Consider the following 144,179-nt stretch of genomic DNA (forward strand, 5'->3'; position numbering starts at 1 on the left):
AGATTGCACAGAGCAGCTGGAGACAAGAAGCTCTCTGCTTTGTATTAGTGTATGTATGGATTAGTTAAAATGTATAAAATCAAGAATGCATTCAACAATTAAATTATTTTAATTTTTTTTTTTATCTTTTTAGGAGCACTGAATTGAAGAGTTAAAAATTTATGACTAGATCTGTGTAACTGATACCAGAGAGGAATATGTTAAAAAGGGGGAGGTTATGAGTTCAGAGACTGACTAGAGGAGGGATTCAGTCACAAGTATGAACTTATCTTGGCTGAGGACCACTACCCACCCTGTTCAAGATGTGTCTTGAGAATGTTTTGTTTTTTTAAAAATAATTCTGAACACTTATTAATTAGGAGAGATTTGATAGGAAATCTGTAAAACTTTCTGCTCCAGACCTACCACTGTTAATACTTAAGGTTGGTGGTTTTGGTCAGTAGTCACTTACATAAGTATTTCTTGCCGGAATTTTGATGAATTTTAAAAAGTAACGCTAAACTTTGATTTATAGGTTGGTCCCCAAAGAAGTAAGTAATGTTCTTTCAGTATCTCTAGGGCTTCTAAAGACTTATGCATTCAAGAGAGATTTGATTGCTTGGCAAAGATAATGGTAGAAAGGACTTAAAAAACTTGCAGAAACATGAAGATCAAGGTATAAAAGAGGAAACTTGGTGCAAAACATACCTACTGCATTTTCTTCCTAGTTACAGCACCTTCAAAATTATGAAGTTTCTATGTCTGATGTGAAGAGAAATGAACAGAAAAAATCAACAGCTTGTTAAGAAAATTGTTGGGATGACAGTTAGCTCACAAAAGGATATTTCTTTGTGAAGGATTTTGTGAATGACAGCTGTTCCTCTCGCCAGTAACTGATGAAATGGAGGTGACTGCTCACAGAATAGTAATAGCAATATGAGGGGCAAAGGAAGAAATGTGACAAAATGTCCAAGTAATATAATACTTGGCAATAAGAAGAAAAGGATGGTAAATATACTAATTCTTGTTCAGATTTTATTTTCTTATGTTACTTTATCAGCAAAATAAAGCAAGGTATAAGATTAAATACCAAATAGAATTCCATTGACTCATTTAAAACTTGAGATAAAAATAAATTTAAAATGATGAAGGGTCATGAGGTTTTTAGAATCAACATTAAATTCACTGCTGAACAGAGGCTTGTCTGCATCAAGTTCATTGTAATTCATAGAAGCACAGATAACTTTAGGTTAACACAAAACTCTGAAGCTCACTGAGCCAAGCTTTCCACTGAAAGCAGGGTTAAATTCAAACAGAGATCAAATTGCTTATAGTCTTGTCCACCTGAATTTTGAATAACTATCAATAAAGATAGCTGAGGGACTGGGAGATTCCAAACCTATAAACATGAATTTCAACAGCTTGAGCTAAAAAGCCAATCTTTTGGCAAGTCTTATGTACTTATATATATTCATATTTTTTTCTGAATTGAGGAAGGTTGAGTGTTTAGCCCATATTCACCAGTCTGCTATACCGTAAATCATCTTTAAAAGAGATTAGGTTAGCTCCAGCCTGTACTGTGAAATAAAAAGTCTTGTGCCATCCAACTTGGGCTTGTAATGCTCAGAGTTATGCTGACGAGGGCAACTTTAAGTGTGTCTGTACCTGACACAATATACAAAAGAAATAAAAGCCCGGCAGCATACCAGATGATTGGAGGAAATGCTCTGACTCAGAAGGAAGTTTCAGAAATAAATTAAAGGAATCAAAGGAGAGCAGAAAGTAGTTTACATTTTAAAAGTGAGGAAGACTTGATGAGGCAGCAAATATCCACTAGAGAAAATTCATTGCTCAAATATCTCAAAAAAAGCAAGACATAGAATATAAGGTACTGCTAAGGGATGTTCCATATTCTGATTCCAACGTAGGCATAACTTTAACATTAGCAGCAGCTGGGGAAGATATTGTGTATAGAAAGAAAAATATTATTATTATTATTATTATTATTAATAATAATAATAATAATAATAATAATAATAATAATGAAAGTATTATTAAAACTAAAAGGCTCAATAGGTTTATTCTTTTCATGCTCCATGTATTTTGCCTCATCGTTCCCTAGGGCAGTTCTTAATGTTTCTTAGGTGAAAATCACTCCTCCCTGTTCTGCAGACTAAAATACCTTTCTTACTTCTCCCATGCCTAACATTTTTTTCTGCTTGAGAGAAATGAAGTCCAAATGCCCTCAAACCAATAAACAAAAGTTAAATTCAGGGTGCGTTTTGATGTAGGTCTTTCCACATTTGTTAGTTCCCAAGGATTGTCATTATCCCAGATCATTTTACTCATCTGGTATATACCAGTGGCCTACTGTATTTACTTACTTACAAAAAGCATTTACTGTAACAGCTGAGGCCCCCAAAACTTGTATGAGGGACCACTCAGAAGAAAAAGCCAGGGATATAAGAAGCCAGGGGAAGGTGTATGAATGCTGGCAGTCACTACCAGCCTGGTCTTAGTTTGAATTCAGATGCAAAGAAGTGGCGGTGGATTCAAAAGTTTAGTTTGCACAAATACACTATTTTTTTAGGTAAGAATATTACTTGTCACTACAGCCTTGTCTCAATTTCATCAACTATGTGTTTTTTGTTCTGAGTTCTCTTCATACATTTTAATTTCAGAATAAATATTTTGATTTTCAGTTGCTAAAATCCTATCTGGGAAACAGAAGAAATGAATAATGGTTTCTGAAAGCAAGGAGGACAGATTTCTTTTTTCTTTTTGCTTTTTGCTTGTATTCTTGAGAAAAAGATCATGTTTGCTATCAAAACTTCATGAAACATACCTTCTCAGAAATCTTCTGTTGTTCCATATGTGACTTCTGTGGAAGTGGGGATGGCCAGGCTGAGATGATGATCAGAAGCAGCACTGTCCCTGTTCTGTCTGCATTTGTCCCCAGAGCCCTGGCATTGGGCTCCAACAAGACAGAGGTGCCCAATGCCAGGGGCTGGCACTGCCCCAGTGCCCTCCTGGCTGCCTTCTCCTGGCTGGGGTGGTGGGGTGAGCCCCAGCTGCCAGGCTCTGCTGTTTCATGGCCCCAGCTGCCACAGAGCCCCAACACCCTCCTGCCAAATAACCAGGAATGAAACTGCAGATCATTTTCCACGTGTTCAGCCTGTGTATGAACTTACTATAGTAGTGTTACAAAAATTAAGTAAACACTGAATACGAGAAAATGAGAGGTCCTTAATTATTTTCAATTCATTTTAATTGCTGACATTTTAAGCAGCAATTTAGATACATGAGTTCTTCCTTTCCCTGTCTCTGGATGACATTGTGACTTCTGCTAGTTTTTATTGCTTTAGGTTCTCTCAGAGCTGTTTAAAAAAGAAGAGTTTTAACAGGTGAAAAATTTATAATCCATTTTGGTCAAGTGACTACATGGAGACAGGAGACAGCATTTGAAAGCTTAGCAGTTTATTTCAAGGAGGTAAAAGGGATAAAAGGAAGCAGCTCATCAGCAGTAGACTGAAATCCACCTCATCAGTTTTGTGTATTTGTGTTATATATAGCCACTGCTGCCACACACACATGCACTGTACAAAAACAACCTTTGGAACCATTTGGACTGATAAAAAGAGAGAGGTTTTTTTGACATAAAAATGGGGTTGGTTGTTTTTTCTTCACTTTGGCTGGTGCTGCTGTTGTTAAAATAGGACAAACATTTTAAGGTAAATCTTATTAAACAAGATGGAAGAAGACCAGCAGCCCAAAGTGACAATAAAAGACATGTGGAATTTTAGATACCATAATCCATTTATAAGTATAGTCATTTTTTAGATGAATATTTCTTAAGATGCCACTTGCAAACACTTGCAAAACTCCCTGCAACTGTCAGCTAGATTTGTCCCTTGTACTTTCCTCTCCTTCACTGTGTAAATGCTGACACCTTGCTCTTTTCTTAAATCCACAAGCCATTAATTACTGACAACTTGCCTTCTGCTTCTGAGGTACCTTAGTGACTATAAGATCTATTCCAAGTTCAAAGTTAACCATCTTATGCGATGTCAGGGGTTTGCTGCTGCTGCAGTTGTTTGCAGATAAATAATTGAAGTGTTCCACCTATCTCATATGAATCAATGTCTCTGTCTTATTCTACCTGTGCAGCTCCACACCACTGACAGACTTCTTGGTGCCAGTGTTTCCAGCATTATAGCCTGCATAGTCATTTTTTATGCACATTAGCCATTATGATCGAAATCTTTGATAATCTGCTTGTTTCCTGTCAAGACATACTGCCAAAAAAAATCGTTCTGTAGCCCTCATGGTCAAAAATCACTAAATGATCAGTGATGTGTTCAATGAAAATGGAAATGAGTCAGATTGATTTTCCTGAAAGGCAGAATTTTTATGTATTATGAATAAATAATTTAAAATTCCTCTAACTTTATCCTGCATTTTAACAATTAAAATATGCTTCCACCAAATGTCCATATTTATAGAAAATGGTTGCATATTGTGCTTAGATAAAGGTGCAGCTGGATCTTTATGAGGTCCCAGTTTTCTATAAATATAAAAATTTAGCAATTATCACTGTTGTGCAGCAGTAATAGGCTCAGCTGGGGAATGCTGCTGCAGTTGTTTTTTTGACTACAAATTTCAGGCTTACAGGTTCTCTCTAGTTTTCATCTGCTTTTTTATTCTACATGGAAAAAAACAGCTTCAGCATATCAGACTTAAACCTGTGCCTGGTCTGTACATCTGGTTGTCAATGGCATCTTCCAAGGCTGTGAAAATGGAGTTATTATGACAGGATCAAGAGACAGACATCATTCAGAACTGAACCACAGATATGTTTAAGCATAAGATAAAACTAAAAACAACAGCACTTGACTCCCTTTCTGCCCTGCCCTCCTCCATTGTGAATTTCCTAGTTGTTAAAATAAAAAACTAGAATTATCTCTTAACCCTTTCATGCTTTCTTCCTATCTTGGTCTCTTTCCTTTTCTCCTTCCCTATTTTTTATTGAGTAATCAAAGACTGGCTCTGTTTAAACTAATGGCCAGTATGGAAGAATGCTAACTATGCAATGATAGCTAAACTGAACTAATATATAGGAGGCTCCAACTACTTTGAAATTATCTAGACACACAGGCACCTGGTTGCTAACATTCTAAACTGTCACTTGCTAATTAAATGTGAGACTTTCACATACAGACTTCATTTATAGCTTGTAGAGCTTGAACTATGTGACTTGGTAGAAATTGCAGTTATTTCTTGGCTTTTTTTTAAAAATAGGCATTTAATTGAGGTATTTCTTTTTACTTACTCTCACTTTGTATTCCTGGAACCAATATGGAGCTGTTTTGTCTACTTCCAACGTTAAGAGTGCCAGACAGCCCATTTTTGGAGTGCATCCTCCATGACCTCATACAATTATTCTTACTATAGAATTTACATTATCTGTGCATCTGCCTTTGGAAACAAGATGTCCACAAAAGCTGATTGGAAGAGTGTCCTTTGCTGCCCCTTTGCACTGGCCTTCCAAGCTGGCTGGCAATGCAGAGGAAAACTGCATTTCAAACTGTGAAAGCCATTGTAGATGTATTTCATTCCTCATCCTTTTCTGGTTTTAAAACTTCTTGGCTTTTTTACTTCTTGGTAGATACTAAAGTATCTAAAGTAATACTAAAGTAGTATTTACTTCTTGGTAATTTTTTGCAAATTACATTGATAGAGAAATTATGTAACAGCCAAGTCAACCTAACCCCTAAACCTTTACTGAATTCCAGAGAATTTTCAAGAGTTCAAGATCTATGAAGCACAAAAAGCCAAAGCAAATTGTATACTCTTGACAGAAGGTATTTGTTCAATTTCTGTTAAAGGAGTAATTTTTGAAACTTGTTCATAGTCTGGCTGTACTTCAACTTCTGACAATCTTTCTTCTAAACCCCTATGGCTGTAAAGTATTATCTGTGATACAAATTTTAGGGTCTGCATCCTGATTAGTTTTTTGGGTTTCTTGAGGGAGGGAAGGTGGGTGTGTTTATTTTGTCTGGTTTTGTTTTCAGCTCATACAGAAAGAAAATATGTGATGAGATAGAAAATAGAAATGAAACAAGAACAGAGAAGGTAGTACACAATGTCATAACTTAGTAGAAAAATTGTAGCAAAACTTCATGCAGGCCCTTCATGTAGAAAAAAAAGATGATTTTATTAAAAATGAAACAAATTGTAAATAAATAAATAAATAAATAAGTAAACCCAACTACATTAGTTCACATTGACACCCATGCTCACATACTCACAGGCACCAAGACTTTTGAAGTTTAGCATCCCCTTCAGTGTGCAATGACCAAGGTTCATGTACAGTAGTAGTTGGCCCCAGATGCAGATTCCAAAGAACATCAGCTCATCACCTCTTCAGTTTTTCTTAGATGAGTGACTTACTTGTCCATTTTTCATGTGTCTGTTGGACTCTTCAGAAATTAATCTCTCCATCTTGTTCAACCTCTAGAGTCCTTCAGAATTTACTCAGATTTTTGTCTGTTGGATGTTTTGAAAATCAATGCTACATGTTATTAGCACATGCTATTCTTATAGGCTTAGTGTTCTGCTTTTTCTTCCATTGCTTCTATAGCAGAAAATTCCTGTTAATTCTTCATTCACACCAATCTTAATGATTTTACTGCAGTTCCATAGAAATGAAAGTTGCAGAACCAATTTCCTCTCAACTATACACATCAACTAATAGATTAAAGTCATCTCTCAAAATGCAATAGCCTGGTTTTTGCACAGTTTGTAGACAAACTATGCCAACAAGTAAGAATTACTGCCTGATCAGATGTGGCAGCTGAGGAATATGCATGAACTCCTAATGGTCCTTGGTTCTCTGATGAGTAAGCTTATCATTACCAAAGAATATCAAGTCTCTGAAGTGAAGTATGTTTATACAGCAATGGGTAGTTTGTTTTGAGGAAAACAAGGTATGAGTGGGATAAAAGGCAGGAAGAACATATATGCCTAGAGATGTGAAAGCACTTTCCATTCTCGTCTTCCAGCTGGGTAGAACAGACTAGGACATACCATCTGCCTTGTGTCCTGGAAATACAATTCCCATCTCAAGCCTAGGAAAGTTTTTTGAGAACCTTTCAGCATATCCTCTACTTGCTAAATTTCTTCTAAACCAATTTTTCACATTTGATTACAGGACCTTTAGTCTGAACTATAGCCATTCTTAACATATTTGTGGAACGTTATCTTATCTATCTCTTAACATACCTCTCCAGATTTTCAAGGTTTCCTTGAATGACAACATCTTCTTATCTAAAATACTGATGTAGTATTAGAAATTATTCACATAAATATATTGTCATTTATCAAAATTAGAGCAGAACCTGGATATTTTATATTTGCTGCAGTTTCATCCAAACTGCAGTTATTACCTCATATAAGTAAGACTGTGTGAGGGAGAAGGAGAACATAAATGATGGATGATTGCTCTCCATTATACTGCTGAAAAGCCATCAGTTACATCCTTCTTTGCTGTACACCTCTACTTTCAATCTGTGAATAAAAAATCTAAGTATGAATGAGAAACACATAGTCGATCACATCTTGTAAAAGATTTTGTGGGATGATATGGAATAACAAGCATGCAAACCCTGTTGAAATTGCAAACCTGCAGTCTTTCACTGTAAACCTCCTTTTGAGAATGTGACAAATTGATTAGGGTGCAGCAAGATGTACTCAAGGACCATAAAAGATTAACAGATCTTTTAATTAAATGTTGTAGAATCATTCCTAGCATTGCTAGATATTTTAGTCCCCTAGCACTCTAAACAAAGTACTGAGGGGTACATTACAGCACCCCAAAATCACACAGAAGGAGTTTTGCTCTCTAAATATGTGTCTAGGTTTTAAATAGGACTTCTGCAGAGATGAGTAAGTAGAATTTTATACAGGTATGCTACAAAAATGTAATTTTAAATTGATTTGAATGCATTGGTAATCCATTGGAAAATTTTATACAGTTTGAATATTTTAACACCTGTCTGAATTCATAATTAAAAAATGCTTAACGCTATTGCAAACAGTAGGGGAAAAAAAGTGAGTACTCATGAAAATGCATGTGTTACTTCTTATTCTGTATTTTCTCACTTAAATATTGATCATAAGGAAGGGTCCTCTTCCCTGTCTTTCTTGGTCTGATTCCACACTGCCTTAGGTAATCACTATCTTGTGTGCAAAGTGTGGGTATGATCAGAATAGTAGCATTTTACATGCAAACTGAAAAGCTATAAGAAATTACAGAGGCTTCAGGCAGTAAAAAATTTGGATTCCCTGCCTATGTTGGATTGTGCACTGCTGGCTAGTATCCAGTTTTGCAAAGGTAAAAGATGCACAGAAGATTTATAGACAGCTGTTCTGTCTGGCAGTGAAACTTTAAAACTCTACTTCCTTTTGCTCCTCTTGGTTTCTTACCAACTTATTTTTGTTCTTGTTTTTACTAATATACAGAACCATAGATCACCCTAGAGAAAGCATATATAGAAGTTTGTCAGAAGACTGAACTTACTTTCCTGGCAAACTTATGCTAGCAATAATTAAAAAAGCTTATGTCAAGAAAAAATATCACCTAAAATAGATAACTGCTGCTGTTAGAAAAGTTATGGTTCTGAATGTCTCTTTGCTCTACTCATCCCTTGAAAGTTACACCTGCTTTGGGGAATTACTGTTCAGAAAGGCACATTGTGTTACCTCGGAAACAGCTGCAACTGCATGTGTATATTTAGATAGAAGGTATTTCACTTCCTTCACATTTCTGACTGATATGCCATTTACTTTGTATTTAAGCTGTTAATGCAGTCAGTCCTTTGCTATCACATCTGCTTTCTTTTAGTCTTAAATCTACCCTGCTGAAAAAGATGATCTTGTAAGTATGTACCTCTGCTGACACATCCACATTTCTGTTATTTCCAAAATTTCTACAGAAGAAAGAGTAAAAGAATGTTATTAACATATTTAGGACCAGAAAGATAAATTCTATGCACCATCTTTAGAGGATTCAATATTTCATTAAGACAGGTCATCTAATAAAATCACACAAGGTGACTTCATTTCCTTTCACTTCACTTCACAATTTAGAACAAGGATACTTGTCTGTAAGACAGATGCTTGGCAGGAATGAAGTATAGCTAGGTACAAAGGAGACTGGAATTATGGAATCTGATCTTTGTTACTGGAATTGAATTGTTGTGTGGCCTTGGGTAAGTCATTTAAATTGTCTGTGCCCTGATTCTTAGTTTCCCATGTCAACAGGGTTTTAATAGCTGGCTAAATGCTACTGAGCTTCAAAAATACTTTGAATTCTTCACACACAGTACATAATATATATCTGAAATATTTTCACTTTAATTATTATTTTTATTCTACACTGACCTTTCCCTAATTAGGGGTAACAGATGCATTGCTGATTTAAATGCAGCGTGATTCCACTGTGAGTGAATCTAATATTTTAAGTCATTCTGCTTTCTGATATGAATGATATTTACTTCAAAAATATGTATTTAATAAAGCTGATATATAAAAATTAATGTTTTAAAACAGATAACAAAAGAACTGAGAAAATACATCCAGCAATTTCCTGCTACTCTCTTGTCATGATAGAGAAGAAAAAGTAGTGGAGAAGAAAAACATTAATAAAAATTATTAGCAGCATACAAGTCTGTTTCAAAACTAGTCTACATTTATTGTTGCATATAAATATAGCAAAACTGTTGATTTAAATTGTGTTTATTCTTTCAGTATTAAACATATGATTTTCTCCTTCCTTAATCTCAATTTACCTTTTTACTTTTATCTAAAAAAACCTCTTTTTTTTTGTTTTTCCTAATTTCTCTGTTAGAGTCCTGTAAAGAAAAATACTGCACATGTCTTCTGTATTTCTTGCTCTTTTCTATTCAGTATATATAAATAGAGCAGCGTCAGTCATGAAAACTTAGTGATGAATACTCCTGCATGCAAATATCATGAGGCTACTGCTGCCAGCCTGAGCTGTCTTTTCCCAATTAACTCCTAGGAAAGTGATCTTGAGTGACATACAGTGGAGGAATGATAACAGGTAGCTTCAGATATTCAGCCAGAAATGAGAGAAACTGGAAAAGGTGAGATAAGTTTCAGTAAAGAGAAAAAAAAAAAAAGAAAATTTAGAGCAGCTTAACTAAAACTAGTGATTTTAGAGATATGTACATTTGCAGTGTTTAAGGCACTCTAACTTCTAGAATTTTGTTCCTTGCAATGTCAAAATTGTAAATTACAGAATGTTTCTTTATGACCCCAACAAACAACAGTTACACAAAATAGGGTATTACTTTTGTAATCATATAGGGATAAAAAGTCAATAACATAGCTTAAATGCATAAATAAATGCAAATAAGTAAGGAAAGAGATCTTGCAGGGGGAAAAAAGTTCTATAGCAATAGAGGTCAGTGCTTGCCAGTTGTAGATTGAATGGCATCTTCTTGGACAGGCACTGGGAATCCTAAACTTAAAAGTTATAATAGTGTTTTATTTCAACCAACTGAAGATTTCAGTATTTCAACATCAGATCAAAAGCTACAAAAATGCACAGAAATAAAGCTGAGAATATCAAGGACATTGACACTGTCCTAGATTACAGGAAGAATATGAGCATTTGTCAGACGAAACTATCTAGATAAGGATACTAAAAACAAATTGAAACAAATTTCCACTGTTTTCTGACAGTCTTTGATTACTTCCTGATTATTCCTCTAATGATATATGATGATCACTTCAGTATCTTAGTATGAAATACCATGTAAAGACTTGAAAAATTATCAGTAATGCTAGAGCTACTTTTGAACCAGTACTGTAGTCAGTGATCAGTCTCCAAATGCTTTTTGGGAAGAAGAATGAAAGGTGGAACACCAAAACAAAAGCAAATTTATGCAGTCATGGTGACATATAAATTGGATGTAGTACCAAAAAGCAGGGTTGGCATTTTTGATAAATGAAGCCCTTATGTTTATTTCAACAACCTTTGAAAATTTAAATGAGTTGAAGACATATAATCTTTCATCGTGAGAATTAGGATTTTTATGTAATCCTTTCTTCTCTAATCTTTTCAATTTCAGTGTTAGAGTCAAAATCATTAGAAACACTGCCCCAAGACCTAACTTAGAAATACTTTTCTGATTGTGATGACATTATTCATGACCACTACATATCCCTCTGGTCATGCACAGGCATTGTGTTCTAAGGCAGATCATTTTTATCTTCTTACATCTTCACACTTATAAAGAAGGTAATTTTCACTCCACATTTGGTTTACTATCTCTTCTAACATGAATTTGTAGGGATTTTTCCATTTTCACAGTCATCCTTACCACCTTTTCCTGTATCAAATTCAGGTAAATTTTATGCTTATCAGCTGAGTCATATTGTTTACAATATTTTGAGTAAGATCATGACAATATTATTCAAAATGGGAGTACTATTTGCCTATGTGTAATGAGAATTTCTTGTTTGATGCACTCCGGGATATTATTATTATTTTCACAACCATGTCACAGTCATCCTGTTACTCACCAATGTATTCAAGTTTTCCTTTCCATTCTTGCATACAATTACATTTATAGGCTCAAATTCTCATTAATCATAAAGCATTTATCTTTAGAATTTGTATTATTTAATTTAATATAATTTCCATTGTTTTAGCTCCCAAGTTCATCCAACTCTTCCACTTACTGATTAGGTCTGGATTACACTTTCTGCTTTCTAACACTTCCACATTTCAGGATGCCCACTTAGTTCCTGCATGAAAGTCTCCAATGAAAATATTAAACATATTTACCACAGGAGGAATGGCTGAGGGAAATCATTGTCTCATTTCTTTTGTCTTTTCTTGACATTCTAATGTCTTTTCTTTCTTCCAGTCTGATCTGTTCAACTCAACTTTTGCTGCATTCCTGTTGCCTGGCTATTCATAATTTCTAATGAATATAAGTCTACTTCTCTACAGGGAACTGTATGAAGTGCTTTGTAACTCTAGACACATGGGGATGACTTGTGGGATGGCTTGACTATGATGATCTAATAGATCAGCTGTCAGAAAATATAAATATATGTGTATTTCCAAAGAATATATATGGAGTGTATCTACTGTGCTAGATAATAATTTTATAGTTTACTCAAGGGTCCACAGAGTTACATGGATTTGGCAATTTTTTTCTTGAAAATAAGTTCTAGGCCATTATGCAGCACCGAGGCCTCCTATGTGCATATTTCTGATGTGTTTACAGTGCTGTGTTTCCTTCTCTTCATTCAGAGAACATTTCCATCATTCATTCACAGTACTGGATTCTCCATTTCAAATCATGATTCTTTAAAGGACTATATTCTTCAAGACAGACACTAAAAGAACATTCTAATTTTTTTATAATTTGAAATCTAAGTTTTTGTTCCCCTTCAGATATCCTTACTTTTGCCACATAATTCTTTTTTGTTTTAATTTTTTTGGCGTGGGTTTTTTAATTATAAGTGGTTGCTATTTTTTTTTTCTGTATACAAGTTACATTGAAAAAAAAAAAGTCTGAGGCAAAATTATTCCTTTGGCAATTGGAATAGATTAACATTGATCTTTCCCTATCTGAGCATGCATTAGTATCACTTTTCTTCTGTTTCCTTTTCCTGCTGACTCTTTTCTATTTTTATCTTTGTCACTGACATATGTAATTTTCTTTAAAAGACTCAGCTTAACTGTATTTTGGCTATCTTCTTTTATTTTCTGTACCTCCTTACAATTTTGTCATAGGAAAATTTATTGGAGAGTGTTTTTCCATAGTTTATCATTGTTTTCCTAATAATTGTTTGGATATTTGTTATGTTTTTTTACATTGGTTTTCTTTTTATTCAGTAAGGCTTGCACTTCTTCCATATCAGTGCCCTCCTGCTTTGAATGAAAGACCATGCTCAAAGTTACCCCTTTTACAGAAAATAATTATTTGCTCATTCCATTCCAATACTTGTGTTCAAGCCAATCAACATCATGAATTAGAAAAAAAAAAGTCAGAGGCTAATTTTTGTCTTACATTTCAATATATGAGATTACTTTCTGTGGCTAACTCTGTTACAAGTATGCTTTTTGATCTAAAAGAATTTATTCCTCTACTTCATTTCAGCATTTGGTAGCGATATCTGCCCTCTCCATGTGCAAGAATATTTTGTCCCTAAAGTTATTATGATATCTATTTTTAAATATATGCCAAGAAAATTAAAGTGTTTCTGACATGTTTTACTTGTAATTTCCAGGATTTTATTGAGCGTGTTGCATAGTGAGCTTCTGCAATTTCTTATAGGTGAAAGGGAAAAAAAAATGAGGAAAAGGGGAGACTCTGGAACTTTATCAAAACCTGGATTTAAAGTCTAGCTAAACACATATCTCTTTTATTGATTACTTTTGACATTATTTGAACATAATTGATAGATGTTTTGAAAGTTGAGCATGGTAGGATATTAAATATCAGAAAGGTTTTATGACTGACATTAACTTGAATTATCTTTGCTTAGTCAACAATCTTCTTCTGTTTCCAATGCTAAAAGAAAAATGCTGAATTGACAGTTCATTAACATCTAAAGCTTTCTTATTCTTGCTTTTTGATGGCTAATACAGCTGGTGTGACTTAAAAAAAATGGCCTGAAGGAAACATTTGGTAATCAGATGGACAGAGAGAGGGTATTTTACTCAGTAGGTTGTTTTAGTTCTTTTTGTCTTTATTGAGATTGCTGAAAAAGTTGTTAAATTAATTGTCAGCAGTTGTGTAAGGACTTATACTCTATGACCTAATTTCAAAACAAAAGTTATTTGACATAGGGTCCCTGATCATCACCTGAGTGTAATGTAATGTCTTTGAAATATTATTGACTAGCAACTCCTTCTTACTCAAGATTCAGTTCATGCAGGTATGAGGTTTCCTTCCTAACTCACTATTAACCTCCTGAGGCATGGAGTCCACTCTCTTACTCCATCCTTATGCTATACTGTGTCACAGCTTCTTGAAAAGCTTTTCTTTTAGAATTCATGGAATATGAAAATATTATATTCATAGAATGCACATGCAGAGAAAGAAAACATGAGAAAGTGTGTTGATTTTATGTCTTTTGCCTGCCTTTTATAAAAACAGGAAAATTTTGACCACATGTAAATAGCGGTAGAGAAATTTGTTGAAGGTAGATCTAGAAGGCAGCACTACCAGAAGTACTGATTACAAAACCCGTCCCTGAAATCTAATTTTGCAACTCAAATAGAGAGAGTGCCACATATATCTTATCTTTTTAGATACTGTGAAGTTGTATAACAAAACAGATTTATTAAAGGAGAAAAGAAATGAAGGGGAATTAGGAGATGAGAAACAACAGAAGAAAAGTAAAGGAGTATGGTTTTAACAGAAGTCTGTAAAATCATGTGAAAAGTAATTTATTTTCAAGATCCCAACACGGTTAACCTCCATAAAACTAGTGTACTATTGCTGCTAATTGACCTTTAAATTGTATGCTAATACTGTATTTTATGTATATTTTAGAAATAGGAGAAGGCTAAATTTATTTTCTTGGAGACTATAATTTATATATTTATTCTTCCATGTTCAATTACATTTTCTAAAGTGCTCCAAGTTTAATAATTCATATTTAACAGCTCTCAGATGAATACACTCAGTTGTAAACAAGATGTGCTGTTTCTAAGCTGGTTAAAGTTGCATCCTTTTAACCTAACATCATGTCATCTTGTACACAGTCTTCTGCCTGTTAGCTGTAAATAACACTTCTCTATGTCCTTGGACAATATGTATAAAACCCGTAACATTTGCTGTCTGTCTTGTAATGCAAAAGTCAGTAGGATCTCACTTAGAGAAAAAGCATTTAAAAAATAAAAATAACAGGTTGTTTCAGGAGCTATTACAGTTTTATCCTAACCCCAGGTAGTTTGCTAATCTTCTAAACAAGATACTCTGATTCTTACTTCTGTTCATATTGTCAAAAAATTAGATTTTATAGAAGACTAAATAGTAAAAAAAGGGACCTCATTGATGTATGGTTCTTCATCCAGCACATGGAGTGGATTGGTTTAATGCTGTCTGGATTCTGGGTGCCCACAAAAGCTGGTCTACCACTCACCTCCAAAACTGGACAGAGAAAATATAGGAAAAGGTTCATGAGTTAAGGACTGGGATTCACTCACTGGTTACAGTCATGGGCAAAGCAGAATCAGCTTGGGGATATTAATGGAATTTATTGCCTACAAAATCAGAGCAGGATAATCACAAGTAAAACAAATCCTAAAAACACCATTCCCCATCCGTCCCTCCTTCGCAGCTCTACTTCCTCTGACCCAGTGGTGCAAGGAAACAGGTAATGGAGGCTATGGTCAGTTCATCACACGTTGTTTCTGCTGCTTGGGGAGAGGAATCTTTCTCCATAAGCTTCTTCAGTGTAAATCCTTCTCACAGGCTACAGTTCGTCATGAACTGATCAAGAGTGGGTCCCTTTCCACAGGGTGCAGTCCTTCAGGCACACTCTGGTCCAGCATGTATTCCTCACAGGTCACAAGTCTTACCAGGAAATCTCCTATTCCATGGACTGCAGGGAGACAGCTGCTTCACTAAGGTCTTCAGAACAGGCTGCAGGGAAATCTCAGCTTCAGCACCTGGAACAGCTCCTCTTCCTCTCCAATGATCTTCATTGTCTTCACAGTTGTTCCTCTCACATATTTTCACCCTGCTCCTCTCTGGTCACAACTGTATCTGCACAATAACTTTTTTTCCCTCTAAATACGTTATTACAGAGGAGACATCACCGTTTCTGATTGGCTTGACCTTAGTCAGTGGCACATTCATCTTGGAGCCAGCTGGCATTGTCTTTGATGGACTTAGAGGAAGATTCTGTCAGCTTCTCACAAAAGCAACCCCTCTAGGTTCCCTGCTGGTCCCCTACTAAAACCTGGCCAAGCAAACCCAATACACAGAGAAAGAAAAAAAAAAGAGAAAGAAGATATAGATAATTAGAAAATTTAAAATACTTCCCTTTTAAATACTGAAGATTGCCAAGAATTAAGGAGAATTTTAAAAGAATTTAGCTTACAGAGTTTTAGTGTGAATTGTGCTGATAAAGGTTAATACAGTGCCTTGGTTATTTTTAAATTACACACTGGTAAGATCACTTCCAACACAATAAGAAAACTTCCCAAGGTGAAGTGTATATATGACCCTTTTTTCTCCTATAACTAGATTTCCTAAGGTAGAGACTTTTGTTGCATTCCACTGTCTAAAGGATATTGTCCTCAGATGTCTGGTGTCTGGGGAATTTGGAAGATGAGGGTTCAGTTCTGATCATGGCCCTTAAGAGGTCTTTAGCTGCCCCACTGTTATTGGTCATATGACTAAATACCTCTAAAATTCTAAGGCTGAATACACTGGAAACCATATTGTTCTCTAGGTCAGTTCACTGCTGCTTCAGTAGCAAATAAAGCACCAAATAATTTGCCACTATATTGGACAAAATCTGAGCTACCAGAAGGCAAATAAAACAACTACAGTAGTTACAAAAAATCCTCATTGAGAACTTTGAACTCATATCTTATGCTTCTCTGGGTATTGTTTTTATTTTTTTTTTCTCTTAAGCAAACTTTTACTGTTTGAAAGTTTTACTGTTTGCTTTTACTGTTGAAAGCAAACAGTAGAACACATGTTCTGTGAGATCCCATTTAGTTCAGAAAATAATTTTGCTGTCAGAATATTGGCATCCTTTTTAAATTCACTCAGAAAAAACATAAGCAGTCCAGATTTATTGGCCTGAATCTTGATGAATTATTTCACACATTATTTTTGGACAGCATGGTCACCTTTAAATTTAATAATGTGTTAATTTCTTCTGTATCAGTTAGTTTATATAATTTACATTCACCAAAAAATTGCAGAAATAAAGTGATAGACCAAAACCTGTTTTTCTACTAAAGTTGATAAGAGCTTACCTGAACTGCCTCTACTTTGGTTTTCTAACAGAGCGTGATTTTGCTTTTCTAACCTGGTGATTGCTTAGGCACATGGCAGGTTAATCTTAGAGATATCATTTGGTGAGGTAGTCTGTTTAAGGCCATTAGCTTTTCTCACATATTGATTTGCCAATGAAACTTGCTAGTAAGGAAGCCTTTAATTTGTTTAATTTCTGATTTCCAAAGAGAGGACTGATTTTCAAATTTACAAAGCCATTGGGTTTTCTTATGATTAAATGGCAAGCAAGATTAATTAATCATCCCTCCTCAGATGGAGCTTCCATTTCAATAAAGTTTTTTATTTTTTAGTCTCATATTAGCTAAACCATAAGGTTTTAAATATAGATGTTTTACTTTAGGATTGGGTATTAACAAGCTTCAGCTGTTGAAATAAGTTAGCTGAGGAGAAAATACATACTCAAAACCTTTCTGGTTACTTGCAAATATGTCTTCTTTCATATTAAAACATCAATCAAGTATTTGCCTTTACTTCCTTGAATACTCAACAGAAGGCTATGTAGCTTCCTTTTACTTCAGTACAAAGTATACTACTCCTCCAAAATATTTTGTTTCTTTCTTTTAAACTCTATGAATCATAAAATGTATGAAATTAAAGTATTGGAAGACATTTTATGTGGGTTTTTTTTTTTTGCTGTTTTTTTTTTTTTTTTTTTCCTACAGCATTCCATCCCACTGGTATGACTATCACATTGCATTAGTATGGCCAAATAACTTTCAGGACCTCTTGTTTTTTTTCTGAAGCTTCCTTGCCATCCTATATACAGCATTGAAATTACATTGCTGCCGATATTGGATAGGGAACAGTTTACTTCAGACTTATGCCAGGAATGAAATAAACTAACAAAAAATGAACAAACAGTTACATGAATTTTGCCATATAATATTCATTCTGCGAAATATTGAAAGTGCTCTGTTCCTCTTCAGTCCTTTTGTCAACAGGTGACAAAGATGGATCAAGCAGTGACACAAATCACTGACAAAGCTGGGCAGATAACTAATATCTGATAATAATTGAATATTCCAATTCCAAGACTAACAGTGTCTCTTTTTTTTGACAGTGTCATTGTTATTTGTAGTAAGAGTAACATCAGTATTGTTCTGTTTTTATGGCTTAATCAACATCTGGGATCAGTGTATGAACCACCAGGGAATTCACAAAGTTACAACTCTCCTCTAGGAAATACCAGCTAGAGAAAGAGATGAGCAGTGGAAGGATGAAGAGTGAGGCAGCATTGTCATTCACTGTAGGGAAAAGACTGAGGCAAAAATTAAAGAAATCTGGGAAGTTATAAGAGTACGGAAAGAATAGGAGGGGAATGCAGTTGTTGTTCCTTGGATGGAATGAGGTCAACACGCCCAACTTCCCACGCACAATATATGAGAAGGGAGGGATGAAGCTGATAGTCGAGCAGAGTGGAGAAATGGTGACCAAGCTCAGCTGAAATCCTTGCAGAAGAGGGAACTCAGTGATATTTTTTTAGACGATAAGCCACATATTAGCTCCCTACCAAGGGAGATGAAAAGAGATGTCATACTGTTGAACCAGAAACTAGGGTGAAATCACTCTTTTCATATATAATACTGACATCTGTCTCCATCCCAAGGTTACCTCAGATGTAATACTGATCTTCACCTCCATCCCAAAGCTACCTGTCTTTGGGATATGAGCACCTCTCTCTGAGCATGATGCACGCCTAGAGTCACTAAAGCTTCACCTAGACACCAAGAAATATTGTAAAAGTAAGTTAGTAACTGGGAGAAGTTAGGGAAGATTCCATAACTGCCAGGATCAACTGAGAAGCCAAACATGTCTTCTCCCCCATGAGGATGTATATTGGGTAAGAATCATACTCTGTGCACACTGAATAATTATCTCTAGCTAACATTTTTAGGAATTAGAGCTTATCCATATATTGCTTTGAATAAGCTTTTGCAGTCAAATACTATCACCAGCAACCTTTGGACCTTAACCTATCAGAATTTTCTATTATACTAATTATATTGGTCTGTAAATTATCCATGTGAGTCCTTCAAGGGTGCTGGCAGTCACTGGCCATGGGTAACACTCTGGATTGCAGGGACCTGGGAGGGGGTCTCTCTTATGCTGTTGGTGTGTGTCCTTGAAAGAGTTAGTTGAACTGCTGGCCATTCCAGTGAACTGCTCAGTGGAGCCCCCCTAATGGGATACTGATAAACTGTTGAGCATAAGGATCTTGGCTCTCCTGAGGTCTGGTCCTGACACATAAATCAAGCACAAAGGATTTGAGGAAATCTTCCCTTTCATTCAGCATGGCCTTCCCATACTATCAGTCTTATCTGTCTTGTAGGTGAGGCTGAACTTGCAGACTGCCAGTCAGCCACAGCTTTGGACTGTATTTGCTTTACCTCTTCATGAATGCAAAATAGACCAGAAGACAACATAAATCTTTTCAGTTTCTGATGTTGTGGTTTTTGTAGTACACAAAGCCCAAACTAAAGTAAGACAACTCTTAATACAGATGACCCTAACTGGCTAAATTAGACTGATTAGAATGATTTCCATTGACAGATGCCTCCTGAGTTTCTATCTTGCTTTTAGTTGTAGTCAATTGGATTTTCATCCGTATTCACTACAGGTGTTAAATTTGAAGAGTTTATCCTTTCTGACTTCTCTCCATATATCTACCTGTTCCCAGAAAGACAAGGAGTATGGATTGTTGGTTACCTCTGTTTATTTCCAAGGAACACTGGCTTCTGAATATTTAATAACTCCACATTTTATAGTAGCTATCTGAATTAAAATTCCTTTGTGGGGGTGCTTTGAACATGAGGCAAGTTGGTCGACATCAATCTCTCAGTCCCAATAAAGTATATTGGGACTCTGCTAAGCTACAGAAAAAAAAAAAGTCATACATAATATATTAACCTATTTTTCATGATCAGCTGCTATTAAATATAATTTTTTCATGATGTTTTATTTTGTTATCACATACTAACTTTCACTGAAAGATAAATCAAGTCACAAACTACTAAAAATGGAATGGGAAGAAACATGAACAAATATCCTGACAGAATCAATAGCTGCATCAACATGTTGTATGTCCTGTGAGAGCTTTATTCATGTGTTACTCACACCTAAAACAGGAAAACTTAATGTCTTGACCAATTGAAAATTTTTTATTAAGCTTGTCACTTATGTGTTTAATCTCTCCCCTTAATAACTCTTTTTTAAAATATTTGAATAAGAAGATGAGGCCAGGTCAAGCATTGCAGACTATTGGAAAACAGTGTTCCATAGGATGGAAATATTATTACCTGAAAGGAAATTGTATTCCAGTAGCAACTGGTAAAACATTATTTTTCACATCATTAGATCATCTATGAAATTAGATCATCTATGAAACATTACAAACACCAAAAAAAGCTTGATACTTTTAACCTCTCTGTCACTTTTTTTTTGCTACAGCCCTTTTCTATGATTTAGCAAAATCTGAAGTATCAGCAAAACAAAATATATCCAAACAAGATTAGGGTTAATTTCGATTGTACCTGCAGTCACTGAAGTCAGTAAGGCTACAGATGGTCCCACAGTCTGAGGAAAATATGATAACTTAATTTTGATAGCCTGAAAATTCTGTGTGTTATTTATTTTAATGAGAAACTGTTGCTTGTGTTTTGCTTTGGTTTGGTTCTGTTCTCCAGGCAATATTTTACTATTGGTACCTCATCAAATGTAAACCTTTCCTAACACTGTCTGTGTTTAGCATGTGCAGAGAAATTACCTTTATGAGTAAGGGTACTATTCAGTACAGCAAGGTTATTTGTACTATGCTGATAGTAAGTAAGTAGCTTATGCCCTTAAAAACATCCTATTAATTAATTGCATTACCATTCTGACATTGTGCCTTCCAAAATGGGAAGGTTAGTAGAAGAGATTGTGTAAAAAGAAAAGGTATCCAACTCAAAGCAACAATCTTTTATCCTGATGATGTAAGTGATCATTTATCTGCCTCCCCTAACAATGGACAAATCTTGACACCTCTTGAAAGCCATAGGGAGATCTGCCAAGTACTTCAACATGATCCAGATTTTGCCTAGCATTTCGTAGGTGAATCAGTAAACACTTCTTTCTCCATAAAATTTCAACAGCCTGATGACAATAATAAAGGATGTTCTGATCATTAAGGAAATAGAAGAACATTAAAATTCAGACTGAATATTCTTGTCAAACTCAAATGGTCTAATGTGGCTTGAATATCTGGCTCGATATCACACTCTCTTAATTTATTAGTAGTTAGTCTCAAAGAGAGGAAAAGCTGTGAGTGTATGAGGAATACAAAGGCACAGCAGTAATTCAAACACTGCATTGAATGTCAGTGCACATAGGGGTATTTTGGGCTGTTTTACTTTGCAATTTTTCCTTCTTTTTCTGTGCATCAAGACCATGATATAAATAACTATGATGAAACTGATTTACAGGTAACAAACCCTGACAATTCTAAAATATGATTTCATTAAATGTGTAAAAATTGCTGATAGTAGTGCCAGAATATTTTAAGGTTTTAAGATTAGATCCATGTCATTATTTGAATGGTGCTAATGGCAGCTTAACTATGGAATTTGTGAGTTTATGTTTCAAGAAAATTACAGATTAGTTTCACTGCAGTCTGTTGATCCTCTGTTAATATTTTTCTTCATAGCTTCTTCACATCAAAGAGAGGGAACACCTCAGGACTTTTTTTTTGCTATTAACAGTACAGAAGAAGGTGGGTTTGGAGTCAAAATAGAAGAAAAGTCAGGATATACATGGCCAGTATGGTTTTGACCAAAGACAAACAAACCCAAAATATTTGATGAAAAAGGTCAGCTCATTCAAACGTAAGCATTTCAGCAAGAATACCAATTTTAACATTAACAAAACATAAACAAACAAACCTCACCCCCCAAAACCCCCAAACCACAACAACTTCACAGGTCTCAAGTAGAATGACCTAGGCAGTCGAGACATAATCAGAAAAGAGTATTTAAATAGAAGGTAGATGTCTTTTAGCCTTTATGAGGAAGAGACAACATCTAATTACCTGCTGTGTTCAACTTAGATTTGACATGATTTTGCTTTCGTGGAAACTGAAATTCTGACTTTGACTGAGATACTGGTGAAGAGAAGAAGAAAGTAAAATCCTAGATTTTTCCCCTAGTAGTGGTTCAGCATCCATCACAACAGGTTTATGACTTAGTTAATCATCCAACATTAAACTCCATTTAAACCTCACATTATTTCTAGGAATAGGAATTTCAATCTGATACCATCTTTTTAAAAAATGCACAGAAATCACTGCACTTGCAACTATTCTAGCACCATTTAAACTACTTTGGGTCAAAATATGACACTAATTTGCTTTCATTGTGAGGTCAATATTAAAAGTTTTGCCTGAATCTAAAATTATATTTTTCTTTCTCAGTCATTGATGGGCATAAACAAAGTTTTTGAGAATAAGATTACTTTTGTCCAGATACTCTCTGATTAAAAAAGTATTTTAAAATAAATGGTTTGGGAGTGGAATGTTTAAACATACACATAATTTTAGAAAATATGTGTTCATAAATGAGGAGTGTTTGCAACACACCACTGTGGCTTCGAATGAGATCTTCTTCTGATTTCCAGAAAATTCTTATGCTGATTTCTTCTTTCATTGTGTTTGATCAGATGTATAAGGCTTCACATAAAGATTCCATTACAATCTCGTGTCATATAATGATGAGGAAAGTCAAGTTTCTTCAACTGATATATCTTTGTAGGCAATTGTATGGTCTAAGGTTTCATGGATTTTATGTACCATTGGGAAATATTTTTTCTTTCTTTTCTGAGAAAAGGTAAATTATAGTAACAAAGTAGAGCCTATGTTATGTAGATTTTTTTTTTCATTCCCTTCATGTGGAAAATAGATGATATTGTGTACTGAGATTCCCCTAGTGCAAAGAACAAAAATTAAGGAAGAAACCTATTTTTAAAAAATCAGTGAACAATAAAATGCATTTTAGCTGCATTAAAAATGAACTGAAGAATAATTTTTTTTGTGGGAGGAATCATTCTGGGGTGAAAATACATCTTAGGATGCATCTGAAAAATTTAGATGTAGATCTGTTAGACTTAAGGATGGCATAGTTAAAAAAGCAATTTTTAGAGCTCTCGTAGACTTTCCCATTTCTGTCAAATAAAGTGACATTTCTATCTTTAGCAATTCATTTTTAGAGTCACAGACCAGTAAAAATATACTTGACCCCCTCTACCACTAATGAAGTGAAGACAATGATGCCCCAAAGCAGTATTACTCTATAAATTCTAAAGCAGACAAAAAAAAACTGTATTAAAAAATTAAAATCAGTCACATGATGGACTGCAACCAAGAATTTAATACTAGATTTGATATAGGTAATTGTGTTCACTTTTCAACTCTTTAAGGATCTTAAAAGCCAATATAATTGTACGCTTTATTTATATTTATTTCCTTTTCAGAATGACAAACTATGACTTTTCTTTATATCATACAAGAGTATTTGTCCATAAAAATAAGATGCTGCAATTTTATATTTCATAACATGCTTTCATCCAAAATAAAAAAAATAAAAAAATGTTAGGAATTTTTTTTATTAATTATTGCTAATACCTGAAGTGTAAAGAGAAAAAAAAAAATTTAGAAAAGACCTTAACTGAAAAAGGACATTGTGATGAATCCTTCCTCTCCCTTTCAAAACAACAAATAAAAGAGTAAAAAGGAACTTGTTTTGGTTTTTTGGGGTTTTTTTTCTCCCTTAATTCTTTGAGAGTAGGATAAATTTCAGTTGGTAACATCAAAGTTCATGAGTCCTGCAGTGATTATATTAAGCAGCCATCAGAACTAGGAGGCTTAGGAAGGCCCGTGCTATGTCTTAGTGGGAATATAACCTAGAGGAAGTATGCTAAGTTTATTCTTTTGAATAGGCAATGTTAGTCAGAATGTCCATTGTTTGACTCTGTTGAATTCAGTAGATTTCACACGGGTCAAAACAGAGTAAGAAGTCTTCCCCTTAAGTCTTCTTCAAACAGGTTAATTTTATGCAGGAGTATTTTAGTAGCACTCTTAAAACTGTGCACTTTTCAAGATTCTTGGAAATCTCAATCTAAAATAAGCTTATTCCATTGGCATATGGCAGAAGGAAAGACATGTTATTCCACTGAAAGATGAGAGAGACTGCAATGTTTGACCTATTTTTTATCTAGGATTTGTGGCTTCTAGTTAGATACTGAAGCTCTTCAGAAAGTTAAATAAATAAATATGATTGGAAGTATTTTTAAAGGCCTGTTCTAATTAATTTGCCCAAATAACTTCATCACCTTTCCCAGACAGAGAAAATGTTTTTTACATTTTATGGTATTTTTTCAGTAGAATATACTTTATGCCATCCAGCTATGCACCATAAGTAAGACTCAACAAAATAATTTGAATCAGATTACAAACTGTAAAAACCTGTAGTTGTGGTAAGCTTTGGTGAGCATTATATAGCATGCATATTATAGACACCCTTATGTGTATGCTATAGTAATATCTGTCACCAAATATAGGGGATTTCCACCTTCCTTTCTAACTGCAACAATACAATCAGCAGGGAAGCATGTAGAATGCAACAGCAAACTTAATTAAATTAGAACTGTGCAACAGAAAACATGTATGTGCAGAGCTTTTATGGTATCAGAATAAAGCATATTTTTTTCTGTAGAAAGCATGTAAAAGAAACCCCACCCTAAAATAGTTTCCTAATAGTGGAAGTTTTTGGGTTTTTTACAGATACAGAAGGTAGAAAACCAAGGAAATTGGGCTGTTTACTCTAAACCACATTTAAATCTCCTGTGAATGTTATGTGCTAAAATCAGAATTTTTGACATCTTAATCTAGATGCATGAAGTATCTTCCCACAAAGAACAAGGAGATTAATGAAAACTGTTCTTTCAGAACCTCTCTGATTTAATACCTGCTTATATTCTGCAGCATATCTTGCTCTCATTAAACTGTGTACACATGGTTCTTTTTTTCCCTATTTTTTAATACTTTTATTGAAAATCTTACATGTATGACTAAAAGTCATGGACGATATCTTTCAGTTCCATTACAAAATCTGTCATATATATATATATATGCCTATATATATATATTTCATACAACTAGAAGCAAATCTACTGAATTATGAAACAATGATTGTCTATTAACATGTAACTCAAATTAAGTATGTTGTAGATGATTAAATTATTTTTCTTTTCTTTTGGAGCTGAAGGCCACTTTCACATAATTAATTGAAAATGCTGGGCTGCAAAAATTAAAGAGCCTTAATGATAATTTCCCATCCCCCAGCCTCACATCACTCATACGTTAGGATTTCAGTACAAGGATCCTTCTCTCAGAAAGAAGTACTTTTAGAGTGAGCATCATCCTCTGTGGAGCACCTTCTGTTCATAAACACAGTTCTGTAAACAATTCAACAATTCAGTGTACCCCTCAGTAATTGCAGGCAGGTCAAGTCATTTCCAGTTCGGTACAAGCAAAAAATTTGCAGGAACAGATTCTAATTCAGGAACTCATCTACATTTTATCTAAAACAAAAAAAATAAATTGAAATAATACCTAAACCCACTATTTAACTTGAATATATGTCTTATTATCTAGTAATAAATCATGAAAGATGAAGTATAAATACTGTCGGAATCATAAAAAAGTTGTCTTATTCTAAGAAATCCTACTTCAAAATCATACAGTATATTAACCAATAATAGCTGTCCTTCTGTTTTGGCACTCCTGAACCAGCATAGAAATTAAGTGTAGTGAGTTAACACCTTGGGGAAATAATACTTATGTGCAGCAGGATCTAAAGATGACCTCTGAAGTTAATAGTATTACATTGTTTAACGTAAGAAAGAAATAGAAAAATCTTTTACTGTGATTCATCAGCAGCAAAAGAGAAGGGAAGAAGAAGAGTGAGGTGTTTACAGTCTTTGAAGCTTATAGCATGTTTAACCTTGAAAATTAAATCTTGCATTAAGACAATCCCAACTACCTCTGCAGTCTTCTTTCAAAAAATTCAATGTACAAATATCTTCTTTAAATGTCTCAGACTTTGTAATGGCTCAGAAGAACAACTGCACATCCTTGGAGCTGCTCTCCTTTCTGTGGGATGAATGGTGGGTGGCCTTGTTTACTGTAATTTTTCCACTTCCATGCTTCATTTCCTACATTTATCTGAGACTGGAGAAAAATCAGCATGTTCTGACAAGTCTAAAACCATGAGGCAGTAAAATGGACCTGAATTTAGTGGAGATTGGAGTTCCAAAATAAATATAACACTTTATGTCAAACAATGATAAAAAAGGATAAGTTCTCCTGTACAAATCAGAAGAGAGAATAAAAAATAGCAAATAGACAGCAACACCTTTTCTATACCTACATGGGCATCACAAAACTTCCCATCCATAGGACTACACCTCCATATTTATAGTTTTATGTGAATTTTAAGCTACTTTGTAAGTTGATGACACACTGTGGAATTTCTTAGTACAAACAATAATTTCTTGAAAACTACCCAGAAAATTACAGAAATTTCTGATTAAATAGCTCAGAAGAAACACAAAAAATATTTTCTGGGCTTTTGTTTGTTTTCATCAGTCCTTCTGCTTTTGTTCTAGTAAGCTGTATGCACAGAGTAAAGAAAATTTGCTAAGAAAACCTTGCCTGTGTAACTACAATGTACTGTAATATTGTATTGAGTTATATATTTGAAAATTTATTTATTAAAACAGGGACTCTGTATTCTCAATATAGCAATACTGTGAAGGCATCTACAGATGCCAGCTCACTGAGGTGACTGTGTAACATACTCTTGAAAATGAGTTGCCTCTGCAGGTATATGAGGGTTGCTATCTATTTGAAGGTGTCTGAGCATTTCATTTATTAAAAATGCCACCAAATGCTCATATTCTGTGTGGTCAGTGCAGTCCCTAGTACAAGTCTAATGAAGATATGTTCCACCAAGGCAAAAACAAAAAAAAAAAAAAAACAAAAAACAACCTAAAATTTAAAAAATGGGAAAATATTTACAACTTTCCTCAGTCTGTTAGGTTGAGTTTTCTGTTTTAATATTCTTCAGTGCATTTTCAGAGAAAGGTTCCAAGGCTAGGAGTATAAGCATTCTGGCCCGGTCCCATACATATCTGCAAGCCTTTTAAAACGAGGGCCCCAGTCACTGAGGTAATCGTAGTTCTGGTCAGAGTTTGAGCTGATGGAATCTAAAGAACTGAGCGACTCCGCCACCGAGCCGTTCCCCTCAAATGCGTACGTCTGCAGGGAGTCGTAGGGCGGCGCGCAGGGGTCCACGTCAGCTTCTTTTAGTCTTTCCCAGATAAATTCCCTAAAAATGACATTATCTGGGATACTTTTAAAAGTCGGTCTGCTCAAGAACTGAATCTCAGGTGTCACGTCCCTTCTGGTCTTGGTGTCTCGCATGATGTTGAGGTTCCTCAAGGCAGCCATGTCAAAAGCCTCTGTGTCTTCTTCTCCACCACCCTCATCATCATACCTGACAATGTTTTCTCTGATATCTCTCTCTTCATCAAAAATGAGGGGCTCTTTTTTCCGTCGCCTCATGGTGACAATCAGCAAGACGAGAACTGGAACAAAGAAAAGCTAGAGTTTTAGCAGCGCCGAAGTTTTCTCATATTTTTCCTAATGTTGGAAGCACCCATTAATTTATATGACAAAAACCCAAGGAATTTATACAGTTAGATGCAAGAAATTTGTGCAGTTAGATGTGAAACCTAGCAGATTATGAAACAGCTTTTAAACTATAAGCTTTTTAGACCCTAAGAATCTATTTTCCAAATCATTCAGGATTACCGTCTCATTTCTAATTCTAATATCCTATATTGTCTGCTAAGCATAAATTTTAGTTCAGTCTGACTATGAAAATCTCACAGCCAAGAAATTATAATAATTTTTAAAAAAACAAAAAATCTTTTCCTGAACTCTTAAATGACCAAGTGATAAAAGCACATTCATAAGTTGACGGAATAGAATTTAAAAAACATAGTTTGGAAAGTGACGGCATTAAAGTGTATGATCAATATGTGCCAAATAAAAATAAACTTTAAAAATTTTATGTTGGAGAACATCAAATTTTTAAACAATATATAAAATAAGACTGTCTTAGTTCATGGAATAAAACCACTTCTATATAAGATCTCACTTTCCTGAAAAGTGCAAAGTGCTGCACTTGAGATTTATGCCTTACATCTAATGACAACTGCTATGGCTACAGTTTACTGGATGAACCAGAACTACAAATGCAATTGGTTATTCAATTTTAACCCTTAAAGTTTCCTTCAGCTTGAAAGCTAATACTAAACTGCAGTGGCAGCCAAAAGCACTGAAAGAAACTAGCTCAAGTCTCCTCTTGTTCTAATAGAGTTTTGGTAGAGAAACATCACTGGTGACACACAAAATATGGAACAAATACTGTGAATATTGCATCCATCTGTGGGACATGATGGAGTGTGAATCATCCTCCTAGAAAATAATTAATACTATACTGTAGCATCTGGATAACATTTGCTGAGTTAATGACACTCGTAGGAAATCACAGGCATCACTATGATTGAAAAAATAACAGTACGTTGAAAAGTGTCATTCCACATTTAATTAATCTCTTCTGATTTTATGATTATTTTTAATGTTAAGATTATGTTGTTATATGCATCCATAACATTTTCAATCTTTACTTACAATGCCAATTAAATGCTGTAGAAACATATGGAAAAGCAAAAGCTAAAAGGTGATAGAGATAAAATTAGCTTGAGGTTCACTAGGTAGTCTCAAAAGTGGCCTCCACAAATTGCATGATGTGGGACTAATATTCTTGAAAGCCTTTTCATGAAGCAATCTTAAAATCAGTATCAATTAAGTCATTGTGAGGAATTACTCAATATTAGGATCACTTGGCTAGAATAAACCAGTAAATTGTACGTGCAAGAAAGCTGTATGTGTCTACAGATGTTATGGTACTAATTGAATTGGCTAAAGGCAGAGATGCCTTTCTGCACTATTTTTATTTCCTGTTGGAGCCACACATGTCTAAAAATAAAGCTGCAACTATATATTTTTTCCCCTAAAATTTTTGACAAATATATTAGGCAACAATTCTTTCCTCTTTTCTCAGTAGCTACCAAACGCATATCCAATAATCCATCTACTAATAGACATCTCATGACTATATTACTACATAATCAACATCACCCCTTCACATTTTTTGCCCCTGGCATCTACCTGATTCATCCTTTATGTATTGAATTCAGAAGCCACTAGTTTGGGGGATTTTCCTTCAAACAATATTTACATAAGCAGTTTAATAATATGAAATGTTGACCTTTAAAGTGACATTTGTGAAATTTCAAAACATCCTGATATTTGTATAATAAGCTGTAAATTATACGGCAGAGAACATAAAATTGTCATTAGATACAATTGCACTCCACTCTTAATGTTTTCCCTTATTGTAAAAGATATTTTAAAGTGAAATTACCTTGCTGACAGCACAAATAGATATTTCAAACAAGATTTCTATTGACATAACTCCTTAATTACTGTTTTTAACATTTACTGCCACATTTTATTGTCATATAAGTAAGCAGCTAATAATTTACTTTACTCAATAAATGCATTTTTACTCTACTGTCCCTCTTAAAATACTTCATGTTGAAAGTTAAAGACATGCTAATAAGTGTAAAATAAGAAACTTAGTAGGAAGGTCTGCCTAAAGGTACAATAAAAATCAAGATACAGTGAATGTTTTATATAGTGTTCCTTCTATCTCTCACACTTGCTTGAAGCCAAGAAAAATATGGAGTCTTTCTAAAGGTTAAATATTTTAGCATTTAGATAACTTTATAAGATTATTAATTTCTAACCTTTCCAGCAGCCATGAACAATAAAGTTTAACCTCTAAATGAACAAAGCTTTAGCTGCATTGCAGGAGCTGCAGAAGTGAATACAAGCCCTAAACAATTTTCACTGCTATTTAAATAAAATCCAAATGGTTTCGAACTTTTTTTCATTTCTCATTAAGTAATGGTGGGCTTTTATTTCCTACATTTATGACAAAAACAGACATTAAGTCAGTAATTAGGGACTGTCTGAACTTCTAAAAACCTAATTTCATGATTGTTAGAAAAGAAATAATACAGTGGAAAACCTTCGGGCACAAATGAGGGCACTTGATTAGCTCCATACAGATACATCCAGCTCATACTAAGGAGATAAAATAACAGTACAGATTTTGTATGTGATGTAACAAATAAACAAATTTTAAGCCGCTAATTATAAAGTCCTAATAACCAGAATTAACAAAGACTGATTTAAACTAACCTTTTAATTCTTCTGATTTACCTAAATTTTTAAAAATATTGATTTCCTTTAATAGGTGCAGTAGCCAAGCAAAAAAAAATTGTTTGTCTTTATAATAGCTGTGGTAATACACAGTTTTATCCTTGTGTCTAATATACATTAAATGTTTGTAGTTTCAGTACACCCAAACCAGTCTTTAAAAAAAAACACCTTCAAATGCAAGAGTGGATTTTTTCTTTTCAGTGTGCTTTTCAGTGTGCTTTCTGGAATTACCATGAAATTTCCATTTTGGTATGACCTGGTAATAAGTCAGGTTTAGTTCACCCAAACATATTTCTCTGGTTTAGTATTAATTTTTCCTTTTGTACTCAAGGCAACTGCAGCATAATTGTAAGGAAGCCATAAAAGTCAGAGAGGCCCTGAGGGAGAAGACTACATGCAGAGCTATACAGAAAGGCACAGAGCTAAATCACAAGCATTACCATGATTTGTATACACTACACCCCTAAGCCAGGAATTTACTATAGCAATAAGCCACATCAGCTGCGAGCAGATCTGCACACTGGTTTATGCCTTAGGTGTGTCATGATTCATAAAGCTGATGATTGGAGATCCCCAGCCATCTAAGCAGCACACTAATAACCTATTTAGTTATACCTTGCAGTTGCCAGTACAGTCAGATAAGGTTTGGGGATTACAGAGGCCAGGACTCAGGAAACTGGAATTTAATTCCCACTTAACAAACTTCGCCTATACCTGTTGTTTAATCAGTTTGGACTGATATTTGCAAAGTGACTGTGACCTTTAAATGCCCATACTTAGTGACCCTAATCAACTCCCTAACTTTCAGAAAACAGCTGCTGCATTTCATATTAAGCCACTTTCTGGAAGTGTTGCTTTGGGTACCCCTAGTTGAATGTTTTCCCCTAGTTACACATTTATCACTTTTAAAACTGCAAGGTCAAACCCTACACATATTACATAGTCACATTCTGTATATGTTGTACCTATTAAGAGAATAGGATTCTTATCACTAGAACTGCTTCTTGTTTACGAATCACAGTTATGTGTTCTGATTGAATTTGGGTATTTTGATAATGATAACAAATTTGATGTCTTTCAACCGTAAAAAAATGATTCAAAGCTGTATTTTCAAATTTTATTAATGTATTATCCTTGTAAACTCTAGTGCCACACCAATAGGAAGCTTTCTTCAGTCTTCTTAAGAAAATAGGTGACACTAATAGATTACATTCAGAAGTATAAAAGACAATAATTATGAAAAAGTATTGTGACAATATAGCTTTCCATACAAAGAAAATACTTAACTTCTCAAATGTAATTAGGTTATCTAAAGGTGAATATTCTGTTTGTGTGATTTTATTTAAACATTTTATGCTAAACAGTTGTTACAAAAGCAGTTGTTTCTGCAAGATGCTAACTGAAAAACAAATTGCCTTGAATTAAATTACCGTATAATTTTCAGAAAAAGTTAAAAATAATTCTACTTGCTTGCCTCAAAATTATGTGTATTCCAAAATGAATCAAACTACCTTTTTGTATGCTTTTTATGATTTTTTTTTTCTTTCTGCAAAACTTAGCCTTACTGCATAATTGGAAAGCTGTTTATAGTAATTAAAAAAATGCTGGAATTTTCTTGTGAAATAAAATTTAAAATTTAAACTCCATCAGTCAGTATGAAGATAAAGACTTTGTTTTTAAATGTTTTTAGCTTTTAAAAAATATTTTAGTTTGAAAAAATAGTCTATACCGTGTTATATGCAATTATTGTAAAAAGAGTGTAATTTAATAACGTTCTTTCTTCCTTCTTAGAGTCAGTGAAAACATTGGGCTTATCTAAAATGGGTTACTTGCTTAAGTAAAAGTAGTAACACTAAGAAATCCCACTGAGACAGTCCAGGTCCTGGTAAAGACAAATGGTTATGTATCAGCCATAGGGAGATATGGGGCAAGATCAAAAAGTATATCATACTATAAGAAAGTAAGACCTGGTTGAGAATTTAGGACCCTGGTGCCAGAATGCATGTATTCATTCCATCTATGCAAATTTCATGCTTTCTCTGCTTTACAACTGGCACCCACATTAGGATGACATTGATTAATGTGACTGGATTTGTAATGTGTGTTAATCTTGGGTTAGGAAAAGATATTGATCCAGTAGACTGTATCCTCTTTTCACTGATAAAATCTTACACAAAATGTGCATCCCTTGTTCCAGTCCTGGAACCATTTGCCAGCAGCTGAAGCCTGTTTTTTATGCTATACTAGTAGATCATCAGCATTTTTCTCAGGAATTAATTCAAAGGGCAAAAGTAAATTCCTAGCAATACCACCATGCAGCTGGTCCCAGAAAAAATATTCTAGGAGCAAATGAGAGAAGAAGAAAGTCTCTGGGACCAGACGAGCAGCTGGGTTTCATTGGGCATCAGGGATGCTTAGGTACCTCTTCTTTATGGACACTGGCATGCAGCTAAAACGGGATACAGTACCCAAATGCAGTTCTCAATGCCAGGGTTATCACACAAACACAGCCTAACCTGTTCCTGCAGCTTTGAACTGTACTCAAAAGGAACAGTTTAGATTGGAAGTGATGGTGGCACATACAAATGTCTTTTTGGATAAACAATGTTGATGCCTTCAGACAGATGACGTTGGAAAACCAAAGTCTTTGACAAATAAAATCAGTGATGTGGTGGTAATATGCAAGCTTTTTCTACCAAACCCTTGTTCAGAATAATTGGAAAAAAAGCTCATTTGTTGGTTTATTTGTTGTATTTGACCCCTGGTGTACCGAGTAGAATAAGCAAGTTATTTGGTGCCAACATGCTTTGTCTCCACTCAATGGTCTTCTCGAAATCCTACTGCTTCTATTTAAGAAAAGTGTATGATCAGACCAAGCTGCATGGTACCTAAAGCAGTTTCCTGTGTAATCTTCAGAAACTAGCTGTTCATGTATAACAAAAATGGTGAGATTTATTTTTTGGATCAAATTAATTGCTATGGTTACAGGACTTTTATTCCCAAGTATATCGAACTTGAAGTTTAAAGCGGGTGTTTTTTCACTGATACTAATGCCAGTTGATATAAGAGAATATTTTTATATCTTTTTGAACTCTAACATTTAGCTTCATGTCCAAATAAAGTTCATTTGTGTACATAAATTGGCTAGAAATGCTACTAGAAAAATGGTATTTAAAAATGTTCATTAAAACTTCTGGCATTTTGGCAATAATTCCCTTCCATTTCTTAAACCTAGGCCTAACCATGTGTTGAGTGAGAATAAAGTCTTATGGTGTTAGATTTTTTATGTCACGTAGATGGAAAACTTTAGAAATGCCACCTCCTATATAGCTATATATATATATATATATATATATATATAGCTACTGAGTAAGTTGTGCAGAGGTAGGGATTTTTATTACTCTCTAAAAAAGGTATGCAACAGGTTTTTCATTTTGGAGTCCTTTAGAAACATTTTAGCAGAAGGAACATTTCCTTCTAATGGTTTCCAGTGACATGAATCAGAGTATGAAAGAAGACATATCTGTACATGGTAGAAATACTGCCATGGACAGAAGTTTGGACACAAGTCTCTTGATTTGACCTAGGCAAATTACTTGGATAACAGTGGCAAATAAAACATCACTGTGATTATACCAACATAAGAAGACTGTGGTCTTCTCCCTTTCCTTAGACTGGTATGTACAGACAGGGAATAGAAAAATCTCTTAATTGATAGCAACACTGATGAAAATTCTTTTGTGCTGAACCGGGTACCTTGTTAACATAAGAATTTTCAGACAGAACCCAAAACTTCACCTTTGCTCACCTTATTCTTCATCTTTATTTCTTGATTTGACCCTTATTTTCCCATTTACTGCTTAATGACTAGGTATTACATGAGAAATGCTAGGCAAACTAGGATGTTGACACTATTCCCCTCTTTTCCACTGCCTTTTATCTATTTGCAGTTTCACTGCTCAACATAAAATCCAGCTGTGCTACCATTTGCAGAAGTAACAAAAGATCACTCTGCAAATGATGCCAATTAATTATGATTCTCATGAGTAAATTGCATCTGTTTTATTTTCTGAATATCTTTTGTTCTCTGCAAATCAGTAAATGTTTAAAAGCAATTATGCCTGTGGAAAAGGGACACACTGATACCAGTTAATGGTGAGTATGCTAAACCAGATGCTTCCATAAACTTCAGTGTCTATTTCTTAAATATTGCATTTGATGCATGTCAAACTTTTTTTTCTTTTACTGTAATTTCTTATATCTGTCCGGAGGCAATTTGATATAGAAACAAATAATCTAAATTGATAATCCCAATCTAAAGGGGTTTTTTGTGCTAATGATACAAAACACTGTTCTTTCTTGAATACTATCTGTGCCTGTTCACAGAAATCAGGGTGGAGGGGAATGTTGAAGCTTATATGCATGTATCTTTTGCCATGATGCACTGAATGGAAAAGAAGGGTAAGAGAAAGAAGACATACCTAGCAGTGTCAAGACACAGGCCAATATTGCTATCAGGGCTCCAGTGCTAAGTCCTGCAGGCAAGATATATGCTTCTGCATTGCATGTCTGAGCAATACCATCTGCATCACAATCACAGACCCTGATGGTGAGAGTATTAGTGCTACTAAGTGAAGGTGATCCACTGTCCACTATGAATATTGGCAAGTAGAAAACAGACTGTTCCTGTCTTCGAAACCCATTTCTTTTGGTTAATACTGTCGCAGTATTATCTAGATAAAGGAATAAAAAGACAAATTATAAAATATGTGACTTTTCTGAAACACAAGCTTATAAATACTATAGCCTTCTACTTAAAGACTTTATAAAAACAATAAAATTATTCCAACAAGTTTACCTTTACCTTTCCCTTTGAAGCTGCAGAGGTAAGATCAACTGAGAAATCACACACAACTAAACAACAACAACAATATATTTTCAACAAAATATATTTCAAAAAAGAAGAGTCCATTTTTTTTAATCTAAGCTCGCATTTTCACAATCTGGATAGATAGGTGAAGATGAGATAAATGTAAAAAGAAAAAAAAATGCCCTTCAGTTATCAGATTAGGTATCTAAATACATGTTTCCATGTATTTAGAAACATCTATTTTAACTATTTACAGCTACAGATATAATATAATTGGAAGCAATGACCATTTTGATGGGAGAATAGGTTCTGAAGATTAATGAAATATTTTTTGAATGCAAAAAAATTCCCATCCATGCACAAACAAGGTAATTGGGCATGCAACAAAGAAATGCTGGTGTTATCAGACTCTTCTGAGATTCAAGATAGCTATTATAATCAATTTAAAATGTATAGATTGACAGTGGTCTGAGTTGTGTGATTAAAAAGCCCATGTGTTCAAGAAGATATCTCAAAACTCAGTGTACAGTACAGATTGAGAGCTCCTGAGAGGTAGGGAGTTACATCTCCCAGCATGTATAGAAATGTTCATTCAGTTGATCTATCTATCTATCTATCATCAATCTATCTATCTATCTATCTATCTATCTATCTATCTATCTATCTACTTACCTCTCTATCTATAGACAGACATGTTGGTAGTCAGCAAAGTTATCTTATTGTGTCATCTATTATGATCTATCTGGCAAAATACGCAAACATCTCTTGATATAACATCACATGAGAGATGCATAAAATTAACCAATGTTGAATGAGGCAGGTACTGCTGTGTCTTGTACCTCCACTGATTTTACAGGCATTACAAAAGTCTGGTATTACTCTTATGAAGTTATAAGTTCTTAGGGAAGAGGGTCTCTTCATTAACTACTTTACAGTTTTCATTATGTCAGATTTCTGAACAGTCCTATTCTAATGCACTTTTATTATTTTGATTGTGTTACTGTTAGAATCTTCAGTTTTAAACTGCAAGCTGTTCATATGAAGAAAATTAAGCATTTCATTAACTACATGTAAGGTAAGGCAAGGAAGATCTGCATGAAAGAATTTTATTGGGCCACACATTATACTTAGTGAATATTATTCAAAGTCTGCCTGTACAAACAGTGTCCTTCAGTGTCCATATGTTTGTTTTTCTTGTTTTACTAATAGGATGACTTTGTAGCTCTGGCTAAGTACTGATCCATAAAAGAGCAGTGCAAGAGCAATACCCTGTCTATTTAGTTCTGTTTGCTACAGCTAATAGCTAAACAGCCTGACACGTGCCCAGCTGCTGTACTGTGCAGTGCAACTAATGAGGGCAGTAATTAGAGTGTGTTCTCAGATATTTCAACTAACAGAAATGGGATGTCAGTGTGAGTCTTTGAGGAAACAGTCATAAGAAGTCTGTGCAAATATTATAGGCAGCTTTCATTATCAAAAGCATTCTTCAAGAGGGGACATACTTAGTTATGAAAAGATGTGTTCTTTCTAAAAACCAAACAAAACCTCCACAAATCCCAAAACATCTCCATCTATTGTGCACTCATTTTTTATGCCCTGAGTTATATTAATAAGACATGAATTGCTGGACATTTTTCAGTCACTGCCCCAAGGTAAAATATAATTTAGATAAAAACCCATAAATACATGCAAAAATGTGAAGAGTGACTGATAGAAAAAAAAAAGTAAAGATTTAAAGATTTGATGCTGCTCTGCTTGGCTCAAGGCTTTAAATGATTCAAGCAACAGCTTAATTCCTTTGACAAATAGTCTACAGATAAAATTATTTGGCAGGCTGATTGTAGTTTATGTCTTTACCAGAACAGAAGTTTATGTAGGTCATAGAAAGCATGCTGCATTGAAAACGGAAGGTGCTATTGATGAATATTTACCAAATCAAAGTTTTCTTACCTTTGTTGTCCTGCAGTGTAAAATTGTGGTTATTTGCTGCCTCTGCTGTTAAACTGAAGTAGAACTGATGGCCATTTGGTGGGTCATCCTTATCAATTGCACTAATTTTTTGGATCACCTGTTTTGAGATACATCAGGGTTTCATTGAAGCATATGTACATGTACATTACATAACCCCTCTGTTACCTACCAAAATATCAACCCTCCCTCAAGTTCTAATCATCTTGGATTTTGGTTTTCTAATCTCCTAGCATGTAGAGACTGTTAATGTGTGACTCAACTCTTTACCTGTACCATATTTATTGGCCAAAGCAATGATCTGCAGGCTCTGGGAGAAAGTTAGGTCCTGTCATTTGCCAGAGCTTGGAGTAATAAACTACATAGCAGTGGAAGAAGTATGTCTTCTGGATGGCTCTTAGTGTAATTATCAGTGGCTGTAATCAATGTTGAAAACTTTCACAAGGAAACCATGATGTTTCAAATTCAATGTACTTTTTTTTTTAATATAATGGAAAACAGAAAGGTACATTATATTATTATTGTTTTCTCAAATTTCATTACTAATAGTTCTTAAATTCATTTTCTAAAATTCTGTCAAAATCTACCTCTAAAGAAATTGTCACCACTAGTTAAACACCACAAAAATTGGAAACTCCAGTTCTCCGATCTAGTTCTGATCAGAGCACAGGGAAAACAGAAAGGTACAACAATAAGAGCATGCATAGTCTGTGTTTCTCATGAGCACAAGGTAATAATCATAGTGGGTTTTTGTCAGAATTTAAGTTATGAGGTGATTTTGAAATGTGCAATAAACATCTACCACAGGAAGGACAATACATTGGGAGAAGGAATAAAAGCACTGGGAGAAGGAATAAAAGCACAAAGTCTTCCTGGAAATATGCAGGATCTTTGCAGGTGCAATATCTACAAGTTTTCTGGAAGTGGGAGGAGAGACTGAGAAAGTACATGCATTTTGTGAGGTCTTCCAAAGCAGAGAGGAAAAGGCCAAATATGAGGGTCAAAGAACTAGTGATAGATTTAGTTAAGTCTAGGACTACTTGGAAGATATTTGTGTACTCATTTTCAGAATGAGTGTGTACTCATTTTCAGAATGGTGGACATTTAATCTCTGAATGACCTTTGTGTTACTGCTTCCAACTTCCCACAAAAATTAGGAGAAAGCACGCGTTCTCAGTATTATTCAAAATTAGGTGAGTTAAGTAAAATGTATCAGTTATGCAAGTAAGAAAGCCAGAGATTTTAACATGACTTTCAACCAATATTTTTTATACCTGGATCTTTCCTGCTCTTTGAGTGTAGTGTTTATCAGAGCCTCATTCTTACTGTTATAAGAGGATTTTTCTTAAAGCTGGAAGGCTTTCATAAGGAATGGCTGATTATTTGGTAAAAATAAACAAAAAACCCATCAAGACATACCTGACCAGGCTGAGCATTTTCACAGACAGTTGTCTCATACTCCATGGCAAACTCAGGGGCATTGTCATTGATGTCAAGGATTGTGATGGCTACATAGCCTCTCCCAATCTGCGCTGGATTCTCTACAGGAAAAAGTTCAATAAAACAATTAAGAGGAGATCCTTGCAAGTTATTCTGAAGGTCATTATCTTTTTTATTTGCTTTCTTCTTTTGGATATGCATGTCAAATCAATTATAATCCCTCCCTCAAATACAAAGGAAGCTCTTGTCTTGATCTTCTGGACCAACATTTACATACTCCATCTGCTTCAATTAATCTAAGATTTTACTCTCAGGATAAACTGGAAATCTTACTCACTAATCACAGCACTGAATCAAATCACATGGAAGGATAAAAACAAGATGATGTAAAATCATCACCAAGCTAGCCAGACCATCACTATTCATATGGAGAATAGCATGATTATTATAGGTTAAACTTTTTTTTTTTCTGAACTTTAGATGGATCAGTCTATTGAGAAGTCAAAACCAGAATTTTATCAGCTATGTGTAAGAGAAAAGAAGAGAGGGCTGCATTCTGAAGCAAATCCCAAAATATTTAAAGTGCACACACAACTAAGTATTTCAATACTGTCATTCACATGTTGAACACCTTAAATATGAATCCCATACTAAACTGGTACACATCTCCAGCTAAACTGAGTATGTTCATTGTCCAGTGTCATACTTTAAATGCTAATTGTATTTTGGACTAAGCATAGGGACATCAGTGAGTCCAATAATTATTTTGCTTCTCTTTCAGAGCAGGGAAAAGAGTTGTTATAATCCTTTTTCACCAAAAATGATGATATTAATGTTACAGCAGGACAAAATGCAAAGCTTTACAAAACTTCAAACATGTATTTATTTTTTAGAGTGTTTTGCAGCCACATTTTAATAAATATTTTAAGCATCCAAATGTTAATCACAAGGTGGGGTTTTTTGGCTGGTTTTTTGTTATTTCATATGTGAAATGCCAGAGAAGCAAGCCTTTTTGAGACCAAATGTTTCCTCTGCTGAGCTAAGCTTATTGAAAACCAAGCAGAAATAAATATAAATTAAAGCAGTACAAGTTTTTACTTCTGCTCCTAGACCCTCATTTGTTTCAGGTATGCCCCTTGTCTACCTCATCAGTTTTGCTACCACCCAGGAAAAATTTTGTTTTGTGTTTTATGTTTTTAGGCTAAAATACTACTCAGGATAATAGAAGATAGATTCATAGAGACACTACACGATAAAGCTAAACTTTCAAGTTGAATGTTAAATTAAGCTCACTGAAATTAGGAAGTGATGAATTTTACAATAGCAAGCCAGAGAACTGATAACTTTCATTATCACAGCCCAACAGAGTAGTAATAAAGATGAAATTTGAAGATATAAATTCTTTAAATATAAAAGCACTTTACAAAATGTATTCAAAGGAGAACAAGTTTATGTTTGAGCCTGTATTAGAAGAATTCTTGTAGCGATTTGAAACCCTACATTTTTTTAACACTTTTTATCTTACACCAGAAAAAGATACCAATTACAAAATAACTTTTATAGCAGTATCTTAGAGTCAGGAAAATGAATCCACATTAGCATTCACATCCCCTTTTCTTTACAGCTTTTAAGAATGCTGTGGTTGACCAACAGCAATCAACTGTGAGTGCCCTCATGGAGATGGGGTAACCATTCTTCTCTATCTTCCATATCACCTTTCCTGTAATGACACTTAGTGTGAGACTGCTGACTTAACATATTTCATCTTCCTTTGTATTTGTCTTTCAGAAGATAAAAGAATATACAAGGTGTGAAGCAAATGAAAGAGCAAACATCTGAACTGTTGTATTTTTATACTTTTATCATATAGATTTCTTTTGCATTAAGCAATATGTTATTTTTATCTGCCACAGTTTGCAGCTGCCAGAATTTCTCTGAGTGAAGCTCACCAAAACCAAGCCTGAAGCTTTACACACAAACTATTGATAAAAATCTTTCTATGGATACTTACGACTTTCCATGGCCAAAACTGTGATATTATGAACAGCATTAGTTTCCCTGTCCAAAGATTTGGCAGTTGTAATGACTCCACTGTTGGCATCAATATTGAAATATCTCTCCAGATCTGTGTTTCGATCTATAGAATACCTAGGTAAAGGATGAAAGAAACTTTTCATTTATGCTCATTTACTGCTTGTAAAAATATTTCACTGATTTCTTATTAAAGGGAAAGCACTTCCACTGTTTCCTTAGTTTGAGCATTGCTCAGTCCAGTTTCCCTGGGGCACTGAGAGAAGCAAAGCCACTTGCAAAGGTGAGAGAATTACACAGTAACTTTTGCTGAAAATATCAGGCTACACTCCCAGAGTGTCGTCCTAAGCGAGGTTATAGGTATTCCTCTGTCTTTTTTTTCTTCCTCTATGCTGTAAAACAAACTCAGAAATTAATCAAATAGCATCCTCCTGAGAGCCAGCTAAGGAGCAGGGGAGTTGGAATTTGCTACAAGGCTGTACCAGCCGGGCACTGATCCCATGGGGCTCGCAGTCTGAGTGCAGAGCTTTCTATCACCAGCACAAGACTCCCTGAGTCACCCAGAGCTGCAGGGGAAGAGTGAAAAAGGGGAGATGATGCAGCCTAGGGTCAACGGGTTGCATGTCATCACTGTCAGTTCACAGTGCTTTACTGTCATTAAACAAGCACAGGCTCATGCCCTGAACTCTTTGGCTTAACACATCCCAATTTGTTTTAGGAAGGGGAGCTCCTTAGGAGCTCCTTAGCAAACTGAAAATAGCATAAGAGAAAAGGTCAAAACACCTGTGGGTGATTTTCTTATATCCCTTTTGAGAGTAAGGGACCGCTCATCAGGCAGATTTAGATTTACAGCTGGAGTATTTTTGACATTAGATTTAGAATTGGGTCAGATCCTTGCACTCTCATTTAGGTCGAGTATGTACTCCAGAGCACCTCCCTACACTCAGGATGAATTGAAACGTCTGAATCGGATCAAGTGTGGTCATTGCAATTACTGACACACTGATGATATATTAGATTATTGATATAATATTAAACAAATTCTTTGAAGAACATGGAAAGAAAGAAATTTGCAAGACAGTTAAAAATGTGACTTCCTAGACACAATGATCTTATGAAACTATGTTTTTTTCTATGTCGCAACATACATCTTCTTTACTGCATTACTGTGTTTTTATGTTTGCCTCCTAACTGTATAATCTAAGTGTAGAGCCTTGTTACATAATTAGAATTGTTTACCTGTATTATATCACAGTGAGAGAGAGAATAACAAGTTGTAACGACAACAGTAATAGCAGTTTTTGTGGATTACTGCTTTCCCTCTTTCACTTTCTCTTTTCTTCTTTCATTTTGTCTTAACTGTAGGCTATTTTTCACTTTATTTCTTGCCAGCACTGTTGTTTATTTGGTCAGCAGTGTTCTACAGCTGCTTTGAGGCTGGCAAGTTTCCCCATGAGACTATACCTGTCACCTCTGCTATGTAGTCAATCTTGGCAGGCCTCACAGCTGAGATTCAATCTCCTGCCAGATTTCCCTTAGAAATCCTTAGATTTCCCAGTTATTAAGACTATTATTATGCAACTTGAAGAGTCAAAGGAGAAGGTGGAGAAAGAGAAGGAGAAGGAAGAGATGGAGAGGTGAGAAAGACAAAAAGGAAGAAAGCAGTAAAGGAGGGAGACAATGAGGGAGAGAGGGAAGGGGGTAGAAAAGCAAACAAGTTATATAAATTGGATGATCTCCTTATGAAACAAGGAGAAAAATAATTCTATGCTTAGGAAGCAGTTTCCCTTATTTATAAGCATTGTATCCATACTCAAATTCTAAAAAAAATACTTTAAATATATTTAATCCTTTAATTCCTCACAGCCATAGTACTTGAAAATCTTTGAGCTGCAGGGGTTTTAAATCCCTTATTTAAGCTAGTTCAAACATCAATAGTTCTCTGGTCCTTATGAGATAACCTCTTATTTTCAAAATATTTATTATTTTTCCTAGTCCTTGGTATTGTCAAGGTTCTGTGTCTGATCTTGTAATTTCAACATTTTCTGAGTTGTAACAAATCTAGATTTTAATCAGTATAAATATAATCCAATGTTTGGAAGTTGGAATACTTATTTATAGATTAATAGTTTAAACTCCTTAAAGAGATCATGAAAAGTTTTATGCATTAATCCTCCTTAGCACATTCCAATTTTAGGTGAATCTGTCTCTGATGTATCAGAGCATATGTAGAACAGCTTTAAATTTTATTATCTTTCAGTACCTTTGACCATGTCCATAGCAGGTGCACAAGCACACAGATAAATCCTCACTACTTTTCTTTTTTCCTCTTCCTCAGATTCCAAGAAACTTTGAAGCAGAAGGAATCTTCAAGATATTAGAGGGCGATATTATTATTTTTTATGCTGGAATTGTAAAAATTAACCAGATCAAGGCCAATAAACTCATCTTTATGTTTACAAAGGAGTCTAAGCATTCTGAGCATGGCCTGCATTAATGGAACTGTGTTTAAGCCTATTCTAAATGATTCTGGTAACCAGATATTATACACCAGATGCTAACATTAGTGCCAAAAAATACTGACACAGCAAAGATAAATTTCACAAGTAAATCCATGCCAAACATTCATCTAGGACTTATTTATACATGATAGGAATCAGCTATTTTGAATAAGTTGCAAATATATAATGAAGGAGAGAGAACACTTGCATCACCTCTAGGAGTGAAACATATGCTTTACTTTTGCAAAAGATCTCTGCTTTAGAAATTTCACTTGATTCCCAAGTTCATTTTCAATGCATGAAAGGAAAGACTTAACATTATGAAAACAAATACCCACAAAGATCTTTCATATGTATGCCCTAAGTGAGCAATAAAAACAAATGAAACAGTACTAACTTTTAATTGTGTATGAGTTCCTCCCCCTGCAGGTGTTTAAATTCACAGAGTTTCTACGTTATAACCATTACTCTCTAGATCCTTTGTATGCTCCTTTGAGAATGAATATTACTACTCTGCATAAGAAAAATAACAAGTAGCTCATTATTGTTGTAGTTAAGGTGGTGAGTCTTTGCTCTTGAGCTCTGACCTTAGATACAGGCAAAGATTGAGAATTTGTGTTCTCTTTTGGTTTCTCAATGATCTTGTACATTATATTTTGGAAGACTTGCCGGTTTTTCAGACACTGACAACAAAGGAAGAGGGCCTTGACAATTTATGAATTTCCAGTGATCATTCCTCTTCCCATTCAAATGGAAGATATTTGGCTGCAGCAAAATTTACAAAACCAAAAACCTCTAACCATCCTGACTAGACAGGATGCATCTCATCCTGTCCACTTTTCTCATGTAAAAAGTTCTTATGAATGTTTCCAATTTATGTCCTATTACATTCTGATTCCTAGTGCACACAGACTATGAATCATTATTCAAGCATACATGTATAATATAGATATAATTTTTGATCCTGGTTGATTTAAGAGAACATAACTTGCTATAGATAATAATAGACTCTTCCTAAGCTTAGAGAGTAATAAATATGAGCAATATTTTTAGGTGATTTCTTCCCTTTGGGATTCTGAAGCGATATCTTCTCTTTGTTTCACTGAGATTTCAACTTTTTTTTTTTTCAGAGATTCTGTAGTTCAGGTTATAAAAGTTATGCAAACACACAGAACATCTGAATCTCCCTCTGCAAGGAAATAAAACTTATTAATGACTTCCAGTGTAACCAAAGCCCCTCCCACCACAAGATGAACAACTTCAATGCAAAGGCTGAATAAATAAGAACTCTTGGAATTACCTGACAGGACTATTTGAGGCATCAGGATCATGGGCTGCTACAGTTCCAATGATTGTGCCAACCTTTGCTGCTTCAGACACCACCATGGAGTACAGACGGGAGGTAAACACAGGTGGCTCATCAACGTCCTCTACAATTATCTTCACTGTTGTCATATCACTGAAGGGCCCCAGACTCAGGAAACGAGGGTCAACGTGCATATTGGCTGCTTCTATCCTCAAGGTATAGCTTGTCTTGGCTTCAAAATCCAGCTCCTATACAGGCAAAAGTTATTTGGAAATTTTATTATTCAGTGATGTTGACACAAAACTGTTCTGCTTAAAACTTTCAGTAAGTATAAAATGAAAATACCTTTGCCATTTGTATACAACCATCACTTTTGATGACAGACCATAGCTCATGGTTAATTTTTTAGCTTTCTCAAAACACTATTTGCAGTGTCTCACTAGTGAATATTGTGCAATGACCTAAGTCATTAAGATAGCTCTACCTTGTGAGTGAAACAAATTTATAAGATAATTGCAAAACTTTCTGTAACTTCTTTGAGGACCAGATTCCTACTGATTATTGTGAATTAATACTTATTTTTGTCTTATTAATATTTTATCTAAGCTCATGGCAAATAACATGTGACATACTACCCAGATATAAGAAGTCAATATAATCTTTACAGGTTACTTACAAGTAACCTCATTCAGAAAATTGTGGGTGGGATTCTTTTCTGTCTTAAATTTCTTCTGAATTTATTGGGTTTTGTATAGTATTTGGATTGAATAAACAATATTTTCTCCAGTATCTTATAAATTTGAGTAGAAAATGTGGCAATGACCTAAATTACACTGCTTATATCACAATATTTTGTACTGAGATGAAGTTTGGAGATTGTTTTGGTTTGTTTTGCTTATTAAGCAAAATACATGTAATTTTTTGTACCTTCCTTCTGCTTTAATTTTCTTCAATGGAAGTTTCTTCTCAAATAAATACCGCCTTAGAATCAAAAACTACCCCCCATAAAAATGAGAAATCTGTGATCTGAGGATATTCAGATTCTTCAGAAAGAAGAAAATTTTATTTGAGGAAAGAATAATTTTAGCACAGAGGCCATTACTGAAAGAAAACATAAAGTTAATATTAGAACCTTTTACCCTGTATCTATAGTCTTAGTTTGACAGCTTGCACCAAACATCCAACTAACTATTCCTTTGAAATTCCAAATTTAATCATTGTAAAACAGCAGGAAAATACTGAAGCACTTCTAAAGCTGCAGTCTGGTTACTCAACTATGTCTTCAAACTATAATTCCAAGTGTATAAAACAGATTAAAAATGTTTTTCTGCAGTTCTGCTACTGAATACATCACAGGGATCTGAGATGTGCTTGCAAATTAATCCTCCAGCATCTGCAAAACATTCCAGTATTCACTCAGAGGAGCAGCAGAGGTGAAACACACATCTGTTGACCTACAAGGGCCTAAGTTCTCCATCTAGTTACAGTCGGATAAATCCCAAATGAGCATCTTAAAGTCAGCGATTATGTTGATGCGATAATACAGATGCAAAGAGTCTAGATTTAAACATGAAAAATGAACTGCAGCACAACACACTCAGAAAGGCACTGAACTTTTACAAACTCTGTGTGGCAGCAAAAGGCTTCTCCAAATGGGAATATTTGTGATCCTCATATTATGCAAGCACTTACTTCTTGCATTGAATCAAAGCTGCAGTATCCACAGCTCTTGGAAAACAGATATGCTGAAATAGAAAGTTTGTCTGGATATTGCTTCCTGTATTGGATACAACTGGTCAGTATTTTTTAATAAAGCATGTATAATAGGTTTTTTTATTTTCACTTTGTTTTTATATTTAAAGGATAATACACGTGTTATGAAACAATCTCAAAGCCATAATGCAAATGCAATGTGATGTTGGAATGATGAAAATGCCTCAGAAACTTCATTCTGTGGTGATAACAACTAGGCAAGTGATACGACCAGATGAGCAGCAAGGTTAAAGAGTGGACAATCTCTTAAGACATCTAAAGGCATTACACTATAAATCAAAAAATTATGACCCGAAAAAACAGCATAATAAATAAAGAAATGATAACCCAAAAAATGTGAAAGGCAAAAGGCTAACATTTGTTGAACTAGGAAAAAAAAAAACCAAACAAAAAAACCGAAAAAAAACACTAAAACCAAAACTCCCTGTCAAAAAACAAAAACACTGACCCTTTTGCAAACAGTATATTTTCAGTCAGAATGTGCAAAAGTATGTACTGGAGAAAGGAAAGTTAATTTATCCTCATGGCATCTGTTGAAATTGGGTGATTGAGATTACGATGATACCTAATCAAACACATGAAAATTTATCATGAGACTTCAGAAAAGATAGCTTCTTCTGATACACTAATGTCAACAGCATAGTCCTTCAAAGTAAAAAGAATTATGAAATTTCTGATTTAATAGACAAAATTTATACCATATATGTAATTGGAAAAATTATATAAATTTTAATTTTATTTTAATAGAATAGTACAACAAAAAATAAATACTCTTCAAATTAATTTTAAGACACTCACATGTCTCTATATTGATTAAAAAAGACTACTTTAGGTCTTTATTAACTGAAATCATAAAGAAGTGTTTTTTCATATGAATTTTTATCATGAAGGAGTGTTAGACTAGTAGTAGGGAATTCACCAAAAATACACATTCATGAGTAAAGTATTTCCTCATAGAAAAGGATGAAAACCCAACAGTGGTGTAGATATGTATTCTAAACAGTCTTACTAAGTGCATGTTCAACCTTCTCTAACATAGCTATGTACATCTGAGAAAACCACCATATGGTCCTTAGTGTGATTGTAGCAAAATTCTTCCAGGAAAGCTATCAGCTGGTGAATGCCTGCTTTTCACCAGTCACTAGTAAGGGAATCTCAGTTACTGAAAGAAGTAAACATCTGCTCTTAGCAACATGAATCCTTCTGTAGGATTCCCTCAGGTATATTCTGGTACCCAATGCTGCTGGCAGCATTCAAGATGGATAAAGATCCTTGTTAATGAAAAATAAATAAATAATATTTTAAAATCAAATCTATGTACATATACAGTGGAGATGGTGTTTAGAAGATGGCAATTATGGATGGACAAATGGATTTTACAATATTAAGTGATTTTGTTGCAGTGGCAATAATGTTATTGTCATTTCTTTCTAGCAGAACCTGTCTTCTGTGGGGTGTGGCAATGTATACAAAAGCTACAGTCATCATCCTCAATCTGTTGCTCTGAGATATACAACCTCAGATCCTGTGGGGAATACAGAGGTATCAATCAGAGTTTGAGGCAGAATATAATCTGGGAAAAACAAACAAAATATCTAAGATATGATTAATGTGCACGAGCTCTTAAACTGGCATAAATATCTCAACATTTTTTAGATAATATAATGAAGAAATTGCATGCTACACACACTCATGAGAGACAGAGAAAGTGACCTGAAAAGATTTTCTTTTTTTGTTTCTTCTTATCTAGTTATCATTGGTGTCTGTTATACAGACATTATTTAAATGGCTTTTGGATCATGCCTTCATTATTTCCTGCTATAACAAAAGCACAAGATTCCAGTGATGGAACACCAACTTAAGAGACTGCAAATCACTACAGCAATGGTGAAGGTTAAATGGACAACATATACTTCAGTCCTTCAGTACAGTGAATAGAGCTTAACAACTTCATTAATATCTGTGCATTAGTCTTATCTGATTAGATCCCACGCAGGATCCATATCTTTCCTTTTGTGAGGTCTGTCTCTTTTTTTCTTCTTTTCCTTTTAAGGGGTAAGAATTTTATCCTCTCTAAAGGAAAACAAGTCTTCTATTTTAGAGAGGCTGGATATAAAGTTATAACTCATAGAAAGCCCATTTTTATAATGCTCATTTTTATTGCATGGTAACTTTGTAATAATGTACTTTTCAGAGGTGAAAATCCCATTTTTAAGCCCAGTTGAGGTTTTATATTGAAAACTGCAGTACATCAAACAAATGCACACAATCTCTCAAAGGAACCTGGGAAGCTTCAAGTTCTTACATTGTAAACTCTGATATAGAATTGAAAGAAAAATTTCTAGCTAAAAAAAAAAAAAGAAATGTTAAAAGTAATGGAAAGATAGCTTTTCACTCAAAAGCTTCTGCATAAACCCTATCCTTCCCCCACCTCCATTTTATAATTGCCAATATTGCTTTTAGAATGAACTCAGGTTTTAAAATAATCTCTTAGCAGTCAAATTCCATGAGAAAGTATGTTACAACAATATTTTACCCTTTAACATGCATACCAGTTAGTGATATTGTGTTGGGACTGTGTATTGAGGGTAGAAATGAAGGCAAAGTGAGCAAGAACTCTGCCATGGGAAATCTTAATGCTTGTCACTTTCTGCAGTAAGACATAGCAACCCTCACTCTACGGAGTATTTAGGGGTCTTTGGTCTTTTTTTCCCCTCCCTTTAATCCACTAAAATCTCTCCATAGACTTCCAAATGGCTTTTTTTAATGTCTCATTACATTTCAAAAAGTCACATATGATACATAAAATAAAAATATACCTTGCAGCCTTTTTTTTATTATTAAATTACTATAATTACCTTAAGTACCAAATATTTGATAAAAGTGTAGGTGGATACAGAGCATCATGTTTTTATCTTTAGATATTTTGCTACTAACCTATTAATATTACTGAAGTCTAACTTGAGCCTGCTACTTTGTGGATAAAGTGAGATCTGTACTTAAATGATGCTTTTTTAGTACACTATTTCTAGTAATAGTGCTTAGGAAACCGCAAGAAATAAGGGTTTGTATATATACTTTGCTTAGAAAGCAAAGCCAAGACTCCCTTCATGTGTATTGAAATTTGATTCTGTCAAAAATCAACACGAATTCACTTCAAAATTGTATATAGCTTTGCATGGACACTTCAGAATCTGTTGTACTAATTGACTGAATCATCATTTGCTTCCATAAATGTTTCTTTGATTCTAAGATTTCTACTGCAGAGGAAAATCTGACACATTTTTTCAAACTCCAATATATGCAGAAAAATTATGCTTTTTCTCCAAACACCCTCAGCACTGTGAAATTGTGTTATGCAAATGATCAGAGTCTTTACTAACGGAGCATTGATAGCAGTATGTAAATTACAAATGAAACCACAGGAAGGAATTGATCCTACTCTACAGATGGAGAACTGAGTCACAGTGTGAACGAAGAAAAAAATTTGAGATACTTCTAAGAAATATAAATGCCTGATTCCTTTTCATAAACTCTATAGCTCTTATTTTTCTGAAAAGATCACATAAGATGCATGTTTTCCTAAATCCAGCTTAAAGGCAACTTACTCATCTAGTTTAGTTTTAGTTTGTAATTGGCCGCCCATGCCTTTGACCTGTGCACTCTTCACTGAGTTAAAAACTGGCCAGGCTCAGAGAGTTGGTAGTGAATGGAGTTACCTTCAGTTGCCATCCAATCACTGGTGTTCCTCAGGGCTCAGCCTTCAGTCCAGTCCTGTTTAATATCTATAAATAATTTGGATAGGGGGATCGAGTGCACCTCAGTAAGTTACAGACAACACTAAGCTGGGTGGGAGCCTTGATCTGCTGGGGGGCAGGAAGGCACTACAGAGGCACCTGCACTGGCTGGATCAATGGGCTGAGGTCAGTTCAACAAAAGTGCAGGGTTCTGCACCTGAGTGACAACAACCCCTGCAGTGCCACAGGCTGGGGGCAGAGTGGCTGGAAAACTGCCCATCAGAAAAGAACCTGAGAATGCTGCCCATGAGCCAGCGTGTGCCCACGTGCCTCAGAAGGCCAATGATGGTATCAAAACCATTGTGTCTGGAGGGACAAGGGCAGCGACTGCCCCCTTGAACTTGGCAAGGGTGAGAACACACCTTGAGTCCTGTGTCCAGTTTTGGGCCCCCATTCAGGAGGTGTTGGAGTGCAAGGAGAAGGGCAATGGAGTTGGTGAAGGGTCTAGACAATAAGTCGGGTAAGGAGTGGCTGAAGGAACTGGGGTTCTTAAGCCTGGAGAAAAGGAGGCTCAGAGGCAACATTTTCCACAACCACTTAAAAAGAGATTGTAGTGAGGTGAGGGTCAGCCTCTTCTCCCAGGTAACTAGGGATAGTACAAGACAACACAGCCACAAGATGTGACAGGTAAAGGTTCAGGCTGGACATCACAAAGACTGTTTTTCACTGGGACGGTACTTAAGCTTGGAAAAAGACTGCCCAGGGGATCATCATCCCTGGAAGTGTTCAAGAAATGACTGGATGTGCCACTACAGTTTAACTGACATGGTGGTGTCTTTGATCAAAGACTGGATTTGATGAATTTGAGGTCTCTTCAAACCTTAACGATGCTATCTTTATGATTCTATTCTCTTCTATTCTGTTCTATTTTATGAATTACCACAAAGACTGTACTACAGTGCAGAGATTAGCCAAACTCACATTATTTGCAACATCAGAATTGTAGCATGAGCTGCTCCAAATAGGATAAAAATAAGAAAGATTTCTTCTGTGTCATTTGACAAGTGAGAACTTTTCATTTAATTGTTAGTATTATTTAACACAAGATAAGGCAAGTAAATAAAGAAGTAGCAAGATATCCACAGGGACTTGAAACTGCTAGGCAACAAATTGTATTAATATAGTAGGTTACAGGAAAAGACCCTTATTAGCTTTCCTACCACTTTCCCACCCTTCGTTTAAGCTGAGAATTTTACTTACGGGTCTCATTTACTTGTTATTTATAACAACTTCTGAAGAAAGAGGAAAGACAAAGAAAAAGAAAGTCAAAGTTTGTCTTCTAGAATTTTTCATATCCTGTTTCAGGTAATGAAATAGCTGGAAATAGCCTAAAAACGATTTACACACTTTTATACACCACTGTAGGTACATGCTGGGTACATGTTTTGCATATGAAATTGGTTAATGTATTGCAGAAGAGAGTATATTTTTTTTTAGTACCAATAAGTAAGTAAATGCTTCAACACTGTTTTACTAGCTTCTGTCATTAGATGAAATTTGAGCTTCTCGAATCTTAGAGAAACCAATTCTACCCAAATAGAACCTGCTGTCACTATGTAAGCCATAAATAATGAACAAAATTAGTCCTTGTCCCAAATATTTTCAGAATGTTGTGTGTGAGGTTTTTTGTTTATTTGTTTTTGTTTGATTGGTTTATTTGGGTTCAGGTTTTTTTGTTGGGGGTTAGTGTATTTTTTTTGTTTCGAAGGAACTTAAGCAACTTCCTGAAACACGTGAACTACTTATCTCATTCATTTAATTTTGATTCAAGTATCCTAACTGGGATAAAATAAAATAAGGTGTGATGAGTATGGGAAAGCCCATAGGGCTGCAAAAACTCTACAGGGATAGAAGCATACATGCTTCTTAGTTGTGCTGCATAAGGTGTAGCACAATCCTACTCTTTACTCTTGGAAAGGACAAAGACCAAGTGGATAGAGACACAGAGAAAACATTCTTCCCTTGTCTGCTTCCATATGGTCAAAGGAGTAATTACAAGAGTGCCAGACTATTGCCAAAATGTTATTTTGAGCTGAGGTTTAGCCTAGTAGTTAATCTACACTGACATTAGGCACTAGGTAGCAACAGTAATAGCATGCTCAGGAACATGTAATCCCCAGTCCTGCCATGGCTGCAAGAACTATGAGCAGGACTGCCACTACTATCTGGAAAACAGCACTGTTCTCAAAGTGTTAGGAGAAAAATCCAGCCTGAATAAACTGTGCAAGCCAGAGAGATATCTGGGTTTATAGCAAGGCAGAAGAGTTATAAAGGAAGGAATCCACTGCATACATTTCAAAGAAAATCACTATTAATAGTAAAAACACAATTTTTTTTTCCACTTGCTCATGATGTTATGAAATCTCTTTGTTGCAGGGTACAGGGAAGAAATGTGTTCAAACAGCATGGAAAACAATCCAAAACAAAAAATTTAAACACACTCAAATCTGTTCACCAGTAATATTGAGATACTCCTAACCATGTAACACTTTTCTCATTCTAATATCATGGTACTTGGTGTCTCTCTGTTTCAAACAAGATCATTTTTCTGAAATTTTTGCTCATCCCTGGGCATTTTTTTTTAATATTCCATAAAAGGAATACTATGAAATAAAAATAAAAAAGAACATAAAAATCTGTCTTTACATGGTGAGTTCTTAAATCTCAGTACTCTTCCTGCAGTTTTCTTTTCTTTCTTACAAAAACTCTTTTTTTTAAATTTAATGCTACTTATGTGTTAAAAGAAGTGTTAGTGTTGAGTGAGGAAGTCAACTTTCAAAGTTGTCTTGAAGTGGTTATCCTTCTAAAAACAGAATGCAAAATCCTCAGCTCGTGTGTGGAACTCAGATAACCAGGTGCCAAACTTTCTCCAACAACACCCAGCACAGAAATGAATGGAGAAGTGCCTTCAGCTGCTCAGTAACTGCCGGTGATTTTCATGCCCAGCCTGCTGAGCTTTATATACAATTGCAGCAGAAGTACGCAAAACTAAAGCACCCATTTGCATTTAGAACCCAAGCGTGCCTTTTCATAAGTCTTTGCCTTGGCACTTTACTGCCTGATGTGTACACAAACGTGATATCTGAGCATATCAATAATCAGAAGTTGAAAAGGATAGGCATGCATTTTGAGGCTGAGCTGTTTCTCAATACCTCAGCTGATTTTAGGGCATGAAAAAAAGAAAGTTGATTGCACTCAGAGGAGTACAGAACATCATGTGCTGGACAGTAAAATTTTTAGGCAGATTTCAGGCTACAAACTTAATTTCTTCCCTGATTTCCTACTAACAAGCGCACATTATCATGCAGGGATAACCTGACTCCATAGTGATCTGGCAGATAAGGCTCAGTGATTGAAACCTACTTAACCCGCATACTCAGTTATTAATAATGGTCTTTAATTCAATTTATTGTCCAGAAGACAGTGCAGTTTCCTGATAGGCACTATGCTTCAGTTCCTCACTTCTAACCTAGACAATGTTCCCTACAAGGCTGGCAGGAAGGAAAGAAGGTCTTTGAGCACTGGGCAATGCACAAGGTTCTCTGGAGTCAAAATGAAAAGCTAAGGACATCCTGAGGTTCGGGAGGTGGCCCTCAGTGTGGGAAATCACCTTTGGGTGATTTGGGTTTGGGTCAGGGCAGGGTTTGGGTGAAGGGCAGTCAATTTTCCCCACAGCAGAACAGCACTTGCTTTGCATTGGTAGCTGGAAAGGTATTGACAACATGCCAGTTTTTGGCTACTGCCAAGCAGCACTGGCACAGCATCAGTGCTGTCTCTCCAACATTTCCCACACAGATGGGCAGGATCCTGGGAGGAAGCACAGCCAGAACAGTGGACCCAAATGGACCAAAGAGATGTTCCATGCCGTAGGGCATCTGATATAAAACCTGAGAGAAGGTGGGGGTTGGGGCGTGGGAGTGGGCATTTCTTATTTACAACCTTTGCCTTCTGAGACAACTGCTATTTGAATTGAAGCCCTGCTTCCCAGGAAGCAGCCGGGCATTTCCATAAGGAATAAGATCATCTGGTTTTTTGCTTTGCTTGTCATTCAGTTTTGCTTTCATAAACTGCTCCCATCTTGAACCACAAGGTTTTCTCCATCTTATTTTCTCATACTGTCCTGCTGAAGGGGGGGTGATAGACTGGCTTGGTGGGCACCTTGCACTAGCCAAGGACTACCTACCACACAGAGGAACAGAAGTCAAAAATAGTAGGAAAATTAGAGAAAAGGTCTCACACTGCAGAGAAAGAAGTCTGAATTCTTGTGTCAAAATATAGCAGTATGTAGGTAAAAAAATTATTAGCAGATTAGATCATTTGATCAGGTCAAAAATTTGTACCTTTTGATGTAGTCTAACAGCTATTTCATAGAGCCCTTCTCTGGACACACATTCAGTAGTGAAAAGTCTGGTTCAGCTCCCCAGCTAAATTATTATAGAAATAACAAATGCCAACTATTTGGTCCACTGTATAGCACTGAAATCAGGATACTCCAGGAACAAATACCATGACTACAAAATCATACTAAAAAAAAAATGGAAATGAACTCACCAGTTCTCATATTAGATCACTGAAGACCCTGACTAATTCAGTGTTGCTCATTGTGGCACTGGTAAATATTCTCCCTCAAGGATAGGCACATTTCTCCCAAATCCTTGCCCAAAAACTTTAAATGAGCAAACTGAAGGAGCCACACTGAATTTGGCTGTTGAACAGAAAGACTACTAACTTTTCATCACTTGTATTTCAAATGTGCTAAGCAGAAGTACATTTTGTAAGAAGCCTAAGATGGATGTTTTTTCCTTGAAAAAAGATTCACATTACACATATTATGATCTTTCAAGGGTGAACATACTTCATTTGTTGTGACATCTATGGATGATTACCAGCTCTCAACAGGCATCAGAGGGTTAGCCCATTGCTTTGCAACATCTTGCACTCTTAACTTCTTTCAAAGAGAAATATAACTCAAGACTTATATTGCTAGAAGAAGAAATTGATACACCAGAGAAGGGAAAAAAACCCCAACACAATGAGACAAAAAAGCGCCCGAACTGATAGGTGAAGTTTACAAAGATTAAAGACTATTTAGGAAAAAAAATCTGGTTTGGAATAATAATAAGTACAAATATAGGTCCTTGTTTGGAAACATAGATACATGTATTCCAAAATGCCAAGTCATTCCCGCATTTTAAGGATATTAGATTGTTGAGGAATCCATTCAGTGTAGGTAGCTGGGTAAGCAGCTGCAGTGGGAGCTGCAGGCTGAGCTCTGGGTGGGAAGGCCAGGCCATGAAATAGCACCCTTAGCATAACAAAGGGACTTGCCAAGTATTCACATATTAAGAGTAAGAAATTATATGAGAGATTCTTCTAAGGTGTTGTATTTCTTATACTGTTCAAAAAATTAAATTTTCTTGAAAAATATTTGAGCACATTTTTTTCTCTTTAAAAGGGTAGTCTAAAATGTGTTGCAGCAATGTGAGAAAGCTTGGTTTTAATAATTTTATATCAACATGATCTTTCAGTTTCATAATGCTTTCTAACTGTACATGTAGAAAGCTATGAAGAAAAAATACTTATGTAAATTTTTCAGGGTTTTTTTAAACAATATTTTAAATAATACATGATCTTGTAAACCTACTACTTTTACTGTTATATAATTTTAAATTAATAATGTGTGCTTTCTGAATAGTACCACCTCAGCTAAAGACATCCAGATTATTATTTTTAAAGTTAATTTCAGGATCCATTTTTTATTTGGAGCTTCCACTTTTGCTGCAAGATACATTTTCACACTTTCTACTATTTAATACAAAGACAAATGAGACTAAAGTTTAGATTCTCATTCAAATGCCGTGCTTTAAAATGTACATGTCACAAAAATACAGGTCTTGTCAACAAAAATGCAGAATATTTTTCAGCATAAGTCTTTAAAAACCTCACAATCACATAGTCAAGTCAAGATGAAATATACCAATGGAAACATTTACAGCAGACAAGGCTCTTAGAAGCAAAAGCCATACTCTCATTACCTACCCGTATCTTGAAGAATTCCAAACAGAATCAGTGGGTAAAATCTGACTCACCTTCTGAATAGTTATGATTCCCTCCTGGGTGTCTTTGTCAACAGAAACTTTGAATACTCCCAAGCCATCACCATCCACAATCTTGTACTCCATTTCAGCATTAGGTCCAACATCTGCATCTGCAGCTTTTATTCTGGCCACCACAGAAGCCACTGGCAAAGACTCAGGGACATTATACTGATATGATCCTGCAAAATTTAAAAATTTAATTAATTCAGAGTCTTCTGGGACTGAAAGCCAAAAAACAACAAAAAAAAATCTAGTTTTCCTAAATCTACATTCCTTTAAATCCTGTGTCTGAACATTTACTTGGGCTACAAGAAAATATTCTTCAGTTTTGAAACAGAATTGCACTTTTTGCTAGGTTTTCTTTGTGATAGATTCTAAGTACAACAAGCATAACTTCTTCATATGACAAGAGAAGTACAAAGCAAAGACGCAAAAATAAAATTCAAAACTTAAATGCAAATCATGATGTTAGTCCCTGATAATGCAGTTTTAGTTTGTTTACCAGAAAAGAGGAAAGAAAAACAAGTAAGTTAAGTAATATCAATATAAAAACGTATTATTCTATTGTTTATATTTTGATTAGGCAGTTCACAATCTGAATATCACTAGAAACTAATATATATTAATTTCTTTAACAGTAAGTACACCATCTTGAGAATTCTAGCCTTTTTTATTCAAGCAGAAAATGATATATATGCTGTCAAAAGGGTATCAGAGTGCATTCTGTGGCCAATAACACCCTCACCTTCAAAAACAACTTCAGTTATTCTATTATTATTTCAAGCAGTTGGTGGCTTGAAATAACAGGAAATCTATTATGTACAGATCTATTTTTTCCATCGTTGGAGGTGAGGCTGGAGCTGACATGAATATATCTTCCACATTACTTTCTATGTTACCACATTGGTTTTTTTTATTAATAAAAAAGCACCCCATACAGAACACTATGAATAAACTGAGCTCTTCTGGTTTGAGCATACAACTGTGTGCTCCTTTCTTTAGGTTAGGATGAGAGCCACTTTGGTCAAACAAATCAAATGGAGGGAAGGTGACTTCCCAGCTCTTTGGTATTTAACTCTTAAGGAAACACTGTAAGCATGTGACAATGCCAAAAGAATGCAAAGGATTAAGTGTCAAATTAAAGAATTGTGATGCCTAACTGGAAAGACCTAAATATCTGTTAGGACATATATATTTTTTGTCGATTTATTCACAGAGAGGAAGTAAAATACATTAATAAATGTCCCTGCTGCTGTAAGCCATTTCAACTGATCTGGTATACATGAGGCAAAGAAAAACAATGCTTCCTAAATAATAATAATAATAATAATAATAATAATAATAATAATAATAATAATACCAATAGTAATAATAATAATAATGATAATAATATAGTCTTTCAGTCAGTGTTTAACAAAGAACTTAACATGGAAAATAAGCACTTTTTGTTTAGAAATAGCACAGTGTGTAAAGAAAATAGCAGTGTTTGGGAATAATATTACAAGTCACATATTTACAAAGTAACTTACTGCGTGGGAAGCGGGGCGGGTTGTCATTAACATCAGTCAGGGTGACAGTTACAGACGTGGTCCCTGACAATCCCCCATTCTGCCCAACCATGTCCTTTGCTTGGATAACTAACAGGTACTGGTCCTTGGCTTCTCTGTCCATGTTCGGAAGGGCAGTCTTGATAACGCCTGCAGAAATACAAGGTGTCAAGGATCACACAAACAAAAATATGCTGCTGTAAAAGTTGAGGTTGTCTTTAAAAGGTAACAGCGGATCAGTGATTGCAGCAAGAGTGGAATGACTTAATTCCCACACTAATATAACAGGGTTTGACTAGGAGTTGCACTGACATACCATAAGCTTATTTTAAATAGTCACCAAGCCCACCAATTTTTCTTTACTTGGTAATGCCGTGCATGATTGTGTTTTTCAAGTATCTTCTCCCTGAACTAGTCTTCAAAATGTCTTGGGTACCACTTCCTTCCCTGGAAGATGTAATCTTCTGTATTTTATTTCCCACTCTTTTAGAGCTAGGAAGAGCAGAATATTCAGCATTCATTTTTTAAATTCTAAGGTCAAGATTCATTTCACTATCTTTTGGACACTCTTACCAATACTGATAACATGCCACACTTTGCAGATATATGAAATGATCTTTTTTTGCCATATATTGGCTTTACCAATATCCACTTCTAAAACACTGGCATAATTAAGAGATTTTTTTATTTAGTAATGAAATACTTAAATATCTGAATTATTTTTGTTATGTCCATTTGATGATCTGCATAATTAATTACTTTGTAATTAATTGACATGAAATGAAAACTAGAAGAAAATTCCATGTTTTATTCCTTCAGCTCTGCTGATATGCATCAAAAAATAAATATGCCTTCTCAAAATATGATGATTTTATGAATATTTCATGCCCAGTACATAATACAGCTGCTAACCCTGATTTCCAGAGAGGCAGCCATTTGCTATTCCAGCACTTAATGTCAGCAGTAAAAGAAACATAAACAAACTAAATAAAGAAGAGGCACATGGGGACACATATCTCTTCATCTGCTATTTGTTGAATGTTAGCTTAGAGTTTTATTTCTTTTTTCCCTTATGAATGTTGGCCTTGCCATTAATCACCTTTGGGTTGAAACATTTATTTCACCAACAGACTGCATGGCACTATTTCACCTGTTTCACAAGATTTGTAAAAATACAATTAATATACAATTTAATAGTGTTATTGTTTCTACTTTGCTTTTCCTGGCATGCTTGTTTTTCTATCATAGTTAAATCACCAGGTAAAGTTACCTAGTCATTTGGAAGCAAACTGTCATGCACACAGGAAATTTGAGTATCACATCCAAGTGATGAAAATGTATGCAAACATTGCAGTGTGAATTCTTCAAGATTTTTATTTAACAGAAACTACCATATTATTTTTCACTAGCTGCCTGTAGCCATCATCACAACATACACATGGAGAGGGAGAAAGAGAAAAAGAGAGAAAATCTATGAATCATACTCATTGGAAGGAAAAGGACAGTCCTATATATCCCTGCTGAGCATGGATCTGCTGCAATATGGAGATAATTATAGTAGTTATTTCTGCAAATTTAGATGTTGCTAAGTAGAGTGTGACTTTTTGGTCACAATATTGGGACTCAGGTCTGATTCACATCACAGATTGTTTATAATTTATAAAAGAGTGATATTTTTTCTCTTTTGTCTCAGCTTGATTATATCCAAAATGAAGATTATAACTCTTCTCTTTGTAGGTGTAAGTGAAGGCTCAAGCCTTACTAAATTGAAATGAGCAGAGCTAAAACCTACTTTCCTGCATTATGAAAAATCCAGCAGAATGGGTAATATTTATAAAAACAACAGAAGATTAAAGGTTGAATTTGGTTGTGGCTTAAAAATATTCACAAAATTTCAAGAAAATGATAAAAACAAAGTTGCACTACCAATATGCTTTGAAAGTGGCCGCAAATTATATCTGATAAGCATAAGAAGCACAGTGTGTCCTTCTTCAAATTAATAAAGAAGGGATTAATTTTCCACAACTAAACTTCACTTTGAAAAGTAGAATGGAGAGTAATTGAGCCTTAAATATATTCTTATGGAACCTGACTACGTGACATTTAGATATTTCTGAAATCTGAAAAAGTGTTCAATGAATTTTGAAATTTTCACTGATAAGAGAGATGACAATGGGCAGCAGACCAACTAGCTGGTAGATTAAAAAGATAATAAATTCTATTCCAGCAAAGTCTCTTTATGAAAGCTCAGACATGTGGCTTTCATAATGCATTCTAAACAATAAGAGATTAAAATATCAACAAAACCCAAATGTATTCAATTAACAAAAAGGTCGTATTAATAAGTTCCTAGCAAGTTTTAATGCACATTTTCCTTTTTTCTCAGAGTTACTGCAAAGGGTTTATGTAAATTTACCTGTTTTGGGCTCCACAGAGAAGTAAGGCTGTCCTTGCAATATGCTGTAAACCACTCGAGCACTGTTGCCATAAGTAGGATCATCTGCATCAGTGGCTGTCACTTGAACCACAGAGGTACCTGTAAAATGTTTGAGGGACTGTTGCACATGAAAGATAGAAAAATCTGAATTACACTTACTCTATATGCTGTGCCAGTACATATCTGGAACAGTGTGAGGTGGCTTTTCACAACTGCTCATCATTTCCAGGCTGACTGTTTACTGTATCAGGTTCTATTTGTAAACTGATAGTATCAGCTACTACAGAATTCCATCTTCCCAAATAGTCACAAGCATTGACTCACAGCAGTAAAAAGCATCTCACTCATTAGCTCCTCCTCTCCATCTCTGCCTTTGCCTGGTGGAGGGTATGTCAGCAAAATTTCAGTAATGATGGTGAAGCCTGAAGTCTTTTTGAGTATGAAATACAGTAGTAGTGGTTTTCCTTTAAGAAAAGTCTGCTAGCTGAAAATGTAATAACTCATAAGGAATTCAAACACACATACATATATATGTTTTACAAATTTTGATAAATGTACACAGAATTATTGTTAGCCTATAAAATTATTTACTGCTTCATAAAGAGATGGCTGAAGAGTTTCTTTCCCAGCTCAGAGAAAATCTGGTGAAAGTGATCTCTAAATTCCTTTAAAAAGCAATAATTTCCCTCAATAATTTGCAATACTAATTTCCTTCAATATATCTGCAATATCAATTGTGGTAATCTATTGTGTAAAGATTCCTCAAGCAAAAAATGTCTCTATTTTAACAGGAGTAAGAAAGAAAAATTTCTAACTGGCTAACAAGAAGGGTATGTTTTGTAAGGATCTCATTCTGCATCCATCTCCTATTCATTATGTACTCCATGTCAGTTCCCATTTGTTTTGTTTTAGACAACAGCTTTCATGGTGTATGCTGAGAGCAGAATAAAATAACACTTGGAGCCAGGGCCTTGGCCATGGTCACCATCCTTTGATAGACAGAAAAGATTATTTTTTCTCACTGGCAGATTGTCTGTAACATTCAGACCTTCCATTGAACAGCACAGGGACCCATTTGGAGGTGAGACTGCAAATTAATATTGTATCAATTTGGCAAATGCTCAGTAAAAATCCTCAAGAGAGGATCAGATTGCTTCATAGACTTTATTTATTCACACAATTAGAGAAAAGCATTTTTTAAACACAATGTTCATTTTCTGAAAGGATGTTTTTGACATGTGAAAATGAGACCAGCAAGCCTTGAAATCACTTTTTAAGAACAAACTGCAATAGCATGTGTCCAGGGTGAACTTAAAATAAATAGTATTCTGGTCAGTTTTACTTGGAATTTTCAGGAAATGGGAGAAAGCTCTGAAATTCTTTTTATATTATATAGTATATCATCCATCCATTTTCCTCATCTTTTCCATTCTCAGTTAAGTAGGACGTCATAAATGGAACCTAGGACTGAAACTTTGGAGAAAGGATTAAGTGCAGCCCTCCATAAAATGGAACAGACTGCAAAGGATGGGTCCTGCTTGAAAGAATTCTGACCAGAAATGATCATTTCTAAAACAAATTTATTGAGGTTATGGCCTAATTAGCCCACATTCCTGATCTCTATTCCAGAAGTATCCATGACAAAATAGTATGGTTGCAATTCTATTTAAATGCAATTTTTCTGTCTTGTGACTGGTCTAATATTTTTGGACAGGGAAAAGGTTCTTCCCAACATGAAATTTCACATGCAACTATTAAGTAGATGGAAATTTTAAAAAGAAGATTGCTAATCCATCAAGTCATTTATCAGTTTTGCGACTAAAATACATCCATTTTCTGTTCACCAGTAACTAAGAGCTTTGATTCAGTATGTCAAAGTGATTTTACAGATTACTCTATGATGTAATTTCATACAGGGACCTATTTTAAACTTGCCAAAGTCTATCCAGCTTTTGAGAACAAGGGTATAGTAATGACTGTTTGACATCCTGTGTTCTTTGTGAAAGCCAGGCTTACCACATTTACAAAGTCACTAAGCCCTGCCAATGAAGCTTACAATGTCTGCAAATATTGGCAAAAGTGCTTATAAACCTCTCACACAGTTATGTCTTTTCCCCTGCTCTTGCTGCTTTCAAGGGCCCCAGACCAATACAAGATCAAAGAAATTACAAGCTCTGCAATCTCAGCACAGACATTTTCAAAATGCTGCAAGTTTAGAAGTGCTTGTTTGCTGTAAAAATCTATTGATGTAGCAAACAAACCCTCTACATTTCAGGAGATGAATAAAGTCATTATCTGAATTTGATTGTGTCTCTCCTAAAACACATGGATCCTTCAGAAAAGGGTGGGTTTTAAGTAGAAATTCTAATATCGAATCTTTCTGTGATAATTCCATTTAAATGTAATCAGTAACTAAAAAACAATGATACTTTTCCAGTCCCTCTGTGCTAATCAACTTCTTCTAAACATCAGTGGGGGAAAGACCTAAAACTAAAACCCATTATATTGTCATTATTTCTTTGTTAATTGCACACACACACACAAAAAAAGAGCTTTTGAAGCCCCATGTTGAGAGGGAGATTTCTGCACACCATTTTTTTCAAGAATATGCAAGATAACAGAAGGTATTCTAATTATATGAAAAGTCCTATGTGTCGGAAATCTGTTCCACGGAAACAAAATGCACAGAAAGATCAGTATTTGTGGATTTCCAGAGATTTTTTCCAGAAGAAACAGATTGCTCTTGAAGAACAGGAATTCCTTCAGAGTAGGATAACTGCCATGTACTGCTGTTCTAATCTTTCTGCAATGGATTGATGTCAAACTAAGATACTTACTTCCCTTTTGAAAAAACCCAAATCATAAAGTTGTGGGGATACTTATGGATAGTAAATAAATCTAAAAGTGAGGACAAATGGGTAGTTGCATTGTAGTTCCAAGTACACCACCTTAGAAGAGTTTGTTTTCCTCACTGAAATTGTCTTCCTTTTGTCTGTGAATGCTCTGCCTCACCCTCCAGCAGAAACAATCAGCTGCCATACCTGCATCCAAGGTTAGGACTTACAGCTAACAGGGACAGTCAAGAAATGCTACCATACCTTTACTCCATCCAACAAAATGAGTGTTCCAGTAAATCTAATTTAGTCACCATTGTTCAGAGCCCTGGAGTGCAACTGTAGAGAGGACACTGACCCTACCCCAAACTTTCATTAGTGTCTTAATATAAACTGCAGCTTTGCAACTATAACTTAAAATATTACTTACAGATATTACTTACAAAATATTACTTTGTGTATTTTGTATGGGTTGAAAAAATAAGCATGCGTTATTTATTTTAAAAATAGCTTTCTTTTTAGAGTATGGATTCCTCAAAAAATATTTTTCTCTACAGATATGTCTTTTTGACAAAACTCGGATATCAGTTCATCAAAAGGAATTCTACATGTAGCAACATCATAAACTTTTTCAACAATTATAGCAAGTACTGAGAAAAAATCTGTGCTGCTTATCGAAGTGCTCCACATAATTCTTTTCTTGATAGTAGTTAGCTACAGACTTAATTCTGTGTGACTGGTACAGATAACTGGTTTTATTTTCAATAATTTTTAAGATCATTTGTAACATAATGTTTACTAGATATTGATAGAGATTACTAAATTACAGTTATCTCAGAACCTGACCTATAAACTTTGATATTAAGGTAAAAGGATGGGAGGATATTTGCAAAGAGGATCTTGCATTTAGAATGCTATTTGTACTTAAATTTAGCCAAGTCAAGGCTCAACAATGTTCCTGACACTGCAGAGATTAACCTTTTCTGTGATAGGAAGAGAAAAAGCTAAACTGGTTGCTGAAAATTGAGTTGGAGGTCCTTCAACTCAATTTCCATTGGGAAATCCAATGGATCCATTTTGAATCTCTAAATGCATTATTTTAGAAACCCCTATGGAGCTTTTTAGAAAGCTTGCTAGTAACTTGCAGGATATTTTATGCAAATTTTGAAATAATGTTTTATGAGAAATGATTCTGTGACTTCTGTTTTAATATCATTCAAGATGAGATCATTCAAAATAAAACTGGTTTCTAAAACTAGAATTATTTAACAAATGCATAATTTTTAAACTGCACAAACTCTCATCAATTGAATTGTGGCCACATTAACAAATTGAAAATAGACCTTTAAGGCAGTCAGTTATTAAAAGTATTAATTTATATCAATTAATGATGTTCACTATGTCTAACACACAAAACCATTCCATGATGGCATCACATCTCTACGTGGTATCAGCTGCTACTAAAAACATTAAACACCTTTACTATCAAGTTATCCAGAATTCCTGCATGATCCTTATATACAACAATCCAGACTGGTTCTGCTTGGTACCTTCTGGTATTTCTATGCTTCCACCACCAGGTCTCACCCACAGCTGATGCAGCAATGCTTCCAGAGCCTTTCCCCTCCAGGAATGTGAAAGGGAAGAGTCAGAACCCTCTTCAGCTCCTCCCTCCCCTCCCACAGCCTCGTTATGTTGCCTTCACTTGGAGAAAAAACGCAAGAATGGTCCCAGCTAAGCAGCAAGGTCAGACAAAGGGAAGCAGAGGTGGCTTGTGCTTTGAGAGAGACACTTCATGCAGGCTCTCAAGGCCCACTACACACTGTATCAAAGATATAAGCCTGATACGGTGCTTTTGCTTTCTTTACCTTGTTAGATAATTCAGATATTTCTATCCATCTCAGTCAGGGGTAATAAATGGCAAGAGAGATATTTGTTGTGCTGGGTAAAAAGCAAAACTGTTGATATGGCTGGAGAGCAGAGAAGATTAAACAAACCAAAATTATGTTGAGCATGGGAATTCTCATCCCTACTTCCCTCGGTTATAACTCAAACAGATCAGTATCCTTTTGTTTGAAATATAATGCTGCTCAGTTCTTTAAGTGCCCGACACACTTTTAAAAAATATGACAAAAACAAATCCTTATGATTTTCAGATAAGCCATATCTTTGGGGGTTTTGCCATTAATAGATTTATAAGCCATCAAGATATTTACTCTGTTCAGGATAATCAATATAATTGGGCCTGACCCAAATATAATTTAAACCTGACCTGAAGTCATTTCAAATAAAAGAAGAAATTGACTTCAATTAGCCTTAGATAATGTCCAAAAATATTTGTCAAATAAAATACAGAACCATTATAGTTGCATAACCAGTCTGTAGGTTAAAGGTTATAGTTTTTCTAGCTTTATAGTTAATTTTGGTTATAATCCTGTGATCTCTTTCATTTCCTTTAATACTCAATCAAAAATCCTTGTCATGGATACAATTTTAAACAAAATAGGAGAGACATACTTTGTCTCTCCTTAATATTTCATGGATGCTCTAGGTGATTAATTAAAAATTATGTTATATGAATAAAGTATGAATTGCTGTAACTATGTAAGACAAAATGCGACAAAGTGCGACAAAGTGTGACAAAGGAATTTCATGTTAATCCTTAACTCTGTAACAATGCAGTATTTGCTAGGTGTGTAATACTAACCATGAAGATGTTTAAAATGTGCAGTTTCAGGAAGTTCATGAATCTGAAACCACCCTTAGTTGACACAAATTTCAGAGAGTGCACTAGTCTCAGTTGATAATTTTACATAATACTTACCCAAATCGAAAATACATTTGGTGTTGCACAGTACATGTGGGAGAAAATATCTTTTACTCCTTTATGATGTAAACATTCAACAAAATATGCAAAGCAGCTCATTTTGAAAAATAGTCCTTATATTCTCCACTGCACACAGTGCACTCCCCCACAGATTGATTTCCAATATATTTTTGGAACAAATGAGGCATAGGTAGGAGTAGAGGCATGGATTTGTACGTGTAAGTAAACCTCATATATCTGTAGAAGTTGTCTGTACATCAATATGCCAGTGCAAGAAAAGACAGAGGGGAGAAATGCAAAAGTGAAATATGGAGATAATTTCTTTTCAGGTCATAAGACAAAAGTGAAAAAAAATTCTAATAGTTGCTGCATACTACACCTTTCTTTAATAATCTTATTCTAAAGTAAAAGGGGATCTTATTTAAAAAAAAACAAAACATATGTTTTAACACAAAATGTTTTTGAAGTGTATTATTTAGGTTTTACAGTCTTAAATTATCTGTTGTCTAGATTTTTTCAAAGTTCAGTTAGTTCCTAACAACATATCACAACTTCATCTCCTCCCTGTAACTCTGCAAAAGCTGTGGTGTCTGTCTTTCTTCCAAGGCTAGTATTGCCTCTCAGCCATCCGCATAGTGCTCTAGTGACTATGAGCAAATATCAAGTATCAATGAGAAATAGTGTCTATGCTCACTGCTTAGTAAAATAAATGTATAGAAAACTCATTAGCATTATATTATATATATATATATATTATTATATTAGCATATCTTCTATTGACTCGTAAACTGAGTTACAAATATATAAGCAATGTTTGCTACTGATTGCTGCAGGGCACTTAAGTAGGAAAGATTCTTTTTCTCTCTAGCTCCAATTTTGATGCATTGTTAAACATTCAAAAACACAGGAGATCATACTGAGGAAATTATAGCAAATTTTATGCCCAGCTTTACTGTAAGAGTACCCTATTTTAATACAGTTTAGAATCAGTTAAACAAAGAAAATCCTTATTTTAATCACCACAGAACTCTCTCAGGTTGAAGTGGGCCTTCCCGTATACATACTGGTAGTAAAGTAGGGTTTTTTTTGTTTTGTTTTGGTTTGTTTGTTTCCTTTTTTTCTTCTTGTTTTTGTTTGGTTCGTTGGTCAGGTTTTTTTGTGCTTGCGTTTATAATTTCATCTTAAAGTGACATCTACTGAAACATCTCTGGGCCAAACCTTAATCTGGTCTGAAAGAGTCAGCTTTCAAAGGAACAGTGGCACCTGACAATGGATGAGCATTTGGTCACTTTATAAGGAAGAGACAGTGGATTTGATTTCTAAATTCTTCCCTAATTCAAATTCAGGAAAAATCAGCATTTCTTAGTTTCCAAAAAAGGGTCTGAAGCCTCTAAGACCCCTTCTTCTCTGATTTCAGTAGAACTTCAAACTATCTCAAGTTATACCCCAGTTCCTGCTGCTTGCCTATATTCCCCAGAAAATGGGATTTCAGTATAAGAAAAAAATATCCAACGAATTATTACTAAAATGTGCAAAACTTACAAAAAAGATTATGCTATTCAGTAGCAGGAACTTGAAGAGTTTGTTATGAAAAGACCTTATCTGAATGAAATTATAAATTATAACCTCTAAGTACCATAACATAGGTGTGAAACTTATTACTGTTAATGGGAATTATAAAACAAAGCCTCTGGGCCCTGGAATGAGAAATGCACTATAAAATGGTTATCTGAATCCTTGCACAGCTATTTGAGTTTCACAACATTTTTGAAAGGGTAAATACTTAATCTAGCATGTTTTTTCCAGTTTAGTCTTGAAATATCTAACTGTTGCAGGTGCCTCATAGATAATTAAGTAGCCTAGTGCGAAACAGTAAAAAATAATGAAACTTTTAAAAAGGCAATAGGAACAAATTTCCCACAACACCAACAGTGTATTTTGCACTTACCCACAGGAGACATCTCAGGAACTCCAGCAGTGTAGGGACCATCCAGAAATTTTGGCTCATTGTCATTGATGTCCTGAATCTTAATGACGAACTCAGACTCTGGCTCCACGGGTCTATTAGTCAGCCTATCTAGAGCTTGTGCTCGGAGCGTGTAGTAGGCCTGCTCCTCTCGATCCAGCCTCTTTGTAGCATGAATATCCCCCGTGTTCTCATCAATAATGAAAATGGAACTTGCCCCTTCGCCTGACAAGATGTATTTGATGGAACCATCTCCTTTATCAACATCAGAGTGAAGCTGGTGAAAAATTGATGAGAGATGAGATTAACTTACAAGAGAGTCAGTGGCATGGAGATATGTAAAAAAAAAAAAATCCTGTGTTGAGCAGTAGTACATGAAATTTTATTGTTCCTGGAAATATAAGCTGAATGTTTATCACACACAGCATGTGTGTGACCATTAGAATCTGTAAATTTGCTCCTTTAAGCACAAAAAACTTCATTCTTTCCTGCAAAAAAATCTCACTCTTCTCATGCCAGATTTTTACATAGGCAAACACATGCACACATATGATCATAACCATGACTTTATTCCTATCTGAATTTAACCACATTGCTCACTTCAGCTTATAATCCTTCAGAAGGGTGAGACTTCAAACAAATGGCAGTATAAACTTCATGTCAGTGTGTGTTTGCTCTTGTGTGTATTTATGTATTTTCTCAGTGTTTACTGCAGAGAGCAGTAAACTCTGTCAAATATTCCTCATGAGGGAAAGCAGCAGGTACTGATCTCTTCACTCTCATGACCAGTGACAGAATTCAAGAGAATGTCATGAAGCTAAGTTAGGGGAGGTTTAGGTTGGATAGCTGGCAAGTTTTCCAATAAGAGGGTGGTTGGGCACTGGAACAGGTTCCCTGGGGAAGTGGTCACAGCACCAAGCCTGACAGAGTTCAAGAAATGTTGAATTGGACAATGCTCTCAGGCACTTGGTGTTTCTCTTGTGGTTTCCTGTGCAAGGCCATGGGTTGGACTTGATTATCTTGATGGTTTCCTTCCAGCTCAGCATATTCTATGATTCTATAAAAGGAGGTAAAATGTGCTGGTTGATAAATTGCTCGCTACTATCTGATGGGCCTGTAACTTCAATTCTTCATTTCCATATCTTCCTTTTCATTATCTAATTACAGAAAAATGCAGACTCTGAGAAAGACCAAGTTGTCCTGGCACTTTTGGAAGCACACAGCACTGAAAGCCAGGTGCAGTTTCCCTGGGACTACTTGTAGTAGGCACACAAGAAATATACTTCAGCAGGTCAAAATGTATCTTCCATTAGAAAGACAAGATAGGTTTACAGTAAGAATTTTTTTTCCTCATCACTCAAGGTATTTTAACTTACAGACCAGAATTCCACAGGTTTTCTACCTCTTTTATGTTCACCAAGTTTCATCTTCCTGTTACAGAAAGACTCAAACACCTCTTACATACTTCTCAAACTTGCATCAAGACTGTAATTGATCTGGATATCATGTTATAGTAACATGCACATATCATATATTTAATACTGTACAGTAAGTGAAAAGAGTATCAGTAAAATTTAAAGTACTTCCTTGCTTGTTAAAAGTGGATTAATTTGTAAATAGCTGAAGACAGTGTTAAATATGCTTGGGTTTTTCTATCTCATATCTTCTTTGTGCCTGCCCGAATTCCATGTTATCTTGAGTTTGGAGATACGTTCACTGTCATCACCATCATCACAATTTCTATCACTAACTTTTTTTTCTCTCTGTTAGGAGTATCACTATGACAGTATTCACTTCCCAAATACATGTAGAAAATTGTTGTCTTGGGCATGACTTAGCACAGCTGCAAAATATTTTCCTATTTCAGCAGGAAAGTATTCATGCTCAGTTTTGAATTTTTCAGCTGGATAAAAAGCTGCCTATTTCTTACACATTATTTCACTTACACTGTTTGGACATCACATACTTATGCAATTACAGTGCACTCCTCTCTTTTAAGACAGAAATGGAATCCAGAGCTTTGGACTGGATTAGAAAAACAGAACTGAAGTATCTAAATCAGATTAGCTACATTATTTTGAAATATGATTTACCCTTATTCTCCTGCTACCTAAATCCAGAGACACCTAAACAAGCCTAAGATTTCTTTGGTGGAGTTCCACAAACATTTAAAGCCCAACTTCTCTGCACACTCAGGAATAAACCATGCTGACACTGTGAGCAGGCCAAGGTAAAATGTATCTCACATTCAGGCTCATTTGAGATCCACAGCACTGAGTATTCCTCAGTCCCAGTGGCTGGGGTTTATTGAACAAACGATACCTCTGTTCAACTCACACATCTGACAGCTGGGGCTTTCAGTGCTTTTTCAAACTTGACTGGAAGAAGTATCCATCTTCCCTACAAAGGAGCAGTGGCCTGTGCAAGTAAGAATCTGTCTAACTTGTCTTTGATTTTGTTTGACCTTTTTTTTCCTTCCTCTTTCTTTCTCTAATACCTGCTTCAGGGTGCATATGTCTCCTGTGTGCTACAGAGGAACTGTCTGTGTTTCCCTATATAGCCAGAATCCTACAGTCTAGACTGACATGCTGAATATCACATTTCACAAGAACTGAGGTTATGGGATACAAGAAATCCATGCCTTTATCTTAAGTGATTCTGTTTTCTCCATACACCATATTCTAGCTGGTCTTTCTGGGTTGGCTGAGATTCTCACATTATCCCTGTAAAGGCTGTTCCACCTTTTCTGGCATAATTTAGGATGGATGCTGGATGAGAGAAAAGCAGAGGACACCAGCATACTCAGCATTTCATGAGATTCTCACATTATCCCTGTAAAGGCTGTTCCCCCTTTTCTGGCATAACTTAGGATGGATGCTGGATGAGAGAAAAGCAGAGGACATCAGCATACCCAGCATTTCATCATGCAGTGCAGTTTTCTGAATGTTAGAGATGTACAAGTAAATCTCTTCAAGCAGAGAAAGGAAAGTTTCCACATCTCAGTTGCTGAGAGCAGCACAGCGCTGTCCTATGGGGATGGAGCTGAGCCCATCAGCACACCACAGTGCTCTCAAACTGCAGGGCTGCACAGCCTACCTTTTACCTTGTATCTACAGCCAGCCCTATCCCAAATAACTCACCAGCTTTGAAAAAAATAAAAAAGAGACCTTCAGGGGAGAGACCAGTAAATCCTTGAGGATGCACTGAGCAAGGCTTTCACATCCAGGGAAAGGAGAAATTCTGAAGCTTCAGCATTTCCCATTTGCTCACTCAGTGGCTTACTGATTAACAACACATTGTTCTTTAAGGACTTCCACTTTGAGGTCCATAAATCTCCTCATGGATTTCACTACAGTGGCTGGTGACCTGGAGTGAAATGCTGAGCAGAAGCCACTTTTTGGAATGATGCCTTGGTAAGAAAACTGCTACCACATGGATTAGTAAAGTGATTAGTGAGGACCTTTGTTATTCCAAGGTTAAGGCTCTGGAACTGCAAACTTCTTTGCATATTTTAATAAAACTTTGTTCTACTAAGCATTTAAAAACTGTTCTGGCCCACGCTCAAAATAGTAATGTACCATTCTCTACCTACTTAACCCCAGGAAGGTGATATAGCTCAAGATTTAGTTTATCTTTGGCACTAGGGAACAATCAATTCAGTGTAAAGCACTCTAAAGAGATTTTTCAAACACTTTTATATGCTTTTTAGAGGAGATCTGAGAAAACTTAAAAGTACAGTACAAGAGAACAATGCAAACAATTGCTGAAAATATTGAGAATTTTGATGCAGTTTTCATGTCACATATATTCCAGTTTCACACAATATAATTCTTCCATACAGTGATCTTCAAAGTCATTAATGCAGAGACTTCAATGCTTTGCAACTATGAACAAAATTTTTGAATTTGAATGTCCTGCATCATATTCAGCTCTGCTACTACCAAACATGACTGCAAACTACCTGTGGTTCCAGCTATTTAATTCAACATTGTAAGAAGTGAGAATTACAATTTTCCATATAACGCTGGCTTTAGAAAACACTTTGTGCATTTTTTGTTGTTGTCAGGTTTTCTTGTTTACTTTTGTTGCTGTTTTCAGGTATTCTTTGCCCCATTTTTAATAAAAGATATACATTCAGTAATAAGATCTGGGATTTTTATTTGTTCTTGTTATTAATTTGGCAACAATTATATAGGATGATATTAGTCCTCAGAACAGTAGTACTTTGGAGTAAGATTCCGGGAAGCATCTCTGGCTGTGCCATCTGCTAGCTTGTCTTTCACTCCTCCCACTTTCTACAGGGCCATTCTAGTAGGAGACAGAACCATGTTCAATCTATATATGCACATGGGGACTATGACTTCATGAGAAGTAGAGAGGCTCAGGACAAAGTCACTTTCAAATTGTTGTTTCAAGAGACACGGAGGATTCAAGGATTCACAGGGTAAACCTTATTTGGTTCCATTCTGGGTTATTCCAGACAATTCCTCTTTCAGAATCAGTTTGCCATAGATATTGTAAATAAAACACCCTGTTTTCAGAAAGAGGAATGATAGAGACAGTTGTAAGCTTCCAATCCATTTCATTCATTGCCACCTCCACACAATATCCATGATGGTGACTCTCCAGTTTGCCTTGCCTTTCAGCTTGACTTATTTTCAGTATAAGATTCATGAGCCAATTCTTGTATGCTGATCCTATAGCTTTTTTGTTACATACTGCATATATTTAACATGAAGATTCTAAGAGTTCTGGATTTGGGTGATCCCTGCATATACAAGAGTACATGAGAACAGGAAAGCGAAGCAACAATCCTCTAGAGAGAGATGATGTATTTTTTGACAGCAGGATAACTTTGGATGTGCTAGGAAAGTTAGTAGAGAGCAAACAGATCTAATAATAAAAGCCACAAAAGCCTTGTTGAGGCAGAGGGACAATGTACATACAAAGTGAACTTTTTCTTGTTCTTTAGAAGATAATTTAGTGTTGACTCTGAACTCAAGCTAAAAAAGCACTTAATCTCTTTAGGCTCTCAGTTTTAGAAAATACTTGCTGAATATGTGTGAGAGCAGGAAGCAGTCAACTTCACTAAAGAGCAAAGGTGTTATTACCTTAACTCTTTTAATAAACCAAATTTTTTCTCAGATTTTTTTGTCTCTACAGCAATATAGCTTACTCTAGTGTCTCCCCTAATGCATTTATGTCTATGTGGACTTTTAGGCTGGTAATTATTCTAGGGAAACCTAAATAAAAGTTTTTTTCAAAATTCCCAATACTCAACAGTTTCTAGATATTGCCTATTTTAAAATCTGTACAACTAAAGATGATACCCTTTAGTATCACTTGCCATTAAAGTAATAAAGCAATATTTCCAATAGAGAAGGAGACTAATTTTTCTCAGTAAGGAGAGATATTGCACTGAAGTATTAAAAGCATTTAAAGTACTAAAAGCAGCTTATGTGGCCACTACTCATCTCTTGTATGTCTGAATGGGAGGTTTACTCTTTTTCTGATTTTCAGTTCAGGCTCCTTTAAAGCAGGTGAAATGTTCGTATGCCTCTCTTTTCTGATTTATCTTCCTTAAAGATCTGTCTTTGCTTTTGCTTCTCTCTGTGCTAGCATGGTTAATGATTCATTACAGAGGTTATAGATTATTGGTGATGAAGAAAATCGAAGGGAGAACATGAGGACCTGATGGTTTTTTGACACTAGCAGAATGACAGAAGCAATGGAGATAAAGAGATGGACAGGGGAAACATCAGATGCTTCAATACAATCTAGCTTCATTGCTCTCTAAGACCATAGGAAATGTGTCCTCCTTTGCAGAACTGAAATGTTTTCTCAAGGAGGATTTGCCTTGTCTGCACCCCTTCCTTTCTCTCTATGAAAGTAACTAGAAAGGGAGGAGAGGAATGAAAACTGCCTCCTCCTCATGCCCTGTGCAGCATCCATCATTATTTGTGATATGGAACTGTCATGACTTTATTCCTGCCTCCTCACAAAATGCAAGGAGGCAGTAAGAATCAAAAACAACGAGGAAAAAGGAAAAAAAGAACTCCAAACCAGAAGCAATCTTCTTGTCCATTTTATAACCACAATTTACTATCACAAAACAATTGAGAACAGATTGTGGGAAGAATAAACTTTTCTTCATTCCACCTTCTCCCCTTCATCCTTCTGGGAAGACTTAAAAAGAGTATATAAAGATTAAGTATGGAATTTCTAAAAGACTAAAGAAAGATGGTGATTTGAAACAAAACCACCATTTTTCCACTTCTATTAATTTTGGTCATCACAACAGCCAGGTTCTTAAAGCTGCCGTTCTCGGATTTTCTTGGAGTCAATATTTACTATGGTTACACATACGAAGTTTTCAAATCCCTTTTCCCCTTAGATTATCATTGTTAGTATGTGTTTTGTGATGACTCATGAAGTACTAGATATTTATAGGGGTTTTATCTCCTTTTATTTTTCTTTTCTTTTAATGTAACTATATTTATCAACTATCAGGATAACTAAAGGTTCAGTGCTGGTGCTTTGGAACAATTTCAATGCAAATGATAGCTAATATTTAAAACTTAACCTAGATGATGTAGTTAACATTTCAGTAAATTCTAATGTGCACACATACCACGTTTCTGCAATGTCTAAGGGCTTCACAAACACGTTAGCTACTAATAGGATCATTGTTTTCAGAAGGAGCCATGAAACTATCATTCTTGTAAACGAAAACCATATTTCAGTATCAAAAGCCTAAGACATCTTTTTAAATTTATCTTTCAGTCTGATTACAGAAGTCATGAGGGAAAGAAAAAGATTCTTCAACATTTTATTGATGTCAGCAAAGGCCTGTGATTCATATAATTGACTTTATACCCAGGCACCAGTGAAAGTATTATTCAGGAGGTAATGATTTTCTTATAAAAGTCTATTCTCCAAGAAATGTTGAGAAAGTGATAAAGGAGCTCCTGGAGGGCTTTTGTTTGCTTTTGGTTTTATTAATTTATGTAAAACTATAGTATAGGCCTAGGCTCAGAAAGAAATATGCTGGTCTACATTCTGTGCTTTCAGCACAACAGATAATACTGAGGACAAGAGATCAAGTCAATATAATCGGCTATACCCAAAACTCCAACACGTTTAATTAGAGTTTGAACAGAAGGAATCTGCTTGTAATGCTGCCAGAGTTTCCTTGTTTCAGCAATGTTGTCAGCATAGTAGGGAACCAGCACAGACAACGGTGTCACTGTAGCACAATTTGCCATGTTGACATACTGGCAATCTCATGCACTGTTTTGTTGCCTTCAGACTTGCTCTTTGTCAGGCAAGTGCAGAGACAGTCACAAGGGAATACAACAAGGTCTCATGCTGCAGACCACAGTATAAGCACGTTATATTTATCTAACACAAGGAGTTGTGTTGCTAAAAATCTGGTCAGCCCAGACAAGACCTCTCTTCTGACTTGATTTAAAATATCCAAAACAGTGTCTGGAGTGCTCAGAGCTGACCAAAGACCTAAGAACTTCTGAGATAATTGAGGTCCAGGACATTTCAGAGATCTCTTCCCATTCAGCACTGACCCTACAGACTGCCTGAACCCAGACTGCCTCTGAATCATATTTTGTTTTGACACAGGTAATACTAGAGTCCTATGAATGACCACAAGGCAGACATATATCTGCCCAGGATCACCACAAATGCAATGAGGTCATCAAAAACTACCTATCAAATGAACACATTTCAGATTCAAGGTAAAACCAAGGCGCATCCCTTTGGGAGTATCAGTTTTCTTCCCACAGATTGTCCTCAATAGTCCTCCTGCAGGCAAAATGTATGACATTTGGTGTAATTTGAACCTTCAAGACCTTTATAATTCAACAATATATAAAACTAGTGAGGATAAAGCTTTGTGTACAATCAAGGTATTCAGTCGTTTTTAAGAAAGCAGAGGATGAGGCAAAATAAATACAAATGTTTAACAAGAAAGAGAGGGGGGGAAAATAAATAAATAAATAAACAAATAAAAGGTAAAAATATTCACAAACCAAAAGCCAAAGTGAATGAGAACATGGACACATCTGAAGTGCAAGAATAGTACTTCAAAGTAATGCTGTATAACTTTACCAGCATCTTCTTTTCATACACTGCTTAATGCAACAGCAATTTAAAAAAATGATTACCTGGAACTGGTCAAGTGTCATTTTACTGAGGATGTGCAATACCACTACTCCAAGTGCACAGAAAATAAAACAAAAACAAACAAACAAAAAAAGAGATTAAAAAAAAGAAAGAAATTGAAATTTAAATTGCCCTTGATTTCAAAGTCCTGAGATCAGAGGAGAAAACAAAATAAATGTGATTAATGGGCTGGGAGAGTAGCATGACTGTCAGCTAACTTTGAGTGAACTAGGTATTTTTCTTTAGAAAAACAATCCTCAAACAATCCTTAATTCCACTGTTAATTCAGTTTTTGAACTCCTTTTTTGTTACAGAATGCATGTTTCTTGTCTAAGAAACTGAAATAGTAAGAATTTGTATTAATTTACTTATGCTCTTCCATCATCACACTTGGAATAAGCAGTTAGGTTTTACTATTCCCTCCTTCCTCTGTATTGTTTCCAAAATAAAATTTCAGAGATACTGGTGGAAGAGTTTAGTTAAAGCCCTTATACAGCCCTTATACTTCTAAATGGTAGATCAGTGCTTCAGGAGGATAATAATCTTATCACCTCAGCCACATGAAGTGAAGTGAACATTTAATTTTGCCAACCTTTCGAAAATGGGGGTTAAAGAGGAAAAGGAACAGTGAAACTTCATTTCCTTGATGGCTACTGTTCAAACAAAATTCAAATTAGAAGTACTAAAATTCTAAATCTTTCACTTCCTAATATTCCAGTTAGCATCTAAGTAAGCCCTAAAGGCTTCTAGGTTGAAGACAAAGTTCAGAAGAATAGTCCCCCTAGGAATAACTGATACTGTCATCTAAAGGCTAGTGAGTTGAATAATTAATAGGAAATACTGAAAACTTGATGTGATAACAGCATCCATGTCACATTTCTATGATACTTTTTTCTCTTAATAATACTCAACTGTGTCTGTAGTGCTCTCTCTCTTCGTGTATACTCACACAATGTAGCTCTTTATATAGACAGAGATTGTATATCTATACAAACATTTAAGTGTGTGTATGTACATGTACACATGTGTATACACACAGAGGTACCCTTCCCTTTTTCTGTCCTTTTCCAGTCTCTGCAGCTGCTGTAGTCACAAATCTGTGCCTTTTCCACTCCCCAGTTTTAATAAGAACATAAAATGCCCTGTGGCAACAGGGAATTGTGCAGCCAGCCCATTAAGTTTACTGCAGCTACAGGAGGAACTCAGAAGCAGCTGCTGCTGTGGATGGAGCTGAGTGGGCATATGTAGCTGGCTGAGTATTCTTGAGGAGTTTTAATGGGCCATCAACATGACATGTCACTCCCCAAAATGACTGTTTGTCATTCACTCTCTTAAAAAGACAGTTTGGCAGCTTTGGGAGGTAAAAACCATCTGCATACTGTGCATCATCATGTACTAATTGCATAATATTTATTGGGGGTGGGGGGACGGCAATACTGTATTGTAGCACCACCAAGAGCCTATAGATAACATAACACGTTCATAACAAGAAGTGCAAACAGAGACACCTGCTTTCCCCTCACGCACAGGCTTCAAACTTTTCAAAAATCGGATTCCTAGAATGGAAAGAACCCACACTGTTTGCAGACAACATGCACATTGGAATCCTTACAGAGCTGTTCAATATTCAGCATTGCGTGGGGTTTTTGGTTCAGTTGATTTCTCTTTTTTTTTTTTGGTGGTGGTGTTTGTTTTCTTCCCCACCCTACTCTCAGTCTATCGGTATTTATTCCTAGGAGTACTCATTCTAAACATCTCAGTAAAAAAACAGCATCATTGAAAAACCAACATAGAATGGATTTGCCATCTTACTTTTTAAATAAAACCAGCTGTTTTTATGCAAATTGATTTAATTTTTGCTTAAAGACACCAATGACTTAAACCTCATTTATACAAGTGCCTAATACAATTAAGTTATGTGAAAATACCACTGCAGTGAAACTATTTACAAATTCCTGAACCTTTACTCTTACTAGCTCTATTTTGGGTCTTACTTCTTCTCCAGGAAAGGGCCTAAGTTCACTTCCATACATGCCAACAGCATTTCCACATGATCCATATCTATTCATAGTGCACCAAACAACTTGCTGTTATATACTAAAGCAACGGATTTGCTGGTCCAGTGGCTTGATTTATTTTGTTGCCAAGAATCACTGAAGCTGTAAGACAAAATTCCCTTAAAGTCACTACACTCTATTTCAGCAGTATAATAAAAATAAACTTGTTTCAAGGATGCTCCCTTCCTGCTTTCTCCACATATGACTTCTACAAACATGTTCAGGATTTAGAAATGTAGCATGGCAAACAAATACCAAAGTTCTCAGCATACTTCATAGAAGAATATCTCTGGTCTAGCAGATGTTCATGGGCTTGAAAAGTTTATGTATGTGTAGCAGCTTGCAGAAAGAGAACCTTCAAGAAACTTCTCTCATTCTTCTTCTCAAATTACTTCCTCACTATAAGTGAAATAATTTCTGTTTGCACAGTATTAACACACATACAGTGAAGTACTGTTTCTTGAGCACATATTTTTCTGGAATGAAACACATGCATAGGTGCGCAAATATAAAAGTTTATAGTAATATGAATATTTTGCCTTCTTATAGCACTGTACATACTTCTATTAGTTATTTCAGTACAGATTATTTATTTTTTTAGTTAGTTAGTTAGTTATTATGACCAGACAATGCATGCATGCAGTATCCCTTATATCACAGAAAGAAGGGAAAGATAGTAAATGAAACAAAAAAAGCAGTAACAGAATTTATGTACCTTCAATAATGAAAAATTAATGCTTTTACTTTTTTATCTCTCCTTGAAAACAGAAATAAGACATTAGAATACAAATATGGTAATTGGAAAGTGGTTTCTCCCAGAATGCTTTTTCTACTCAGCCATAATAATTTGGGACTAGGATTTCAACCATGGAAAATGAGAGCACATTAGAGGATCTATTTTTTCATCTCTAACTCAGTAATCTATAGAATTATCTGCAACAGCACTGCACAGGAAAAATAATCATAGACCTTTCTTGTTTGACTACCATATCAAAAATACCAAATTTACAAACAAAAATTCATTTGGTATTAAAGTATTTTCTGAGATAAGATATGTACTTATACTGAATGTATTTATTTTAGCTTGGAAATTATACCTCCCATATTGTCTCTTCTTTGTCAAACTACTGATCTATAGTTCAGAGTGATTATCCTCTTTCTGCTTCAACTATCCAAAATAGCTTGCAGCATTGCTTCGCTGATAATGATTTTTCTCATAGGAACCTGCTTCCAAAGAACATTAGTACCAAGGAATAGACACCCAGAGGGTGTAGAGCTTTGTTCATTTGTTTTCATTTTGGTTTTATGTTGTATCAATTCCTCACATTTAATTTGCTTTTGAAAGTTTAATGCTACTAAAGATTGACTCATAATCTTACCTTGTGTGTTAGTTGGAAGTGCTGACACACTGAGAGACTGGAAGACAATGGTAAAATACCTAACTGTAAAGCAGTGTAAGTAACTAGGGTTAAGTGTCTGGAGAAGTTTATAAAGTACTGGACTACATAAGAGAGTATGATCTGATCATTTTAATGGTTAAAGACTTGCAATACAGAAAAAACATAGTTAATTCGGTCCACATACTCACTAATCTTTAATTTCCTGAAAACAACTATGGACTTGTTAATTAATATTAAAAAAACCTGTCAGAACAAAACAGAATTTACATGTTGGTCTAAATACTAATTTTAATTTTTAACAAAAATGATAGTACAAATGTCAGAGTAACAGTGCTTTTTATTGAGTTTTCTTCTTAAAAAACTAAATTCCTATTGTCTTTCTTTATAAAATCCTGTATGCTTGAATGCAATACTTGATGCTGACTTTCAGGAAGATATATAGTCCAATTTAAATTGACAATTCTCCATATGAATAAATTGGTTATATGTTATAAAGTATTTCACACCACCCAGGTATTTCCCAAAGCATTTTCACAAATCTAATCCATAGGTCCTCTCACTAAAATCAATGGGACTACTCCTAGACCTAAAGTGCAAAATTAGGATTTTGACACAATGCCCACATTGAATATAATTAATACCTTGGAAGGCATGTTGTGGAGAAAGTCACAAGTGCCCAGAGCTGACAGAAGGTCAAGGAAAAAAGTCAGTAAGAGAGAATTTAGACAAAAAAATTTACTATAGCATTTTAAAATGAGTGAATTGTTGCATATGAAAAGGGCAGAAATGAACATCTATAGTAAAGCATTATCGTTTCCCTGCTAGTATGACAATGTAAGATGAAAAACCAGTGCATGGCCAAATAAAGTGGAGAGTATTAGATACCTTCATGTAGACACTTGTGTTGTAAAATGAGTTCAGGTAAAAAAAGAGCAAAATAATCCCTTGGTTAATTTGTTATCATAAACCACAGGTTACCATTGCTAGTGTGTTTACATTTCATTTAGAATCTCTTTTAGAGTCTGGCTTGATAAACACCCTAATATTTCTGTTAATGCTTTCCATTAACTACTGTGACCCCTTTCTAACTCTGCAGTAAATATAAAAGTAAAGGTAAAACACTGAATGCAAATAGAGCGCTCTTTTTTTCAGCAGACTAGAGGAAAATTTTTATTTTCTTTCCCCTACTATTATGTATTTCACTGAAGGTAGCTTATCATATTGAATTTTACCCAAAAATATTTCTCAAGTCCATCCATCCACCCATACATATATATTGGCTTGTAATTCACAGCTCATTGTTCAAAATTCACTTCAAAACCTGGGTAAATTTAACCTGGTGCTACCATCACATTAAACCTGGTTTAGAATTTTCTGAGTTAGGAAATCATCCTTATCCATGTGGATCATGTCAGGACTTGCTTAACAGTCATGAAAGCTGGTACTAAGCATATGTCTAATATCTTTCTGAAACAACCCCTTAACCCCTGCTCTAAGAAGAAGGTTGCTTTAATGAACATGTGTGTCACATATGCCTAATTATAAGAAGCAGCATTGAAAGATTAAGAGATTTCCTTACATAAATTCACACAGTAGCTGTTCAGTATTCAGAACAAGCTGAAGGAGAGTATGCACAGTAAATATGGACACTTGAAAGTCTACTTGAAACTGTTCAGATCATTTAAAGTGATCTTTTGGGCATAGATACTTTAAGAAGTTTGATTTCTCCCTAGGTTTTTTTTTTTTAACCATTCAAACTTGCAGGCCTGCAAGGATTTTCAGATATAACCAGGCTGATCTCAAGATAGTAATTCATATCTTGATAGGCATTTAAACTCCACAGGATTAAGGGCTGGGAAATAAATATTTTTAATGCCCAGGTTTTCTATTTGTTTTTCAGAAAATATTTGAGGGGGAGGATAATGCCTTATTCAAACCCATAAAAAACTGCCTTAACATGAACAATACTAGGTTAATTGTAAATCCTCCCAGCTTAGAAGGATTTTAACAGTTCTATGTAAAAGGCAGTGCTCTCCTAGTGCCTTTTTCTATGCTGGTGTTTTCAACAAGCATTTAACAAAGAAAATGTCATCAAATTTCTCTGCAGTCATTATACCTTGTTTCCTTAAATCATATTTTGCCATTTCAGATGATGAGAGAAGATATTTATGAGGTAAGATTGAACTTCACTTGTATTTAAAAAAACCAAACAATCAAGGATATAAGATTTGCCATATACAACAGTAATGCTGAGATTTTTTCCTCTGTTTTCACCATTACATATTCTTACTGTATTTCTTACTGATTGCCATTAAATGCTGGTGATGCAGTCAATGTATGTGCCACTAAGAAACAAATTCTGAGAAAATAGTGAAATGGAAGGTGTTATTTTACACTGCTCATATATATTTGCTGAATCTACCTTAAAATTCAAATTATGCACACCTGTTTCTAATTCTGTAAGCTATTTGGACTCTACTGAAAATTTTAGTTTCTTCTTTCAAAACTGATTTCTGAGGCTTTTAGTGTTTCACATATATTGAGAATTTTCCATTTCCATAGAGACCCCTCTGATTATCTATGACAACAGGTCCTTTTGACACTATAAAGGACATTTAAAAGGTTACATAATTCAAATTCTTACATCGTCTCTGAAGAAATTACAGCACTCTTACCTAATGATCACTTTCTTGTTGACCTCCTTCTGAGAGAGCTTTGGTTCAATGAAAATAGTGCAGTGAGCTACTTATGAGAATACTCCCTGCTTCTGAAACATTGTGGTGAACACAATGGTACAGGAGTTACCAGAATTGTGCATTCTGTTAGCTGCAAACAAGATCAGTCATCTGAATTCACTCGCCTCTACCTCAAATGTTGCAACTCAAATGGCTGCTACTATTTTCTCTGTCATACTTCTGGTGTACCATCAAGCATCTCCATAAGGGATCTCTTGTTATAGCATCTGATACATTTTATAACTAAATCTGAAAACAATTAATTACTCTTAGAGATTAAAGTTTAAATCACTATAATACTTGCCCCCAGCATCCAGGACTGATCTTTGCTAAGTTTCACTTGACACAGCATGTAAACTTCTCTACCAGATTGTCTGAGCGCTCTCAAAGCTAATTGATCCAATTTGCATGTCTCATCCTGGCAAAATTGTGCATCATTTCTATCCTCTTGGACTAAGTGATCACAATCTAATCACTTTGTCTACAAAACAGATGCAAAGTTTCCAGCTCCCTTGCATGCATCCATATTAAAGCAAGTCTAATTCGACAAACAATCTGATCTTTTTGTATTTTTATAGGATTACTGTCTCACTGATAGGCCTTCTGTCACCAATTGCAATGTTCAGAACTTTATACTCAAGGCATTTCCAATCTTGTCTCATACCTTCTGTGTGGTCCATTAAAATGAGCATTTCATTTAAGGAAGTCCCCTTAGGGAAGTTCTATAAAGCTTGGTGTAAATCAGCACAGCTCCGTGCACTGAAAGAAAGGTACAATTTCTATTAATTGAGGATCCTGTAGCTTTAAGGGGAAAAATAATTAATTATATCCCTATTAATTGGCCTCTGAGCCTTCTACACTAATAGATAGTGCCAAACTTTTGTACTTGTTAAAAGGAAAATGTTATTTTCAGTAAATATTAATTATTATTAATTGCTTCTGCACATGAAAATGTCTTATTTATGTTATTTTGCTGTACATTGTCCCTTCAAAACTACACAAGTTGTCATATAAACACAATAGCATTTTAGTAAATAGTTATGTTGTTCACAAATAGCTGAAAATTACCTTGTGAAAATAGCCTAAATAAGAGTTTCTGCAAAGAAAAGTCACAAGCAGATTAGTCAAATTAATGAAATATCTACACACTTCAAATCACTAAAATCAAACTTTCTGAAGAGGACAGAAAGTTCTATTTCCTAATCTCACTAGTAATTCACTAATAGAATTCATATTCTCTGCCTGTCTCTAGTTTATATACAAGCTCAAAGGTTGCTGTGTTTCTTCAGCCACACTCTTACCACATATTCCAATCTGCTGAATTCATTGCCCAATAGTACCCCTGCTCTTCTCGGAGTTTGTAGCAGGCATATTTTTTTCTTACATACATCCTTTTCATCACTTCTTCCACTTTTCTGCTCTCCATTAATGTCCATTCATAATTGCCCAATAAAATTCATGAGAAGGCAAAGAGATTGTTCAGAGATTTTTAAAAATTGTTTTGTTTTCAGTGAAGAATACATGAGAAACTCTAAAGCATGTTGTTCACAGAAGTCATCAATCACTGGTGGTCAGTGTTCATGACAGCTCATGGTAAGGAATACCCTTCAGTTTGCTCTGCAGCTACTTTTAAAACTTGTGGAAGACTAGAAGGTAAAACCAGAGCCTATATAAGAGACCAAAGAAACTAGAATACACTATTAAATTCTGTAATAAATTTTGACAAAGGTAAAGCATGCCAGTTCACTTGTAAAACCATGCTTTTGTGTCCATATATACACAAAAATAGCGGTACAAGTGGAAGGATAGTAGCTCACCAGCAAATCTAGTGAATTCAATATTAACTGGTAAAAAACAAAACTAATTAATCAACCAAGCCAATTTAATAATTAAAAAAATGCATTGGGACAGTAAAAAGACCTTCTATTAGTATGCAGTATGATAAAAAGCAATAGCATTAAACCAGCAATTCCTTTCTTTGTCTTGCGTTTCAGACCCAGTGGACAGGTCATATGCAAGCTGATCATATTGCACTCTTGGTTGAGTCTTTGCCCTGGTTACAAAAACAAGTAAAGCCCTGCTATCTTCAGATTCTGTTCTAATTTTAAAAATGTAGGGCCCCATAGCTTACAATAGGATTTTGCAGGTGCAAGTCAGTGAAACATAACAAACAAGTCTGAGGATGACACTCAGTTTGCTGTCTTTCAGCTGTGTTAGCTCAGCAGGACTAATGGCAATAATAAGTGAGAAAAAAATTATCACTGGAACAGGCGGGTGTGACTCACACATAGAATTCATCTACTGAGTAACACAGTATAATTTTATGCAGTCTCTTTTAAGAGCAAATTTTCTGCTAGTCTGTAAACCATCAGACACATATTAAACCATCATATTGTTTGTATGAGTTTCCAAGCCTATGTGAAGACTCAGAGCCCTGAGCAGCCTTTGCCATGTGACAACCTACTGCTTTTTCTGACACTCCACCCTGAAGGTATTTAAATACTGAGATAAAAGATTTAACAATGCTTTTGTTGAGCCCAAACTTACAGGAAAACATCAGGGAGGGCCTATTGATTACTGAGACATACAACTTAGGAATATATAAAGAAAAACTCCTACCTTACCTTACAAGACATCATTTATAAAGTGATGTTATCCTCTGCCAAACATTATTAAATAGTACCTTTGATGTTTAAGAAAATCTACCTTATTTTATTGCACTAGTTCTGTTGTAAACCAAAGATGCATTTTGATTTTGAGCATACACTGAATGTACTGCTCATCCTCAGTTGTATCCATATTTTCACCAGATTCAAGTTACTATGGAAGAAAAAGCATCTGGTTTCACTCCATGACTTTCTACAATGTCACACATACAATTTCTGCTGAAGTTCTCTTATCAGTAAAGGTTATTTACAGGTACAGGAATGTTTGATTCCAGGAAAATTTGTGATATTGCAGATCATTTTGTTCACTCTAATAAATTTAACTCTTCTAACCTTGAAGGTGAAAGTCTCCCCTTTATCCTGCTAATTATTTTACAAATTTTCCAAAAAATATAATCTGAGACAAAAATTGTTAGCACATCCTGCTAAAGCCTCAAACTGTGTTCCAAAATGATATTTGCATTTTCAGGATAATACAAAGCATGCATCAAAGAATCAGAACTGGAAGTCTGGCCACTGTCTAAAACACACATGACAACATAATTTCAGAAGCAAAGCTAAATATCTTCCCTTTTTAATATGGTATATAGATACAGACCCTTATATCTTTAAATCAGAAGGATCTGTCATCAGGGTGGACGTCTTAATCTTTCCATCTTCCTCACAGTCTCATTTTCTGCTTGGCAGGTATTTTGGAAGCCTGACAAAGCACCTGGGCCCTCAGTCTGTATCATCCCACACTTAAAGCAGTCATTGACTTCACTTTGTACTTCTAGAAGTAAAATTGCCAAAAAAAAAAAATTCAGAAAGATGACTTTGTCATCAGACTAGCAGAATGGACCATCATTGTCTACCCATCTCAGCTTACTAAAATAAGAGATGAATGGAAATTGTTGAATGTGATACTGTGACTTAGATAGTATGGAACAGCATCTAATTTTGACAGGACATTGAAATTAGTCTGCATGAAAAAAATCTCATGCAGCCTGCAAACAGATGGAAGGAATTATAGGCACATGAAATGATCTATGTCAAAATACCAGTCTAGAAGGAAAGGTGCCTACTAAAGTTCTGAAAACCATGGATGACATTATTTCATCCCTTTAGCACCCAAGAAAAAATTGCTTTGTAAGGTGCGAGCTGCCTTCTTAAATGGTAGACCAGAGAACTCATAATTTTGATTTTTGGCTCTTAATTTGGAAACAGTCTGGACATGGTCCAGTTACTTCCCTGACAGCTGCACATATTTGCATCCTTCCATCCGTCTGTTGAGAGCTCAGACTTGCTTGGACTCCTCCAGATCTTCATGTTGTTTTTTACTTATCCATGCTTTATCTTGACCCAGTAATTCTTGGAACCTCTATGTATAGAATGCTATTCTGTCTTGTCCTGGGCTGTTTGGCACTCTGCTGTTTATGTTTTAGGCTTCTTTTGAACAAATTCCAAATTCTCTAGCCCTCTCCAGTTATGTTTTAAAATAAATATTTACATCTTTCATTTTCTATTCATTGCTTCCTTAGTCTCATTAAAGAAGCATAAAAACTTGTTCTACTAGGTTTTTGTCTTGATGATATTTGCTTTTGATGTCTCGTATCACAGATTACCTTGCTGCACACGGCGTTTTCCTCTTTTGATTAAAAATGAACTTTACTTACCTTTTTTGTCTCTTTCAAATACATCTGCTAGTTAACAGACCTACTCCCCTGTATATTTCTAAAACCTGGCCACCTGCCCTCCTTTTCCATCTGTGATAACATAACCAAGTCAGGTCTGCTTTCTAGAACCCATGGGGTGGATTGAGGTGACCTAAACCAATGTGTGATCCATACAGATGCATATAGCTTCTCTAGCAAAGAGCATAGGGAATCAAGACCTAAGGTGATCCTCATTCAATCCCTGTCCTCATTTAAAAGACCATCTCTATCCATGTAGATGACAACAAGGGGATCAGGAGTAGTCAGCAGGGATTCACTAATGCTAAGTCACACTGGACCAACCTGATTGCCTTCTGCAATGAAACTGCTTGGAGGGATAGAGGCAGTAGATATTTTCTACTTTGACTTCAGCAAGGTTTTCAGCACTGTCTCCCTCAACATCTTCACAGGCAAATTCAGGAAGTGTGGGTTGAATGAGTGCACGGTGAGGATGACTGAGCACTGGCCGAACCAGGGGGTTGCAGTCAGTGGCACAGGGTGTAGTTGGAGGCCTGTCACAAGTGGTGTCTCCAAAGGTTCAAAACTATGCCCAGTATTTAACTCATTGATCAATGGCTTGGATGGAGGGCCAGATGTCTCCTCAATAAGTTCCCTGATGACACAAAGCCGGGAGAAGTGGCCAATATCCCAGAAGGCTGGGCAGCCCTTCTGAGGGACCTTGACAGGTGGGAGAGACGAACAGAGAGGAACTGTCTGCAATTCCACAAAGGCAAGTCCAGGGACCTGCCCCTGGAGAAGAATAACCCCATGGATCAGGACAGACAGGGGTCACCTGCTGGAAGGCAGCTCTTTGGAGAAGAACCCGGGGATCCTGGTAGACAACAAAATGTCCATGGGCCAGTGTGTTCTTGTGGGCAAGACAGCCAGTGGGATCCTGGGGTGCATTAGGAACAGCATTGCCAGCTGGTCAAGGAAGGTGATCCTGCCCCTCTACTTAGCCCAGGTGAGGCACATCTGGAGTGCTGGGTCCAGTTCTGGACTCCTCTGTACACGAGAGAGCTCCTGGAGCTCCATGGAACTCCTGGAACAGGTCGATGAGAAGGCAACAAAGATGCCAATGGGACTGGAGCTTCTTTCTTACAAGGACAGGCTGAGGGAGCTGGGCCTGTTCAGCCTCAAGAAGAAACAACTGAAAGGGGTCCTCACCAATGTCTTGAAGATTCTAAAGAGAGGTGCCAAGAAGATGGAGCCAGACTCTTCGCCAAGGAATAGAACAAGACACAACAGGCAGAGACAGATTGCACAGAAAGGTCCACCTGTACACAAGGAAGAATGATTTTATTGTGCAGGTGACCACAAACTGGAATGGGCTACCCACAGAAGTTGTGGAGTCTCCCTCACTAAAAATATTCAAGAGCTGTCTGGACACAATCCTATGCCATGTGCTCTGGGATGACCCTGCTTGACCAGGGAGGTTGGACCAGACAACCCACTGTGTTCCCTCCTAACCTGAGCCATTCTGTGATTAGACTGTTATACCTTAATCTAAATTTATTTTCTCATTGATTTCAGTTTTACATCAGACTCCAAAGTGATAAAAACAAAGTAAAATGCTTCGTCATGTCCCTTCCCATCTCACACTTACTCTTTGGCATACTTTTTCTTCTCTTTAAATTTTTCAATCTCTATTTTCCCAAACGAAACCCAATATAGGCTAGAATTTTTACACTTTCCTTGAATCTTAAAATAAATCTAAATTAAATAAATATGTCAGATAAGCAGGAACTATTCCTCAATGTGAGGTCTCTCCATTGCTTCCTAGACATAGATACCCACTTGTGTATATGCTTCATCAGTGCTATCATTCTAATTCCTGCATGTTTGCTCCATAAAACCTTGTTTGACATGGCTTCACTCGGTTTGTCAGTACAACAAATGGAAACATTTCAAACAACTATTATTTCCATTGCTTTGGGACTGATAGTCGCTTAGAAGTATGCTTGATTCAGCATAAAGATAAAAAAAAAAAAGAAAAGCAATAAACTTTAAGATTCTCAGCATGGTAGTGGACATGAATTTGCAAAGAAAGAAACAAACATGAGTAGGGCAAGTTGAATCTTACAACGAGAAAGGAAGTAACAGTTTCACTTGGCTTTTTTCCTGTTTAGATGAAGCAATAATAGAGTGCTTTTGTTCACAGCTTTTCACTGTCAAGAAGAAATTCAAAAAAAGGAGGGGATGAATGAAAGAGCAATATGGATGAACACAAGACTATAGTGTAGACTCAAAAGGAAAACCTTTTAAAAGTATTGCTTGGTTAAGCAACAGCTAAGTGCTAAAGGGTGAAAGATGATAGGAAGGATAACAGTCTAGAAATACATGAAGATTATGAACATCCAGGAGCAAGTGGAATTATTTAAACAGTTTTTAATATGTAGACTATGTAGAATTACAGCCCTGCCAGTTAAAAAAGAGACATAAAAACATGCCAAGCACTTTTCCAAATGCCTGCTCTGCCCATATAATGAGTATAGATTGTGTAAGAAAGACAAGTTAAGTATTTTGCTAATTTATGGCATAACGTTTATACCATGATTATGGAAACTTAAGAAATGACCATCTGCTTTTCCCAGCTGTGTCTGGAAACTTTTCATTGTTACAGGATAACAAGGTAAAATTCACGTAATACAGCACCTGCCTACCTTGTAAGGAAAATGAATTGCCTGATTGCCTAGTCAGCAGGGTAACAATTTGGTACCTCAGTATGAAGTGTTTAAGCAGCTTATCATCCTTACACATGAACAATCCAACTACCAGATTTTCCATATTTTGGAAGCATTTCAAATGAAAAACAACTTTTTGAGTTCAATTCTTCTCACACACACTCCACAGCAACAGAACTGCATGTCTTGTTAAACCTTAAGGTAATTTCTCATGATTTACAGAAACGGGAAAACTAAATGAAACAGTATGACTCTGGCAATGTTTTGTGGAATTCATGCAGAAAAATCTTACATCACCTAGAAAATGACATTACATTTCTTTCTTTCTACTCAAAGAGGGCCTAAGAATTTTCTGTGTTGTAGGTAGAATATTATGTAAGTGTCCTTTGTTGTTCTTAGCGTATACCTTTTGACCCACACACAATGTCACAACACACCCTTGGTGGTTGGTGCTATAGGAACATTAGAGTACTATATGAATGGAAGCCACTATTTCTTCCCTCTAAAATGTGGAATATGTTCATATATGTTGCAAATCAATCTTCAGTATTCCTCTCTCACTAACCTACAGAATAAAATATCAGTTAAAAATTCAATTTTGAAATGACCAGATATTTGTATTGCAACATTAATACTCTCAAATGGTCTCCAAGGGTGAATAAAACTCATCTGAAGATTTTGGACTAAGTCTTCAGTTACTCTATGAACAGCATAATTTAATAATCCAAACATATTAAAAAACTTTTTGCCTTCTTCTTGAATGTTTAGAATTAGCTTCTTCTCCCAGGGGAGGACTCTGAAAAAGACAGCTTGAGACCAAGTCAGTAAGGCATTTTTTGTGTTTCCTGATACATGAGTAATGGCGCATGAACTTCTGTATGCAAAAGAGCTGTATCTCTCTTGGCATTCCTATTTATCTGGAAGAAAAAATAAGGCTTATTCTTTGCTATGTTTATGACTAGTACTGTGCTTACTGCCATACTATGTGCTTTACACCTACATAAATAACAATATTACTTTTGCAACAGCACAAGGCTGTAACATCACCAAATATTTTTACACTGACAGAACTGTTAATGGTAGTATTTTTTTTCAAGAACATCTGGAAGAAATAATATTAAATATATTCTTCAACTTTATGAACCTGTTTACTGATTTTGGTGATCAGTATCTGTTGACAATGAGCTTCTTCACTGGCTAAGTTTACACTTGCCTGGAAAGGTTAAAAGGGTTCCCGTTTATACATTGAGCTCAAATGAATTATAGTTAGGTGTTCACAACATTTATTTATATCAAGTGAACAACACCCATGCCTATTTTTAACTGGCTAATTCTCCTTCTTATAACCTTGAAGTTACAAAAGATTAAGCATTATGACATCCTCAAACTTCTGCTCTTGGTATAAGCTGGTACTCATACCATGACCATGGTTTGAACAGTTGGGACAGAATTAGAGTTCTCCTAGAGCACACACTCCACTGCCTTTTCTAAGAGCTACTTGTCTCTAATTTACATGACAGTAAGTATCTCTTCCAGTGCAAAAGTGACAGAGAAGATGCTGGTAGCATAAGATAGGTAATAGTTATTCTAAAAGAACTGAGCAACTTAGTGTATTAACATATTTCTTCTCTCAGCAGCTCCACCATTAGCACTTTGCTCAGTTATCTCTTCCAAGGAAACGCATAGTGTTGAGATAATAAGGTAACACTGAAGAGATTTCCAGTACTTATCATCAGTGCATTTATGTAAAAGCCAGCTTATTGCATGCAAAGGAACCATTCCCTGATTTTTTTTTCAGAATCCTTAAATATATTGTCCCAGGTCCTCCCTTTAAGTGGTTAAAGTTAGCACTGAAACATTGACATATGTACACAGGTGCTGTTTTATTAAGTGATTATTGGGGGAAAAAAAAAGAGGAGCCAGGAAATTAAGAAATGCAGTATAATATTTAAAAAAAATGTGAAGCAAAGAAGAAATTCAGCAGTAGAGTTATGGCAAGGCAGTAACAGACCTGGCAGCACTTTTAGATGGTGACACGTGGAAAATACTTAATACATGAAATGAATGCCCAATGAGTCTGCAGACAGACACTTATGGCTAACAGAAGATGTATAAATGAAAAAAGGCAGCATGAAAAAGGTAGCGTGACAGCAGGCTACAAGATGTAAAACTATAAAGCATATGCAGTCTGATATTTTGAAAGCAATTGGAAAACATCCTCTATCTTTTCTGGTCTGAAAGAAGATGTAGCCTTGTACTAACATAGATATTAAACAGATCTGCACTTAAAAGTTTCAAAAAACTTGTCATCTATAAATACTGGGAAGTAAAGGCAGGAAAGAGCTCTCAATTATATGTTCATAATGTTTTAAAATGTTGCATGAATCTCATTTTCAGAAAAGAAATATTCTATCTCATCAAAAACAGCACTAGTGACCCACTGTTCTCAAACTATTTTCAGATGTTGATTAACACTGTAGTTCTCTGAATTCTGTCACTGCTTCTTAGTCTGCTATTAGTTCTTGCCTTATAAGACCACTGCCTCAGAGCAGGGGTTGTGTTTGCTTGCATTTTAGATAGGAAAATAATTCATGAACGGACTTACTTCGTCTTAGAACAATGCAAATACTCACAGTCCCTGATAGCCAGGGTTTTACAGTACTGTATTTCTAATGCCATTAACACAGAACTGTGAGACACGAGGACGGACATAAAACTGGATGCTGGATGACAGCCAATAACAAGAACTAAGGGACCAAGTGCAATCTCTGAAGACAAAAAGGAGAAGGAATGTCAGCTGAAGCAGCATCAGCTTGACTGACATCAGAGCTTCAAATCTCATTCTTTCCTGAAGATAAGGCATTTTCTGATAACCAGCCAAGCATACAGGAGCCTCTCATCTACATATAATTGCAAAATTAGCTTTTACTGTTGCTTTTCTATTTTGTCAGAGACTCATAAAATTTAGTTTTAAATAATGCCCAAAAGACATCCAGAGCAGGGCACTGCAGGTAGAGACTCTCATTCTGCTAAAATACAGAAATGGTATTACAGGATTACATAAATAGCATGGCTATGCCATTGAACAAAAAATTGCCATGAGGGCTGCCTAATTTACTGATGTTGTCATCACCTTCACTAACCTTCCTCTTCTGTAATGGCACATGTTAAGGATCAATGTTCTATATTATAGAAAGAGATCAAAAAGCTACATGTTCTGGTTCAGTATCCAACCATAAGTCTCTCAACTCTATTATCACTGTTAATAATGAAATTAAATATAAATTGTCTTTTAGTGCTTGGGCTTGTGAAATTGTCATCACTTTAAATCCCTGGCATAAAAACTTCTCTAGTATCCATTCAGCTATGAGAGAAGAGGACTTCCAGTAAAAAGGGAGAGAAGAAATTACACTGTAGCTGTTCAGGCTGATAAAATCAACCAGGAAAAGGCAGCAGATTTTAGGTTATCCTTTTGGATAATTCTTCCTGTGTGCCCTAATCTCACCACTGTCCCCAGAGACACTTTAGCCCTGCATGATAAAGAGGGAACATTTGGATTGTCAGTCATCTCTCAGTTATTCAGGGTAATCCACATAAATTATAGCATGGAAATAGTACACAAAGCCCACAGTGACTACCCAGTGAAGAAAAGTGTGTGATACTGGGACTGGACAGAACAAGTTGAGACAGTAAAGTCATACATGTGCAGTACAACTGAAGCATCACTTCCCCAAGACCTACTCAATACATAAAGCAAGTAAGCAGGACTTAATTATTTTGTCTGTTCATTTGTTCCACTTGCAGCACTTGTGGTAGGAAAATACTTGACAAGAATGGCTTGTCCCATTTTACTTAAAAGGTCAACTGCTATCAATTTTCATAGCACAGAAAAGCAAAGAGTTCCTGAGATGGATAAATATCAGAAATAAAGCAGATTTTCTTTTTCTCTTCTGTAAATGGTCTTCTGGGAGTATATAAAACAACAGTGCTTCAAAGATTATGATAAAAGTAAAGATAACACAAATAGAAAGTGAGGAAAAAATAAAACAAAGGGGAAGTTTCTTTCTGAGTTATTATGCTGTCCATTTTACTCACAGAGGCCACAAAGACACATGAAAAATAGCTGGTCTGAGTTTGGTGTGTTTGAATGTTTGTTTTTTTTTTTTTCAAAACTTCTTGGGGTGGAAAATAAACAAAAATCTGCAGAGCTATGGGTACTCTCAGCCAGGAGCTTACTTGCAGAACAGGCATGAACATTTACCTTGCACAGGATGCTTAGAGAGAAAAACCAGCAAACCAGACTGAAGCTGAGCAGAGAGCCTTAGTCCCTCTGGATGCCTCTAGAAGCAGCAGGAGGGTCAGATCCCTCCAGGGAACTGCACCTGACTAATCTCCTTCTTCATTATGTGCAAGTGAGGCAGCCCAGTCCTTTTTACCTATATTTAACCTTTGTAATATCACCCCATGCCCTCTCCATTTCCCAAAATGCCAGTAATATTCCCACAGTTCAGTCTGAGTTTGACTGAGGGGCCAGCACCTCCACAGTACTCACTGCCTTAAAGTATTTTAGCAAAGACACTTATTATCCAGCTCAGTCAAAATTTGTCAGCCACATCTGAAATTGTTAGGCTATGTTTCTATGAAAAGAGCCCTACTGCTGACTGCATCTGTATGGCCTGAGACAAGGTCACACCACAGATAAATATAGTATGTGAGTAATTCTGTCACCTCATTGAAATATTCACCAGCACCTTTGAAAAACAAAGCATTAATCTAAAACCTCAGTATCCTCTCCTATCCAGCCTCCTTCCCTCCAAAATGAGGAGACTGGAAAAAAACTACCCACTCTCTATGCTAATAATAACATAAACTTGTTATATGGGTGCTTTAAAAACCCATCCTTCCTGTTAGTTCTCTTAAAACTTGTAGAACCTGCAAATCCTCTTATATGACAAAATTTTTTAGGAAAAGCTTAACTTCATTTCTTTTTTCACATGCATCCCATTCTGTACTACTCCAGGAAATAATAATGCAAATATTAGCTTTTATGCACTTTTGTCCAAATTGAATCCAACAGGTTTATTTACCTTAAAACAGTCAGAAGAGGCAGGTAAAATTGTGTTGGAAGGCAATGACTGTGAGATCTAGGAAACTATGGGCTCTTAGTTCACTCATTTAACCTTTTCTTGCTTTTACAATCTAGAAAATGCAGGTTAGGACTTACGCTTTACTTTCTCTTACATTATAAATAAAAAACAACACTCAGGGCATCCTATGAGTTCAAAGCATTATTTTTGAGAATTACCAATGAGCCTTTCGAAGTTACATACTAATTTATTGGGTTTGTACTCAGTCAAAAGTCTCTGGGTTTTATTTTCCATCCTTCATATGTAAGTGAGACCCCAAGGGAAGATTTCAATTCAGCAAAAAGCTTGAAATTGCCCTGTAACTATACCTAAATTTAGAGCCATTGGAAAAGGAGAGTTGGTTTGGATCCTAAAGAAAACAGTGAAGCCAGCTATCAATCAGCATCTCACATGGAGTTCAAAGACCTTTTTCGCTTCTTCAGGTTTGTTTGTGGCCTCTTTTGTTTGTTTGGGATTTTTTAAACTTTTTAATGAGAAAAATGAAATTATTACTGGCAGAGATTTTGTGTCATTATAATGCTTTTGATGAGACTGATACTCTTGCAGCAGAAAACAGATTAAAACAAATAATAATAAAAAAACCCCAACCCATCAGACCAAAAAAAACCCCAAACCCTGGATGTCTGATAGTTATATAACAAAACCAAAAAAGGACCAACAAAATGTTCAAGTTCTACTTTTACTATACCCCTCTTTGCCAATGTGTACCCATGGAAACTTCAATTACAAGATCATATGCAACTTTTCAAATATTCAACATAATAGCAGATTCAACAAAATTTTTCCTAATTTTGGGTGTTTATGTGTCAAATCACTTAAAACTGCTCTATACTATTTTTTTTTTCCAAATAGATTCCATTACCATAATTTACAAGGAAAATACAGAGTCAGGCATTTTACAAAAACATTACCAAGCAGTAGTAAACATTTTCCAGAAAACAGAAGCCAGCTATGCTTCTAGCTCAATAAGCATCACAGTTAACTGCCTCACCTCCTACATGGCATGTCTGGAGGAGAACAGTGCCTATCCAAACAGTTTAATGCGTTAAACAGTTAAATGCTTCAGCCCTTCAAGTGAACATAACATGTGCTGTGCTGACCGACAGAAAAGAATTGTATATGGTTCAGTCCACAATCTGATTACATGTTAAGCACCTCCCGAGAAGTGCTCGAAATTACATCCAAGATGATTAAAATTCATATCATAGAGAGGAAGGACCTAAATTTTAAAAGAAGAGAATAAAAAAAGGCACCAAACTTCTGTCACCTCTGACTCCTATTAGAGTGAAATTAATGGAACTCCTCCAGAGGTTTCTCCAGAGTCACGTGAGAAACAGGCCCTACTGCCTTAATAAAAAAATACATATGCATTTAGGAAAACGAAAAAATCAAGAAGGAAGGCTGCAGTATAGATGCTCAGGTATAGATGTGAAGCCTTGTTAAACAAACATGAAAACACTGAAAAATTAAGGGAAGGACTTGTTTTACTGAGATGAATAGGAATCCTACTACATTATTTACAAGGAATAGGATTTTACCCAGCATGATCATGTAATTAAAGTGTCAGCAGGCAGACACCCAGGAGGACAGAGCTAGTGCTGAACATGGAATTAACATTGGTATTTCACAACTCTTGAATGATTTGCCATGTAACCCTAACATCCCCCAAATGCTGCCTTCCAACCAGAATTGCCTAGGGCTTTGTAAAATTGAATAGTGGCAAGGAGACAGTATTCCCCATTACAACTCCATTTGCTTGAGTGTTTCTGAAGCCTTTTTATCTCACAGCCCTTAAAAGCTGGAGGAAGGTCCCTCCTTCCTGGATGTGCACTAAGATTGGCACCCTGCAAAGCATCCTGAACACAAGGCAGCGCAGGGCTGAAGCAGAGCACTCTGCAGAGTCTGGTTCCTGCTTCCACTTCATTTGATGAGAAAAGTGAGTTATGAGAGCTTTTTGCTTGCTGCAGCTTCCTCACCAAGGGAAAAAAAAAAAAAAAAAAAGGAAAAAAGGAAAAAAAATCCATCCTTCCTATCCAAATCTCAGTCTCTTCTGTCCCTACCTGCCTGCAAAGAATTTCAATCAAGAGCAACAATGCTTTTAAGAGAAGAGGGGGAGGAAGGTGACTGCTGCTCACTTCAGCCGCACTTGTAGTGGTGCTACACATAATATATTAAGACACAGAAAGAAATTCACTTCTTCACCTTTTTGCTCCCCTGTGTGGGAGTGTGGCTTCGGTCATGACTGCACCTCAGGAGTCACACAGTGAAAAGCCTCTACAGTGAAAAGGTTAGGAACTAGGCACATCTTATCTTACAAGATGCTCAGCAAGGACTGTGTTTCCAGGAAGATGGGCTTCTTTTTGTAAGTGAAATTTTTTATCTGCTTTTCCTACAAAATGGATTGCTGGTACAAATTCCTGAGCCAACAATTCATACTGCTGATACAAAAGCAGACTGGGCACAGAATGTTTCAGGAGGGAAAAAAAAAAGGTTGTGTTTTGGAAGATATCTGCTTGTGAATGCTAGGACTCTTGCAAAGGACGGGAAAGAGCAGACTGTGAAGCTAAAAATAACCACATGCATGCAAATATCATGTACTACAGCACTACCACAGCATTTTTGGCCATAATATAGCAATCGACTGAATATGAGAATTACTACAGATCAAAACTAGTCTTCACTCAAGTACTTCAAGACACTTCTTTTCAGGAGAGAAATTCAAATTTGCAAGCCACACTTCTTTTTTTATCAGTAGGAAAGAATGCCAAATAGGCCATTTCCAGAGCCACAAGAGAAACTCCAACCTGGGGACAAATTTGCCTAAAAGACAAACCCACACAGGCAACCAGCAGCTGTGTGGCATCAGAATGGACACTGCTACATAAAGTAAAACTTTACCAAAACTTTCAAGACCACTGTAATGTCACCACAAGATGACATTTCTGATTCTAGTACACCTTTCTTAAGGGTTCAATTATGCAAAGTACCAGTCCCAATTCAGAAAAGCACCTAAACACAACGATAGCTGCAATCATGAAAGCAGTTCCCTATTTAACTTGATTATTCCATTGGCATGATTAAATTCTAAGTGCTTAACTGCATTAACACAAACATCAAGGTTTTGTCTCAGTAGGATGAATTAAGTAAGCTGAAATTCATTGCACTGGTATATTTGAAGCAGTGGATTTCATATTACTTCATCTCTTTTTCTGTAAGCATGCTGTTGTGCCAAAAGCTGTCACTCCCTTGTTTTCTATGCATTTGCTGTATTTTAATGAGAAACTCTATTTATTGATTCTGATATTACCGAGAAAATGGGTTTTCCTTTCAATAAGATGATTACACATAAATGTTACAGAGAAACACAAGAGGGGGTTTTGTTTTGTGGGCTTTTTTTTTCCCCTGCATAATTGCTGAAGGCAGCGTATTACCCACTAGCACAAGGCAGTAAATGAGCTAAGTCCCGGATTCACAGCTGTGCTCAGTGTGCTCCATGTGCAGCGGCAGGCGCTCAGAAAGAACCATTTGGGATGCCTTGATGTAAAAGGGCTGGCTCTCTACTGGACCCGTGCCCATCACAGACGAGGTGAAGCCACAAGGCTGTGCTGTGCACAGAGGACAGCGAGGCCCCCAAGGTGACAATCTGCCAGCCAGGCAATGTCAAAGAAAAGCAGTAATGCAGACATGCCCTCCTTTTCACTCATCACACCCACAGACGCCTGATTCTTTCTCTCTGGCTTTCAGTAGTGCTGAGTTTTAGGGAGCAAACAATATAATACAGAACTTCTTTTCTGGGACTAGCTGTTAACTCTTAAAAAAGATTACTCATTGTTATGTTCCTCTGTTTTAAAACCTAGTATAAGTAATAAATATTTTCTTCCTATCAGTGGTGGCAAAACACTTTCATTACTGTACTCTGTTAAACAAGCAGTGCTAATATGTAGAGCTCTTAAAGAAAATTGCAACAGGAACCTTGAATTCTTACGAGAATGCAATGTGTTGCTGTTCTGGGCTAACAGAATTACAATTTTTAGATTCCATCATATAAACACATCAAAAAGCAAGCATCTGCACCCTCCAAAGTTTATTTCAATCCCCTACCTTTCCTACATAGAGTGGGTCTGTACCCATGTATTCCTCCAGCACAAAGAACTGATTCCACACCCAGCTGCGTTTGGTTCTCGTCCTCCCTGATTGAAAATAGGGCTTTGACCTGGACCTTGTGATCTCTGCTTGATTCATCCCAGAAAGACATAGGAAAAGAGCTAGTATCTGAAGAAAATGGCAAAACTCCACTTTGCCCAACTTCATCTTTTTTTTTTTTTTTTTTTTCTCCTCGGTGAAAGAAAAAACCTTGACCAAAGCAGGCACAATTCCAGTTGTCTCAGTAGCTCTAGCCTCCGGCAGGGTGTCAGCTGGGAGTCCAGAGATAATAATCTGCAGAGGGGCTGATTGGAAGATGTCACCACTGCTGAACAGCCTTCACCAAAGAAACGGTGCAATGGGTACCTATCCAGGAAAAAGACAAGAACTGTTGTCAGAATTCAAATTTTTTTTAGAGAATGCAAATTCTTTGCAGTTTTCACATCATGCATGGAAACTGTTTATTCATTATTTTTCTCCTCATCAACACCAATGAGTTTACATAAATCTTTCTGAGTTTATAGTGAACTTCTTGGATGGCATTACTACTGCTGATACAACTGCGTTTATAGCCATAAAGTTTTCTCCTAAATGTTCTCTTAATATGTTAATAAAATGTTCTCTGGGTTTTTTTTTCCAGTATAAATGCTAAAATTGTTCCTCTTTAAAATAATCAAAGTAAGTGTAGTTATTATTTGCAGTCATTTGGTTTGATATTTTCTCTTCTGCCTGCTATGGTCTGCTTTACTTGCCATTACTATGATATAATTACAAACCAGCTAGAGGCACCAAGTTGTAATAATGGCAGGGATCTATCCTAGATTAACTCTCTCCCATATAACTCAAAAGTAAAATGAAGGAGCATAAGATGAATCGGAACAATTTGATTGATTCTTAGTCACAGTTCACCAGATGCTATGATTGGTTCTGATCTGAACCTGACCTGGTAAAAAGCCTTGAGTCTCCCCACTCAATTTCACTACATTCCTAAAGCAAATGTCAGGCACTGTAAGAAACATGTTAGACTACTTTATATGTAGTTATAAGTAAGAAATATGCCAGACTATTTATACAGAAATATGCCCAGAAAGATCAGAAGATAATGTCATTTTGTATTTTCAATGAAACCTTGATTTAATTACAAATGATTTTCCAGAATTAAAAAATGTAAATCAGTTTTTATTTAAAAATTTTAACATTTCATAACTCATAAGACTTACTAATAAAAAACCCATATTTTTAGAAAGAGAAACTTCAATACTTAAACAAGACTGTTTTCTGCTTTTTATGACTGTGAGCCTCCTCTGCCCATGTAAAAATGTATACTTAGCATAATGTTTTTAAAAGTACAAATTCTGTCAGTCAGAACCAAACATAGCTTCGCCTTTTAGAAGAATCACCAGATAAGCAAAGCTGTCTCCTAAATAGACATCCTCCTTGTCCAAGTGAGCAATAAGGGAGACAAGAAGCATTTATGAAGTGCCAAACATGAAGTGGAAATAAGGATGAAATTAAAATAGATAACGGCATTAATTTGGAGTGAACTGCTGCTACTTAGGAAGCCACGGAAGAAAGAAGATTTCATCCTTTATACTTTTAATTAATCTAAAAAGGCTAGACATTAAATCACATACACATTAAACACTCTGGACTGATTATCATAGTCCTACCCATTACTACTAAAACTGAGTGAAATGTGATATCCACTATCTGTTTTCAGTATGTCAGGCTCTTTCAGCTGCAGAACGCCTATGCATTGTGCTGCCAAAGGTACCTAGAGGGCAGAAACATGAAACAAATAAAAAGCGCTTCTGATTACAGACTGTATTTAAAGCCTTTTTATTGTAATCCCTTCTGTGGTACTGCCCTGCACCAGAAAGGCTTTGCTTAGAGGCTGGTGGGATAAACCACAAACCCACTGAGCGTGTTTGCTAAGCAGAAGCAATTTGAAGGCTTCCAAATAGGAAAATCCAGTGTCTCCCTACAGGCAAAATGAAAAGAATAGGCAAGCCTTACTTAAAGACTCTAATTTTGAAAACATGATGCTACAGTTATAAGACGTCACTTCAACATGGACCAAAATTCTTGTCACAGCAGGATTAACAAGCAGGTGTCATCCTAGTTAGAGGAGCCTAGTTTGAAATGATTAATCCCAACTAGTCATAACTCAGTTTTGATCTGGCCCTTTGGGTAAATCATGACCATATGACAGTAATTACTGAGAGGGCTGCCAATGAGTGTTAAGGAAGTAGCTGTGCTTTCCCTGTGATATGTTCATTTCCTACTGCTCTGTTCAGCTACGGTTAAGTGTTGTTTGTAGTAGAGGCTGTTTATGCATCCTTGATTTCCCCTCTCTGTGTCTAAGTTACATCATGTTAAAGACATCTGATATTGATAAACTGTCAGTTTATTTCAAAGAGGCAGCAGATTGTTATTTAACAGAGATAAAAATACAAAATGGATTTTCTTAAGAAATGTCAGTAAAACATTTACAATATGTTAGAGTCTTTTCACTAAGCAATTTGAAATGTCTTGTTCTTGCTCAAAACAGACATTTCAAACCTAGAATTGCTCTAACCTTTATCTCGAACAGTGTTCTCTTATATCCTTTCTTTTACACCTGCAGGAAAGTATGAAAGCCACCATATGGAGTGCCATGGTCCCCAGCCACACTCCACAGCACAGAACTGAAAAACGCACCCAAAATACCAACTGAAAAACAGTCCATATGCTAGACAGCACAATCTGATGAAAAGCAGAATACTCACACCTCCTAGAAAAAAAAACATTGTTGTGGTTTACTCATTCTCAAATACTTTCACCACACAGACTCCAAAATTCCAATTATTTTTATTCAGCTGTGTGGCAGCACTTTCTGCTCTGAAACACTCTTCCCTCCCTTTTTTCTCTTCTTCAGGATAAGTCTTCCTATTCCTCCTAAAGCCCTTTTTTTAAGGTTTTTATTTATAGTTCTTCCAGCACACTGCCTTTTATATCTGATATCTCCAAAAGCAGAAGTCTCTTTATATTTAAAAATAATTTCCGTTTTGGGAAGAATTCTTTATTAAATTGCATTTCATTACCTTTCTTACTGAGATGGATGGATGGATGGATGGATGGATGGATGGATAGATAGATAGATAGATAGATAGATAGATAGATAGATAGATAGTTTTATAGAGATTTTTTGTGTTAATTTTGTCCAAGCATAACTAGCACTTCAACATCACCTGTTCTATGATGTCCATAAGTATCAAGTCCACAAGACCACGTAAGCAATGTCACAGCATTCATAAAATTGAAAACTAAGAGGTACTGTTGGTGTTTTTTTCTTCATTAAGTCACAGCTCGAGATTTCAGGGTAGCACTTGCAGCAGTGGATAAAACTAAAACTGACAGTGACAGAGGGTATTCAGTGCTCTGATTCCAGTGTCTTCACTGTCATCTGTGTTTACTGACTTGAGTGTGATGGCAAAACTGACCTGCAACCACTTTGTACTTTTTGTTTAAAGATGCTCTTTTAGGAAACGCTATCTCTTTCTGCACAAACAAGATTCAGAATATAAAAAACTGAGAAATATTTACACTTTTGATAGCATAACTACCCTAGAATAAAAGTGTACCTTTACATCTTGTTTCTGATCTCCCAACTGCTACTGCCCTCCCCAAATAGGGGTAAACCAAATCATATCTCCTCATTCACACTTTCCAACCTAAAAAGTAACTTAGGCCTTTAAAAATAAAAATTTCTGCTAGTGTATTTAAAGCATTAGGCTCTAGCTTTCATATCTAAGCTTGTTTTCCCCATTTGCTTTACATGTAGTCCTGGCAATAACAAATATGAAAAATACAAAGTAACAGAACTGGTGTGTAATTTAGAGAGTATGTTATGTGATCTGGACAGTGCAGGTAGCATGTCTGAACTAAGCAGTAAGATGCTGCCCAAGTGAACAGCTCTAAGAATCAAAAAACCCCACAAAACCCAAAAATCTAAACAAAAAAAATCGTTTATGTTCCTAAATAGCTGGCTGATATATAAAACCTCAGACTGAAGAATACACATTTGAAAAAAACATAATAACCTTTTTATTCAATATACATCATAAACCTTACATTTTCTCCCATCTGCTGTAAAAAATTAAACTATATTTAAGCCACAGTCTACTGGTATACACTGTTAAACTGAAAAATGTTACTACTCTACATTCCCAAAACAATCTGCTAATGTCAAAAAGACACTATTATGCACTGTCTCCAAGGGCCAATCTTGATTTGTTGAAAACATTCACATCATGAATAAGATCCTCAACTTAAAGGAAAAGTCCCCCTCACTGCAAGCAATTAAGGGTAATTTACACCCACTGAAAATCTCTCTGAATATTTTGCTTCACTCCATAATTTCTAAAACAACTCATCAAGTCTAGCGTTCGTTGTTTGTGTGTCACAATAAGCACCAGCAGATAAGGACAAGTTTTCAGTCTCAGAGATATCATCATGGAAGCCCTCCTTCCCCACATCTGAGATTTCCCCAGCCCTGTAGGGCAATTTGCTGGATGCTCTTGAGATCATCTTTGCACCACCTAACCTTTGCAGCCAAAATGCAAATTCCTGCAGACTTCTGCTCGCACATTGCTACCAGTGTCACAGTGCCAGCTTAATCTATGAACCATATCATTTTCCTGTCAACCTCTTCAACCCAACTGAGGATTTTGTCCTTCAGCATATTTTGTCCTCAAGTGTTTCTAACGTGTAAAATGCTTCGGGAAGAAGTGGAAATCCAAACCCTTTTCCATTACTAAACTCCACCAGTCTGGATTGCATTACTCTAGTTTGAAATCTCTGTCAGCAATGCATTGGAGTTGTAACTGAAGAGTTTACCAGTCCTATTTTATTGCCTTTTCTTCCCTCATCCTCCCCCCTGCCCCATTATTGTCCTTTCATCAAATTTCTTCAATTTTTGATACCATTGCAAACTTTACTGAGGTCCAAAATATGGACCTCACTGACTGAGCAGCCACCACCTGCTAATAAATCTTGCATTAGCGTGGTCAACAATGCATAGTTATCCCATGGGGTTTTTTGTTTTTTCTCTACTTTAGTCATACAGTAAAATCAGAGCCACGGTGTTGAAATAATTCCAAGGGTGACTGTTGCCACTGGATCTTGAACCATGATCCCTTAAACAAAGTAGAACCAGCAGGTGAGCCCCCTGACAGCTGGACTGCCCTCACTGAAATATTTATGTGTTGACATTCAATTTTACAATGCCCATTGGACAGGGTGTTACAGTTAGTGGCAGAGAAAATTCCCCTTTGTTACAAGTCTGCAGCTCCTCCATGTCACACATCCTAAATATTACAGGAGACTCCTCCACAGGCACATGAACAGGAATGTGATCCTTGAGACAAAAAGGTTTTGAGAAGATAACATGTCTAATTACAGTGTAAATTGCAATGTCTGGTTATCACTTTTTTCAGAGAAAAAAAAAAGAAAAGGAGGGTGCCTTGGAGCAAGCGAGGTGGGGACCCTGTGATGAAATGAAGCTCTGCAAGTCAAGGCAGTATGATGAAACCTATTAACTCCCTGTGCCAGATGACATTACAACTACAGACCACAACCTCCTGCCGCTAACTGGCCTAAATATTCACATGGGAGATCTGTAAATGTAGTGCACATCCTGCAGTCTGCATCTGGTTATCAAGCAAAAAACTATCACTGCCCCAAACATATGGCACTGTTACACTAAACTGGCTCAAATACCCTCTGACTCAGGTGAAAGGACCTGATGAGACGATAGAAAAACACGAGGTACACTGCAATAAATTATATGGCTTTAAAAAATATCATAAATAAAACCAGGCAACAGCTTTTGGTCTTTTACACTGCTCTGCAGTTGATCATAAGATTGCACGTGTCTAGAGTGCTAAATTATTTGGGTTCTTGGTAAGTTTGTTTTCTTCCCCATGCAAAATTAGCAGAAGAAAGATCTTTTTTTCTTATATAATTTTCTCCATGTGAAAGGGTTTTATTGGTTTTTCACCTTGCCATGGTGCATTTGAAAGATCTAAGCTGCTGGGAAGGATTATGCTAATTTGATCGGTTATTGAAAAGAAGCACCAGCAGTATTTGTGGATCTGGGACCAATCAAGGCAAATATTTAAATTTCCACAAGCTCAATTTTTGCAGCCTCATTTCAGCTGAAGAACGTCACATAATACCTAGGGATGACTTTCTTGCAGAACTGCTGAATTCCCAGAGGAGGCACTCCTGCATTACTGCTTAGAGTTAAGCCTGGTTTGACAGGAAGAACTGAAGTAACCATCTATTTTATGCACCCTTCCTCAGATAGAATTTAATGATTTTTATAGCCAGAGAAAACAATACCCAGTAGTAGCATGAAAGCGTACATGAAAAAAAATGTGTGCGATAAACTAAAGGAAAAGGAATGGCTCAAGAAAGGCCTTCATTGAAGAACCGCTGAACACATCAGACACTGAAGTCAATAGACTGAAAACACTCACAAAAACTTACTAGACATCACTAGGACTGACTCCCAAGCAGTTTCTTCATCTGTAAACCAGTTGAAGTTTGAAATATTTTCTATTTTCATCACACATGGGAGTCAATTTGTGAGTTGAATCCCTTTGAGAAAAGGCTTAGCCAGGTTTATAGCAAAGTAGGAATTTAAGTTGGAGTAGAACAATATAAGGTCTTGGATTAGTAATGATTTTCTTCAGTCAAGTCTCTGACTGCTGAAGAAACACAGAAAAATGTGGGAACGTGTCCGTACACACAGTCATACATGAAAAGGACAGGCGAAAATCTATGTGGATATTATATGCATTCTTCTCATCAGAAAATTCACAGTTAATCTCGTGCTGTATAAATGCTTTACAATTACACTTTTACATGAAAACATAAGAATATTTTGCTACTAAATCAATAGCAAATAATCAATAGTGCCTTGCTATTTAAATCAATGAAAGTAGACTTAGGAGAGTTGTGAGGCTGTCATCTGACTTTTAACACTATTCTAATGACCCACATCAGCCTTTAATTACAGTAAAGTCTCCCATTATAAGGGTGAAATGTTCCTTGATTAAAATTGTAATCTTTAATGGCTTTTTGCAAGATAATCAGCTATATTACTGATGTTTGTATTTTCACTCACATTAACTGACACACATTTCTAACATGCAGTGGTAGCTCAGATTATTACCTTTGATATATTTCTAATATTCCTGGTAGTTTTAAACCTTTATTGAGTACTCAAACCCTAGATATTGCACATACTTAATATTAAAAGCTGTCAGAGCTAGGCCCTCCCTTACTGTGGATTTTACTGCAATTGTTTTTTGAATTTTACTTAGCCTTTCTTCATGACCCTAAAATAAATGTGTGTCTAGATGTCTAGATTAGATCCCCTGGTAGTTGCAGACTGAAAAGCTATAAAATTGTGTAAAAGGACTTAAAAATAATAGCACATTTGGTCCCTGGATAGTTCTTTTGGGTTTGTTAAGTGGGTTTTGTGTTCTTTTTTTTCTCCAAAGGTGGTAACACACCCGTTGCACTGAACTAGCTCTAATGAGGCACAATCGTACCATTCCCAAATATCCTCACTTCACTTTTGCATTGTTAAAACTGCTACAATACTGCTGAGAATAAAATCAGCATCACTTTATAGCTGATCTTTATCTCTTGACCTGTTGTACCTTCAGAAGCTACAGGGTAAGCAAACTTAATTTAGTTATGCAACTTTCATGCTGCTGCCCATCTGAACAGCTCTGCACCTGGGGTTGTGTAGACCCACCTTTCTCAGAAACAAAGTACATGGCTTTCACCAGTAACAATTCCCTGCAAACTCAAATAATGCAACACAGAAACAATTAGTAGATATAATAAAGATAGAGAAGTAAAGTCATGCATCCACGCCAAGGAGAGACTGCTTCAGAAACAGGCATGCTCAAGAGTTTGGCTCTTTTATGCATTTATTTATTTGTCCTGGAAAAGCAATTTATTTTCTGCAAAGCTGCACAAACACCTATGTTTTAGCTGAAAAATTGTAAGTCAGTATGTCTTGTTAGAGAGACTATGAAGTATACTCTGCCCTTTCAAGTCTCTGGTTTGGCTTGAGCAAGTTATCTATCAGAACATAAGGTTTTATCCTTGCAAGGGGAAAAGATTAAAGTATCAGCATTTCAGTTCCCAGAACCAGAGCACATCACAATTATCCATCTCCTAGCCTTTCCCACATCCCAGGGAAGGCATCGTTTGTAGAATCTTGGCTCACCTGAACTACTTCACCTTTTGAAAGCAGTATAAAGGCTAAACGGTATCTCAAAAAGGGTTATTTTTTGCCTCCATTAGCAACTAGAAGTCTGAGGATCCAGATGACAAACCTCTCGCTACTGGTGTACACAGCCTATTGTAGGAGAGCAGGACATGTCCGTGTGTGGATATGTGGATGGATTGGGGGACAGGGCGGAGGGGGAAGGGTCAGCATCAGCCAAGCACTGCAGAGCTAGCCTTACCAGCTGAATACTAATCAAAGAAACAGCTCCCATAATTTCAACATTTGCAAACTCTAGAACATCTTTGACATAGAAGGACAAAAGCTCTGGGAAATAACTCAGGAAATTTCATTGTCTCTATAATATTTTGCACTGTAGCATCACTGCCAGACTTGGAGCCCGAGCAAGACACCCGCTTTGGCTTGGCAGAAAGGACTGAGACAGTCAGGACTTAGGGTTGCCTATATTTTGCAGAAGTCTGTGGTCCTCCCTTCCCCCATCCCACATCCCCGCTTGTCTGTGAGACTTCTCCAAAGAGTCAAGAGTGATGCTATTGTTCTCTTATTTCTCAGAAGGTGCACACGCACCTACAGTCCCAGTGCTCTCACTTTCCACGGTTTGCCCACCACACCTGGTTCTGGGCGCTCCCGCGGCCGGTCCCGGCCGCCCCCAGCCCGGGGAACGCCAAACTTACGGCCGCGGCCGCGCCGCCCCCGGCGGCTCCGCAGAGCCGCGGCTCCGCTCCGGGCAGGAGCCGCTCCGGGGCGAGCGGGTGCGCAGGAACAGCGCACAGCCCTTTCCTGCAACTGCTCCGACCGCCCTCTGCCTACACGGGAGGGGAACGGAAAGGGGAAGGAAGGCAAGGAAAGGCACAGGTGCAGCCGACACTTACCTGCTCCCCCTCTCCCTCGGCTGCCCAGCGTGGTGAGTATTTTAATTCCAAGGGCTGGCGGTGCCTCCGCGGCGAAGTGCTGGCGGGATGCTCCCAAGAACGGGGGGGCGGGCGGCGGGCGGCGGGGCGCCCACCGGGCATGGGGGCTGCGCGCCCGCCCGCGCACTCGCCCGCACCCGCGGAGACGGGAATGGGAGCGCTGCCGCTGCTCCGCTCCTCCTCCTCCTCCACGGCACGGCGCGGCACTGCACAGGCAGCCGCTGGGCACACGATGGGAGAAGTGGGTGCCGGTGCCAAGCCCAGCTCCGACTGGGTGCGGATCGTGGCTGCGGGAGGAGGAGGAAGAAGAGGGAGGGAAGGAGCGGGGAGGGAGGGAGAAATCAGAGGAGGTGGGGATGCTGCTCTGGGCAGGGGATATCACGGCTCGGTGGCTGGAGCCGGCTGCCAGCTCCGTCCGAGGGCGCGCGGAGGCGGCACAGGGACTCTTTGTACCTCCCGAAGACCCAGCGGTGGCTATTGAAGCGGGATCCAGGGAGCAAGCAGCCTGCCCGGCCCCACTACCCCCCCAACCCCCGCCTCTTCTCCTCCTCCTCCTCCTTGACAGGATATACAGATGGAGTCCTTTGGATAAAAATCAGGAGCCGGGCTAGGGGGTGGGGCGGGAACCAATCTCTCTCCCTATTTGCATTTGAAACAGGGAGTTGAGGGAGAGACTTTAAGATTTTTTTTTTTTTTTTTTAATTCTTCCCCCCCTCACAACCCACCACGCAATTTGTCCTACAAGCTTCGACTGAGCTTTCGAGGCGTGGAGACAAAGTCGCAAAACTAAACCGAACTTGCGGAGTCCCTGCTTCAAGCCTTTGCCCTTTCAGCCTGCCCAGCCTGCCGCTTGTGAAACCCACGCTCCCTGCCCCGGCCCGTCCTCCTGCCCGGCGTGGGGCAGCCGCGGGGCCGCGCCGCGGTCCCCGTCCCTCTCCTGGTCCCCGGGCAGAGCACGGAGCCACCACCGATCTGCTCGGGGGACTTAAAACCTCGCAGCCCTGCTGCCCTCTGTCTCCCTAGAGCTACTGTCACGCCTCCCTGGCTGCTGTTTATACCCGGGGTGGTGGTGAGCAGGGAGAAGAGGATTAAAAAAAGTAAAAAAAATACGTTGAATAACTGAACCGGGTGCTTTCCCAGAATAAAGGGTGGAGGGAGCAGAGTGTGCGCACCGGCAGCAGGAGAAGGCTCAGTGTCACGCTGGGGCTGGTGCCCGGCAGCACCCACGCAGAGCCCGCAACCCCGGAGCTGCTCGGGGCAGCCGCTCTGGGAAATGAGTACCTGCTTTGTTCGGACGCGGTCCGGCTGGGAAAGCGGCAGCACAAACTTTCTGCCTCCTTCCAGCACTGCTGAAGCCGTTTGGGTCTGCAGAACGAAACAGATCTACAACTGAAACGTGATCAGCCAGGAGTCAGCACGCCTCCTAGAAAAAAAAAAAAAAAAATGCAGAGGTTCCAAATGTTGGCAGAGCTGCTGAACTGACATTTTTCACGGACAAAAATATTTTTAACATATACTGTTTTTAGAACAATGGACTGTACCAAGGGCAACTGTAAGAAATGCACCTTGGCCAATGACTTTTGGTTTATATTTACCAGAAAAGCATTTTCAACATGATATAAACAAGCTAATCATGTGAATATATAATTACTTTTCATTCCTACTATACATTATGCTATGAAGTGTGCTGTGAACACTAATAAAGTAATGTGCAGATAAAGTCACTTCAATAAGAAAAAAGAAGCAACAAAACAATTGGTTTGGATCACAAAGGTTTTTTAAAAATAATTTTATTTCTGAATTAGTTTATATCTTTGAATACACAATTGCAGCATGCATAACTCTTTTAATAAATGTAATATGTAACTGCTATTTCTTGTCTTTAAGCTTCACTTTCAGATGTGATTTCCAATGTCACCCTTCTAATCAGAGGGAGGCAATTCAACATGGCATTTGTGAACTGAAGTAGTGGTTTAAAGAGAGCAACTAGAAGCAATCTACATTCTCCAAGTTGTGGAGTGTCTGAGTGCATGGTTCCAACTTAATAAGATGTATTCAGGCAAGAAAATCCTGAAACATGATTGCACACAGTTGCTTAAGATTGTAATTAAGGATTCGCCTTTCCTTTGTTCTTCTTCCCCCAATCCCTAATTCATCTTTTACAAGTTAATCAAAATAAGACTCTCTGCACTGATCCTTAGAGGACAAGGTTCAAGGACAGATTATCTTTTTTCTATCATGAAATATCATAAATACCTCTGCTTTATCTTATTTCAAATTCATTCAGAGATGTAACCATGAAAATTTATCTTTTTACCACTTAATTCAGTAGCTACGACGTCAATGATGAAAACAGAACAGTTAAAAACAGAGAAAAAAAATCTTTGTTTGCAAATAGGATGGCATAAAAAAGAGAATCTACAAGAGGTCCTGAGCTTCATAAACTTCAGCAAATATCCTCAAACTTTTTGTTTGCTCTTCAGGTTCAAAATAGGGACTAAGTAGTTTTAGAGTCACTTAAAATCATTATAAAGGAAGGACTCTTTCTTATTAATTTTGATTCTGATCCAGATATTACTAATGGAAAAATAGAATAGTCAATTATCACCCAATTAAAAAGCTTTCATGTGTAGCTTCACAGAGTATTTCATGACTTTCTTCCTAACAGACCTCTCTCAAGGATGTGCTTTATGTTCCAAAAATCTAGTCCCTCAAGCAAAACCTTTCATTAAACTGTGTGTCAGTGAAAACATCTGAACTTATTTTTACACTGTTGAAAATAGGATAGATATTTTTGTCTTATTATTTTTCTAAATGCTTATGTTGTCATATCAAAATAAAATGTATGAAACCCTTTGACTTTCATGGGAGTAAAACAGTGACTCCAAGCAAAATATGTGACTAAGCAGACCAATTTAATTTCATTGCACAGGCAGAATAAAATATAAAGAAGCAATTATTCTTAGTCACTTTTGGCAATCTACCATTTTTAGTAACATAAGCAAATGTATATTTTTTAATACATTTTGTTCTTAACTGTCTTGATTGTGGGTTTTTGCCAATGACTCAGTCCATTCCAAAGCATTGAATGGATCATTTTGGCAGGAATCCACACCTACAGCACTGTTGCATTTCTTTCTAATATGTTGCATAGTGTGTTTACCCATCCTGAGACATATAGGTGTAGCACTTCCAGAGGAAAGTCTACAGAACAAACCTTGGACCATGTGAGACTGTGTCTTAGGTAGGTGCTGTACAGAGTAACTGCAGGCATCAAAACACATTGATACTGGCACCTTTCCCATCTTTTCACTTCTAGAACTATCATGCCTCTTCGCATTACAAGTCACGTTGCTGTTTTGTGGAGTGGATCCATAGGCAGATTTAGGACCACGAAACCTGAAACCGCATGTCCTGAAGTATGCTCTTAAATACTTCTTAGACAGTGAGAGCTTTGGTGGCCTCTGCTTATGGAGGATGTGGACCAGAAACGCAAAACAAATTTGTTTAGTGGTTGTATTCAGTCCCCTGAGCCTCTGACTGTCTCTCTATATTAACATTTCTATCTGTACACGCATTATATACATTCCGAAAAAGAGCAGTGTCAGGTAACTGCTACCTGGGTCCTGGTAATTCACTGTGTGGGAAGAAGCAAGTTCCATTATGCACTTAGCAATAGCTTGTAGAGTTCCATCAATATGAAAATGTAGTACGCTAAGATGCAAAATGTTAACTTTTCTTTTTCTTAAAAATTTATGTGGATATTGGTCTTTCATAAAGCAAGCAGGAGAGTTTGCAGTTTAGTATCTTTTTCTATAAATAGCAGAAGGAAAAAAACAAAGCCTATTGAAATTGAAGACACAGCCTTTGACAAGATATTTAACAGAGGGATGTCTCTGTCTTTCTGTGTCCTCACAGGTTTATTTTCCTATTTAAAGTTTGACATTTTTGAGACAATTACAATGTTGTCTATATTCTAAGAGTGTTTTCAACCCAATGTAGAACCACAGGGGACATGCTAACAATAGCAATAACAATAGCAATTTCAACTACCTGTTCTTTAGAATATATTTTGCAGAATATCCTCTTAAGATGTGTCAGTCAAAGTGACATAATAATATGAACTAAATTATAGTAATTAGTAGTGGTGATTCGATTGGGGAATTTATGAGGTCACTTTGGGTATCCACAACCACCCATTCTGCTTAGGAAGTGTTACCTTATCAATTAAACATTACTGTCATGTCTCCATCTGTCCCTCTTTGGCACCTCTCTATCCTCCCTTGAGTTTCCACAGTCTTTTGATGAGGTTTTTGGTCCACATATACTGGCAAATCTGAGTAACTGATATATTTGCAAGGGTGGTATTCTTCAAAAGTAAATCTAGTAATCTAAGGCAATGTAACTGTACAAGTAATAAGTCGTCAAAGTTGCCTGAGGTAATAAAAGTGAATGCAATTAAAAATGGAGTTGATGTTGTCAGGAGTAACAGAGAATAGCAAAAAAGGGAGTTGTAGGAAGGGAACTTGTAAAGTTAAAAAACTCTAATCTAAGTTTGTTTAATCATAAGGAAGATGGAAAATTAAAAGATTCTACTATTGAGGGTAATTTATTAGTCACACACCAGTAAGAACAGCACAAGAATAAACCAATTAAAAAACAAAAACATGGCAAAAAATTTGAAAATGTCACAGGATGATGGCAAATGGCAGGTAGGCTGTCAGAAGACTGAGAAGAGAAATGGAGAATTTCATTATGGCCGCACAGGAATGGGCTATTTGTACAAGCAAGGATAGATGGTTTAAAAGAGCATTAAGACCAGAATGGAGGCTGTGTGGCCAGGCTCCAGATGCTATTCATCATATTATAAGTGGATGTACCAAGCTGGCCAGCACTGAGATACAATACAGAGTGACAAAGCTGGCAGTGTGGTGCAGTGAGTCCTCTGCAAGAAGTATGCATTACCAATAAAGGAATAAAAAAGAAATCAGCAGCAGACAATGAAAGGTGCTAATAATAAAAGGATGAATGTTATTTTAAAATATTAGAATTAAATAAAAAAGGGGGGCTAAGAATAAGAGATAGGAAATGAGATGAGATGGGAGGCAGAATCATTAAAAAACTACTTTATTCTGATTCATTCAAGAATGTTGTCCAAACAAAAAATGATCAAAAATTCAGTCAGGGGAGGAGCAGAAGAGAATCCAGTTTCTGGATTGTCTAGATGGAGAAGAGCATGCAAAATGCCAACTACTTTTGTGCCCTTGGACTTGCACTAACACTGAAATGCTGCTAAGTTAAACAGCAACTTTCTATCAGGTGTCATGTAACTGCTTTTACAAGCATCTCTTGACGACAAAAATCATTCAAATTGTGTTCAAAAAAGAACATGAGTCTCAGATTGATGTGTCATGACGAAAAGATCCTGCTGGTGGAGAAGAAGCATCACTGCTTAGAATCAGCATTCTTCTCTTTTTTTTTTTTGATGTATGCTGAAAAAAAATAGGTTAGATGCATTTCTGCTGTATATTAAGGTAAATTCTGCCAGGCATTCATACTGTGGTACAACTGATGTAATTTTTTTCAGATGAATTGTGATGGAGAATCACAATTTGTCTGATTCTATGAAAAGCTTTACATAGCGAGTCCAATTGACTTCAGGGAGTTTTGCATGCTTCAGGGAGATTGCTACTGTGTAGCATCCATCAGAAAATCTGCAGCTAAGTTACTTGTGAAAAATGCCAATATATACACAATTAAACCAGTAACTTCCCATACGTAGAAGGATGTCTATCTTCAGGTCAAACCCTATACTCTACATTAACTATACAAAATTAATGTGAATAATTCCTCCACTGACCTCTAAACCCAAACCAGGTTTCAGTATTCCAGTGTGATTTGTCAAGACAAGCTTGAACACTTGCACAAACAAAATGAGTGATTACAGCTGCAATTTTAGACATCTTTTCTGAATAAATGGCCTGAATTATGTATTCTTCTGCATCATAACTGGTATTCAAGATGCTCATAACCTTCCCTATGTGAAAACTTCAGCTTAGTAAGCAACTTTTTTATTATTATTTGTAGGTTTTTCCCCTGACCACAGCAAAAATTGGACAAGCACTCTCTCTTTCAGAAAAACCCTCCCAAAACTGGAGACAAAAAAAAGGCAAAAAGTCCCTAACAACCCCAAAACACATTTTCAAAATGTAGAGTATTATAAGCACAAGAAACACTAAAAGCAAGGAGCATGCTGATGACCCTTCCTTTTCCTCTTCAAGCAATCCAACTTTTCAAGTATGGATGTTAAACAAAATGCTAATCTCCTATACCTGAATATTTATGTAGAAAGAATTCTACACCAGCATGTAAGCAGTTGTATAGGAAGCAGATGGAAATGTCTTCTAAGTGAGTTAAAGAAAAAAATGTCACTATCTTCATCATCCTGAACTGCCCACTCTCAAAATTACTTGGTGTGAGTGCTGAAGGAGACATAATTTCATATGTCAATTTTCCACCCAGCTAATGTATCCATCAAATTTTTTATTCCTTAGGAATGACAACTTAGACATTACTTTTATACTTAAAATGTTAAAAACCTTATAAATCCTTTAATCCTATCCAGCTTCTACCTCTCCTTGGGATAGATTCTGTATTCATTAAAATTAGTGGGAAAACATTGTTTAGTCAATGAGACAAAAATAAGTTTTATGAAAAACATAAGTTATTGTTGGTTTGAAAACTAGCTCAGAATATGAAGCACAACATTTTGTACCACTCCTGCAGAAAGTGGTGGAAATCTTTACAAGTCCCAAATGGCGGAGATGAAGATGCAAGTCCCAAAGCATTACACCAATGGTTGCGCTGCAAGAACAAAACCAGAGCCTGATCAATCCTTATTTCCTTCTACTTCTTCCCACGGCTATATGTGTAAGGGGAAAAAAACTGCCAAGGGCAAATGAAAGAAAATAGCAGTTCTCTGGAACTTGCTTCCTCCCACACTTAGCAGGTTAGTAATGCCCTAGCACCACAAGTAATTCATTCAATCCCCTTCCCTCTCTTATCATTTTCCTCCAATCTGCCCTTTGGAGACATCAGTGCTGGTCACTGGGATGCTGTGCCTAGTCATTCAGCAACACTGACCTTGGTGTTCCCAGCCCTGCAAGCCTTGCTTTTTCAAAAGTACTGCTTTTGTTTTCCTCTGAGTCACTGAAGTTTCTCATATATATTTCTGTTGGGAACTTTCTGGGACAAGGGGTTTTTTAGGTCAGTCAAGGGAAACAGAGCACAAGCACCTTTATCTCAGTGTGAAGTACTACCATACAGATAGATACTGATAATTTACTACGCACATGAGTATAATACACATGAGTAAGCTACTCTAAGACATCCCATGTCATGAAGCTTGTGCTCATCCACAGATATTCATCTTGCTTTGAATTTAATGAGCATGGCCTGATTAAACCAAAATTCAGTAAAACTGGAAACTCCCCAGTATTTCTCCTTGAGGATTCTAGCAATATCCTTTGTGTCTACAAACATATACTTACATCAAGCTTCATTGCAAATATATGCAATTGAATAACTCTACTAGACTTCCTCTGAGTAGCTTTTATTTAATTTAGTGTGATTATCCTCAAAATAGGGGAAGACTGATAAGAATGACTTCATGTATGGGAAGCAATCTACATCCTCTGTCTCAAGGCAAACAAAAGAATAGGTGCCTTTTGAGCAGCAGATGCCTGCAGGAGGATAATATACCCACCAGTTACTCAGCTGCTTCATCTGTCATTTTTATGAAGGCATGTCATGGATGGACAGAGCAAAATTGCCTGTGAAAAGCTATGTGAGGAAAAAAGGGAGAGAGAAACAGGCACCTGCCTCTTCCTAAGTGCTGGATGAAATTAATGTTTAGGAGGGAGGGGGGGAGAGCACACAGGAAAACAAACATAAGAAATAACTTTGTAAAATATCTCTTCATACAATATCAGTCATCTCAATAGAGCTAAAATGCTGCAGTTGCTCCACTGCTATTACTAGTTACTTTAAAAGATAAATTGATGTGGAAATTAGAAAGTAACAGATGTGAAGCAATCTTAAGCATAAATTCCTTCAGACTTCTATTAACTGTGGTTAAGATTTTGGTCATCAAACACCATTTAGTTCAGACAATAAAAGCAAAGAAAGGAAAATTTAACTGTTCTTCAGTGTTGTAGGCCCACTGAGCTCTATAATTTGCTGAAGATTTGTTTTCTGACATTTTCACCCAAAAAGGGAGGAGTGGGGGAGGGAGTGGAGAAGTATTTCTCCAAAAGCATTCTGACCCACAAAAAGACCCAACTGTATGTGTTGGGAAACATGTCCAAACACTTCTCCATTTAAGCCTTTCTTCTCTTTCAGTAAAGTGTCAGTAGCTCTTTGAATAGCTATTGGCCTTGGCCAAGACCCTAGTGAAAGGCAACAGATGTTGCTAAGATTGCACCCAGGCTATCCTCTATCCTGTCTCATTTCTGAAAGGGAAAAAGAGAGAAAGGGAGAAGAAAACTTGCATTAAATCACTGGACCATTTTGTTCTTCAGCAAATCTGTTTGCACATGCTCGACTGGCCTCGCCGAAAAGGCTGAGCCTTTTGCATTCAGCCTGAGGTCAGTCTTAATGCTCTGTTCAGTGGTCCACACTCCTTTCACTGGGAGCAGCTGCCTCTGATTGCTAGAACAAATTGAGGTGATTCAGGCCACCAGCAGGGCCACAGTACAAGTGTTTTTCACCAGAAAGGGAGGGAAAGCCTTAGAACAGGACCAACTGGGGCTGCCCACAATAAACCGTAGGATTAATTTGATACAGTCAATATTAAGACATGCTCTTGCTGAAAAGTGGGCCATAGTGACATAAACTACAAGACAGCTGGACTGAAAGAAGAGGGAACAAAGTGGTGTTCAAACATTTATTAAGTTACACCTAATTATTTAATTGGGGAACATTTAAAATGGTAATACTGTCAGTTCGGGCTTGGGAATGACTTGCTGTTTAACCCCTGGCAGAATATTCTTGACATAAGTGGGATTCAAGATCAGTTGCATCATCATCCTCCTCACAATATTGTTTGAAACATTAAATGCAAGTTCTCTAAACTATTTCTGTGATCAGTTTAAAGAGAAGAATAATCGACAGCACTATTTAATACCAAAATTATAAACCTGTTTCAGTGACTGGAAGGGGCTACATAGCTGTTATCAAAAGGGGGAAAAAAGAAAAAAATAAAACAGAGCAAAAAAAAGATTTGGTATTTACCTCTTTTAAAATTCTTTCCCATCTATGAAAGGAGATAATAGCACAGAACAGGCACTAGCAGGGAAAGGTGAAGGCAAAACCCTCTCCCTCTCCCTTGTGCAGGCAAGCTCCTGCATTACTTGCTTCAGTCCCAGCTATGAGATCACAATATTTTCTGCTGTGTGAAGGATCAGGCCAGCAGCTTTTCAAGTCTGAAGCCAAGCAAAACAATTCAGTACTGCATTAAGGCACAACATCTAGCACTTATCACTTCAAAAGGAAGCATGCTTTGATGCCTCTGAAAGGAAAGCAAAATCTCTACAGATAGGTAATTTTACCAGACTGGTCAAAAAAAAATGACTGCTAATGTTAATTCATAAAACTGTGGATTTAAGATCAGGGGAAATTAGGAATTACAGCGTTTAGTCTGGCTCTGCATTTAGATGGAATGGCTGGGTATAGCACACGGCCTTTGAAGTAGAGTTATCCAAGAGGTAGCTTAGTAAGCTGAAGAAGAAAGATCTTACTATTTACTTAATTAGCAGATATAGAAACAGAATTTAAGGGAAAATATATGCAAAATCCCTGCCTTCTAACTCAAAAAAATTGAGATGTAGAAAAGTGTCCAAATAGTATACTAGAATCTGTGATAGAGGACTGCACAAAAACAAAATGAAATTTAAAATATCTTTTAACTACTTGACTTATGGACCAAAAACAGAGATACATCTCAATCTTCCTTTATTAGAATTTCATCCTATTACTTGCCACTGTTATCTCACAGAAAAATAGAAAAAAAGAGAGCTGCATGTTCAAAGAAAAGTTTTGAAAGAAGATCAGGAGGAGTTGTATCTTCAACAGAAAATTCACTTCTTTTATTCTCCTTAAAAACATTAAGTACGTAAATATATATATAATAAAATCTTCATAGCACTTCTTAAAATTTTCTCTTCTTTGAGGCATTGCATATAATGAGTGTATGAGCTTGAAATAGCTGCATCTGAAAACTCATTCCCAACTGTAATATGTGGTTTTCAGCTAGGCAAGGGGTGGAATTGTGTGTTTCACTGCCACTGACAACAAAGCCAGCTGAGACATTCCTCTTCTCATTCCTTCCTACCCCCGGCGCTGGCATTCACACATGTGATGTCACCCCAGCTGAACAGAGAGTAAGTCTACAAAATAGATCAGCTCAATTATTCAAGTTAAATCAAGCTATAAAAAAAGAGAATTTTTCAATTAATTTGTTTAATATGTATTGCTTCCCTGATCAGCTTCACAGCATGAATCCATATGTAACTGTGCAGAACAAAGAGTAGGGAAGAGAGGGCAGGAGCAAACAAATTAAACTTATACTTCCAGTTTCCTTTAGAAACTTTCCAAAGATTCTTTCTTTGGGAAGCATAATGTAAAAGGTATTTGGGTATAACTGCTGTTTTATTGTCTGGATTTGATCTCATTCTTCTAGTTGAGTATATGCTCTTCTGGTTTTTTCTTCTGGTCTTTTTCCAAGCCTCTGCCAAGTCAGAGTTTCCTGACATACAGATATCAAATGAGAATGGGAAAGGAATTGAACCTTACCAAGGTCTTCTGTGCCAAGTTCTGGAGATGGAAATGGAGCCTTCTGGGATTAATCTGACAAGAAAGATCAGAGTCACTTCAGCATGCTTCTGCCTACACTTGCCAGATTTATACAGCATGTGAGCAGGAATGTATGACTGACAGTGTCAAGCACTGCTGTGGAGAGCAGTAGAAAGGGTATGGGCATTTGCCAGTTGTCAGTCTGATGTGATACTGGCTTTTATAAGATAGGCACCAGGGTATAGAAATGGACTAGATTCGTGTTTGATAGAAGCAAATTCTCATTTGGGCTTCAACACATATTTCTTTTATGCACTTCTTGTGCATAAAAGAAAATAAAATAATAGTGAGTGTGCAAGTGCTTGTGTCTGCCCTTTCTGGACAGCACATCCTATTTTAAAAAATAATATCAATTTATTCATTTTGAGGGTACAGGTGTCAGCTTTCAGGTGTGCACATTGTTTTGGTGACATACAAAAGAGTTATATACACACGTGTGTGTGTATATATGCTTCAGCAGAATGTAGCCTAAACCTACAACACTCAAGCCCTCAGAATTTAAACAGATAAGCTACTAGAAAAAAGAAATTTTAAAGACCTCCTCATTAGAGAGAATTCATGGATGGTATTGCTATGCCAAGTTTTAATAAAGTTACCATCCTTATCATATTAGTTGTTCTCCAGGCACTTTCAATACTGAAAGGGACTGGGAAGAACCATACAGGTCTGAGTTCCTGTATGTGTATGCCTCCTAATTAGTAGCACTGACCAAAGGTCTCTAAGAGTCTCTGATGAATACAACATGAAAAGGAAAAAAAGCTAGAAAGCTTAGAGTTACAGAGATTTTTACATTCGTAAAGGGTTAGTACTACTTGGGATAGTTAACAAAATACATAATAGAAGCAGGCAGGCAATATAACTGATTTAGAATTTCAAGAGCCTTTTGAAAGATTTCTTCTTTTGAGGATATTAAGCAATGAGAGGGGATGATGCACAGTCATGTCATGGATTAAAAAACTAATTAGAAGACAGAACACAGAGTAGGAATGTATTCCAGCTCACAACCCAGAAGTGAGTGATTGTTTTTACACAGCAGTGCCAGAGCAAACCTTATTTGCACAAAACTGCACTCATTGTTCTCCAGTACCCTTATAAATTAAAGAAAAAATAAATCAAAACACTATTTCAAAACTTCCTTTCCTATTTCACTGCAAGTGACATAGAGTGATCTTCAATGTCCAAAGGATACCATGAATTTTAGTTTTGTTCTTAAATAGTTTACTGGAAGAAAGAGGTAAAAAGGAAATCTCAAGACTGGCATAGTGTTTCTTTTTCTACCTGAAGAAAACTGTTGAAAACTGAAGGGAAGTGTTCAGCTCTGAAGTGGCTTCTTTCTCTGCAGAGAACTACACTGGTGGTAGTGGCATGCAAGATGATGACCTGACCAATTTCTTGTTTACATGCACTACCAACATTTGGCATGTTGGCAATTCCAGGGCTGTCAAGAAGACTAGACAGCAGTACAGAGATTTCACCCACTATGGATCCACAGGAACACTTCAGGGCAAATTATGCCCATTTTATCCCTTCTAGCCCTTCATGGCGGTCCCTTCAGTAGTGACTATTTGCTAACCAGGACCCCTGGCACCCATTAGCATTTGGCCATGCTGAAGGGGTGGGTGATCCTCGTAATGCCACACTGGCTGCAGAGGATAGCCTAGCAAGAACTCATTACCTCAGTTTAGTTCAAAAGCCTCACTCTGTTTGGTCCTTGAGGCCACAAACTGCAGGTAGGTGCCTAATGAAGTGAGGAGCCTAAGGTAAGGAACTTCTCTACAGAGTAAAAAGCTTTTTACTAAACAGGGATCTGCTATCCTCCTTCTTTTTAAAACTGAACAGAACCTGATAAGAGATACAGTGAATATAGACTGAAATGTTAACAAATTAGGAGCATAATCAAGGATTTTGCAATCACTTCAGCCATGTTTTTTGCTCATTCTGGCTTGTGCAGTATCATTTTAGTCTCTTGCCAGTATCTTTAACGTCTATCAAAAATTATCCAAATGAAAGAGAAAACAAAAGATTATGAAGAGTTTTGATCTTGATTTAGTTTTAAACCCAGAATAAAGAAATGATTTATGGGTGAGAGGATTAACATAAACACAAAGTTACACTGCACTGTAATCCCCTGATAGAGAAATAAAACATCAGAGAAATAGAGTCAGAACATGGATGAAAAAGAATTGACTGAAAATAAAATCATGAATAACAGAGGTAATGAAGGTGTTAGGAGATGAAAAGGAGCTAATGTTTGCACACAGCATTTTTATTTGAGAAACCCTTGCACAATTGTAAAAGTTAGGGCAGCCCACTGGTTCACTCAATTGCTTCCTTGTACAACTGCCAAAAACCTTTCTTCACCCACATCTACTTGGAGAACTTAGCTTTTTTTTGCACACAATACATAAAGTAATATATTTTTGTACATAGAGACATTGAAGTGCTTCATGATTCAGGGTTGAATCTCTGGTTGCAACCAAAAAATATCAAAAGTGGAGGCAGACTATGTGATATGAAGTGCCTGTGGAGAGGGCTCCAGAACTTCAAAGCGCCTGACACTGGCCACTTTCTCAGATAGTTATTCTGCTCAAGACAGGCTTTGGATCTGAATCATTATCACAATTCCAGTGTAATAATAGCGTAAGGTGGTCACAGAACTAGTCACAATTTTGCAGAAATACTTCTAAGTATATATAGTGTGAACATGGAGTTCCTGTCTTTACCTTTCTAGAGCAATTCAATGATGTGCTCTTTCACACAAGTTTTACCCAGGATGGAATGCTGTATCTATTACTGAATAGGTTTAAGTGGTGTGTTTTGAAAGTGGGAAACAGCTAAAGGAGTTGCATGATATTATGGTAAAAATAAGTCTGGCATTATGTAATGCCATGCATTCTCAAAGCACTTTGTAAGCATGAACTAACTAATACTTAATACAGTATGCATTAATATAATTTTCTATTTTTAAATTACCCTTGACTATTTTACTTGAACAGACAAGAAAAAAACAATGCTAATAATTTCCTATAAAACCCTTTTAAAGTCTTCACCTTCCTTTTTGATGGGATTAAATCACCAACAACTTAAAATAAAAGCATTTCACTGTTGTTGAATTTAAATGTAGTTCTTGGCAGCCAAAATGGTACCCTCATCAGTTCTAAAACCTGACAGTCATGTTATTTTTTTTTTCATTATTTTTCTTCTTTTTTATTTATCATATTTTGAGATTTTCCTAATCCATACTTATGGTTCCATATGTATGGTTTTGTATCGATGTGTATGTGCATGTGTGTATATATATACACCTATATATATATATATATATAAATATGGATTGTTCCTTCACTATTTAATCAAAGCTCTCACTGAAGAGGCAAAAAGAATGTTATTAGCCACAGACTGAAGATTACTATGCAGATTTCTCCCCAAGATGAAGTGTTTCATTAAGTAATACTCCTCAACTTCCCCAGGCTGCATGGCTTGAAAATGTCACTGAGTTGAATATCACAAAAAAAACCAATATCACAAAAAACCAAGAACAAGCTCACTTCCGTTGCAGAATTTTTCATTATTATACTAATTTACATTCAGTATATTTTGACTTCACTCCATACCTTATGAAGTATAGTGAGACTAAGTCACTCTGAGAGAATACACTTCTTAATATACTTGAACTGTGGTTTTGGACCTCTTTTTGCTATTTTCAGTTCAGAGTAAAACACTGCTCTCAGTTTGACTAGACTGAAAGTATAGTTTTGGATATAATTTGGATACTTTTCTATTAGGAGGCAATTACAAAGAGGATGTAACTACTTACCAGCTTAGAAACCTCCAAACCATTTTGTGCTCTTACCTAGAGCATACAAAAGTGTTTGAATATTGTTTCAAATGACAAATTTATTGAGAAATTCCACTTTAAAAGGCAACTCCCAAAAAAGCCCCCTACAGTACAAGGTACACGAAGTGTTAGTTAATAAATATTTCAGTACTCTGATGTAACAAAATAAAACTGATAAAATTTGTCACTTTAGAATTTTGCCACTTTAGAATTTTTAGAATAGCTGAGGGTTACACAGGTTGACTGACCTTCTCATCAGACACAGTGCACTCACAGAATAACTGCAGAGGAAATTTTCTATAGATTCACACCCAAATATATTTGGCCCTTAGCAGTTCAATTATTTGATCCAACAGCAGTCCTTATATTTTGAAAAAGGAAAAAAGGAGAAAATTAAGTGAAAAGAGGTCTATAACTTAACAGAACGAATCTATAAAAGAAGAACAGGAATAAGTCATAGTTCAATTATGCTGCAGTCTGTTAAAAGCCATGAAACTTGCATATCCAATTAAATGCATTTAGACTGAGTTTTGGGTTTCTTTTCTTAAAACTAAATTCTGAATTTAGCTTTGGTCACCCAAAAAATATTTATGACATCCTGAAATCCTTATATATAGAGAGATTAAGAAAATGTATTTGTATGAAGTGGAGAAAGAGAAAATACTTTTAGAGTTTTTTTAACTTCAATTGTTATTTTCAATTGATAAAAGTATCCCCCTTGAAAAAACATGAACAGTATTTTTCTAGTTGTTTTATGTTCAGTAAATACAGAAAAGGACCCAAAGAGCACACAAACTAAATTTATTTTTAAGAAATATCATGGCTATACAGAGCCACTTTGTCTCAGGCATGATTTGTAATTAAAGAGATTATGGCAAAGGGCATCCCACTACTGCTTGTTACAATGCTTTAAAAAATATATTTCAAAAGAGCATTTATTCTCAAATGAAAAGAAGAATGACAAAAAAAATGATGTCTGGTGAGGTTACTACTTTCTTAGAAGCATGAAGGAATTGAACTGGATATCCAAAGCCCTCTATACTTTCAAAAATTATAGTCATCTATCAGACACTGAAATATATAAAAAACAATTAAATCACTCATCTATACTATTGTAATTTGGAATGAAGAAACCTTGAGTAAAAATACATAGTACTGTCTTGAAAAAATAAAAGAATATTTTAATACAGTATGCAAACAGCCCAAAGAAATCTGTGTTTATAAGTATTGATAAAAGGAAGGAAGGAAGGAAGGAAGGAAGGAAGGAAGGAAGGAAGGAAGGAAGGAAGGAAGGAAGGAAGGAAGGAAGGAAGGAAGGAAGGAAGGAAGGAAGGAAGGAAGGAAGGAAGGATGGATTATTTATTGTGTAGCAATAAAGTCCTTTAATATCTACAGTGAATTTTTAATTCCCTGGGTAAAAAGTGATAATCATTGTAAACTATGAATACAAAGACCTCAGCATTGGGGCTGGCTGGAATGAGCATTACAGTATTACAGCTGCAAATGTGTGCTACAATCGTGATTTCTAAAACTAATTTTAACTATGTGAAACACTGAACTGATTTGTTAAACCTGAACCTCTGTCCCTAGCACAGCTGTTCATACTTAGATGAGCTTGTTGACAGTAAGAATGCCAATACTGTAAGATTTACAGATTCATTAAGATGTAGATGATACTTCATTTCTTAAAATAAAAATACCTCATTCATTCTACCTTTAGTTCTGACAGTAGATTCTATACATCTGGGGAATACATTGCACACTTTGCTATCAAATTTTGGAATGCAAATACACATTGAAAATTAGAAGAGTAAGAAAATGAAAAATTCAGTTAGTTGCTTGGTTCATCACCAGTAGTTCTGAGATGTAATCAGAAACCAAAATGCAGAGTCACTTTTCAAGTCAGTTTACTTAGTTTAGAAGAAGAAATGCATCAAACTGATCTGCTTGGATGTTACAAGTTAAATCAATAACCCTACACTTCAGAATTAATGTAGATGCTGAATCAACACATGGCCTTTTAAAATGAGTGTAAAAGGGTTAAATTGCAATACGTTATAAATATCTAAATGCATTAACTAGCTTGCACATAGAGCTTCTCAAATGAATGAGTGGTATGCAGTTTGTATTTTGAAATAATTCTGCAAATAATGCAAGTCCTCTGAAATAATACTAGTTTTAATTGTAGAGCATCTAAATTTAGACATTTAATGCTTCAAATTTCTTTTTTTTTTTAATATTAGCCTCTTTTTCTTATCTAGAGAGATCCTCTAATTCACTCTGGGTAGTTGTTTGTATAACTGATGAACAATCTCGCAAAACATAAAATGTTCTTCTGGGCAGAGATCCCAGGTAAGGAATCACAGGAACTGAAGGATCCAATGACTAATAGAAAACCATGTTTCAAGTCATCCATGGGGTCAGTTGTCTGTGGCACAGCACTGAAGATTGATACCAATAAAATGTATTCTTCACTCAGCTCTCGTTTGCTCGAGCCTGAGAATCAGGATTTCAGCTCCATAAATTTATCGAATCTCCTTTTTTTACATAAGCTGCATTTAACCTGGCCTTGGTTTTCTTTAGAGGTTGCTCAATAACTGATTTGCCCTTCACTTTTGTTTTGACCTCTATTTCATGTTGATTTGGGGGCATTTTGGTGACAAATTCACAGCAACACTTTCTTTGCAGCAGCTTGCCCTGTAGCTGAACTCAGTGGAGAGAAACCACAGGGTACAGGGCGGATATTCTTGCCCTTTTAAAGTACATCTAAACAACTTTGAAATAGATTTAAAGCCCATGCCACAATTTCTTGGGCACATTAACCAGGACCACCCTTGCTAATGTGAAATATAAATGACAACAAAAAGAAGTGGCAAAAAAGGGGAACACAAGCCCCCCCAGGTAAAAAAACAAAACAAAAACAACAAAAAAAGTGTCACTAAAATCTCCTATCTGCTGAAAAAATACTAGCTTGTGTAGAATATTACTTAGCTTAGTTTTCACTAAACCATCAAAAGTTGCATCACTGGGCATGAGGCAGGTGTATTGAATTTTCATGGCCAGGTTTTCGTATGGGTGGGGGGAATACAGGGTGGCATCTGTGAGAAGCTGCCAGAAGCTTTCTCCATCTCCAGCAGGGACAATGCCAGCTGGCTGCAAGATGGAAGTGCCACTGGCCAAGACAGGGACAATTAGAAATGGTGGTAATGCCTCTGTGATAACATATTTAAGATAAAGAAAATAAAAAAGTTATTGCACAGATCTAGCTGTGGCCAGAGAAGAGTGGAGTAAGAATATGTGAAAGGAACAACTCTGTAGACACCAAGGTCAGCGGAAAAGGAAGGGCAGGAGCTGAGATTCCCCTGCAGCCTGTGGGACAGACTATGGTAAAGCAGCAGAGCCCCTGCAGACTATGGAAGACCATGGGGATGAAGAGACTTGCCTGCAGCCCCTGAAGGACAGCCACACTGGAGCAGAGGAAGCCTGAGGGGAGGCTGTGAACCCATGTTGGAGCAAGCTTCTGGCAGGGACCTGCAGACCTGTGGAGAGAAGAGCCCACACTGGATCAGGTTTCCTGGTATTAATTGTGACGCTGTGGGGGACCCAGGGCAAAGCAGCCCGTGCCTGAAGGACTACACCCCATGGACTTGCATTGCAGCAGTTCATGGAGAATGGTCACCCACAGGATAAATTCATGTTGGAATTCATGGAGAACTATATCCCACGGGAGGACCCCACGCTGGAGCAGCAGAAAGATTCCTCTCCCTGAGCAGAGGCAGAAACAACACGTCATGAGCTGACTATGCCCCCCATTCCCGGTCTCCCTGCACTTCTTGGGGGAGGAGAGCTGGGAAGAAAGGTGGGATGCAAGAATGTCACATTCACATTTTCTGAAAAATCCCTTCACCCAGGCTTTCTCTCCTGGGAAGCTGAGAAGCCTCAGAGAAAAGGAAAACAACAATTGTCTGATTTGCCTCTCCTGTATTTTGCTCCTTTGGAATGTGTTTGGAGATTGTTTACCAAAAGGTGGTTGCTTCATTGATTTCATGTGAATTGTTTTGACTCAATGGCCAATCAGGATCAAGCTGTGTCGTGGCTCAGTAAAGAGTAATGAGTTTCCCTTATTATCTTTTTAGCCTTCTCTAAGTATCCTTTCTGTATTCCTTAGTATAGTTTAGTTTAGTGTTCTTTAATATAATATAGTATCATAAAATAATAAATTAGCCCTCTGAGATCATGGAGTCAGATTCATCGTTCCTTCCTTCCTCCATCTGGGGGCAATCCAAATACAAGAAGAAGGGTGTTTTTTAGGTCTTATTTTACTTCTCATTATCCTGCTCTGATTTTGTTAGTAATAAATTCAATTAACATCTCTAATTCAGGTCTGTTTTGCCCATGGTGGTGTTTGGTGAGTGATTTCTCCTAGTTCCGATCTCAATCTATAAACCCTCAGTTACATTTCTTTCCCCAGCTCCACTTAGAAAGGGGAGTGATAGAAAAGCTTTGGTGAGTGTTCAGGATTCAGGCAGGGTGAACCCTCTGCAGCAGGGAAACCCCAGCTCTGTTTCAATAATTATTTCAGAAGTTCATGATCTTCCTCTGGTTTGTGATGCCTTTCCACCCATTTGGCTACCATTTAGGTCTCCTTTTTAAAACGTTTTTTAAAAAGTTTTACCAAAGAAAAGTTTTAGGAAATAATATCTGAAGAAGACTGAGCAACTTTCTTCACATCATCAAAATCTAATCAGTTTAACTGTGTGGGTCTACGACTGAGATATGGATGCAATCCTTTATTCCAGAGAAAGAATTTCAAAGTAGAAAATGTCCTTCATCAAAACTTTGTATTTTAGCAAGTTTGTTTTAAATCAAGAGTGTACCTGAGGGCTTGTCCTTTCTGGGCTGTCCAACATGTTGTTATATTTCACCCTTAAAAACATTTTCTATTGAATTTGTGATTAACCCTAGAACTTTCATGCAGTGACTCTCTAATTCATCTAAATAGTGAAAGGATGACTATCCTTTTTTCCACAAGTGTTCTTTTTGAGATAGAGTGGCCACAGGCCTGTCAGAGGGGACTCTCTTTAATAGTGATCTTTAGTCATTTAACAAGACACTTGAAAATCAGTACCGCTTTAAAAACCCCAACAAGTTGTGTTTAATATTAATGATGAATATTAACATGATTTCTTTCAGTAATTCCTCCCACATAAAAATTTCTAGAATTCCATTAGCTGTACTTGAAGAACAGAACTTTCTCAACAGAACTTGCTTGTCTTCTGTAGGACCATGTAAACTATTTTGCCACAAAGAATTGTTTTTCACAAGTCTGCTCTTAGATGCAGATTCATTTATAGACTTCAGAAAATAAAAAAGATGCTTTCCACTTGTGTGAAACTTTCTACCTGAGGCTCGGAAAGTACTTCCTGATGCTTTTATTTCACAATCTTTGCAATACAGAATAACATTGTTATGATTTACAGATGGAGAAATTTAGGGAAAAAATCTTTGATAATTTATATGCTAGAAGTCCTTAGCAGAAATATACACTGGACAATGGAGTATATTATTAATAAACATATAAGCTAGGACCATGCAAGTTAATTTCCATGTAGTTATTAACAAAACTTACAGTTTTTTTTATGTTTGGTCTGGAAAATTTAGACATGTCTTTGAGCATACAAAAAAAATATTTGTCTGATACATCCTGGACCCAGCATTGCAGCTAATAGTACACAACATTTCTCTCTTCATCTTCCCAGAAGTGAGAGCAGGGTCCCAGGAGGGCCAGTGGGCATCTGCTGGGAGTTCCCACTCACTTTAGATCCAAGAAATCTCTGGCTAGTGCGTTGGTTGCTTGGTTGCTGTATGTTGTCAAAAAACAGTAGCCTTATTGTTTAGAGTATGATGTGGTCAAGTTTTGCTGAACCTTAATAAATAAGCAGAGGAGGAAAATACATCTCAGGCTGCATTTTCATTCATATTCAGAGGACTGCATGATGAGCCAGAGTGGATCAGAGCAGGCTAACACATGTGACATAATCCAGACAACTTATCTAGTTGCATGGCTTTAAGTGTAAGTTGGGACATTATTTTGAAACACATGTGTCCTAGATCTATGGATTAACAGATTGTAATTTTTTTTTTTTTTATTTTGCCTCAAGAAAGAAAAATACTGCTGTGAAGGCATGCCAAAGGAGGAAACTTTGTGCTAATGTAAGATTTCAAACATGTTGGTGTCTATTCTGGAAAATTCCAATGAATTCAGTAACATTATTCTGCTGTCATACTATCTAATTGAGTCTAGTGTTATTGTTGAATTTCTCTGGTATCTCCCCAAACAAAAGAAAGCTTAAAATATTTGGCAGTGTTCTTTAAGAGTAGTATACCGCAATGTATTTTCCCTAATACAGAAAGGACTAATTCACATGCAATGCACCAGCACACTATATTTCACATTCCTACTCAGAAATGTACACATGTACTCACTCTCACAAGAGTATACAGTAGCTGCAGTCAGATTTATGTCTCTGTGGAGCAATTTGAAAGAGTGTGATCCAGAAACTAAGCTGAACATTAAGCCTGGAGGAGCTGTTAAGCAACAAGGCTTTGCTGATTAAAACATGAACTTTATTTTAGTTTATTTAATTCATTTTGTATTTGGGTGTTTTATGTTAATTAATTCTTATGCAATTTTTATTAAATTTACTTTAGGCCCTAAATGAATATTTCAAGTTGCTATTGATAATTGTTTATTGACTATGGAACCCACATTGAATGTATTTCCACGTTTAATTCTCGACACAATAATGAAAAATAAGAGTTTCTCTATGGTCAAAGACAAGGATAGAAATTCAGGAGGTATAAATATAAAGAGAAATCTACAGTGTACTCTCTGCATAGGCAGGAAAGCTATAACTTCTTTAGACTGGGATGATGGCTGATTTTTGGAAGAGTAGTAAGCCATAGTCTTTCAATGCTTGGAAGGAGATACCTTAGAAGACCTTGTTAGAGGATGCTCAAGCCAATAGCAGGCCCTTAAAATGAAATAATTTGAAAGACTGCTTTGTACAATAGGGAAGGATAGGGAGAGTTACCTGGAGAAAAACCTAAAACTTGTATTTCAATCTCTTCATTTGTATTTGTTCAGGGCTGCCTGCATGTTTGAAGTGCTTCAGATTCTCTAATGCCTTATGAAACAGTTTCAGTTCTGGTATAAGCAGATACAGTTTGACTGGCAGTTGTACTACAACACTGGGTAATCTTTTAAGTAATAAGTACTATCAGTAATGACATTATTAAAAAGCACTACTATCTAAGCTTTGCAGTGCAAAGCAGAGTGGAAAGATGATCTTGTTGTTACAGAAGTTATTAGTTCGATATCCAATATCTAGGTATATTTATTTATACACTTACTTAGCAAGCCAGGGGTAGTGTCTTCACATTTCAGTAAATGCCCTTTCTGCAAAACTACATAACTTGTTGAGATTAATTTTTCTGTTTCTATGTTTAGCGCAACCATGACAGGACAATTAAATGGTATTTTGAGACATTAGCAGAGGTTTTTTTGTTTGCCCTGTTGATATCCCCTGAAACAGTCTAAGTAGTTTGAGTACTGTTATCTGTTACTATGCTTGCTTTCCCTCAAGTAATTTTAGAATTTTTTTAAAAATGCAAAGCTGGCAACTGCAGACAATAAAATTCATTTATACACAGGCTAGGAACCTCAAGAAAGTGATGTGCATTAGACCCTTTCACATCTGGAAATTTCTGCAAGGTAGTTCAGCTCTTCAGTGTCTTCTCTCTTAAAGCCACTTAAATATAGTAACATCTGTTCTAATGGTTTTTGCTGATTGGTATGCCTGATGAACAGGAAATGGGCTGAAATCAGCAGTTTGTTTGTAGGCCAAGCACTGCAAGTAGAAATAAGTCCAGGCAGTCAGCTACTCTAAAAAGAATCAGGTGAAACAGTCCTCTCCAGGGGCAGAAGGACTTGCAGCCCCAGCAGATGGCTGCTTTACTCACAAGAAGTAGCTCAAATCGGGATGTTTGCAGAAAGATGTGAGGTCAATGAAAAATGGTGCCAGCCACTGTGTTAAATGACCGAGGAAGTATAATGGCTTTTATCACCTTGCTTCAGTCTTTTTGCTAAAAAAGAGATGGTGTTCTTTTCTCCCTGCAGAAATTGGTACTGTCCTGTCCACTGACCCTTTGACACAAGTGGTAACAGTTACCGAGTTCATAAATGTGAGAGATCTTCTGGAGTTATAGATGGATACAGCCATGAAAATGTAGGAAGATGAACAGGAAAAAAAATTGTGGTCTTCTCTAAACAGAAAGGGCAATATTCTATCTTGGAGTTGGTGCTTCAACTTCTACATGCAGAACAGCTCTTTTGGCTAATTTACAAAATGTTGGTAGTGTTACAAAGGCAAGAGGGATTCTTTTGTTATTCATTTTCTGATCACTCTTCAGGAACACATCTGGGAAAAAAATTCTTAGAAAAGCCTGTAATACTTGCTCCATTCTTCCTTATGTCTTCCATTTTAGGGGCTTGCTGAAGTCAAGCCAACAGTTTTCCTTCCCACAGAAAAATATGAAAAGGACAGCAGTGCTATGGGAAGAAACCTCTTCAAGGACCTTCAGCAGAGCAATTACTTTATGGCAGAAAACAGATGGCAGATCTGAGTACTGGTAAAAGGATGTGCAAGAAGTTAATCTCATACACACTCTGATTTTTTCTTTTTTTTTTCACTCAGCTACTGGCTTCTCTCTTGTGTTTCTGGTACACTGGCTGAACATGGATGACTGATGAGATGGATAACCTGAGTCCTATTCCCTCATTAGTGTTACTAACTGCAAGAGGAAAAAATGCTGGTTTGTGCTAAAATCATGTTAATCATTAAAAATTTGTAAGTTTTTTAAATGATCTCAAGCTATTAAACTGAGAAATAGGAAAAATGAAATTTGTTTAAATACTACTCAGTGAAAAATAGTGCTAAAATCCTACTTAACATTATTATCTGATAAGGCTTTATTCATCTGACTATGCTGCACAAAGGCAAAAGATAAGCAGCATGTACTTTAGATGCTTGTAGTCTCCTGAAGAAAAGGCCTTTGCCATTCTACAGTAGGGGTTTAAATGTTTATTTTATGTGTGAGTGTAAATCCTCCCTGGAAAAAGCACTGGGGATGATGGAAGATTATAGGGTGCGATTTACTCACATCCATATCCTGAGACACAAAATGCCTTGAAATGGTCCTCTGTGTAATCTGATGTAAATTATCATGGAAGTAATAAATGTAATGAAGAATGTGTACTGTTTCATAAGTAGAAACCGACATTTTGCATATCTGAGAATCTACTGGCAAAAAATTCATGTTTTGATTGCACTGCTGTTTCCAACAAATCATCCAAGGGTGTTTTGGTTGGGTTTTTTTGTTCTGTTTTAATGATGTGCACTTTTGCCCCACCCAGTGGCCTTTACCTAAATTGCCAGCTCTGCTTGTTTTTTGGAGGCGTTTTCTCCCCTCTGCCACAGTCTACAGGGTGGATCTGCCACTGAAACCTGAACAAAAGCAGCATCTGTCCCCTGTTGCTACCCTGAGTATATTAGGCTATCATTATCTGCAATGACACTACCATCTGTAATGTGCTCTGGGGCAAACACAGGCACTGCCAGTAGCTTCAGCACTACAGGCAGATGCTTCATCATGCAAGAAGATACATGAAGCCAAAATATGCTGTACATGAATTCAAGTAGTTGAGAAAGGAGAGAGAAGGAGAGGGAAACAAGGAAATAAATGTTGTTCATGTGCCTCATCAACAAAGACAGAAACAAGGAAGCATAGACTAGGTCAGGTACATTACTCAGTCTAAATGAATAACAGGTATAAAAAAAGAGACTCATTTTATTGCACTAGGAAAGAGTCTATAACTTTTTATGGACTTTTATGTCTTCCCTCTTTTCACAAAGAACTTACAAAAAATTGGTTTCAAATTTAAGTAATAAATAGAAATTTGGGGATTTTTCTTCAAAATTCCTGTGCTCATCTGTAACAGAAAACAAAACACACACATTGAGACAGAAAATGAAGACACAGAAAGTAGTCTGTTCTTTCTTTTCTTGTATATTTGTGATTTTCTTCTCTGTAAATCTCAGAACTTTTATGTAGAGCTCCATCTTCTCTCTGAACCAATGTCTCTGTCATCAAGTTCTCAAGGAAACAACTCTCTCCCTAGACCTTGTTGCCAGATGCAAAGGCACAAGCACAAGACAGAAAAATAAATCTTTTCAAAAGCCACAAGCACTCTGGCCAATCCTCTTTTATACTGTCTTTAAAGTTTGGAATGAAAAATCCTGTATTGGAACCAATCTCCTGATTTGTCTGCCTGCAAGACATACATTCAAAGAACACAGTTCTCTTTTTATTATAAACAAGATGATTACTGAATATGTGCATTGTATGTCTATTACAACACTTTCTGGGTCTCTTGGCCAAGACTTGACTTTCAGCATCATCTGTCTTGTATTCATACAGCAAAAGAGGCCCACTATCAAGAAAAAAATGCAGAATGAAATGCCTCTACAACAGCTACTTCAGTACTCTGCCAAGATGTTAAAAACATCGATTTCCAGCAGTCCCCTTATACATGAGGAGCATCAGATCTGCATTTTGGTATCACTTTGTCCCTTCCCCTCTATCTCCCTTCCCCCACGTGTGGTCTCGGAAATTTACTCTGGCCATTCCAGAAATGGACTGCATTGCTCCAGGCAAAAATCCATCTCCTGAAACATGCATACGGTCTTACATGACCGTACACAGCACATATACAAATCAGCAATGTTTTCCCCACTATTTCATCTGCTCTATTAAAAAAAAAAAAAAAAATTAGTCATCAAGGCCTGTATTATTTTCACAGAAGTAGAGAAAAATATTTTCTATTAATGTGTTGAATTAACTAGCTTTAATGACAGTTAGGTACAGAAGAGAGAACTGTAATAATTCAGTGTTGAACAGAAAAAAACCCTGAAGGATTCTGGCTTCCTAATGCACAAATTGTTGTATGTCACCCTCCAGTCACTCCTTTATTGAACCACAAGGACACTGTCTCGTTGCAGGAGGGAAGGCATGAAATGTTACCTTTGTATGAGGTGGTCCGGTGCTGCCTGTATCAAGATTAAGTAGGTCATTTATAAGAGCCCAAGCACACACACTGTATTTTGCAGTAAGAGTTTGGAATTTAACAGACAAGCAGCCATCCAGGCAGCAGCAGTGATCACATTGTATATGACACAATATTTTTCTCAGAGACTCTGCTTCCAAATAAGAACAAAGTATCTTTAACATGTCTAGAGGGAAAATGGTGCTTTTACTATGTTTTTTCATATGGTAAAGGTTCTGTAGGTACTCTACACATCATCACCAGAAATCTATTTTCTGGGCATTTTTGCAGGCTTGCTAGAGCATTCCATATATTGTTGCTTCTTTTTAAAAGGACTCTAAGTAAAAATACAGTCCCAAAGAGTTAAACCAATTGAAGCTATTCTAAACTTGCCACATTTGTCTAGGAGAAGTTTCAGGGGGGTTGTCAATTTTAATTAGAAATGGTAAACGATTGTGCACAATGCAGCAGATTATCAGGGCTACTTGTTAATTTATAAAAGGCTGGCTAAGCTTCAGAGTGAAGCTAGTGTCCAAATTAGCAAATCTGACAGTTTATGCTCACAAAAATAATTGCTTTTTCCTCCTTTCTTTTGCAGATTGTGTTCTTTGAGGAAAAAAAAAAGCTTATCGATCTCTAGCTAATTTCTGTGAATTAAACCTGTGTTCAAAATAATAAAACCAAGTAAAATGCCATGCCCTTTCATAAGTCTTATCTGTTTTTAACATTTCTAATTTTTTATTATAAATCCATGACACACCTTTTTCTGGAGTATATAGCATTTTTTCACCTCAGAAGGTCATTTATTGTGAATTCTGAAAACAGGTTGAACTGAAAAAAAAATTAAAAAAATCTATGCCTAAGAGCTGCTATGCATGGATGGAAAGAGAGGGAGGAAAAGTCCATACCTTTTCTATTAGGACTGTCTGTCATGAAAGACAGATCTTTCAGCACTTCAGCAGTGAGGCAGAAGCCATGTCTTCCTCCACCAGTGAGGCCTGAGGAAAACTAACCTGGCACTGGACATACACAAAATTGAAACTTGGGTGTCTGCATCCTCCCACATCACCCTTGGATGATCTTCAGTGTTGTTTAGACTTGACTTGTGAGACAATTCTGATTTCATGGTAATGTGCTGATTTTCTTTCCTGTAGAGCTAACTCTGGAGACAATACAAAGTCTTGATGAAAGTTAATCCAAAGAAAGATAGGGATGAAATTCTCAAATTATAAAAGTCTCCAATGCTAATCCATGACACACTAGTGATTTAATAACCCTACTGGTGGTCATGGGAGACAGTCCTTCTTTTAATCTTCAAACATTACCTTATGCTCAAACACAGTTAGGAAAACACTGTGTAAGAAGCAAACTATATTTTCAAGTAAAGCAAAATAGATTTCAGGAAAATCTTTTAGAAATGTATGATCTGAACCTTGACTAGAAGTAGGTCTTAAGATGCTGTAAGCAGTTATAACTATCCAAACTCTTGGATTCATTTTTGTTGTTTGTGAAACAAAGGTTTTCCAAGCTGCACAATTGCATGTAGCCTCAAGCTTTATAGATAGTGCACTATTAAAAAAAAAAAAAAGGAGAAGAAATGAAAGAATTTAACATGTTAACATCCTGCACTTTGAAAAGACAAGTGAATCAATGATGCTCTGATTCTGAGAAAAAAAAATTCTCAAGGATAAAATGTGAACAGAAGATAAAATCCAATTTCTGTGTATCAAGTCCAGCCTCTCTACTGATGATCTGGGTTGCATTGGCACCTGAAGGGCACAATAAGCTCAAAAATGTACCAAGCATACATCTTCCCTCTGCAGCCATGTAGTCATCTTCTATCTAGCGCATGATCAACAAGCAGGTGGTCTATTGAGGTGAAATGATTCCCCATACATCTCAAGGGGGGCAGAGAAAGGTATGGTGAAGAGATATTTTTTATTTTCTCCCTGTTTTCCACCTTCCCTGCCTCCCTCCTCCTTCCCTGCTTTTCCTACTCTCTCTCTTTCTCATATAGTGTGTTGACTGTCAAAACAGCGTATCTGCACTAATATATTCCATCAAGAAATAATCTCTTGCAAAGTACCTTATTAAAGAGTAAACCTGTATAATGATTAATTTCATTAAGCAACATTCTTCCCTGAAGGCTCCTGTTTGTAATGAAATCTTCAGACAATCACCACCTAGGGAAGCAATATATCTGCTAAGAGCATTGCAAAATAATTATCAAATGACAAAATATGACATACCAACCTTTTTAAATGATTGAGTAATAATACTCTAAAGAACACCACCCCACCTCCTCACCCTCCTTTTTTCTTGAATCTACATTCAAGGCTTGTCTACATGCAAGTTTACACTGCATACTGCAAAATGACCACTAACTTAACTAAAACTTCACAATACCAAAACTCTCTCACTAGATCACACTGACAACATGCAGAACAAACACAGTGAACAGTAGAGAATCCTTAATTTTAAAATACTGCCATACATTGCATATTCCAGAACTGAGTATATTCGGTAGGGATACTTACTTACTGTATCTCTATATGTCACAGTGATTTAATGAAATCCTGAATGTTTTGTTTACAGATTTTACCAAATGTAGGAAATAAGAAAACTGCCCAACACACACAAGAAATAGGGTTTTCTTAAAACCATAATTTGGAGACCTGATTAAAGCTCTTTGTGGAATCTGTAATAAGGAGCTTGTTTATACATATTTATTGAATAAAAACATTTAGATGCCAAGACTCAAGAAAAACTTATTTCAAATTAGAATAAGCTTCATTTAGGAGCAAGAGATTAAGTTTACAGTGGACAAAGTGTTTTTTTCTTTTCTCTACACAGACAGCTATTTTGTATTGACAATGAGCTATACTGAAGAGGCCTTGCTCTCAAGGAATAAAGAATATCGGCATTGTGCACACATTCTTGTGCAGAATATTTACATTTGCCTACAAGAGTTTAGACTCCAGTAAATAAGGATTATGCGGTGGATCTGCCCTTACAAAGGTTTGCTTACTGTGTGAAAAAGCTTGCTTCCTCTATTGCTCCCTTTATTCCTGATTTTCTTTTCATTTCTCAAGAACTTGGAGATAAAACGTGTTTTGAACCCTTTTTCGATGAAGTTGCCTCATATGCACAATTCACCGTGTACCTCAACCTCTGCATTTTGCTAGTTTGTTCTAATTTATTTAAATGTAAGCATCTTTCAGCACAGCTTTGTTCTGTTCTATTTTAAAATGATTGCAAAGATATTAAATTTTCAGGATAGTGTATTAGCTCAAACTACAGAATGGGCATTCTAGTAGAAAAAAATCTGATTATTTAGCAATGCAACTCATACTTCTAGTATTCTGCACAGAACAGATGATGTAATCCCAATTTCCCTACTGTTGCAACTGTCTGAGCTAGGAGTTGAAGAAAAGGAAGATAAGCAGGAGGGAAGTGTGTCTATCGTGATGGTTTTTTTTCCAATTATCTTGTTTCATGTTTCAAATAAAATTATCAACTTCAGGAAAGTAATGGTTTTCATTATTTTTTTCATGGTTTTGAGAAAACAGGATTCTTTTTTTCTTAGTAGATAGCAGTTTTTAGCATTTAAAAAGTTGCAAAATGTTTGCAATTTACTGTCTATTATATGCAACATAATTTATTCAGTAATTAAAATGCAGTAATTGCCATTATGAGTTCAATATTTGCTCACAATTGTTGCATGTTGGTATCAGAGACAATTTGAAATTACACTTTCCCTACCATGGGAAGGTATGGCCTCATTCATATCCCATGCAGAGCACTGCATTAACCACCAGTGACACTCTCATTAACTCCTGGATCTTTAGAGCTATATTTGGTATGCTGTGTAGGATCATCTTTCATGCGTACTCTCACCATTCTGTGTAGATACATTCATCTTTTACCTTTCATTTCCCCTTTTTCATCATTTCCAAATGATGGGGCTAAATGGAAGCCATTTCAATGAAGGATACAGTTATCACTCCTTAGCACTGCCTCAAGTACCTGAGATTTTCACATGATTTCTGTAATCCTTGGATGGATACAAATCAGATTTGTTTCCAGGTTCACACTCCTGCCATTACAGCAGAAAGATTATTTAATTGCTGTAGTAATTTACTTCCTTACTTTTAATATATAGCAAAGTATTCCCAGAAAATGGTTAGTATCAAAACTAAAAGTCTTCCCTAATCTGTTTCAGGCACCAGTTTCTGCTTTGAAATCTGTCTTGCATATGTCCTGCCCAGGGATTCAGACATCTGTCAGCTGCTGGTGATGACCACACTCCAGCCCAGTCCAGACCCCTGAGGTGGCAATTCCCTGGAATAGACTGGACTGGCAGAACCCACAGCAGCACTGGGTTCTCTAGCACAGTGGGGCTCTGGGCTTGCTTGGACTTCTGATCAAAACTGCAGCACAGCAGCATGGGGAAAGAGAAAATGTGCTCTTACAAGCAGGTCTTTCTCCTAGCTTTTGAAGGAAACAGGCAGTTAAAATGACTTTTGTTAAAAGCGTCTGTACTGAGTTTGCATGGCAAGGTTTTGTTAATGGCAGTGGGGTGCTACTACAGTGGTGGCTTCCATGGGAGTTCTTCTAGAGGCTTCCCTCATGACAGACAAAGCCAATGCCAGCTGGATCCACCACTGGACAAGCACAAGCCCAACAGCAACGTTGTTAGCACCTGTGGGATAACACAGTTAAGGGGGGAGAAAAAAAGCACTTCAACAGTTCCATTTAGATGGATGAGTGAGACTATGGGAGAGAAAGACATGAAGGCCACCAAAGAAAGAGAGGGAGGAGGTGCTGTACCTTGAAAATAAAGTATCTTGCAATTGTTTGCACTGAGCATGGAAGGAGAAATCCAGGTCCCAGAATGAGAGTCCTGCTGAAAATTGCAGCACTCTACACCCCAAACCCACTGTGATTGTGCTCTACCTGCCCACTCACTCTCCTCTCTGCTCCATTAAATTCAATTTCAGCCTATTAAGCTCAAGAGTCAAGAAAAAGAACTTTAAAGAAAGTTACTTAATATTAATTTGAACTCCAAAGTATTCCAGTAAAGGGGGAAAAAATCAATGCTGTTAAGATGTGCAATATTTTACATAAGGGTGGAGGAATAATGAAAAAAAAAGTTCAATATCTTATTTTGAAAACCTGTAAAATCTGTTAAATGAACTGTTTGGTAAATATATTCATAGGTCTTCCAAACAAGCCCACAAAATAATTCATTACAGATCTTTTAAAATACTATATACAAAATATGAGAAAATATATTACATTTATAATTTGATGAACAGTATAAAGAGAAATCAACAGAAGTTGTTCTTCTTGTACATTGAGAGTTATAGTGTGATTGGGTTATTACTAATAAGATTTCCATGATTGAAGTTTATCTCCTTTGCATACTACTAAGTGCAATTTCACAACTGCTTGTTCTTCAAGGTATTTAAAAAGGAGAATAGTTATTTAATTTTCTTTGAACTTGATGAAATCTGACATCAAAATAATAAAATATCTTTTAGTAAACTCTATTTAGAGATGATAACTTTGGCCCATCAAAATTATTAAATTTTATTCTTCCTGCTCTATTTTTTAAAAAATTAAAACTCCTCATATGAAAGTTCACATAATTATAAGACATATTATTAAAGGATGATCAGGATTGGTTGGATCCTTTGAACTTGACATTAATGTGTCAAGGCTGGTCTTCTCCATGTTGGATACTGGGTCTTTTGATAAACTTAACTCCTAGCAAGTGCATTCACCATACAAATGTGTAAGAAATTAATAGCCACATTATCCACTAGGATCCTCACTACTTTTCATCAGGTTATACCAGGGGAAAATTAGACTTATCAAGTATAGTGTAGTCTTGCATTCAGTGTGATCAAGGACAGAAATCACTGAATGTTATCAAAGGAAATCTGTGGTAGTGTTGATCTCATCATGACTCTTAGAGATTTCAGAATATCACTTAAAACTAGGGAATAATTCTGACTCTTTGAATGATGTACATAGTCAAATAGTATGGAGTGGGGAAGGAAGATTTGTTTCAGTATACTCTAATGAAGTATTTATGGAATTATAAAATAATTTAGTCTGGAAAACACCTCTAAGATCAAGTCCAGTTGTGATGGACTTAATCCAGTGGACTAGGCCCTTTTTCTGTGTTACAAATCAATGGAAAAACAATCCTCTTCATTATTCTTGAAAGGGAAAGCAAAATGTTTTCCAAAATCACAGTTTTTCACACTACCTACCCATCTAATGGATTAGTTGAGACAGGAACCCCAGTCTGCTGGTTAGTTATTTGGTTGGTATTGTGTACTCTGTAGCACTGGATCTTTGTGATGACCATTTTACCAATAAAGTTGCCTGAGAAGTAGGTTGTTTCCTATGTAAAATATTTGAGTTACAAAATCACTGTATTTTTTTTCAATAATAGTTTCAACTTTTAGCAAATAGATACATTTTCCCCCTGGGAGATAAAAACTCAGTACATTAAAAAAATAGTCATGTTACATGTTGGCCAAAAGTGCATCAAGGGGAAAAATCTTTGCTAATGAACCAAACCTACTGAGAGTAGTGGCATGAGGCTTCTCAATGCCCATGGGGCATTATTATCAGCAGATGTGAATAAAATGTTTCAGCTGAGTATTTCTGACATTCAGGTGTTTTTGGGTTTGTTGAACAGATGCAATTTTCTGCAGAGGGCAGACACATCTTTCTAATTTTTATATCAGACAAAATCTATTAAATGTGCCTTGAGAAAATATTTTCATCAGATATTTGTGTATATGCATCTCTTTCTTCTTCCCTGTGTCCTACCACAAAACCAAGAATTATTTCATCACCATTGGATTTGTTTTGCTTCTTTGCTTTCAGAGAGACAGCATGTTTGAGAGAGAGCATCTTTTCAAACACAGTGTGCACTTTGATATTAACAAAAATAGTAAGAAAATAGAATAAAAACAAAAATGTAATTGCTTTTGCTGCATGACTGATTGCTTCCACAATACAATTAAGCAGAAGGGAAAAATTACTGCATTCTGTCAGTTAATTCAGAGTGTAGCACGCCACCAGTCCTCAGAGAACTTAATTTTCTGCCAAAACTAAAGAAAGTATATTAAAAAGCTATCTAATCACAAGTAAAGGTCATTCAAACAATTGTTTTTAAGTATTGGGACCAGCACTGCTTAACAACACTGTCAGTGACATGAACAGTGCCATAGAGTGCACCCTCAGCAAGTTTGCCAATGACACCAAACTGTGTGGTGCAGTTGATATGCTGGAGATAAGGGATGTCATCCAAAGGGACTTGGGCAGACTTGAAGTGGTGTATGAGAAACTCATGAGGCTCAACGAGGTTGAGTGCAAGGTCCTACACTCGAGTTAGGGCAATCTCAAGCACAGATAGAGACTGGGAGGAGAATGACTTGATGGCAGCCCTGAGGAGAGAGACTTGAGGGTGTTGGCTGATGAGAAGCTCAGCATGACCCAGCAATGTGCACTTGCAGCCCAGAATGCCAGTCATGTTCTGGGCCGTATCCAAAGCAGCAGGGACAGCAGGGGAAGGGAGGTGATTCTGCCTGTGGTATTTTAGGGGTCCCCCAGAAGGAGGAGGAATTGAGAATCTGACTCCATGTTCTTAGAAGGCTAATTTATTATATGGTCTATATTATATTATATAAAAGAATGCTATACTAAAACTATACTAAAGAATAGAGAAAGGATACTCACAGAAGGCTTACAAGATATTAATGAAAAACCTGTGACTCTCTGGAGTCCTGACACAGCTGGACCGTGATTGGTCATTAAGTAAAAACAATTCACATGTTGGATAAACAATCTCCAACCACATTCCAAAACAGCAAAGCACAGGGGATGCAAATGAGATAATATTGTTTTCATTTTTTCTCTGAGGCTTCTCAGCTTCCCAGGAGAGAAATCCTGGTGAAGGGATTTTTCCAGAAAACATGACAGTGACACTGCCCCTCTCTTCTGGCCTCATGAGACTGCACCTGGAATGCTGCATCCAGCTCTTGGGTCCCCAGTCCAGAAAGAACATGGACCTGTTGGAACAAGTCCAGATAAGGACCATGAATCTGATCAGAGGACTGGAGCACACCTTCCATGAAGACAGGCTGAGACAGCTGGGCTTTCTGACTGGAGAAGAGACTGCTACAGTGCCTTCTTTTTATCCTTGATCCTTCCAATACCTGAAAGGAGCCTGCAAGAAATCTGAGAGGAGTTTTATAAGAGCATGTATTGTTAGGACATGGGGGTATGGGTTTAAACTGAAAGAGAGCAGATTTAGCCTAGATACTAGGAAGAAATTCAGTACTGTGCGTGTAGTGTGGCACTGGAACAGATTGCCCAGAGAAGTTATGGAGGCCCTATCCTTGGAAGTGCTCAAGGTCAGGCTGGGTGGGGTTTTGAGCAAGCTGGTATAGTGAAAGGTATCCCTATACATGGTAGGGATGAGATTGGAATTTGGGTAGAGATTGGAATTTGAACTAGATGATTTTTAAGGTCCCTTCCCACCCAAACCATTCTAAGATTCCACAATTCTGTGAAAAAGATTAAACTACACCTTCTAAATCAGTGTAAGACCACAAACAGATTGTTTTAACTAAAGATATCCCTGCTTTGAATTGAAGGTTTTTACTTACAGAAAACAGTTTTTCCTTCAACAGAATTTTTTCCTGCTAACTGAACTATCATTATATCATACAGCAAAACATTATTTCTTTAATGTTATGGAAGAATAGCTTTGACAGATCTAAATATATAAGAGAAAGAAATGGTATTTGTTTTATAAAATAGAGAAACTCATCTGTATGAGTAAAAGCACATCTATATTTTCATATCTTTATATATATACAGGTATGTTTACACACATATTTACTTTAATATACACATGTAAGGTCATTCAGCTCATGTCAAACTGCTGTTACTCTTTAGGTGGCAACAGTTTTAATCACCCATGAATGCAATAGTAACTAGGTGCACTCTACAGATATTTTACTCACTCTTTAAAGGTTTTCTAACATGTTTTTGAGGCACAAAACAGCAGGAGACTATGGTGGTATTTTAACGGATTAACACTGACATTTTAACTTGAGTTAATTTCCTTTTTTGACTTTAAATTATGTGATCTGTTTCAGTAGCACATGGCTAAGTTTTGTGCTGTCTGCAAAATAAGTAATTTTCCTTTTAGTTTTGTTTGCTTTATCTTTGTAGAAATTTATATACAGCATGATATCTCACTTTAACAAAGTTTAATAGTAGTACTAAAGGAAGGAGAAGTAAAAATAACCATAATGATAGTAAACGTAAAATCTTGCAAAATCTGCTTCCTCCAGGTGGCAGAGGTGAAATCAAATTGGCATTCTGTATGCTCAGAACAATAAGATTTTTGTAAGTGTTCTGACATTTCTGTTTTCATATCTTATCCTCTTTTTTTTAATATAAAAAATCAATTTTAAAGCCATTTGCACTTACAAGTGAGGAAAACCATGCACTACTGCAGGTAAAGGCCCAGCTCTGCAAGTATGAGTGCAGTTGAAAAAGTCTAGACACTGAGTAGAGCAAATATGTAATTACTATTTTGTTGAAAAAACTTATTTATTTACACTTAATGCAGGCTTTTGAAAGCAACTGCTTTGTGTGTTCATTAAATTATCCAATTTACAGTTACTTATAGCAGTCTGGCAGCAGATACTTGAGCAATTGATAAAGGCATTATAACTGGCTCACCTCTTCGGTCCTGTATTTCTTTTGATAAAGAATAAAATACTAATTCAGCCTCAAAAATGGGCCTGTCTTCTATGTTTCCTGACAATGCAAATATCCCTCCAGTAACTATGTCAGGCTCCAAGACTCTTTTAATAAGAAAATTACTCATAGCACACTTGATTCTTAAACTATAAAAATAACTAGTAATAAGTCAAATATTTTTTTCACCTCTCTCCACTGATTGATTTGGAGACAAATTTTGAAAGTATATCTGCAGTCTGCTGTCTGAAGATCCTCTTTACCACATCAGGAGAAGAAAGAATGCTGCAGGATCTTAATCACTTCTCCTAAATACATTGTGAGAGAAATAGAACAACAACAGAAAATGTATCCAGCTGTCTTCTCTCTGTTCTTTTTTTTCCTAATTTGTGCTTGTTATCCAAAGTAAAAAATGTCTAAGCTTTGACTGTACCTAAAAAATTACCAAGCAAGTAGTTCTGTATAAAATATAGTCTCAGTGACAAAGAATTCCGATGCAGTTGGCAGATAAATAAATGAACTCCCTTATTAAAATTTTGGGCCTTTTAAAAACAAATGATATTGATAAAAGATTTGACTGATATTCCATACATTTTATTTTGGAATTTATACAAAGACATCAGTGATTTCTCTCAAA

General features: G+C 36.4%; 1 protein-coding gene across 1 annotated transcript; it reads right to left on the reverse strand.

Annotated features, from left to right (window-relative positions):
- Positions 1-23,680: 23,680 nt before the first annotated feature.
- On the reverse strand, positions 23,681-107,923 carry LOC129117525 (cadherin-7). Its single transcript, XM_054628227.2, has 12 exons — positions 107,793-107,923; positions 98,568-98,975; positions 67,888-68,182; positions 60,258-60,377; positions 57,824-57,991; positions 56,286-56,473; positions 44,621-44,874; positions 40,800-40,936; positions 38,768-38,889; positions 37,331-37,448; positions 34,992-35,243; positions 23,681-27,740 (listed from the first exon to the last, which is right to left on the reverse strand). The coding sequence occupies exons 2-12, from the start codon at positions 98,775-98,777 to the stop codon at positions 27,247-27,249; spliced, it is 2,358 nt and encodes a 785-aa protein (XP_054484202.1). The 5' UTR covers positions 98,778-98,975; positions 107,793-107,923; the 3' UTR covers positions 23,681-27,246.
- Positions 107,924-144,179: the final 36,256 nt, after the last annotated feature.

The sequence above is a fragment of the Agelaius phoeniceus genome, chromosome 1 (assembly GCF_051311805.1).
Source record: "Agelaius phoeniceus isolate bAgePho1 chromosome 1, bAgePho1.hap1, whole genome shotgun sequence".
In the NCBI taxonomy this organism is placed as follows: domain Eukaryota; kingdom Metazoa; phylum Chordata; class Aves; order Passeriformes; family Icteridae; genus Agelaius; species Agelaius phoeniceus.

Excerpts from the sequence above, each read along its gene's own strand:
- LOC129117525 (XM_054628227.2), bottom strand. The coding sequence starts at position 98,777 with ATGAAGTTGGGCAAAGTGGAGTTTTGCCATTTTCTTCAGATACTAGCT. Across the intron at positions 40,937-44,620 it reads GCCTCAAATAGTCCTGTCAG|GTATTCTATAGATCGAAACA; the intron begins GTAATTCCAAGA and ends TCCTTTACCTAG. Across the intron at positions 38,890-40,799 it reads AGTTTTGGCCATGGAAAGTC|AGAATCCAGCGCAGATTGGG; the intron begins GTAAGTATCCAT and ends TTTTTCCTGTAG.